This window comes from Schistocerca gregaria, chromosome 7 (genome assembly GCF_023897955.1).
Source record: "Schistocerca gregaria isolate iqSchGreg1 chromosome 7, iqSchGreg1.2, whole genome shotgun sequence".
Classification (NCBI taxonomy): Eukaryota; Metazoa; Arthropoda; class Insecta; order Orthoptera; family Acrididae; genus Schistocerca; species Schistocerca gregaria.
In genome coordinates this window covers 94404620-94548798 of record NC_064926.1, presented here as the reverse complement: position 1 = coordinate 94548798, position 144179 = coordinate 94404620, and the positions used below count along the sequence as shown (strand labels likewise).

General features: G+C 42.9%; 1 protein-coding gene across 1 annotated transcript; it reads right to left on the bottom strand.

The window, feature by feature from the left end:
• Positions 1–45135: 45135 nt before the first annotated feature.
• On the bottom strand, positions 45136–138600 carry LOC126282022 (UDP-glucosyltransferase 2-like). The gene is made up of 7 exons (XM_049981415.1): positions 138524–138600; positions 119152–119336; positions 103690–103871; positions 98278–98737; positions 94922–95144; positions 72129–72348; positions 45136–48291 (listed from the first exon to the last, which is right to left on the bottom strand). Exons 2-7 carry the CDS (start codon positions 119332–119334, stop codon positions 48012–48014), a joined length of 1548 nt encoding a protein of 515 aa, XP_049837372.1. The 5' UTR covers positions 119335–119336; positions 138524–138600; the 3' UTR covers positions 45136–48011.
• Positions 138601–144179: the final 5579 nt, after the last annotated feature.

Below are 144179 nucleotides of genomic sequence, written 5' to 3'. Positions count from 1 at the left end.
GATAATCCTGCTTTTGTTTCAGGCAGTGTCAAACAGCTCATGTGGTGGACATAGGAGGGGAAACAAATGCTACCATTGCACAACAAACTGAGCAGTTGCCAATGAAATTGATCCACAGTATCTCAGCTGAAACAGTACTGAGTCCAATAATTCAAGTGACATTAAATATTTGAAAACTAAGGACACTGAGATGTGTCTTAATTACCTGACAGCAGCAAGCTGCAGCCTGCAATGCTTTATGGCATAAATTCTGAATTCCATGCCTTGCTCAATAGTGTTATTTTCTGCAAAACATGTGACCTATTGCAGTTCACAGGGGAGGAATAATTTTTTCTGCCTGGAGGACAACCTTCATTATGTGCAGGAGTCAGAAAGTAATTCACCTGATATGATATGGACCACGATGTCACCATTCTTCTAATTTTGAAGTCTTCATTGATGGAAATTTTCATTCACATATGATGGAAACATTGTTGAGGCCTCAGGCCAATGACAAGGAAGCCATGGATGATGATTACAATAGCACACTTCGCTATTCAGGTATAAGAGTTTCTCCATGGAACAGTTTTTAGACCAACATATTGACTCTCCGACTCCATTAAAATGAGCACCATAAGCCTGGACCCTGCCACATCAAACACTTCATTATGGGAAACAATTAAGTTCCACCCAGCCCAAACATCAGTGCAAAATACTTAAGAATTGCATCAAATTGTACAACTTTCACATTATAAAGGATTTTCTCCAAACTTTCAAGAATGACAGGGAAATGCACAGGTATCTAAGGCACAATTGTGCCTACACAGATACACTGCATGTACAGCATTTTTATGTGAGCATTGCAGTACTGTCTACTGTCGACTAAGTGGTACATAGATTACTGACACCATATAAATATGCAGGGCTTGATTAGGCACCACCACAACTGCTACTGCCACCAAATTAACTTACAAAATGAAAATTAGAGCATTAGAGCAGCCATCTATTTTGGATGAAATTTATACAACCAGTTGTCATGTTCTATTACATGAACTTCAGGCCCCTTGACCAATGTAAATTGGGAGGAATCCAGTCTTGTGTGCAGTCATAACAGTAACCAATACTAAATAATCCATGTGTCTCTGGTTTACACAAAAACCCCTTCATTCATCAAGGGAAGGACAACATTCAAATCTGAATGTCAATTGTTGGTTGATGAATGAAGCACAGTGCTTGTAAACCAAAGATCTATGGATACCAGTTCTTTAGTTATGACTCGTGTCAGGACTGTACACAAGACTGCATTCCTCCCAATTTACATTGGTCAAGGGCTCCAAAGATGGTATTATGGAACACCAGAGCTGCTTGCGTAAATAATAACCTGCAGCTGTCTCTTGAATTTAATTTTCATTTCATATTGAACAGCTGAAGGTTTTTTAACCACCTGTCATGCATATGAGCATACAAAAGAATTACTTACATTGGGATGAAACTCCTTCAACTTTCAGATTATCAGCTTTGTGGCACTTAAGTAGTGAATCCCTTTATCACACATTTTTATAGTAACAGTGAATTGTTTATGTATTTTGGCAAACTGGGCACTTTGCGCGAAGTGCAAATGCAATCTCTCTCAATTGCAATGTCAGTGCAACAATTTTAACAAGCGCACTTTTTTTTTTTAAGCACAGAATGGTATTAACACACACTGCTTTCCCTGACCTTACAACTGAGCCTGTGTCCTAAGTGACTGCTTATGAATATGGGAAATATTCTACAATACTGCTCAAGAGTGTGGGGCCCATAGTAAACAGCGCTAGCAGCTTACTAACATCATACAAAGAAGGACAGCATGAACAGTTACATGTTTACTTTTATCACCCAACAGCATCCCAAAGATGATGGCAAACTGGCAGACCCTTGAGAAACCAACTACCCCACAAAACCTTGATACCAAAATTTCAAGATTAAGTGCTGACTAAATTAATAATTTATCACAGTCCTCTAAGTATTTCTCCAGAAGAAGTGAATTGGTTATTGAAAAATGTACAGAGGTGCTTAAGTAATCATCCATCCAAACACTGCATGAAAATGCTACGGGAAGAAGTTAAAGTTGTAGCCTCACTGCCCAATATTTACAGTGAAGATATACTCAGCTTTACACCTGAAGAATAAGGAGAAATAGCTGTCTTGATGGTATTGCTGAAATTTCTGTTTCTTTATTCATCAATGACACATGGCTTGCATAATTCAAGCATCCTTCATCAGGGAGGAGAGAGGGGAAAGAAAGGGAAGAAGGGAAAGTGGATTTAGTTACTCACAACCCAGGTTATGAAGCAACAGGGAAAGGAAAACAGGGAAGGTAGCAAGGATGGAGGCATGGTTGTCAGAGGGAAGCCAAAGATATTCTACTTCAGGTACTGTGCCAGCTTCAAACCAAAGAGGATGCATACAGAAGTAAAGAGGTGTATAGTATAAAGATGTAGGATGGAAAGATGCATGAATGGCTAAAGAGGAAAGGGAAAGAGGAGAAGACTGAAAAGTAAATGGGAGTGAGCTTGTTTAACGAAGGTTCAATCCAGGGGGATGGCGGGATGAAAGGATGTTATTCCGAAAGGATGTGTTATTCCGAAAGCTAGGAACTTAAATTTTCGGTTGTTTTTTGTGTTTCTATCGGCTGTACTGAGCTGAGGTAAGTACTGGCCAGCCCCTCTATCTCTTTGTTAGTAATTGTTTCACATCTTTATATGAGATTTTCCATTAAATAATTCAAGCATCTTCAGATGGGCTGATGGTGATAAGCATGTTATGGAGACCTTTGATAAAACATCAACAAAAAGTAAATTTCCTTTATGTGGATGTCTCATTGATACCCTTAACTTAACATTTACTGGCAAATCTGAAGATTCCTTGAATTAAGCAACATCACTGATGAATAAGTAACCAGTAATTTTAACATTGCAACCAAGACTCCTCTCCTTTTACATACTGGTTGCTGTATCTGAATGCCATAGAGGATCAAAAACATTTTACACCAGTAGAATAGTTTTGTCACTAATTTATGCAGCTAAATTAACAGTTCAACTATTATTACCATCAGAGTCAACACTTCCTATGGTGTTCATCTCTACCTCTGCCACAAAGGCACTGTCCAGGCTGCTGTTGTATCAGAGAGACACATAGGGCCCCCAACACTTCTTCAGCACATGGACATGCTGTCCAACTGTCCATCACGATCTTGTCCATGTGCACATGTGGAGATGACTTTAATGGCACAAACATGCACCTGCAGCAAAATGCCAGCCAGTTCATCTTATTCAAGTAAATTCCTTATATTTATAGTATGCACTGCATTCCCACAAAAGTTAGTGAGCTTTACAGCACATTTAAAACCTACAAATCTCTTAAGGCAGTCTGTTTCAAATTTTTGCAATCACTGCCTGCCAAATCATTTGGCTTCTACAGTATTTCAAAATACTTCAAAACAGACTGCTGGGTAACAACACAGTTAAGACCTGAAACACTGTGTAATGAAGTGTCATTCTTATTGGATGTGCTAACTTAGTACAAACCATAATGCTATAAGATTAAATGCTGCACCAACCAATACCCTGTTCTCTCTGAACCACTTCAAAATGGCAGACATTAACTTCATGGAATTCCAATTTTCATAAAAAGACACTATGAGAATTGTATTTAAGCTCTTAAACTAAGAATTTACTTCATGAAGTGCTAAACAAATTGTCATCTATTAATATGAAGCAGACATTGGCCCATGCCACAGATTTATCACCAGCACCTCCATTCCACAAAATACAGGAGGAACATTTACGGCAGGGATCTGTCCAATTTCTGTTTGGTTCGGCTGGAGTTTAGTATCATGTTCAATCTACACGAGAACAGTTGTGCAAGCTTCTGTTCACAAAATAGGATGTTCCTATCAACATTTACTGCCAAACCCAATGAAAGTACAAAATAGTTCCTGGTGCTACATGCTTTCAGACTTCAGCACTTCGTATTTTCCTTTTCCACATTTAACAGTGCTAGATTAGTTCTCCTACTTGGTGTATATCAGTTGTGAGTTTTCCACAAGGGTTGATCAACACACTCATTCATTCCTGTTGCTTCTCTGACAGTTTGCTATCAGTGCCATGAATTACAAAGAGTGGGTTTTTATGTATAATGCTCATAGGTGGCAGTAAATGCTTAACAGTAGGTTGGGAGTAATGTTCTATTTTGTAGACACTCTTTGCACTTCACACACACCGAATGATAGAGGTGATGATAGAGGAGCAGTATGGTGCAATAAAATGTTTGAGCCATACAGCCACCAAAACATACACAAAGCTGCAGCACCCTTACAGTGAAGATGCACTTCTTTGTACAACAATGTTTAAATAGTTCAAAGACTTAAAGAAGGTCAAATTGTCTGTGTAAAGCAAGTTGGTTTTTTTGCTTTGGCTTCAGCTGTGACTGAAATCAACATCATCAGAGTGCTGCGAATGTCCATAAGGATCAGCAGGTAACATTACGTATCCTCAATGCAGTGATAAAATTTCATATGGCAGTGTTTTTACAGTAATGCAGGATCATATCCCTATGACCCATGGTTGTACCTGTTGGGAGTCATGTATTCCAAACAAAACGCTGAACCATTTGAGACAAGCCATGAGGTGCTGCATCTCTTTGCTGATGGAGGGGCTGGGTCTCTGGAATCTAATATCATTAGTAATGAGTGATGGCTGGGCACATCTTTATGATGCTGAAGGGAAATGAGCCAGCACACTGTCAAGATTTCTGAGTTTCCAATACCAACAGAAATGTGGAAGTTGTTCCATCTGTAGGGAAAGTGATGGTGATAGCATTTTTTTACTGTCCAGGAGTGACTTACCAGCATGCAGGTACCTCACATTACTGTTACAACAGTACACTGCATATCAGTATTGGCCAAATTAATGAAGCACACAGCAAGGAAAGACCAGAAGTTTCTTGGACTGGATGACAACTTCATGATCATGCACAGCTGCACATCACAAATCAAGTCTTGCACTTTCTGGTTAAGTTTAACATTACCTGTGTTCTGCACCCACCTTATAGCCCCAATCTGGCACCCTGTTCCTATCACTAGAATCAAAACTTTGGGACATTTTATTTGAGAACTCAGAGCCGTGCTCCAGAACTGGAAAATGGCTTGCATTTTGTATTCAAGCACTGGCAGAGATACTATAAAAAGTGCATTTCAGTAGGAGGGGAGTACTTTGAAAAAGATGTTAACCCTGAAATTGAATAATAAACAACTGTGAACAAAATTAATCTCCATCTGTTAATCACCCTTCTTAATTCATGTGATGTCGAGTGATTCACTGGGCTAACCAATGTAGTAGATACCAGCTGAAATTCCACATGAACGCACAGATCTTTGTAGTAATGACATTTGTTAGTGAGCAGTACTAGTATGATGGACTCGAACCATATACTGTTAACCTCAGTAGCAAATTTTTAGTCAGATAAGGATAGTACATGGGATTTTACATATCTTATTTTAATTGAGCAAAAGTAGTCTTGTTATTTAAACATGAAATGAGGAATGAGAGTACAACATCTCTGCAGCTATAAAACTGTGTGTTAGCTTTCATTTTTATGTGCTGTATGCAAACAAACAACAGTTTGTTATTTTAGTGTGTTCTACACAGTAGGAGGCAAATTGGCATAGTAAAGCCACAATCGCCGTATTTAAAAGAACTGCACAAAACCCAGACCTAAGAATACATTCTACAAAAAACCCGTCACACATTCCTGTGGTAAGCTGCAGAACAAACACAAAGGTAGTGAGGCTTTAAGTTGCCTGTGCCATTGTCAAGCATATAAATTCAAATCTATAGCAGACTAGTATATTAGGCCATTGTAACACTTATGATTGATAGCACTGTAGTACATACGGCAAGTACATAAAATTCACTAACAACGTTAATGCTATGACTGTCCTTTCCCAAAGAGGAGTGTCCTGGAAGTACAGCAAGTCATGTTGATTCATATATCTGGAGTAACTAGTAATCAAAAGAATATAAATCATTAATAACGTAGCATTATTTAGAGGGGAACTTTATGATGGTGAGTGGGTAACATCTAAGATACAATTTACACACAGAAGATACTTCAAAAAGTACATAATGTAAACTGGAAAAATCAACACCAGGAGGAAGTTATGTCAGCTATGAAGAATACTTGGGAGGTCTGGATTAGGAGCTTTTATAGTACCATGGAGTAATAGACTGCTGTCCTTACAATGATTTCCTGGAATTAGTCTAAATTGATGAACTGTAAAACAACAAACTTAAAGAAATACCTCTGCAGCTCTGAGAATATGTACTTATGGGCTCTATAAACAGTAGTAAATCAAATTGTTGGTTTTATGATAGATCCTTGTTAAGTCAGAATTCAATGTGGTAAAGTAGTTTCCACAACCAGTCACAAGATATTGCTGTTAATAAATAAATAAATGAAAAATTCACTCAGGGTAAGAATAAAGTTATTACAAACTGCTGATCAGAAACTGGCTTCTGGGAGGCAATCAGAACTGCCCAAAGCCACATATATAAATGCACACTAAGTGCAGCTCCATACTGCCAACAATTCATGTTACTAGTCCCATTTACATTTACAAGCAGACAAAGTAAATTGCCTTGTTGAGAGCCCTTTATACTAAGACTGGTTATGCCTTACAGCCCCACAGCGGACACATACCCCTGATCTGGGACAACAGCTACAGTCATTGGTGGTTCGGCCCCCATGCTTCTCGACAACGCAGCCACTGTCTTCATGTTCAGGTACACCACCTTCACTGTTGCAGGCACAGTATCGCTCTAGTACACATTGTTACCAATTATTCTTCATTTATTACTTGTTGGTCAGAAGAAATTTCCATTTACTTATAATATCACAATGAAACAGTCCACCCTACTCACTATACGACAAGCTCATGATCTTCCCAATTCCTTTCTCGAGAAGTGGTCCAATTACATTAGTAGACATTGCCATCAAAAACAATTCTTCTCTTCACTCTCACTCATTATCAGCATGTCTGGATGCAGTAATGTTAAGGATAAATTTTGTGCATTCACTTTCTATATTTCTGTGCTAAGTTAACACGAAAAATTCAGATATTTCTTGCAACACAAGTTCAATAAGGAACCTATCCACTCAGTTTTGGCAACTGTATAATTACATTTAGGTAGGGTCCACACATTAGGTTAACAAAATAAGCTAAATATCAAAATATGGCCAACAACAATAGAGCTGCCAGGGCACACAAACAATGAGCATGTATACTTCATTTTCAAAACAACAAACTTTATCAAGCTGGGCATTCCTGGTCCATTATTTTAACTATCATAAAACCAAAGGAATAAAACAATGTCTGAATCTAAGGTCTAATCATTATCAACAACAACTACAAATTACATCTAAGGGTTGAAAAATAACAGTATGAATTTTGACCAACCATTCAAGATGCTAAGGCTATTTCCACACTGATTTGTGCAACAGTATAGTAAAACTTATTATCACATGACAAAATTTTAGTATGGAAGTGTTGCTCTTTCTGCATCTTTGATGTCTAAAGTCTTGCACTCATTCCATGTTAACATTTCATGAAAATGCTTACTTTTACAATTTATATTGAGTTAAGAGGAAACTTGGCCAAATATGTAAGCTGCTTCAGAATGCCAATCTTACATAGCATGGTTATTTTCACATAATTCCTCCTAATCATGTTTTTCAGTGTTATTGAATTAATTCTTATTTCTTGAAGGTTGATAACCAAACAGCTTGCAGTAGCCTCTTCAGGGATCTTTAGATTCTTACACTTTAATGCCAATACATACTTCTAACATTATGTGTTTAACAAGGGACTTAGGAGTGGACTGAGCAATTCACAACCATAGTATTGGAGTGTAAGGATAAGAACTAGATTTTTGGCATGAATAGGTAGAATGCTTGCATGACTGACATTTTAAATAACTGAGTAATCGTGCTTAGCAACACATAGGATTTGTTGACTGGTTTAGTTCTTTGCTTAATGCTATTCTGCATTTGGTTTTTGTTCTTTTTGGTCCAATGTGCTCCAGCAACATTATGTGGTACCACGAGACTACTACCTGATGTGCTTACACCACCACAAGTGTCTGAGTGTGTGCTGCCATGGAATACCTCCTGTGTAAAGCTCCATGTTACTGGGCTTTCCAAGAATGAAGAACTGAGATGCTGGACAGCAACGCAGCAAGATGTGTAAATCAGACCTTGTCCAATTACAAGTTTGCTATTCAATTTGGAACCCAAATAATAAATTACTACCCAAATTATGTATTGATTGCTTTTGAGAAATTTATTCCTTAATTAATTGATTAGTATGAGGGATAGTTAACTTCTGAGTGAGGGTTCAACTGTCAAGATTCAATCCATGGTCAAGGAAATTACTCGGAACCCTCTTACAAGGGAGAAGTAATTGTCATACATCTGCACTCCAAACCAGAATAGCCAGTGGAGTTTTCTATTGCAGCGCATAGGAGTAAAAGTTTCTCAGCAGATCAGACAAAAATCCCAGACATCCAGAAGAACTGGAAAGAATACTCTATTAGCTATTAGTCCTTAAAGTAATCAAAATTTGGACTACAGGACAGTGTTCTGTGCAAAGCTAATTTCCATTGATAAATACCACTTACACGAGGAAACTGCTGAGGTGACAAGCACACGGTATTCTGTTTCCAATGTAGCTGCTTTTCTTCTTATATGCACACAAATAGATAAAGTGATCTTTAAATAATTTTCATAATTACCACTGAAGATATGAATAACATGTCTAATTGGTGGTTCATATTTTTCATGGACAGCCTATAGTGCCCACTTCCAATTTAAAGTATGCAATTTGTTCTATAAATCCCACTATGAAGCAGCATCTATGAGGAGGTGGAATAATGTGAATAAATGAAACTTTTTTCATCCTGGATTTCCAACCAGGACGTCATGTGGGCCACAGAAAGTGGCTGTACCTGTCCTAACTAATTTGTCAACTGAAGTGGTAGTCTGTAAACACATAATCTGTAATCCTGGCATTAGGTCATTCAGCATTTATTCAAGTCTGAACTCGATTACAGTGCAGAAATGTTTGAGTCAGGAAATGTTTTAACTACATCTACATCTACATTTATACTCCACAAGCCACCCAACGGTGTGTGGCGGAGGGCACTTTACGTGCCACTATCATTACCTCCCTTTCCTGTTCCTGTCTGAAAGCCTCCGTGCGCACTCTAACCTCTCTAATTTTACAATCGTGATCTCCTCAGAAGGTATAAGTAGGGGGAAGTAATATATTCGATACCTCATTCAGAAACGCACCCTCTCGAAACCTGGCGAGCAAACTACACCGCGATGCAGAGCGCCTCTCTTGCAGAGTCTGCCACTTGAGTTTGCTAAACATCTCCCTAACACTATCACTCTTACCAAATAACCCTGTGACGAAACGCGCCGTTCTTCTTTGGATCTCCTCTATCTCCTCCGTCAACCCGATCTGGTACGGATCCCACACTGATGAGCAATACCCAAGTATAGGTCGAACGAGTGTATTGTAAGCCACCTCCATTGTTGGACTACATTTTCTAAGGACTCTCCCAATGAATCTCAACCTGGTACCCACTACCCGCCTTACCAACAATTAATTTTATATGATCATTACACTTCAAATCGTTCTGCACGCATACTCCCAGATATTTTACAGAAGTAACTGCTACCAGTGTTTGTTCCGGTATCATATAATCATACAATAAAGGATCCTTCTTTCTATGTATTTGCAATACATTACATTTGTCTATGTTAAGGGTCAGTTGCCACTCCCTGCACCAAGTGCATATCCGCTGCAGATCTTCCTGCATTTCGCTACAATTTTCTAATGCTGCAACTTCTCTGTATACTACAGCATCATTCGCGAAAAGCCGCATGGAACTTCCGACACTATCTACTAGGTCATTTATATATATTGTGAAAAGCAATGGTCCTGTAACACTCCCCTGTGGCACGCCAGACGTTACTTTAACATCTGTAGACGTCTCTCCACTGATAACAACATGCTGTGTTCTGTGTGCTAAAAACTTTTCAATCCAGCCACACAGTCTGATATTCTGTAGGCTCTTACTTTGTTTATCAGGTGGCAGTGCGGAACTGTATCGAACGCCTTCCGGAAGTCAAGGAAAATAGCATCTACCTGGGAGCCTGTATCTAAAATTTTCTGGGTCTCATGAACAAATAAAGAGAGTTGGGTCTCAAACGATCACTGTTTCCAGAATCCATTATGATTCCTACAGAGTAGATTCCGGGTTTCCAAAAACGACATGATACTATAGCAAAAAACATGTTCTAAAATTCTATAACAGATCAACGTCAGAGATATAGGTCTATAGTTTTGCACATCTGCTTGACGACCCTTCTGGAAGACTGGGACTACCTGTGCTCTTTTCCAATCATTTGGAACCTTCCGTTCCTCTAGAGACTTGCGGTACACAGCTGTTAGTAGGGGGGCAAATTCTTTCACGTATTCTGTGTAGAATCGAATTGGTATCCCGTAAGGTCCAGTGGACTTTCCTCTGTTGAGTGATTCCAGTTGCTTTTCATTCCTTTGACACTTATTTCGATGTCAGCCATTTTTTCGTTTGTGCGAGGATTTAGAGAAGGAACTATGTTATCACACTCTGCAATTCTGAAGTTTGAGTGGAACAGAATGGTTAGCCTCCTGGAAATAAGTTGTAAGATGGACATCAAACAAAGTTAAACTGGGATAATAGAGTGTAATTAAATTAGGTGATTCTGAAGGAATTTGTAAATGAGACATAGAAAATAGTGGATGAGCTTTTTCTATTTGGGGGCAAAATGACTGCCTGTAAAATATAATGGAGCCTCACAGTAACAGGATCTTAATTTCTGAAATGGTAATGCAAACAAATTTAAGTGTTGGGGAAGCTTTTCTGAAAGTATTTGCAGTGTAGCCCTCAGTACATAACCAAAAAATTACAGGAGGAGAATTGGAAGCTTTTGAAATGTGGCACTGTAGATGAATATCTACTAAGGGAAGGCCACAGTGTTCAGGTCACAAATTTGCTTCAAACAGTACAGATTTATTAGGACAACAAGGCATACTACTGAGGCAACTGCAGGAAAATTGAAAAAAGCTTTATGCATCAGTGATGCATTGGTGCACTGCCAGTAAGCATGGGCTCTAAAATCTGGATCACTAGATTGAAACCCACTCATTCCTTTTTTTTTTTTTAATGTTTCTTAAAAAGGTACTCATTTCGTATCTATTAAATTTGAAATGTAATATGATGAAGACATGAACTTGCATGAAATTTTATTGAATTTTCAGTGTTATTCAGCTGTTTACTAATTTTTATTATTGCAAGTAACAGTGACGTTTCTATAGGCAAGTTAAAAATTATCAGGTGCCTTCAAACTTCTTCATATTCAACTGACAAATGAGAAATTTTGTCTCATGAATATGCTATTAAAATATATTCAATTGTGCATCGCTAATTTTTGGTACTATATTTACAAAAATAGTGCATTATCATCATTTTTTTGGAGAGTAATTTTTCAAAATTTCAGCAAGCTTTGTTTTTCCTTGGAAAATTACATTTGTTTGATGTAGGAGCTGCTGTTTTCCATGCATGAAAACCATATCAAAAGCACATCTGATGATTAATCTTTCATTACTGTCATATTGTGGAATATTGTACCACTGTATTATCGAATAAAGTTATTTGTGCCTTTATTTATTAATCTTTAACTGGTTTTCCAGACTGGTCCACCCTTGAAACATTTTTGCAGCAGGGAACAGGTGCAAAGCAGTTCTTAGTACCTTACCCAGATTACAGGTGTAAGATTTCGTATATCACAACAGGCATACATTTTCAGAAATGCTATGACTGTTAACTTGTTGATAGTTAATATTTGCTGTGATAAAAATTAGCAAATGAGAAACGTCCTTGAAAATCAACTAATATGTTCATACAGATACTTATGTCATCATATTATCTTTCAAATGTCTTATTTACGGAATAGTATTACTAGTGTTGGGAAAAACACACACACACACACACACACACACACACACACACACACACACACAATTGCCAGTTCACTGACATGTTAATTTTCTCTTGCAATTTTCCTAACATGTACATAGTAAGCCTTACTACTTTCATATTATGTTTTCCTAATTGACTAATACAAGAGCACAAAATCTGAAGAAAATCTGTAATCTGAATGTCATGACCTCCCCTTGTAAGAAGGGAACTTTATGGATTTGCCCTCATATTCATAATTAAAGGATTTGATATTCAGTGCATGGGCACCAGTTTCCTAACCCAGTGTCACGCCAATCAGGTACTTTAAGTCTTTTCAGCAAATGTTAAGTATAAAAAATTTCATTTTAGTTAAATTTGTCAAGTATTTAATTCCATTGTACTGCTCTAGGATACTAGTATCGACACATTATCTTTTAAGACTTTCATTATGAAGCAAATCTAAAAACAGAACCCATAAGGTTCCCTCATAAGATTAGATAAGAAAATAGAGATTCACTGAATCAAAGTCATGGCTGAAGTGAGCTGGTCAGCACAGCTGTAACAGTTACCAGCTGTTGTAAGCACGGTGGCTTGATAATACTATAGCCATTATGTCTATATATGAAGGCAATGTTCCGACTGACTGCCCAACCCAAACCACATAAGACAAAATTTAAATTTGCAAAGAGTGTTTATCTTTCACTGTAAATCTCTAAGAAGGGAAGTTTTGACATTTCATCCTTAAAGAGGTGGAAAAGGAATGAAAGTGTTGGGTTGGAAGAAGAGCCAACACCGTGTTACTAGAAGACGCCGAAATGCACGTGTTTTAGCTCACGCCGGCTGGCGTGAGGAGGGAAGAACGATACTGACGTTAGGTCTGGAACATGAAAAGGAATTAGAATTCAGAAAGTGGACATAATTAGTTTGATACTTAACTAATGAGGAACGTCACTCTTGATGGTACATGAATCACAATGTTATCTGTTCAGAAGACATAGTAATTGAATATGGCACATTGCTAGGTCGTAGCAAATGCCATAGCTGAAGGCTATGCTAAACTGTCATCTCTGCAAATGCGAGCATATGTAGTCAGTGAACCATCGCTAGCAAAGTCGGCTGCACCACTGGGGCGAGTGCTAGGGAGTCTCTCTAGACGAGACCTGCCGTGTGGCGGCACTCGGTCCGCAATCACTGATAGTGGCGACACGTGGGTCCGACGTATACTAAGAGACTGCGGCTGATTTAAAGGCTATCACGTAGCAAGTGTGGTGTCTGGTGGTGACACCACAGAAAGATTATTGAAAATGTGACTATTGTGGAAGTTCTCAAGATGACCTACGAAAATTTGTATTTGGCTCATCAGTCAGAAATTAGGAAATGTTTTTTAAGCATTTTTCAAAATTTAACACATATGAGAGTGAAATAGTGGCTGAAAGTTTTTAAATAATTGAAAACTACAAAAGTATTTTTAAATCTACATCTATGAAAAGTGGTATTTGACTCCAATTACAAATACAAAATATGTGATACTGTTTTTGGAAATTCAGCCCCTAACAGAGTTAAATAGGGGATGAAAATCTATGAAAATATTTAACAATATTAAAGGGATAGTCGCTACTCACCATACAGCACAAAAGTTGAATCACAGATCGGATTTTCCATTTTAAGAAAATGGTTATATCGAACAATTTTGAAATTTAAATATATGAAAATTATTATTTAACTTTTCAGATATAAAGAAATTTGTGTTGGGGATTGAAGTTCCTATGGAAATATCTCTACAAGAGTGCAAAATGCATAATTAACAAGAACTTAAGACTCCAGCTACAGCAATCTTTAGGTCAGAAGTACAGTGAGAAAATACTATGCTTCTATAGCTTTTGTCAGTGTGAACAGCTTAGAAGGTGTTACAATTTATAACCAAAAATACAATTAAGAAAATACAAAGTCTGTGCAGGCCATTCAGTCTGCAGAAGCAAAGCAGCATACACTAAGTTAATTTAAATGCAAACTTAAATTTGTCAAGTGTTTCACTGTAATTTAAAATTGAAGATGTAACTACAGAACAAGTTGCCATTTAAAATTTTTATATCTGACCCCTGCACAAATGCTGATCACAACCAAGTTCCTTGTCCACAGGGCAGGCACATGTATAAGTGTTGTTCAGGGCCAGCATACAAAAATTACTGAAGCTGGCATCTCTGTTGGGGTTCTTCAGCTGGAAACAAATAAGTTCCCAAGTTATAGGTCAGGTTACACAAAATGTATGGCCAGCCCTCTGATTAGGTTACAATTGCTAAATGCAAGCAATCACCTAAGGTAATTAGGAAACATTTTCAGTAAGGTCAATGTTTCAGAAATATGTTCACACAATGAAAAGCATGCTAAATTTGCTTGTCAAAGAAGGAGACTATCTGTTTCTTCAAATTCCTTTTATGATTTTAACTTTTTGTTGCAATACCATTCAATTTTTTTACTTTGGAGATGCATTCCGCCTTTTGCATTAAAGCCACTGTCAATGAATTTTTTATTTTTTTAATTAAGGCCCACTTGTGAAAGTGAGAATGTCATGTAATCACAATAGTGAGAATGCTTGTCTACTCCCAGCATGTTATGAACACATTTAGACACAATTTGCAGCAGTATCATTCATGCACCAAGTATTCGAAGTTTATAGCATCTAAGATAATTGAGTCACTCATCAAGTGTCAGATATAATCTTTAATATAGTTGAGTGCTTGGCAGTGCTTGCATATTTGCGCTGGTGAACCACCTCTGATTTATCAAGATTTGGTCTGTGATGGGAACAATTCTGTACAACACTGTTTCAGAGGAAATGAATTTCAGAAAATTCAGTTCTTGGTGGGTTCTAACAGCAAACAGACTGGACTGCACTTTGTTGTTTTTAACTTTATATAAAATCAGGAATGAGATGAAATTCTTGGACCTTATAGTTATATGAGGTCAGTGTCACTACTCTTGTAAACAGGCAACAATGAATAAAATGGTGATGCACATTGTTGCCAACCAGAGAAAGCCATACAATTTCAGCAGAAAGAGCAAGGCAACTGTCTTGGGACAGGAAACAGTCACGGGATTTTGTGCCCAGACTAAAATTGTGATGCATATTTTGTGACATTGAGAAAACATTGTGTGTGTGTGTATGTGTGTGTACAGAAGGGGGGCGGGGGGAATTACTAAGAGAATAAATGAATCAGGTAAAAGATTTAAGTGGAAAAGCATTTTGAGTTCAATGGAAATAAAGTTTAGCCAGGTGAATAGTACCCAGAGCAATGTTATTTGCTTGATTTGCTCTGTAACGGTTGGGAAGGGTGATCTGATGGAATATATGTTGATCACAAGCCTAAGTTAACTCCAGGAGGGCCTTAATTCAGCAATATATGAAGTGCCCAACACGAGGTAAAGTTAATCCTGAACTCTTCAATCGGCGTTTATCAGTAAATTTGAGAAAAAAAAAAAAAAAAAAAAAAACATTTGATTTGGAGAAGTTGCGGTTACCTTATGTAAAATACAAGTAGTTGCAACCAAGATGTACATTGTAATGGTACAATAGGTTTAATTTCAATTATGGTCAGACTCTATAGACAATTGATGGAACAGTTTTGTTGTCATAGCTGATATTACCATTTGCTTTGTGTATTCACAAAGTCTATTTTTGGGTTTTCTTTTTTTTGTGTTCACTATCTGAAACACATAATCTGGTGTGAGCATAAAATATGGAAACTCCAAGCTTCTTCCTTGAAGTGTGGCATTCTGGAATCAGATGTCCCACTTCCCTGTTTTCCTTTGGCCGACTGAAGATGTTTGTGAGTTAAGATAGTTAGTAGGACTGGAATACATGCAGATGTAGCCTGTTATCTAGACTTGTATATTACAGGCAATTCATTGAGTTTGAACAATCTGCATGTTATTCCAGTAACTAAATATCTTTCACCACTTTTCAACACAAAAGGACAAGTCCACTGAGAAGAGAGAATCCATAGTTAAAAGTGCACTGATAAACAAGGTCCTTTCAGTGCAAGAAATATGGCCATTGATAAATATGTTTCATGTACTTTGAAATATTGCACTACAAAAATTCTGCAATTGACTAATGACTAATTTACCCATCAAAAAATATGATAAGTAGGAAGAAACAGCTTCTGCCAGTGACTTACCAAGGGATGGAGGGCAGGGTGGTAGGCCTTTATTCTGTAAATTTGGGTTTTGAGCGATGGCAAGGTGACTGTACTTCTTCCCTCTAAACCTGTGACATGAGGTGGTCTGCCATTGTTCTTGAATGAATTACCTGGAAGGCAAATCATCTCTTTTAAACCCAGCAGTAAGCAGTTCTCATAGACCTGTAGAATTTTGGTAGGTATTGAGTCCCATAAACCAACTTCTTACAGCACAATAACGATTTATTCGGATAACGTTCACAGGTTAACATCACAGTGCAAGAGTAAACACTCAACTACCTCCAACTCTCTAGGCGAAGCAGCTCCATAGATCGTAAGTATAGCAAAGACATATATGTAGGTATGCACGGAAGTACAGGTTATTACTGTACGATCGCTACAGAGGCCCCCCCCCCCCCCCCCCCCCCAAGCATGGAGTGATTGGAATTCAGGCGAGTGGCATACAGAACAAACAAGAGAAAAAAAATTACATGTACATTAAGAAAGCAAAAGGTACACTTCGGTACATTGTGAAAGATGTCAAAATTAGTGCTAATCAATGCACAGTCACTGAGTGTCTAGTAATGCTGAAAAGGAAAGTACAAGAAAACTGTCTAATTGAGGTCATAATCCTCTAGCTAGTGTGGGGGAACGAGGAGGAGGCCAGCCAGCGATCATTGTTCGGCATTGTGCACTAGGGAGGGGGGGAGGACATCGTCACATGCAGTATGGCCTCCCGAATAATCATCACACGCATCATCATTGTCACATGCAGCATCATCACCTGAATACTCATCACACACATCACTGTAGGTCATGTCAGTGTGAACAACTGGCGGAGTGGGCGGGGCAGCGGCTGGGACAGGTTCATCCGATTGTTCTGGGAGTGTCCAGGCTGGTTCACACGATGTGTCGAAACAGTAACTGTTTTTTGATTAATATCAATGACCCTGTCGAACCACCCGATGTGGGCCTGAATAAGGTGGTTGTAAAGCTCCGCGAATTGTGTCATCGCGTAACATGACATGTGTGCAGGTTGCCAACTGTCTGTGGACTAAAACTCGTGGCGCAGAGTGCGTCTTGGGAGCTGGCACGCGAAAATTCGAGATAACGGATCATACTCGCTCCAATAAAGGGGGCAAGTCAACAGTTGGCAATGGAGGTGAGTCGTCGATGTATTTGGCGGGGAGGACGAGGGGTTCCCCGTACAACATCTCTGCGAGTGAAGCGTTTAGATCCTCCTTGACTGCGGTTCACAAGCTCAGTAAAACCCACGGGAGGGCGTCTGTCCACTGGCCACCATTTGCCATGATAGCTGCTTTTAATGTGCATTGGAACATCTCCACCAGGCCATTGCTCTGAGGGTGGTAAGCTGGTCCGTTGTTATAGAGGAGGGACAGCCAAAATGTGAGATCCACGACTCGATAAGGGTGCGGACTATCTTTGTGGCGGAAGCGTCGGTGATGGGCGTGGCCTCAATCCAGCGGGTCGCTCTATCTATTATTGTGAATAAGTAGTTAAATGGGCCTGCAGGGGGTAGGGGTCCCACTACGTCAACATGGATGTGGTGAAAACATCCGGTACATACATCAAAGGGGGCGAGAGGAGGGTGAGTGTGATGGGGAACCTTGCTATGTTGGCACGCCACACACGCTTGTGCCCACCGTTTGCTGTCCTGACGTATGCCAGGCCACACAAAACATTCAGTCACAAGGCGGATTGTGGCCCAAGCGCCCGGGTGTGCTAAATCATGGAGTGCATGGAAAATGGGTTGTCGCTTGGACAGCGGGACCCATGGTCGAGGTCGTCCAGTTGAAAGTCACACCTTAGTGTAAGGCCTGCGTCCGGGTGCAGACGGTCTTCAAATCGAAGAGTTGAGGTTGAGCTATCAAACTCAGCATGAGTTTCATGTTCAGTCCGCTGGCGGCGTGCAAGTTCGGTGAGGGATATGTCAGCTGAGACCAATGCGATCCTCGACCAAAAATCAGTGACCACATTATCAGAACTGCGAACAAGTCGTGCATCGGTTGAAACCTCTGAAATGTATTCCAAATGGCGAAGTCTGCATTGGCGCTCGGATTACTGATCGCCTCCGGAAGGGGTTTGTGGCCAGTGTAAATGGCAAAGGCACGTCCCTCGAGGTCATCCCGAAAGTGGCGAATGGCGGTGTAAACCGCAAAAAGTTCTCAATCAAAAGCTGACCATTTAGTCTGAGCAGGTGACAGTTTTTGCGAAAAGAAGTGTAGTGGTTCGACAGAACTACCTAAATGTTGGTGGAGGACGACGCCGACTGCTGAGTCACTTGCATCTGTCGTAAACGAAAGCTGTGTGTCCAGCATAGTATGTGAAAGAGTCACTGCTGTCTGAACAGCCGTTTTGAGTTTGTCGAAAGCCTTCGTCATTTCATCTGTCCATTGAAATTTGCGCGTGCCTGAAGTATTCTTTCTGCGAAGCGCATCGGTAAGCGGAATTTGTAATGCCGCGACATGGGGAATGTGTCTTCTATAAAAATTAACCATGCTGAGGAACCATCGTAACCCTTGAAAGTCATTTGGTCGTGGGACGTTGGTAATTACCTGCATGCGAGGGGGTGGTGGAGCAATACTTGAGGCGGAAACCATATGTCCATGGAAAGTTACTTGTGAAAGCACAAGTTGCGATTTTTCTTGGTTGATTTGAACACCTGCACTTGACAAAGTGTATGTGACAGCACGTAGATGGGCATGATGATCCTCGCTAGAGGGTGAGAAGATTAAAATGTCATCTAAATATGCATACGCAATAGGGAAAGGTCGTAACACCTGCCAGGTTTGCACGCCGTTTTTTAACCTGAAAGGCATGTATAAGTATTCAAAGAGCCTGATGGGTCTGATAATTGCCATCTTTTCGATATCGTCTGGTGCCATCGATATCTGATGGTATACTTTTTTACAGTCTATCACTGAGAAAACCTGAGAGCCATCTAACCACTGTGTGAATTCCTGAATATATGGCACCGGATAGTTATCCATGATTGTTCTGGAATTCCAAGCGCGGTACTCGCCGCAAAGTCTGTACGTGCCATCGGGTTTATCTACTAAATGAATAGGAGACGGCCAACTGCTACTAGAGCATCTGGTGATGTTGGCATCTAAGAGTTCGAATATGATGGCACGTGCACTCAGGAGTTTTTCTGGATGAAGCCTGAGGGCTTTGTGTCTGATCAGCGGTCCCAGTGTCATGACAATATGATGTGCAGTACCCATTGTTACTGCGCTTACTGACGTGTGGAGTCGTCGTCCTGCCTGTCCTAGCGGGGCAATACAGGGAGATGCGGGACTGACCTGTATGTGGCGTTTCGAGGGCGTCGATGTGGATGTGGTGGCGGCAGAGCTCGGAACAGGCGTCATTACTGCAACCGGCGCTTCGTAGTTCAGTGGTGACAGCTGTAGGTGACGGTGGCACGTGTAAGGCATGCCCAGTGTTGTGGTGGGGTCTGGGTGGCAACCGGGCTCCTCTCGATAAGCCTTGGCACCGCGGCGTCATGCTGGGTCGGCGAGGTGTCAGCCACAGGCGCTGCGTCTGTGGTATCGGTAGTCCCGGCGTTGTGTTGAACATGGTGACCAGAGAAGGAGCGGTCCGGCGGCCAAACAACGTTGTGGGGCAGAGTAAGAGACGCAATTGTGTGGTCGCAGAAGTCGATTTCAGCCTGTAATTCACAAAGATGGCACCGAAGAGCGCTGTTGTCAACGATGAGGGCTGGAGGCAGATGAAAGAAGACGCGGTTGTAGCCAAATCGATGGAGAGTGCCGCACAACGGCGACATTCCTCGATGATAAAGGATGAGGTGTCGGTGGTGCGTGTCAAGAATGGAATGCGAATGCCTAATTTTGAGAGTAAAGAAGAATCGTCGACGTCCACTGATAGCTTGTAGTGATGGAGGAGGTCTATACCAATGACGGGTTCATAAACTGAAGCTACGCAGGACCATGGGAATGTAGTAGCAGTATTGAAATCGAGCTGGATGAGAGCTGTGCCAGTGACATGAATGCATGTGCGGTTAGCCGCAAAAAGCTTAACTGGTGGAGCAGAGTCAGTGGCAGCGGTCAAAAGGCAGGTAATATACTCATTTCTGCACCCGTATCGATTAAGAATGGAGAGTGTAATGTATAATCATATATGTATGGACGCGCAGATGGCGTCGGAAGGCTCGAAAAATTAGAGCATGATTGTAGACGCAGAGGTTCATTAGGACAGAGCGGCACACTTAAACCGCTCCACCTGTGGAGTTTAAAATGTTGCAGGGTGTGCGGCACTTCGCGGCTTTATCACCGAATGTTGCACGGTACCAGGAGATTGATGACAGAGCCCTGTTGCTGTTGGTAAATGCCGCGGAGTCATCTGTCCGCCGGGTGGATGACGCGGTAGGGCGCGGTCGGTTTGGTGTGTGGTTTAATGCTGGCGCGCGAAGCCGGTTGTGTGGCTGTGCATGCGGAGTTGCCCAACTTCAGTTGGCGAAGAGTGCGTCACGTCCTGCGTGGTCGCCGGGGCATGTAGGAAGGTGTAATGATTGTACGATGAAACTCTCTTAGAACCAGCAACTGGTTGATGTGGTTTGAATAGGGTATAAGCTTCGTCTGCTAGGCGCAGCTTAGCATCTAGAGGAGGCAAGAACGTTAACTGCAAGGTTAAAGGGAATTTATCCGACCAGATAGTCCAAAGGGATTCATATGGCAGCACTTCCTTAGGAACCATAGCTCATAAGTATCACCAGTACTGGGACGGAAACTGGTCTCCGGGTGGTTTGTGAAAAATTGCTTGACGTAACAATTCAGTTTCAGAGCGTAAAGCACACTCAATAATAGCTTGTTTAAGTGCAACATATTTGTCATGTGCAGGTGGGTCAAGTATATCAGAAAATCTCCGTGAAATTATAGAGGTGACCGACGAGAGCAAATTTTGTGTCATCCTCGTGATTTCGGAGAAAATGAAAAATACTGTCCCAGATGCATGGGTTAGCCTGATTAAATTGCGGTAAGTCAGGCTTGTGAGCTGGTGGATAGTGCAGTGCGGCAGCAGACGAGGGTGGGCTACAGGATGGGGGTAGCATAAACTGGGCCAAGGAAATGGGGGCAGAACCCGCGTTAGCGGTGGGCAATGACTAACCTGTACTCAACGGCATGGAGATGTACGACGCAGGTTGGTTGTAGAGAGACTTGAGACATTGCAGCAAGAACCATTGAGGCGATGTTGTCTCATGCAGCCTGGTTGGAGTCTGACAGGGCATCGGTGGCCGATTGCACCGGAATTGCGAGTGGCGGTGGGGATGCATGAAAAGCACCAGAGTCAGGCACAAAATACACTGAAACGTCAGTGTCGGAGTGCGGCGCGGTTGCAACCATCGCGGTTGTCATGTTAGCGGGCAGAGTCGTTCCCCGAACACGCGGCGCGGCAGGCACAGCAGAAACTGTGGTTGCCGGTTGTGGAGGGAAAGTTTGGTTTTGAATAGCCTTCTGAGCCATACAGAACTGGTTTGGCATTCAGTCCAGTGAAGGTACGATCGGCGGTACACACAAATTGGTCCAATGAGCACGTTGTGCAACATTTAGCGATATATCACAATTCGGTTCAAACAGCAAAAAATGTTGTGCCGTGGAGTCAGGAAAACCGCGGAACGGCAATTGTGACATGCCTGAGTCGAAAGCACTGTCTGTAGCACACTGTAACGGTTAACGGTCACACAAGGCGTCGAAGAATTCCGTGTGGGTAAACACACATTCGGAGCACTATTATGTGGAAGCACTGTGGAAAGAAAACCTGATTCTAAGTCAATTAAAGCTTCCGTAGAAGGCGGAACCGATAATCGGGTGGTTGGCACGGTATTGTTGTTCGGATGCGTTGTCAGTAACATAGTTTGTTCAAAAATTCCGTAAATGAGTGGCAATAACTTGCGTTACACAGAATTAACTTGTCTGGGGTCACCAATGTAGAATTTTGGTAGGTATTGAGTCCCATAAGCCAACTTCTTGCAGCACAATAATGATTTATTCAGATAACGTTCACAGGTTAACATCACAGTGCAAGAGTAAACACTCGACTACCTCCAACTCTCTAGGCGAAGCAGGTCCAAAGATCATAAATATAGCAAAGACATATACATAGGTATGCACAGAAGTACAGGTTATTACTGTACGATCACTACACAAGCAACTTTTAACAATATTCCTTCATGCTTTGTATCATGATGCAAACAGAGTTGTGAAAGAAGTATGTATTTTTAACTAACTTATGTCTTTACAGAAATTTCCCCCCATGTTGGTAATGTATGGTCCCCCAAGTAAGAGTGGTCACTCATTTCAGAGTCCTGCTTTGAAAAATGTATTTCTTTACATCAGAAAAACTTCACCAAATCAAATATCTATTTCAGTTTCACATTATTACTTCGTATCCTCAGCTATGATACCTTTGGGGGATATGTGCACAGAATGTAGCCAAATACACGAAAGGCCTACAAGAATCATCACCTCCACATTTTTACAACCAACTGCACCATCTGAACATACATACCAGTCAGTGCCAGCTGCAGCATAATGGGATCATAAGTTTGATTTTAAATATTTCATGCAATTATTGGCCGAACTGTAAAATTAAAATGGCATCATAATCTGCTTATTAAGAGGTACAATTTCGTGTTTAAGTAACAAAGATGTATTACAGTTAGAAATTGTCTTGAGGCCATTTAATTGCCAGTACACAAATATCTGGACTTCTTTCACCCAGAATTCGAGAAAAGTACATAATGGTTTCCAGTAAAGCTTATGCACAGTTTCAAAACTCCTCTCTGACACACCTATTTTGCAGTGTGGTAGAAGAATACAAGCTGTTGTTGTTGTTGTTGTTGTCTTCATTCCTGAGACTGTTTGATGCAGCTATCCATGCTACTCTCTCCTGTGCAAGCTTCTTCATCTATCAGTACTTACTGCAATCTACATTCTTCTGAATATGCTTAGTGTATTCATCTCTTGGTCTCCCTCTACGATTTTTACCCTCTACGCTGCCCTCCAATGCTAAATTTGTGATCCCTTGATTCCTCAGAACATGTCCTACCAACCGGTCCCTTCTTCTTGTCAAGTTGTGCCACAAACTTCCCTTCTCCCCTATTCAATACCTCCTCATTAGTTATGTGATCTACCCATCTAATCTTCAGCATTCTTCTGTAGCACCACATTTCAAAAGATTCTATTCTCTTCTTGTCTAAACTATTTATCGTCCATGTTTCACTTCCATACATGGCTACACTCCATACAAATACTTTCAGAAACAACTTCCTGACACTAAAATCTATACTCGAAGTTAACAAATTTCTATTCCTCAGAAACGCTTTCCTTGCCATTGCCAGTCTACATTTTATACCCTCTCCACTTCGACCATCTTCAGTTATTTTGCTCCCCAAATAGCAAAACTCTTTTACTACTATAAGTGTCTCATTTCCTAATATAATTCCCTCAGCATCACCCAGCTTAATTCGACTACATTCCATTATCCTCGTTTTGCTTTTGTTGATGTTCATCCTCTCAAGACACTGTCCATTTCATTCAACTGCTCTTCAAAGTCCCTTGCTGTCTCTGACAGAATTACAATGTCATCGGCAAACCTCAAAGTTTTTATTTCTTCTCCATGGATTTTAATACCTACTCTGAATTTTTATTTTGTTTCCTTTACTGCTTGCTCAATATACACATTGAATAACATCGGGGAGAGGCTACAACCCTGTCTCACTCCCTTCCAACCACTGCTTCCCTTTCATGTCCCTCGACTCTTATAACTGCCATCTGGTTTCTGTACAAATTGTAAATAGCCTTTCGCTCCCTGTATTTTAACCCTGCCACCTTTAGAATATGAAAGAGACTATTCCAGTCAACATTGTCAAAAGCTTTCTCTAAGTCTACAAATTCTAGAAACGTAGGTTTGCCTTTCCTTAATCTTTCTTCTAAGATGAATCGTAAGGTCAGTATTGCCTCACGTGTTCCAGTATTTCTACGGAATCCAAACTGATCTTCCCCGAGGTCGGCTTCTATTAGTTTTTCCATTCGTCTGTAAAGAATTCGTGTTAGTATTTTGCAGCTATGGCTTATTAAACTGATAGTTCGGTAATTTTCACATCTGTCAACACCTGCTTTCTTTGGGATTGGAAGTATTATATTCTTCTTGAAGTCTGAGGGTATTTCGCCAGTTTCATACATCTTGCTCACCAGATAGTAGAGTTTTGTTAGGACTGGCTCTTTGAAGGCCGTCAGTAGTTCCAATGGAATGTTGTCTACTCCGGGGGCCTTGTTTCGACTGAGGTCTTTCAGTTCTCTGTCAAACTCTTCACGCATTATCGTATCTCCCGCCTGGTTCTTTCAGTTTATCCAGGTCCCATCTTCTTAAATTCCCACCTTTTTGCAGTTTCTTCAGTTTTAATCTACAGGTCATAACCAATAGATTGTGGTCAGAGTCCACATCTGCTCCTGGAAATGTCTTACAATTTAAAACTTGGTTCCTAAATCTCTGTCTTACCATTATATAATCTATCTTATACCTTTTAGTATCTCCAGGGTTCTTCCATGTATCCAACCTTCTTTCATGATTCTTAAACCAAGTGTTAGCTATGACTAAGTTGTGCTCTGTGCAAAATTCTACCAGGCGGCTTCCTCTTACATTTCTTAGCCCCAATCCATACCACATTAATGCAACAAATACTCTAAATGATGTCCGTCAACCTCAATGCATTTCGCAATACGTGTAACGACATTCCTCTCAACAGCGAGTAGTTCGTCTTCCGTCATGTTCGCACATACATTGACAATGCGCTGACGCATGTTGTCAGGCGTTGTCGGGGGATCACGATTGCAGATACCCTTCAACTTTCCCCACAGAAAGAAATCTGGGGACGTCAGATCCGGTGAACGTGTCAATCCACCTGTCATGAAATATGCTATTCAGAACCGCTTCAACCGCACGCGAGCTATGTGCCGGACATCCATCATGTTGGAAGTACATCACCATTCTATCATGCACTGAAACATCTTGTAGTAACATCGGTAGAACATTACGCAGAAAATCAGCATACATTGCACCATTTAGAATGCTATCGATAAAATGGGCATCAATTATCCTTCCTCCCATAATGCCGCACCATACGTTAACCCGTCAAGGTTGCTGATGTTCCACTCGTCGCAGCCATCGTGGATTTTCCGTTGCCCAATAGTGCATATTATGCCGGTTTACGTTACCGCTGTTGGCGAATGACGCTTCGTCGGTAAATAGAACGCGTACAAAAAATCTGTCAATGTCCCGTAATGTCTCTTGTGCCCAGTGGCAGAACTGTACACGACGTTCAAAGTCGTCGTCATATAATTTCTGGTGCTTAGAAATATGGTAAGGGTGCAATCGATGTTGATGTAGCATTCTCAACACCGACGGTTTTTAGATTCCCGATTCTCGCGCAATTTGTCTGCTACTAATTTGCGGATTAGCCGCGACAGCAGCTAGAACACCTACTTGGGCATCATCATTCGTTGCAGGTCGCGGTTGACGTTTCACATGTGGCTGAACACTTCCTGTTTCCTTAAATAACGTACCCATCCGGTGAACGGTCCGAAAACTTGTATGATGTCGTCCAGGATACCGAGCAGCATACATAGCACACGGCCGTTGGGTTCAAATGGCTCTGAGCACTATGGGACTTAACTGATATGGTCATTTCCCCTAAAACTTAGAACTACATAAACCTAACTAACCTAAGGACATCACACACATCCATGCCCGTGGCAGGATTCGAACCTGCGACGGCAGCGATCGCGCGGTTCCAGACGGAAGCGCCTAGAACCGCTTGGCCACACCTGCAGTCGCCACCGCTTCTATTAGGCACCGCTGTCGAAACTGACACGTATTTCGCATTTGTCGGTGCTGTCGGGTTGTCGCGACAGCACGATGAACACGCAGTTCTCTCTCCCCAACACGCCGTAGCTGCTGTACTCGCGATTTGTTGGTGTAGTTTGACGCATGTCAGACTAACTAGCTGAAGTTGCAGGCTGACAGCAAAAGCTATTACCCGATTGACTAGGGCTGCCCGGACTATACTCGCGTTCGGACGTGCTGTAGATTTCCATGTACGCTACAGCATTCGATACAATATCGAACTCGTTCGAAGAATCACATGATATTTGACTCGCGAGTGCAAGGGATAAACAGGGAACTACTAACTAGACGTAAAAATAAGCTACAGCTTTGCTCAAGATCTAAAACTTGACAATTTCTTACACACTGGAGGAAATTACATTAATCCCTATCATCGCACAACCGCTATTGTGTTTCAACAAGTTTACTGTAAGACCACAAAGACGAAAGTGTGATCCAGAAAGTATTCCTCGTCTGAAACCAGTACAATACTGTCTTCGTTTTTGAGAGAATGTAATGTAGTAGATCGCAGATAAGCAGTGTAGTCCCTGTTCGTGTGTTATAATAAGCAAAACGTTACTCTGTTTTAATCAGTTTCAGAATAAGACAACATTCAGATGAATCAACTGTGTTCCGGGATGATTTGTTGCTGCACGCGCACCGCCCATTTCCGAACAGGTTCCTCCACCCCTCCCCCTCACCCTTCTCCACCGAACCCTCAGGAAATCTGCAACCCTCCAGTCCCCACCTCGCTGATACAGGTACACTTCCACATCTGAGTTATTCAAATAGCTCCTCACACTCTATCAGTTACATTGACTACTTAATTAAATTAATCAATTAATTAACCCCTCCCTCTCTGGTAAAATCCCCATCCTGCCACTTCCACCCTCACCCCCTACCTGGAAACTGGCGGCTCCAAGCTGGAGAAGGATCTCACGATAGGAAATTCAATTACATAGCAGAGGGTATATTGTTTATTTATAAAAAAATTCAGTTTGTGGGGTTGTATCTCTCTTCCTCACCATTCTTTGCTATTTTTGGAAGATGCAGTTCTTGTACAATACATCGAAACCAGAAATTAGGTCGATAGCTTTTAATTCCAGCTGCGCAAGGAATACCACTATGAAATACACATAACACGTAATCACACTGTTAAAAATCTTTCGATGGCGAGGCACATACCGTCCGCCATTCAGTCGTGCCAACTGCGCAGGCTGCCCGGAGTCCGGGTGGAATGGCAGCCCCGCGAAGCGACGTGTCTGTCAGCGGCCACACCACACGCCGGTGTCCAACAAATGTCCGCGTGGGCCCCGTGAGTGACGGACCAGGTGACATGCTCATCGCAGAACAAAAACACCCGAAAAGTTCCTGTAGAAACAGATGAACGATCTCTCTCCCTCCCTCTCTCTCTCTCTCTCTCTCTCTCTCTCTCTCTCTTTTTCTCCTCCTGTAATGAGCCACTGACGGGCCTGCATCCGCTGTCGGTCGCACTCGGACCGAACTGCAAACAAAGCAGTGTTTATCCAGGAAACCCCAGCGGAATACAGACACACACGACAGCTCCTCTCACGGCAAATTCCTGACAGAGAATGGATGCCACCATGGCCTGTAGGCTGCCATCTAAGCTGGAGATGAAGGATCTCACGACTAGAAATTCAATTATACAGCATAGGATATAATGTTTCATTACAAAATTCAGTTTGCAGAGGCTGGATCTCACTTTTTTGTGGTGGGGAAAGCTCACCTCCAGCAACTACATGTCCCAGTTAGATAATCACAGTGCTGCAGATTGGAGGTGTCTTACTGGAAAGTTTTCATATGTGTGCTCACCTTGACATGCAGGGGTCGACTGAGCTAGTGCACAGTGCCACCACCAGAGCTCACCACAACCCCCTACCCCTCGTCCCTCCCCCACACCCTTCCCAGAGAAAACTGGTAGGAAAAAGACTATGCTGTAGAGGAAGGATCTCAAGGGACAGAATTCAAATCAAAGGAAATCATTATTGACATATATTCTTTATTTCATCCGTTTGCAGGAGAGGGGGTTCTCCCAACTTTGGTACACATCATCACTGCACCCCCCGCCCTTGCTCCCTACGGCATAATAAGGAAATGGAACAAAGTGCTGTGTAGTAGCCACTGTTTGTGGGGTCTAGCGTGTGTGTCTATCTTGAGGGCGCTGCAATGAAGGTAAAACAGGCCAATGTTCTAATTACAGATTACATTACTAAATACTGGGTGATCAAAAAGTCAGTATAAATTTGAAAACTGAATAAATCACAGAATAATGTAGATAGAGAGGTACAAATTGACACACATGCTTGGTTTTACAAGTTCAAAAAATATCAGACGATGGCGCTTCATCTGATCAGAATTGCAAAAATTAGCATAACAAAGTAACACAAAGCAAAGATGATGTTCTTTACAGGAAATGCTCAATATGTCCACCATCATTCCTCAACAATAGCTGTAGTCGAGGAATAATGTTGTGAACAGCACTGTAAAGCATGTCCGGAGTTATGGTCAGGCATTGGCGTAGGATGTTGTCTTTCAGCATCCCTAGAGATGTCGTTGATCACGATACACTTGCGACTTCAGGTAACCCCAAAGTCAGGTCTGGGGACCTGGGAGGCCAAGCATGACGAAAGTGGCGGTTGAGCACACGATCATCACCAAACAACGCGCGCAAGAGATCTTTCACGCGTCTAGCAATATGGGGTGGAGCACCATCCTGCGAAACATCATACGCTCCAGCAGGTATTTATCAGCCAGTCTGGCAGTTACAAAAGGCCCGATAACGGTAGATGTGGTAAACCTAACCCATACCGTGACTTTCTCGTCGTGCAACGGAGTTTCCACTACAGTTGTAGGATTTGCGGTACCCCAGATTCTGCAGTTGTGGGCGGTGACAGACCCTCGGAGCGTGAAATGAGCTTCGTCGGTCCACAACACGTTAATCAATCAATCGTCATCTTCCACCATCTTTTGAAACGCCCACACCGCAAATGCCCTCCGCTTCACTAAATCGTCAGGCAACAGTTCATGATGCCGATGGAGTTTGTACGGATAGCATCGGAGGGAACGCCTCAGTGCCAGCCAAACAGTAGTGTATGGAATGCCGGTGCGACGTGCGACTGCACGAGCGCTGAATCCCCCGTGCGTAGACAAACCCGCTACAGTCTCCGTTTCTTCCTGACCCGTCTCAGCAGCATAACGCCTTGTGCTTGGTCGGCCACTACGTTGTCTATCGTCTAAACAACCCGTGGCTTCGAACTTCGAAATCATTCTCGCCACAGCTGCATTTGTCAACGGACCTTTACCCGTTCGAATCCCCTTCCTATGGCGATAGGACCGTGACACTGAACTAGCACATTCCCCATTCTGATAATACAGCTTCGCTAAAAGCGCATTTTCAGGTAACGTCAACATGCTGCGACTGCTGGTGCTTTTGATTCTGTCTCTCATGACAGCTCCTTTTATACACGATTGTCATGCGCAGTCACTGACGTTTTGCTGTCCAGCGCCATCTGACGGACATTTTGTGAACTATGTCATTTCAAGCATGTGTGTCAATTTTTACCTCCCTATCTACATTATTCCGTGGTTTATTACGTTTTCAAATTTATACTGACTTTTTGATCACCCGGTACCACCGACTACGGACCAGATATCGGCCTTCTTTGATGTCGCGCTCCCCAAAACAAAGCATCAAGTGAAACTTTCTCTTGATCGTCAAATTCCAGACTCGCTCCTTGCCTCTGCCGCTCTCAAGAGGCCACTCCCTGCTTGTCTGTGTGAACCAACATCTCCAAACACCAAGACAGAGCTCTCCAACTCTCCTCAGAATACTGTAATCCTATTGCCTAATGCTCGAAACAAAGGGAAAGCTAACACAATTTCGATATCAAACAAAGAGTGCCACAATCCGCTCGCACTACACTGTCAAATTAATTGTTTAACAATTTACAGGAGTCACATAGATCGCTTAAAACACTCACTTTCACATTACGTCGATCCTTCTTCATAATAATACATATCTTCAACGTTTGAATGTCACACGCAAACATTTGGAAGTCAAGTAATGAAATTTCCGTTACAAATAGACCGTAGAGCTAAATATATCAGAGGTCCTGTACGCGTCCTCCTCCACCACAGCATTTTGTCTAAACATATCTGGCGGGGGAAAAAAATCCTGACGATCTCACAAACTCGCGATCCTGAAGTGCGTCGTCTGCTGACTACAGGGTAGCCCCATCTGCGCCGGCTGGGAGAGGGAGTCCCACACTGTGCCAGTCATGCCCACCTGTACCAAATTCATACAAGCATGCAAAACAACTGTCGGAAACAACAAATTGATCCATCGAAAATTTGACATCGCGAATGGGTTTTTAAAAGTACTATAGACTTCCTAAATTGGTTCTCTCTGCTATATTCGGAAGGAGGGAGGAAGGTTCTACTGCTGATAGAATAGAGGCGACTATAGATACCACTGCAAGACAGAGTCCAATGCGATGTACTGAGAAGCACGAAACACGGCACACTTAAACCACGATTCAGTCTGTAGCAGTAAGCTGTAATGGCTTTTTCTTGGAGACAGCTGAAAACACTCGCACATCCCGCCAGCTCATGTCATGAGGTGCATACGCAGTTCACCCATACCCCTCATAAACCACCAGCGCCGACGTGAAGAGGTCAGTGAAAATCACTGCCGCAGCTGCAGCCGCAGTCGTTGACGCACGTGTGTGCCAGAGTGCACAACCCCTGACTGTGGAGGTCGTGGTAGGAATTCGGATGTTATTAATACGTCCAGCGCAAACGTCCATAATTTTGAATCTTCGCTCTTGCAACACACACACGTCCGCTTCTGTCGCACTCATTACTTCCGGTTGCCGACTCCTCGTGACCGTCCTTGCAGGCAGCTCCGGTGCACTGCGAAACAAGCAGCTGCAGAGTACACGTATACTGCAGTTCTAAACAATTTCATCTCGACACACAGCCACCAGTTTAAAAAATCTGCTTTACCTAATCCGAGGCAGACATCTTGTCGACCATAGACATCGAATTTCTCACAAAATGTACGTTCTTTCCATTTGTGTGGGTTATTTTCGATGACAGAAGAAATTGGAAAGAAATTGGACAATACACGTGTTTTCATGTTTTTCATCAAGTAGAAAAATATTTTTTTTAAATCTGTCACGTCATGCATCACAGGACTAGAATATTAAACTCATGTTTGGTTCACGACAGAGTGCTCACATTCACCACTGTCGCAGAACGCCCCGCACTTTCGAACTCGCTTTTAAGTTAACCAAATGTCTCGCCACATACGAAGTCTCCTAAGAAGGTAACAGCACACAGAAGTTGTAAATATAAGTTTTATACTACGTATCACTTTATAAACTCCGTAATACAGGATGGTTGTCGTTGCCTGTATAGAACGATTGAAATATTGTTAAAAGATAGCGCCGCAACGAAAAAACCTCAAGTAAAGAATTATATCTGTGGTGCTCTAGCCATCGCCTACAACCGCCAGGCAGCATGTTAATGATATCAATTTGCTGGGCTAATTAATTGAAATTATCATGAGAGTCGCTTTGCAAAGGGATAAATTTTTCAGTAGTGGGATTACACTTACCAGGGAGTTCAAATGGGAATACCTTGTGGGAAGACGAAGTCCGCTTCGAGGAATAGTATTGAGAGTCTACATTTGAAAGTAATCACAGGGCACCGGCACGATACATTACGCATAAGGACCGCGCAATTAAAAACATGATCTGAGCGACTGTGTTACCGTCACTCGTCATAAAAAGCGGTCTACATACTACAGGTACACACAAGAGTCGCTGATAGTGTGACGCTTTCTGGTAGAAATGATGTTTGCGATTTGGAATTAAGTCTCTCCATTCAACCACATACTTGTTTTGAATCCTATGGAGACGTCTTTTAATGATTCCAGTCACTGGTAAGTAATATTCGTGCCACTCTCATACCTCGAAACGCTTCACATTTTTCGAACCTATCTATTACAACAAAACTCCAACGTGGTTTTAGACAGTCCCTCTGCATCTTGTAACTGCTCCTCACTCTCTGCCACGACCTACCTACAGCTTCATCCATGTAATAGTCCCATTTAAGTGGGAAGTGAACGGAAGTTGGAGAGTGCTGTATCCACCATCTTCTGCAATCCGTGTAGAAACTGGCTGAGATGAGTTAACGGAATAGGAGTGTCATTTGACCAGTCGGTGGAAATAAGAACATGTTGTCGTACCTTCGCCGACGACTTACGATGTGTAAGGTCAGTGTTAAAACGAGGTTTTCTCCTGCAACATGAGGAAGTACAAAATACAGTACGAACTTTCGGTGATGCCTCTCAAAAAGAAAATTAGGAAGACCCCACATGATAGAGGAACTGGAAGAAATGTAATTTTGCCACTGCATTGCGTTGCATCTCCAAACTACATAAAAGTACTACATTCCTAAAGAGATCAGCGTCCCTCAAGGTGCATTCACATCTGTCATCCAAACACTCTATCATCATTACCTTTTACCATCCATCAGAGAAAAACTATGAACTATAAAAGCTCCGCTAACTTTATCCGACAGAGAACTCGATAAGATTTTTACCGCTAATCTCTCCTCCGATATATCGAAAACGAATACAGTCTGCATACAGGCATTCAGCATGTGCGGTAGTACTATCAAATATACAGGTAATGTTCCAGTGGTCGAAGTTTCTTGCAGAGACCAGTGGAAGTAAAAGATCAGGTTAGCCTGTGACGTGTACAAAGAATGTCTCATCTTCCCCACAGCAGCAGGGGCTGGTGAAGTGATCAGTGTTCTGTGTGAGTGCGACATATGCGGATGTGTGTGTGTCGCATGAGAGAAGGTTCAAAATGATGGACGTTTGAAGTGGACGTATTGATAACATCCGAATACTCACCACTCCAATCATCGCCACACGACCTCCACAGCCAGGGGTTGTGCACACTGACATATACGATTGTTTTCAGCTCTCTCCAAGAAATAGCCATGACAGCTTACTGCTACAGACGGTATCTTGGTTTACGTGTGCCGTGTTTCGTGCTTCTCAGTACATCGCAGTGGACTCTGTCTTGCACTGGTATTTACTGTCGTCTCTATTCTATCAGCGGTAGCACCTTCCTCCGTCCTTCCGAATTTAGCAAAGAGAAGCAATTTAGGAAGTTTGTAATATTTTTAAAAACCAATTCTCGATGTCAAATTTTCGATGGATCAATTTATTGTTTCTGACAGTTGTTTTGCATGCTAGCATGAATTTGGTACCGATGGGCATGATTGACACGGTGTGGGTCTCTCTCTCCCAGCCGGCCCAGATGGGGCTACCTTGTAGTCAGCAGATGGCGCACTTCAGGATCGCGAATTTGTGACATCGTCAGGATTTTTTTCCCCGCCAGATATGTTTAGACAAAACGTTGTGGTGGAGGAGGGCGCGTACCGGACCTCTGATTAGAGCTACGATCTATTTGCCACGGAAATTTCATTACTTGATTTGCATAATGATTGCGTGTGATGTTCAAATGCTGAAAATATGTTTTTTTTATGGCGAAGGATCATCGTAATGTGAAAATGAATATTTTCAGCTATCTGTTTGACTCCTGCAAATTTTTAACAAATAATTTGACAGGGTTGCGCGAGAGGCTTTTTTCACTCTTATGTTTGATATCTAATCTGCGTCATGCGTCACCTTTCCCTTTTTTTCTGCATTACACAATGGGAATACAGCAATACATTGGTTCATGCAGACCATCGGGGGCTGGCAGAAATTGGAAGCGACTCTCGAATTTCACGAGCAACGGAATGTTGCCAATTCGATACTTTATTTGGGGTGCGAGATCAAAGGAAGCTGTTACCTGGTTCATAGCCGTGGTATTTGGTAAAGTGATCTTTAATTAGGATATTGGGATGTTTTGTCCTTCATGGGTCGCCCTGATAATAGACACACACGCAGGAGGCCCCAAACAGTGGCTACTATACCGCACTTCATTCCACTCCCTTGGGATTAAAGTTATTATGTCATGGGGAGCAACAGAGGGGCTGCAGTGATGATGTCTGCCAAAGTGGGGTGCCCCATCTCCCGAAAACTGACTTAATATAGAATATGTATCAATATATTATTTCCGTGGATTTGAATTCCACGTCTTGAGATCCTTCCTATACAGCATAGAGTGAGTCTTTTTCCTACCAGTTTTCTCTGAGTGGGGTGTGGAGGGAGGGAGAGCGGTAGGGGGTTTTGGTGTGCTCTGGTGGTGGCACTGTGCACTAGCTCAGTCGACCCCTGCATGTCAAGGTGAGCACACATATGAAAACTTACCAGTAAGACACCTCCAATCTGCAGCACTGTGATTATATAACTGGGACATGTAGTTGCTGGAGGTGAGCTTTCCCCACCACATAAAAGTGAGATCCAGCCCCTGCAAATTGAATGTTGTAAGTAAACAGTGTATCCTATACTGTAAAATTGTATTTCTAGTCGTGAGATCCTTCCTCTCCAGCTTAGATCGTAGCCTACAGGCCATGGTGGAATCTATTCTCTATCAAGAATTTTCCGTGAGAGGAGCTGTCACGTGTGTGTCGGTATTCCGCAGGGGTTTACTGTGTAAACACTGCTTTGTTTGCAGTTCGGTCCGAGTGCGACAGACAGCGGATGCAGGCCCGTCAGTGGCACATTACAGGAGGAGAAAGGGAGAGAGAGGGAAAGAGCGCACCTGATGCGACAGGAACTTCTCGGGTGTTGAGCATGTCATCTGGACCGTCATTCGCGGGGCGCACCCCGGACACTTCCTGGACTTCGTGGCGCGGCCGCTGTCGGTGCTATGTATTTGAATTTCCTGTGGTGGAGATCCTTCCACTCCAGCATAGAGTCACCAATTTCTCGGTAGGGGGTGGGAGTGGGATGGGAGGGTTGACCAGAGAGGGAGGGGTTGATTAATTTATCAATTTAATTAAGTAGTCAATGAAAATGATAGAGTGTGAGAGACATGAAAGTGTACCTGTATTAGTGAGGGGGAGGTGGGAAGTTTCTTGAGGGTTGAGAGGAGGAGGGCGAGGGGGAGGGGTTGGGTAACAACAGGATTCGGACTTGTCAATCGAAAGGAAGGATTATCCCCAGGGAGTCATAATCCTCTTAGCAGAACAATAGGTTAAGGACCAATCAGTCAAAGGTTTCCCCTGAAGGCGCTTCAGTCCGAAACTGGGTGACTGCTATGATCGCAGGTTCGAATCCTGCCTCGGGCATGGATGTGAGTGATGTCCTTAGGTTAGTTAGGTTTAAGTAGGGGACTGATGACCTCAGATGTTAAGTCCGATAGTGCTCTAAGCCGGCATCGCACCTGCCGCCTCCGGTAACACTAAGCGATACCAGCACTCTCTCTGGTGCTGGCATAAGGGAAACCGACGACAGCGTTCAGGGCCCAGGTCGTCAGCGGAGGTTGCCTCCTCAGGCCGACAGTTCAGCTCTTCAGGAGAGCGGCTGCTGACGTCATAGTTAGGTGTGTGACACACAGTGCAGCTAGAGAGGCACTGTACTGTTGAGTCGAGGAAAGAGTTTATTCAGGTATTGGAAATGCTTGTTATGTCCGAAATGACTGCTTATCAAAAGATAAGTAAATGTGTTTGATTTGTAGCAGGGTCCATTGACATTCTGTAGTGTGCCTAGCTATCGTCGTCTGTCTCCTGCTTTACTGATGGACGAATTACTGTTGTGACCACCCGAGATACAAGACTCACTGCTGGCTCCAATATATCCACAATGAGGAGACCCTCCAGGATGTGTAACATGTCAGATAAGGAAGGGTACACAATAAATATTTACAACGAAAAGAAGATACTCTAATATGCGTTTCACAGATTCCAAATGAAATGGTCCTCACGGGTGTGAAATAAGTAAAAATGATATTAAACATATTTTTATTTAAAAGGTAATGAGTAAGTTGTCACAAAAGTATGTGGACGTCAGTCCACACTGCCTCGGCTCTGTGGACAGAGTTCTGGAACCGCACTGGCTGGTGGCGGTTGCGTGGCGGGCTCTCGGAAACCAATGAGCGTCTCTCTATGGCGCGCGCGTAGCTGTTCTGAATACGCCAGTATCCACATTTATACTCTGAAAACCCACTGTGAAGTGTATGGCAGAACGTTCTTCCCACTGTACCCCTTTATTAGGACTCCTTGCCAGTCCATTTGTGTACGGAGGACGGGGTGAGTAACTACTCAAATGCCTCTCATTTGCCTTCGCGATGCATATGGGATGGATGTGTAGGACGTTGCAACATATACGTAGAGTATTCTCTCGCGGGACTGATTGCACCTGTCTTGCGAGCCTCTACAAGTCTAGGTTTCTCAACACCTCCATGCTGACCTCCCATGGCCTCCTATGACCTCCCAAGCCTGTGACCGGTTGTGCTGGTCTTCTCTGTATACGGTCAGTGTCCACTGTTAGCCCTCTGCTAAGAGTCCCACACACTTGATTAATATTTAGCATGGGTCACACGAGAGTTCGGTAAGCCATCTCCTTCGTAGACTGCTTTTTTCTAGTATTCTAGTAATGAAATGTAGTTCACCACCAACTTTACCTACGACTAAGCTTACGTGATCGTTCTATTTCATACCCCTGCAGACTGCTACTCCCAAGTATTAGAATGATTTAGCTGCTTCCAGTTGAGGCTTATGTATGTCGCAGTCATGGAATACTACGTTTCTTAATTATATTAAGTGTAAAATTTTAAATTTATGAACATTTACAAGTTGCCAATTTTTGTACTATTCAAAAATCTTATGAAGATGTGGCTAAACATTTGTGCAGACTTTTCAGACAGTGCTTCGTTATACATAACTGCATAATCTGCAATAAATGCGATGTTACTATTTATATTATTCGCCAGGTCACTAATATACAACATGAACGAGCAAGGGTTGCAACACATGACGACACGATATGCCTGAAGCTACTTTTACCCCTGCAGATGATTCTGCATTCAGAATAACGCGTTGTGTCCTCCACACCAAGAAACGTCTCCAACGACATCGTTGTGGATTGGATGCTAAACCCTAACCTTCCTACTTGCATCCCTGCCAAAAAGAACTAAATCCAATCGCAAATTTCGCTTCGTATCCCATACGATGTTACTCTCGATTAAAAGCGTAGGTGTGCTTTCCGGCGCGGACTCATATGCGATTACTAAATGACAAACCCGCTACGTAATATTTCCTTATTCACAGGATGTATGCGTCGTTACCACAAACTACATTGTTCGGCTGCACTGAAATACCAAGCATGAAGTACAATTCATGCCAATATAAAGTTTGTTACGTCATCCTTTTTTTTGTGTTGCAATTTTAGATGCCAGTAGTATACAATTACGATATTTGTATGGCGCACAAGAATTAGCAGAGCTCTTGTTAATAAAATAGTAGTCCAATGCCATAAACTTACCTCGACGTGTGGACAGCTGTTCTAAAATACACACCTGGAAATTGAAATAAGAACACCGTGAATTCATTGTCCCAGGAAGGGGAAACTTTATTGACACATTCCTGGGGTCAGATACATCACATGATCACACTGACAGAACCACAGGCACATAGACACAGGCAACAGAGCATGCACAATGTCGGCACTAGTACAGTGTATATCCACCTTTCGCAGCAATGCAGGGTGCTATTCTCCCATGGAGACAATCGTAGAGACGCTGGATGTAGTCCTGTTGAACGGCTTGCCATGCCATTTCCACCTGGCGCCTCAGTTGGACCAGCGTTCGTGCTGGACGTGCAGACCGCGTGAGACGACGCTTCATCCAGTCCCAAACATGCTCAATGGGGGACAGATCCGGAGATCTTGCTGGCCAGGGTAGTTGACTTACACCTTCTAGAGCACGTTGGGTGGCACGGGATACATGCGGACGTGCATTGTCCTGTTGGAACAGCAAGTTCCCTTGCCTGTCTAGGAATGGTAGAACGATGGGTTCGATGACGGTTTGGATGTACCGTGCACTATTCAGTGTCCCCTCGACGATCACCAGAGGTGTACGGCCAGTGTAGGAGATCGCTCCCCACACCATGATGACGGGTGTTGGCCCTGTGTGCCTCGGTCGTATGCAGTCCTGATTGTGGCGCTCACCTGCACGGCGCCAAACACGCATACGACCATCATGGGCACCAAGGCAGAAGCGACTCTCATCGCTGAAGACGACACGTCACCATTCGTCCCTCCATTCACGCCTGTCGCGACACCACTGGAGGCGGGCTGCACGATATTGGGGCGTGAGCGGAAGACGGCCTAACGGTGTGCGGGACCGTAGCCCAGCTTCATGGAGACGGTTGCGAATGGTCCTCGCCGATACCCCAGGAGCAACAGTGTCCCTAATTTGCTGGGAAGTGGGGGTGCGGTCCCCTACGGCACTGCATAGGATCCTACGGTCTTGGCGTGCATCCGTGCGTCGCTGCGGTCCGGTCCCAGGTCGACGGGCACGTGCACCTTCCGTCGACCACTGGCGACAACATCGATGTACTGTGGAGACCTCACGCCCCACGTGTTGAGCAATTCGGCGGTACGTCCACCCGGCCTCCCGCATGCCCACTATACGCCCTCGCTCAAAGTCCGTCAACTGCACATACGGTTCACGTCCACGCTGTCGCGGCATGCTACCAGCGTTAAAGACTGCGATGGAGCTCCGTATGCCACGGCAAACTGGCTGAGACTGACGGCGGCGGTGCACAAATGTTGCGCGGTTCCTGGTGTGTCCGCTGTGCCGTGCGTGTGATCATTGCTTGTACAGCCCTCTCGCAGTGTCCGGAGCAAGTATGGTGGGTCTGACACACCGGTGTCAATGTGTTCTGTTTTCCATTTCCAGGAGTGTATAATGGGTGTTAGGGATATAAGTCCAGATGCTTTTGCTTTTGACTGAGTACTGTCCTGAACAACATGACATCAGTATTTCCTTCATTTGCACTAATAATTGTAGCTGTTAGGAGTAGTATGAGTTTAGGTTCATTTTCCATAACGCAACTGATTGCATGAGTCGTCGGGTTCTCCTGGCTCCTCCTCTGCTGACGGTACCGACCGGCCTGAATTCTCAGCAGAGTTTTCACTTGATATTTTGGACGGAATCGTCGCTGAACCGTCACGACTGACTCACATTTAGCGATTCAAGGACACAAAACGCACGCATCGCTCCATTATACACCATTTTCGGACTCCGCTGCCCTCTAGTGGCGCGTTCTGCAATCACGCTACGGCGTGTATTGCGAAGCTAAGCTTGGAGAGACGTTCCATCCACTGATATGTGTCTATTATCTGCATGTCTTGTAGTTTATAAGCAGCTGTCTCATGACATCCTGGTGGTACTTGCCAGTAACATCGCAGTGGCTGTTTTTAGTAGACTACACCGTCGTTTCAAAAAAGTTACAGTTTTCAAGACATAAATGTATTAAAATATAATGGGCTTTTCATGTAATTTTGCTCAATGTTTGTACTTACTATTTTGATGAAAGTATACCTTTCAGGAGTGGACCATGTATGTACAGTACTTTACATGTGGTGCAAAACACAACACTGTGCGATTTCCTACTGTATGTACAACGACTAAGGAATACTTCTTTATGATAAATTGTCCTTCACAACCAATGCCATAAATATTTATCACCTTGCATCTCCAGGCATGAGGGGATCACAAATATAGCATTGGAGGGCAGTGTGGAGGGTAAAAATCGGAGAGGGAGACCAAGAGATGAATACACTAAGCAGATTCAGAAGCATGTAGGTTGCAGTAGGTACTGGGAGATGAAGAAGCTTGCACAGGCTAGAGTAGCATGGAGAGCTGCATCAAACCAGTATCAGGACTGAAGACCACAACAACAACAACGCAACTGACATACGGCAGGGAGAGCAGTGTGCTGACCACATGCCCCTCCACATCCGCATCCAGTGACGCCTGTGGGCTGAGGATGGCACCGTGGCCGGTCGGTACCTGATGGCCTTCATGGCCTGTTAGGGAGGAGTTAGTTCCATAACGCGCATTACCAAGAGCGGGGAGAGGGGGGTTAGTTTACGTTCACCCTTAAAAAATTAAAGACAAACAAAATTTGCTAATTACTTTTGACTTATATGAACAACATCCTTTTTAAAGTGGTTCTGATATGTTAGTAAGATCCAGAACAGGAAACTGTCTTTTACTATACTCTTACCATCATCAACCCACTTTCAATAATGTATACTATCAAGCAGAGGGGTAACGTGTGTCCACCATAAATAATTAAAAACGCGAATTTCTTCGACTGATGTTGATTTTTACTCGCAACATATTTTAAAAGGGATATTGATGTGTTAAGTAAGGTCTTCGTCTGAAAGTATTGGATATGACATTCACTGGCAAAAGTGACATCAACTACTAACACTTAAATTTTTGGTCTAAGTTTAATTGAAAAATATAAATACTTGTGGAATCACAATAAATATTTTTTCAGAATTTTGAAATATTCTGACTACATTACAATATTTTCGCAAAACGGTTAGTCTAAAGTGGCAGGCGAGGTCAGTTACAGCCGGTCAGAAAATATCATGTAGTATATTATGTGAGTTGTTTGTGGGAAGACTGTTAGACGCAGAGAAAAACAACTTCCACATTGAAGTGCGTGAATATTAAGGTACCAATGATCAAAATATCAGACCCTGTATGTCAGTACCTGTGGCTATTACAAAAGCAGAGCGCCTGTTTACGAAGCGGAAATAAAAAAAAATTACTACTTACGTTTCACGTCGACGTCAGTAGGAAAGCGGAACGCGCTTATATGAAGGTCCACACTCGAACTCATCACGAATCAATCCAAATAATTCAAGACGATTAGAGCAACGAACGTCTGTAGCGACTTCTGCAGAAAGGCCATTGCCATGCGAGTGTCTATATGCGTTAGACGCTATTACGGCGGCCTCAGTCTTGCACCTTCCATTTAAGCGACATATCTGACAACCGCTAAGATTATTTGGAGCCCTAATTTCTTCAATGTGAGGTCTCTAATCTTACGAACTGAAGAGAAAACATTACACATGGGACGTCGTAGAACTCAAGGTATTGGTCTCCTTCCACATACTACACTGAAGAGCCAAAGAAACTGGTACACCTGGATAATATCGTGTAGGGTCCCCTCCAGGACGGAAGAGTGACGCAACACGAAGTGGCCTGGACTCTACTAAAGTCTGCCATAGTGCGAGAGGGAATTGACACTATGAGTTCTGCAGGGCTGTCCATAAACCCGTAATAGTACGAGGGAGGATGGAGCAAATTGCAAGACATCCCAGATATGCTCAATAATGTTCGTACCTGGCGAGTTTGGTGGCCAGCGGAAGTGTTTAAATTCAGAAGAGTGCTCTTGAGGCCCCTCTGTAGCAATTATGCGTGGGTGGGATGTCACATTGTCCTGCTGGAATTGCCCAAGTCCGTCGGAAGATACGATTTACACGAATGGGTGCAGGTGATCAGACAGGATGCTTACGTCCGTGTCATTCTGTCAGATTCGTGTCTAGACGTATCAGAGGTCCCACATCACTCCAACTACACACGCCACACACAATTACAGACCCTCCACCAGCTTGAACAGTCCGCTGCTGACATGCAGGTTCCTTGGATTCATTAGGTTGACCCCATACGCATACACGTCCATCCGCTCGATACAATTTATGTCGGATCAGGCAACGTGTTTCCAGTCATCAACAGTCCAACGTCGGTTTTGACGGGCCCAGGCGAGACATAAAGCTTTGTGTTGTGCAGTCATCAAGGGTACACGAATGGGCCTTCGGCTCCGAAAGCCCATATCGATGATGTTTCGTTTGAATGATTCGTACGCTGACACTTGTTGATGGTCTAGTATTGAAAGCCGGAGCAATTTGCGGGACGGTTGCACTTCTGTCAGGCAGAACGATTCTCTTCAGTCGTCGTTGGTCCCGTTCATGTAGGATCTTTTTCCGGCCGCAGCGATGTCGGAGATTTGATGGTTTACCTGATTCTTGGTATTCACAGTAGTGAAATGGTGATGCGGGAAAATCCCCACTTCATCGATAACTCGGAATTGCTGTGTTTGATAGCTCGTGCTCCGACCATAACACAACGTTCAAACTCACTTAAATCTTGATAACCTGCCGTTGTATCAGCAGTAAGCGTTCTATCAACGGCGCCAGAGACTTGTTTTATATAGGCGTTAGCAATCGCAGTGCCGTCTTCTGCCTGTTTACATACCTCTGTATTTGAATACGCATGCCTATACCAGTTTTTTGGGGCTTCAGTGTATATTTCAAAAAGAAAATGACCAGTTACATGATGAGAGGATTTGTAAGCTGTCTCTAAGAACAGTGGTTATCACTGCTTACCCCACTGGCCCTTCTGTGGACTCGTTTACAAACTGCTCGGATGTAGGTTCTTGAGAAAAATACCATTAGGGTGTGTTTCACAAAAGGTACTACACTCCTGGAAATTGAAATAAGAACACCGTGAATTCATTGTCCCAGGAAGGGGAAACTTTATTGACACATTTCTGGGGTCAGATACATCACATGATCACACTGACAGAACCACGGGCACATAGACACAGGCAACAGAGCATGCACAATGTCGGCACTAGTACAGTGTATATCCACCTTTCGCAGCAATGCAGGGTGCTATTCTCCCATGGAGACAATCGTAGAGATGCTGGATGTAGTCCTGTGGAACGGCTTGCCATGCCATTTCCACCTGGCGCCTCAGTTGGACCAGCATTCGTGCTGGACGTGCAGACCGCGTGAGACGACGCTTCATCCAGTCCCAAACATGCTCAATGGGGGACAGATCCGGAGATCTTGCTGGCCAGGGTAGTTGACTTACACCTTCTAGAGCACGTTGGATGGCGCGGGATACATGCGAACGTGCATTGTCCTGTTGGAACAGCAAGTTCCCTTGCCGGTCTAGGAATGGTAGAATGATGGGTTCGATGACGGTTTGGATGTACCGTGCACTATTCAGTGTCCCCTAGACGATCTCCAGAGGTGTACGGCCAGTGTAGGAGATCGCTCCCCACACCATGATGACGGGTGTTGGCCCTGTGTGCCTCGGTCGTATGCAGTCCTGATTGTGGCGCTCACCTGCACGGCGCCAAACACGCATACGACCACCATTGGCACCAAGGCAGAAGCGACTCTCATCGCTGAAGACGACACGTCTCCATCCGTCCCTCCATTCACGCCTGTCGCGACACCACTGGAGGCGGGCTGCACGATGTTGGGGCGTGAGCGGAAGACGGCCTAACGGTGTGCGGGACCGTAGCCCAGTTTTATGGAGACGGTTGCGAATGGTCCTCGCCGATACCCCAGGAGCAACACTGTCCCTAATTTGCTGGGAAGTGGCGGTGCGGTCCCCTACGGCACTGCGTAGGATCCTACGGTCTTGGCGTGCATCCGTGCGTCGCTGCGGTCCGGTCCCAGGTCGACGTGCACGTGCACCTTCCGCCGACCACTGGCGACAACATCGATGTACTGTGGAGACCTCACGCCCCACGTGTTGAGCAATTCGTCGGTACGTCCACCCGGCCTCCCGCATGCCCACTATACGCCCTCGCTCAAAGTCCGTCAACTGCACATACGGTTCACGACCACGCTGTCGCGGCATGCTACCAGTGTTAAAGACTGCGATGGAGCTCCATATGCCACGGCAAACTGGCTGACACTGACGGCGGCGGTGCACAAATACTGCGCAGCTAGCGCCATTCGACGGCCAACACCGCGGTTCCTGGTGTGTCCGCTGTACCGTGCGTGTGATCATTGCTTGTACAGCCCTCTCGCAGTGTCCGGAGCAAGTATGGTGGGTCTGACACACCGGTGTCAATGTGTTCTTTTTTCCATTTCCAGGAGTGTATATTGTGAAATAGAAAGTTGAGAAATGTTTTTCGGTAACACTATGCATGGATACTGAATCGCAACTGTGAACAAGCAATTCTCTCTCCGCTTGAAGGGAGAACGATGAGTAAATCTATGCTGCTGTCAGCAGCGTACAGTTCACAACTGCTGCATAAAGGTACTAATTTGTAATCATTGTCCGCTTTAATATGTATAAAACGCTATGAACTGAGGTGAATTACATAAATGCTGCGTTCCGAGATGAATACAACAGCTTTTTTTATTTGGATGGTCATCTTCTGTAGTAGTCATCTTCTGCAGTATCCGCTTTGATTTTGTCATCTTACACATATTGGAATTAGATAGTTATATGCAATGTGCGTTACAGAGCATGGTCAGTGGTGATTCTATAACTATAGAGTACATAATACGTTTAACATTTTGCTATTGATAGATTAAAACAATTTTATTGCGACAATTTAAGTAGAGCACCAATTTAATCTTTTTCAGTTTTTGCTGATGTGAGTGTTCAAACGGGTTTCTTTTAAATTCATATTTCAGCTGTCACATCATTTCCGAATGAAGACCTATACAGTTTTTAATTGGTAAAATCTTTTCATAAATTTCTTTCGACCTGAAACAGTTGTTACTGATTTTGTTCCTTGATTACTCTTTTGGTCTTTTAGTTTTGAAGTCTTGCTACAGGCACGAAAGTCGTCTGGCTTCGCCCTGGATATTTCTAACACACTCGCGCCTTCGATGTATTTACGAAGTAATCACCTTTAACAGTCATTTCTCAGAGAATTTTAGAATTGTGTTCCATTGTGACATGACCACTTACACTAGGTAGACTATTGCAATCTAATTTTCTTCACTGTAATAACAACCGACTATTGTTGCGGGTTTATTCTTTATGTTACCATATAACGCTGACGTTGTGCTCCATGAAGTGTGTGGTTTTTTTATTATCTCGATTTTATTACAATAAATAACAGCCGCTAGGAGCAAATAAACATTTTTTCACTGTGGAGATGCAAGGTGATAAATATTTATGGCATTGGTTATGAAAGATAATTTATTAAAAAATAAGTATTCTTCAGTCGTTCGTAAAACATACAGTAGCAAATAGCACAGTGTTGTGTTCTGCACCACATGTAAAGTACTGTACGTACATGGTCCACTCCTGAAAGGTATACTTTCATCAAAATAGTAAGTACAAACATTGAGCAAAATTACATGAAAAGCACATTATATTTTAATACATTTTTTCCTTGAAAACTGTAACTTTTTTGAAACGACGGTGTAGTCTACTAAAAACAGCCACTGCATGTTACTGGCAAGTACCACCAGGATGTCAGGAGACAGCTGCTTATAAACTACAAGACATACAGATAATATACACATATCAGTGGATGGAACGTCTCTCCAAGCTTAGCTTCGCAATACACGCCGTGGCGTGATTGCAGAACGCGCCACTAGAGGGCAGCGGAGTCCGAAAATGGTGTATAATGGAGCGACGCGTGCGTTTTGTGTCCTTGAATCGCTAAATGTGAGTCAGTTGTGACGGGTTCAGCGACGATTTCGTCCCAAATATCAGGTAAAAACTCAGCTGAGAATTCAGGCCGGTTGGTACCGCCAGCAAAGGAGGAGCCAGGAGAACGTGACGGCACGTTCGATCGGACAACTGCAGCTACAGCCGTTAGCTGTCGGTCGCGTTTTCCGCAAACTTTCACGTGTAAAACAGTACAGGTTGCAGTTGATACATGCGGTTCCCACTCGGAACAGAGAGCTCCGTTCTGACGCTTACAATGACTAGCAGCAGCTACTGCAGAAAGACTTCTCACAGAACCTGGTTGTAGTGATCAAGCCACGTTTCATGTATGTGGAAAGGTGAATTGTCACAACCCGCGTTTTTGAGGCAAAGAAGGTTTATGCGAGACTGTGGCAGACATTAGCGGTTTTCCTGAAGTAGGTGTCTTTTATCCCATATCTCTTGCAAAATTTATGAACATTTTTTTTTTCGGAGAAATCTGTGACTGGTTTCGTGCTTGTGGTCGTGCTTCAGAAATTGGTTACGCCACAATTACTGCAAGACAGCGCTGACTTGATTTTGCAATTTGATGGTGCTCCAATACACTTTATTCCCCACATTCGTGATCTCCTCGATGCCAAACTGCCTCAGCGTTGGACTTTAGAAGCAACGAATCATGACTCATCTCTTCTTTAGTTGTCCTCTTAGTCACCTAGCTTAACTCCATGTGATTTCTTCTTATGAGTTACGTCAAAGATCACGTGTTGCTGTCTCCACTGCCAGTTTGGAAGAGTTGTAAGGAATGTTGATACTGACCATGCCATGTTGGGACGCGTGTGGCAGGAATTTGATCTTCATACTGGCAAGTGTCGCACCACAGACGGTGACAATACCGATCATCTGTAATGTGAGCTACAAACCTGGAGAGAAGTTCCATCCACTGATTATGTGTGGCTGTTTACTATATGTCTTGTAGATTACGTGCATCGTCTTCTGAATCCCTGTTGGTATTTATGAATAAGAAAATGCTGGATTCGTCAAGATGCAGTTGATGAGAATGAAATACCATGAAAGGTTCAAAGTGCTACTGTAAAAGCGCCATATTCTGTTCCTGATTATGAAAAGTAAGAAAAATCAGTGCTTCAAATTGTGAGATACGTAGCCACCAACTTTTGTTCGAGTTCTAGCAAAGCAGATTTGTGCACGATGCAGCAAGAATGAGTGATTTTTCTTTACCTATATGTGCCGTATTTTAGATTAAAAGCCGGTCGGAGTGGCCTAGCGGCTCTAGGCGCTACAGTCTGGAACCGTGCGGCCGCTACGGTCGCAGGTTCGAATCTTGCGTCCGGCATGGATGTGTGTGATGTCCTTAGGTTAGTTGGGTTTAAGTAATTCTAAGTTCGAGGGGACTGATGACCTCAGAAGTTAAGTCCCATAGTGCTCAGAGCCATTTGAACCATTTTTTTTTAGATTGAAATAAATATACTTTTTTCTTTTGTGCAGTGCGTTTATTTCTTTTATTTTTGTGTAATAACGCATGACTGGAAGTAATACATATACAAATTCGAGAAATGTGTTTCTCATGCACTTCTTTTTGCCACTTTAGGCTGTATATAATTGGTAGCTGTGTAGTTTGACGTCGTTTCTTTTAACAGGTCGTGCCTGTCACCTATCGTAGGTATACACAGATTACGTGGTATTCCTTCCGATGGAAAGCAATCTGCTAGCGATGTTCAATTTGTTCAGTTACAGCTACTGGCTTCTTTCAGAATGTCTTCGACTAAACTATTGAAAGAATAGCAACTTTTCAGCTAAGTGAGCAAATATTTGTGTGTGTCTACGGGTGTACTTTGCAAAACAAGTATAGTAATTCTTGCGCCTTACTGTACTCGTCGGTCAGCTGGCAGAACAAAGTGGGGCAGTGATCGCTGACATGAAATGTTGCCAGCGTGACGCGTTGGTGCTGGGCGTGTAGTAGTCGACAGCCTGAATGTCTCAGATTACAAGTCGGCTCTGTCATCCTGCCCAGGGATACAGGCAGCGGTTGCATACGGCCGCCTTCGAGACCTGACACACTGATGCAGAATACAAATATGATCTACGAATGCAATTTGGGATTATCATTAGCAAAGTTTTGCATTAGAGTCAGCCACAGAGTGCAATGCTCTGTATGAGACTCACGCGACAGCACATAACTACTGGTAATTTAGTTGCAACACCACGTACTGAACGACGTCGATGTGCAGTATTTTTTTGGACTGGTGACGGTAAAGGAGCCCCATCAATGCTGAAAAGAATACACAAGGAGGCCCGTGGAGCAGACGCATTATCAGAAGGCTCCACTGTGACACCACTTTGCAGCTAGTACGAGGCAAATGACACAGTTCTGGAGACGCTGGCGTTCACGCGACTTTGGCTTTGACCCTCCAGGCGCTGAGCCGGCTGAAGAGGCGCCTCGCCAGCAGGTAGGCGGCGGCGGAGGCGCCGGCGGCGGCGGCCACCACGAAGGCGATGACGTCGAGCAGCAGGAGCTGCCACCAGCGGAGGTCCAGGGCGGCGCTGCGCAGGTGCGGTGCGCCGTTATGGCGCAGCACGTACTCCAGCCACCACACGGCGCGCTCCACCGAGTCCGCCTTGTGTTCCCTGAACACCGCAGACAGCCGCTTCATGTTCTCCTTGTACCTGCCGCACAGAGCGACCAGTATTAAAGGGAACCGACGACATTTCGCGGATCTACATGTACAGATTAAGGGGGGTAGGACGTCAAACGGGCCGACCTGGAGCAGAAGAGTCACCACAGGACATTTTAATTTGCACTGTCTGTACTCTTACAAGTAAAATCATAAAACTTTGTCAGCATGACCAGGAAGGATTCGGGATTCACACTCGTAGCAGCGGAAGTTCAAAAACATAGCAAAATAATTGTTTTTAGATGTGAAATTTCATCATTTTTTCACTTACTATTGGCTGCATTCGTTGCTCTAGGTACACTTTTCTTCATAAGTAAGAGAGACTGTTCGATCAATTTTGCACAGAATACAATACGTACTTACAGGCGTCTGAAACTCTAGAATCTATTTAATTTATGAAAAAAATGAATGAGCTGTTACGTTTTAAACTTTATGTTTAGAAAAACATCAAATTTTCTAGTTAGTTATCTCAATTTTTACCACAGTTTTTAATAGATTTGGAAAATTCTAGACTTTCATACACCTGTAAGTATGGTTTGTAAGCTGTGCAAAATTCGCCCGCATCTCGTGCTCCTGCGGTAGCGTTCTTGCTTCCCGCGCCCGGGTTCCCGGGTTCGATTCCCGGCGGGGTCAGGGATTTTCTCTGCCTCGTGATGGCTGGGTGTTGTGTGTTCTCCTTAGGTTAGTTAGGTTTAAGTAGTTCTAAGTTCTAGGGGACTGATGACCATAGATGTTAAGTCCCATAGTGCTCAGAGACATTTGAACAATTTTTTTGTGCAAAATTCATCAAAGAATATCTTTTACTTGTGAAGAAAAATGTACCTATAGCAACAAATGCAGCCAACAGTAAGTGAAAAAATGATGAAATTTCATATCTAAAAAAATTTATTTTGTTATGTTTTTGCACTTCCACTTCTATGAGTGTGAATCCTGAATCCTTCCTCGTCATGCTGACAAAATTTTATGACTTTATTTGTAAAAGTATGTCCACTGGTGCATCTCCTGTTCCACGTCGGCCCGTATGACGTCCTACGCCCCTTAGCAAATCACAAAATTTTCAGAAAAATTGGATTAGGTATCCAAGACAAATAGCTTTACAAACTGAGCAAGTCAATAGAGCGTTCATCCACTTATGGCCTTATGCAAGTAGTTACTCGGCTTGGAGATTGATACAGTTGTTGGATGTTCTCCTGAGGGATACCGTGCTAAATTCTGTCCAACTGGCGCTTTAGATCGTCAGACACGGTTGGGGAACCCTGCGCATAATGCTCCAAACGTTCTTAATCGAGGAGAGATCCGGCGATCTTGCCATCCAAGGTAGGTTCTGGCAAGCGGGACGACACGCAGTAGAAACCCCTGTCGTTTAAGGGCGAGCAATATCCTGCGGAAATGTAACTCCTAGATGATTTGCCTAGCAGGGTAGCAAAATGGGGCGTAGAGTAAGGCTGACATACCGCTGTGCTCTAAGGATGTAGCGAATGACAACCAAAGGGGTGCTGCTATGAAAAGAAATGTGACGCCAGACTGTCGCTCCTGGCTGTTGGCCAGTATAGCGGCTGACATTGGTTCCCCCACTGCTGGCCGGGGAATTCGAAGTGGTATTCATTGCTTCTACTCCAGTCAATGAGATTCCAGGCGGAAGACGTGCCCTGGAGATGCCCCAAACAGCGGTGGGATACAAACCTCACAATCGCCCGCCATACAGCTCGACATCCAGGAGTCATGATCTGGGGTGCATTTCTTCATTTCTTTTAGTGTCATTACGCTTTCGGTTGTAATCCGGAGCACCCTTACAGCACAGGAGTACGTCGACGATATCTACGTCTCATTTTGTTGCCCTCCATGGCATGCCTTCGTGGGCTTACATTGCAGCAAGACAGTGCCCGCCTACGGCGAAAATTTCTACTGCTTGTCTTCGCGCTTGCCAAACCCTACGTTCGCCAGACCTTTCCCCAGTAGAGAACGTTTGGAGCACTACTGGCAAAGCCCTCCAATCATCTCCGGATTGTGACGATCTAACACGCCAATTGCACAGAACATGACACAATATCCCTCACAGGGACATTGAAGAACTCTGCCAATCATCGCTAAGCCGCCTAACTGCTTGCATAAGGGCCTAGAAGGAGGCCAACGCTTTATTGACTTCCTCAATTTGTGAAGCTCCTTCTCTTGAATAATTATACAATTTTGTGAAATTGTAATCATTTGTTTATCGGTATCTTAACATTGCAGCTACCGATTTCCGTCCTATTCGGGTAATTCGTTCTAGGTGCGTCGGTTATTTTTTTTCTTAAATTGTGTAAAAGAGTACCACTTGACAAAAGCTGCACATATATTCAGTGAAATCTTGATGATTTTACCAACTGCGACTTAATCGCATATACAGACAGTGATCCAATACTGTAAAATGCTTTTTTATTCCAGTCTATGATCACAAATGAATTCTTTAAGAAATGACCGGTTTCAGTCTGTAATGACCATCCTCAGATATTTTTTACACCATGTCCTAAAGTGCGATTATGGCCGTATCACTTTACGACGTGGTGTAAAAAAGATCTGACGATTGTCATAACAGACTGAAACCGGCCATCGTCTAAAGAATTCATTTGTGTTCAGAGGCTGGAGTAAAAAAGCCTTTCAAATCTTGATGAGATTTCTAAGTGCTACAAAGACTGGCACTTGCTATAAGTTTACAGAAATGTCAGAATGTGCACATCACAAAATTAGAGAAAAGTAGTATCCTATTGAAATCCGTCCGTCAGGTTTCTAGATGACTCGTTTTTTCTACATTAATATATGCCACCTTTTAAGATTATTTCCGCCAGCTCACTGTATCCGAGAACAAGAATACATCAAATATAAGAGAAGTGTTGTTGTTGTTGCGGTCTTCAGTCCTGAGACTGGTTTGATGCAGCTCTCCATGCTACCCTATCCTGTGCAAGTTTCTTCACCTCCCAGTACCTACTGCAACCTACATCCTTCTGAACCTGCTTAGTGTATTCATCTCTTGGTCTACCTCCACTATTTCTACCCTCCACGATACCCTCCAATACTAAATTTGTGAGCGCTTGATGCCTCAGAACATGTCCTACCAACCGATCCCTTCTTCTAGTTAAGTTGTGCCACAAACTCCTCTTATCCCCAATTCTATTCAACACCTTTAGTTATGTGATCTACCCATCTAATCTTCAGCATTCTTCTTTAGCACCACATTTCGAAAGCTTCTATCCTCTTCTTGTCCAAACTATTTAACGTCCATGTTTCACTTCCATACATGGCTACACTCCATATAAATACTTTCAGAAATGACTTCCTGACACTTAAATCTATACTCGATGTTAACAAATTTCTCTTCTTCAGAAACGCTTTCCTTGCCATTGCCGGTCTACATTTCATATCCTCTCTACTTCGACCATCATCAGTTATTTTGCTCCCCAAATAGCAAAACTCCTTTACTACTTTAAGTGTCTCATTTCCTAGTCTAATTCCCCCAGCATCACCCGATTTAATACGACGACATTCCATTATCCTCGTTTTGCTTTTGTCGATGTTCATCTTATATCCTCCTTTCAAGACACTGTCCATTCCATTCAACTGCTCTTCCAAGTCCTTCGCTGTCTCTGACAGAATGACAAAGTCATCGAAGAATCTAAAAGTTTTTATTTCTTCTCCATGGATTTTAATACCTACTCCGAATTTTTCTTTTGTTTCCTTTACTCCTTGCTCGATATACAGATTGAATAACATCGGGGAGAGGCTACAACCCTGTCTCACTCCCTTCCCAACCACTGCTTCCCTTTCGTATCCCTCAACTCTTATAACTGCCATCTGGTTTCTGTACAAATTGTAAAAAGCCTTTCGCTCCCTGTATTTTACCCCTGACACCTTTAGAATTTGAAAGAGAGTATTCCAGTCAACATGTCAAAAGCTTTCTCTAAGTCTACAAATGCTAGAAACGTAGGTTTGCCTTTTCTTAATCTTTCTTCTAAGATAAGTCGTAAGGTCGCTATTGCCTCACGTGTTCCAGTGTTTCTATGGAATCCAAACTGATCTTCCCCGAGGTCAGCTTGTACTAGTTTTTCCATTCGTCTGTAAACAAGTCGTGTTAGTATTTTGGAGCTGTGGCTTATTAAACTGATTGTTCGGTAATTTTCACATTTGTCAACACCTGCTTTCTTTGGGATTGGAATTATTATATTCTTCTTGAAGTTTGAGGGTATTTCGCCAGTTTCATACATCTTGCTCACCAGATGGTAGAGTTTTGTCAGGACTGGCTCTCCCAAGGCCGTCAGTATTTCCAATGGAATGTTGTCTACTCGATGGGTCTTGTTCCGACCCAGGTCTTTCAGTGCTCTGTCAAACTCTTCACGCAATGTCATATCTCCCAGTTCATCTTCATCTACATCCTCTTCCATTTCCATAATATAGTCCTCAAGTACATCGCCCTTGTACAGACCCTCTATATACTCCTTCCACCCTTCTGCTTTACCTTCTTTGCTTATAACTGGGTTTCCATCTGAGCTGTTGATGTTCATACAAGTGGTTCTCTTATCTCCAAAGGTCTCTTTAATTTTCCTGTAGGCAGTATCTATCTTACACCTAGTGAGATAAGCCTCTACATCCTTACATTTGTCCTCTACCCATTCCTGCTTAGCCATTTTGCACTTCCTGTCGATCTCATTTTTGAGACGTTTGTATTCCTTTTTGCCTGCTTCATTTACTGCATTTTTATATTTTCTCCTTTCATCAATTAAATTCAATATTTATTCTGTTAACCAAGGATTTCTACTAGCCCTCGTCTTTTTACCTACTGGATCGTCTGCTGCCTTCACTACTTCATCCCTCAAAACTACCCATTCTTCTTGTTCTGTATTTCTTTCCCCCATTCCTGTCAATTGTTCCCTTATTCTCTCTCTGAAACTCTGTACAACCTCTGGTTCTTTCAGTTTATCCAGGTCCCATCTCCTTAATTTCCCACCTTTTTGCAGTTTCTTCAGTTTTAATCTACAGGTCATAACCAACAGATTGTGGCCAGAGTCCACATCTGCCCCTGGTTCCTATATCTCTGTCTTACCATTATATAATCTATTTGATACCTTTTTGTATCTCCAGAGTTCTTCCATGTATACAACCTTCTTTTATGATTCTTAAACCAAGTGTTAGCTATGATTAAGTTGTGCTCTGTGCAAAATTCTGCCAGGTGGCTTCCTCTTTCATTTCTTAGCCCCAATCCATATTCACCTACTATGTTCCCTTCTCTACCTTTTCCTACACTAGAATTCCAGCCACCCAAAACTATTAAATTTTCGTCTCCCTTCACTATCTGAACAATTTCTTTTATTTCATCATACATTTCTACAATTTCTTCGTTATCCGCAGAGCTAGTTGGCAAATAAACTTGTACTACTGTAGTAGGTGTGGGCTTCGTATCTATCTTGGCCACAATAATGTGTTCACTATGCTGTCTGTAGTAGCTTACCCGCATTACTATTTTCCTATTTATTATTAAACCTAATCCTGCATTACCCCTATTTGATTTTGTGTTTAAAACCCTGTAGTCACCTGACCAGAAGTCTTGTTCCTCCTGCCACCGAACTTCACTAATACCCACTATATCTAACTTTAACCAATCCATTTCCCTTTTTAATTTTTCTAACCTACCTGCCCAATGAAGAGATCTGACATTCCACGCTCCGATCCGTAGAACGCCAGTTTTCTTTCAACTGATAACAACATCCTCTTGATTAGTCCCCGCCCGGAGATCTGAATGGGGGTCTATTTTGCCTCTTGAATATTTTACCCAAGAGGACGCCATCATCATTTAATCATACAGTAAAGCTGCATGCCCTCGGGAAAAATTACGGCTGTAGTTTCCCCTTGCTACCAGCCGTTCGCAGTACCAGCACAGCAAGGCCGTTTTGGTTATTGTTACAAGGCCAGATCAGTCAATCATCCAGACTGTTGCCCCTGCAACTACTGAAAAGGGTGCTGCCCCTCTTCAGGAACCACACATTTGTCTGGCCTCTCAACAGATACCCCTCCGTTGTGGTTGTACCTACGGTACGGCTATCTCTATCGCTGAGGCACGCAAGCCTCCCCACCAACGGCAAGGTCCGTGGTTCATGGGGGAAGATAACAGAAGTAAGTAACTAGTACTCTAATCCCTTTTCTTTCTGTTCAGTTTTATGTACCTCTTACTATAGCGATGTACAAGCAATTTTAATATTATTCTAAGAGGTTTCGTGATTGCAGCCTGATATTGTCTTCTTGCGACAATATTTCCGCTGGGGATCGTCCAGCCATCTTCAGGCGCGTGTCCTCCAATGTCAGTGTCAGTGGCGGAGACTCAACTGAAGGTGGCTAGACGGTTGCCAGCCGAAATATTTTCGCAAGAAAATAGCATTATCCGGTTGCAATCCCGAAACCTGCTGTTATATTCGGTACGCTGGGAAAACTTCAAAAATCAGAATTTTAATATTAATAAAAATTTCCGCCGTTTAGCAGGGATAGGTATTCGTGTTTCATTTTGGTCTGTCATATCATGTTTTCTCTGGGTGATTCGTTAGGACGGCCTCCTCCGACCCTCAACCTTGCTCTCTACTAGAGCGATACAAGCGCGCGGATTCCGTGGAGTTGTCGGAGTTTGAGCGTTCGTCACAGAAATGGACAGGACATTGGTCATATCTTTCAGCTTGTACAAGAGGAGGGAACGTTGACTACGTCCTAAACTTTCTCTCCTCAGAAGAACCGACCAAGGACGCAGACGTCTGCTTTTAGTCACCTGCCAGAGTGTATGTGGTTAGTAAGATGTGAGACAGGATCGTTGTAGAAGGTAAATGCTTGGTAGTGTGCTTCCTGCAACCAGAGAAACGATCATGTTTCCCTTACTTTAAAGTAGACTTAAACTAATTAAGATTCGTTTACAATAGTGTGTGCCTTATGCTTGAGTGATGCAAGTCTAGTCATAACCCTGTGGAACACATGCACAGTAACCTGCTGTTATATTCGGTACGCTGGGAAAACTTCAAGAATCAGAATTTTAATATTAATAAAACCATAAATGTTCCGCCGTTTAGCAGGGATAGGTATTCGTGTTTCATTTTGGTCTGTCATATCATGTTTTCTCTGGGTGATTCGTTAGGACGGCCTCCTCCGACCCTCAACCTTGCTCTCTACTAGAGCGATACAAGCGCGCGGATTCCGTGGAGTTGTCGGAGTTTGAGCGTTCGTCACAGAAATGGACAGGACATTGGTCATATCTTTCAGCTTGTACAAGAGGAGGGAACGTTGACTACGTCCTAAACTTTCTCTCCTCAGAAGAACCGACCAAGGACGCAGACGTCTGCTTTTAGTCACCTGCCAGAGTGTATGTGGTTAGTAAGATGTGAGACAGGATCGTTGTAGAAGGTAAATGCTTGGTAGTGTGCTTCCTGCAACCAGAGAAACGATCATGTTTCCCTTACTTTAAAGTAGACTTAAACTAATTAAGATTCGTTTACAATAGTGTGTGCCTTATGCTTGAGTGATGCAAGTCTAGTCATAACCCTGTGGAACACATGCACAGTAACTACAATTCATTGGCCGTATATTTTATTGATCGGGCCTGTTGCCTCGCTGATATATGTCCCAGTCGACTAAGGAAAACTAGGGGAAAAAAAGATCATGTAGCCGCAAACTTTTGCACAGTGATAGGATAGACTACCGTGAACAACACACTACAAAACCCTACCGGAGGAGTGTTAGCATGGGGTGGGAGTGATGGTGGAGGGTGTTTAAAGGTTGTTTTTTTCCGTTTTTCTTCTAGGGAAAACGTTTCCCGGAACTAGAATAAACTACATTAAATTAGTTACAAAAAAGGTCTCATCAGTCTTCGTCTAAGACTAATAGTTACCGCGTTACAGGACGTGAAAAAAATGATATATTACTAAAACAGTTTTTTAGTGGTATACAGTTAATGTTTATTGTTAAATAAAGTGGGTTAAGAACAAATTTTAAATATCACTACCAAGTCTAAGTGCATTTGAGACATATTAAGGGATTTTTGTGTTGTGGAGGAATAACGGGGTGGAGGAGGCGGAGGTGGAGGTTAGAAAGGCGAGGGAATTTAGGTTATCCTTTAGTTGCTTCTCGTGTTGTCGTAGGGTACACAGAGTGAGGAATCGCCTTCTCGCTGTTTAGCTTGCAGACCTTTGAAGAAGGCGATGGCATGACCAAAATCAGGTGACCTACCTTCCCCCTCGCGCTTCCCTTACTGTGGTAGTAATGGACTTAGACGTGGTACACATATTTAATATCTGTTCTTGGGACACTTCATTTAGCAATAAACATTAATTTTATACCATTAAAATACTACTTTTAACGGTACGCTATTTTTCCATTCCGTACAATGCTGCACTATTACTTCTAGCTAAAAATGAATTGGGAATTCACTGTTTTCGCGTTATTCAAACCTTCAAAAGTCCCTCACCCCTACTCCACGATCACCATTTATTTTAGTTTGGTGTTCATTACACTTCTCCACTGTACAAAAATTTGCAGCTCACGATTTTTTTCCTCAATTCGATCGTTTTTGAACTTCGTTGAAGGGCTAATATTTCAGTATGTTGATGTTGTTGTTGTGGTCTTCAGTCCTGAGACTGATTTGGTGCAGCTCTCCATGCTACTCTATTCTGTGCAAGCTTCTTCATCTCCCAGTACTTGCTGCAACCTACAACCTTCTGAATCTGCTTAGTGTATTCATCATCTCTTGGTCTACCTCCACTACTTCTACCCTCCACGATATCCTCCAATACTAAATTTGTGATCCCTTGATGCCTCAGAACATGTCCTACCAACCGATCCCTTCTTCTAGTTAAGTTGTGCCACAAACTCCTCTTCTCCCCAATTCTATTCAATACCTTTAGTTATGTGATCTACCCATCTAAGATTCAGCATTCTTCTGTAGCACCACATTTCGAAAGCTTCTATTCTCTCGTTGTCCAAACTATTTATCGTCCATGTTTCACTTCCATACATGGCTACACTCCATATAAATACTTTCAGAAACGACTTCCTGACACTTAAATCTATTCTCCACGTTAAGAAATTTCTCTTCTTCAGAAGCGCTTACCTTGCCATTGCCAATCTACATTTTATATCCCCAAATAGCAAAACTCCTTTACTACTTTAAGTGTCTCAATTCCTAATCTAATTCCCTCAGCATCACCGGACTTAATTCGACTACATTCCATTATCCTCGTTTTGCTTTTGTTAATGCTCATCTTATATCCTCCTTTCAAGACACTGTCCATTCCGTTCAACTGCTCTTCCAAGTCCTTTGATGTCTCTGACAGAATTACAATGTCATAGGCGAACCTCAAAGTTTTTACTTCTTCTCCATGGATTTTAATTCCTACTTCGAATTTTTCTTTTGTTTCCTTTACTGCTTGCTCAGTATACAGATGGAATAACATCGGGGAGAGGCTACAACCCTGTCTCACTCCCTTCCCAACCACTGCTTCCCTTCCATGCTCCTTTACTGTTATAACTGCCAGTCAATATACTGTTTCAAAAAAAAAAAAAAAAATGTGAATCGCCCTGAAGGGGAGAAGAAAACGAAATGAAACTGCGCGGAATGTTTCAGTGATTACAAAATCGAGTCAAATTTACAAAGAACAAGGCTGTATGACGCCACTTATCAGTATGATGTAGCACCGCCTCAGTGCACGACCACGTGTTTCTGCACAAATACGTGCCTTCTTGTTGTCACAGGATGTCAGCCTTTTGCCCTGGCCAGCCATATCAGCAAGACTTGTGGCCAATCGAAAATGGTGTGGGATGAATGCACCATGGATGGCTATAATACAGGACGCCATTCGGGCCTTATACGCGTCGATGTCATCGCGCATGGAGCAAGTTACCAGGGGCCATGGCGGCCGCTGTGTCAAGTAGACAACAGGACACACGTTGAACCGAGGTGACTGAAGCGCTAATCATTTGAGCAGAACACATTAATGTACACATCCTGTAAATATGAACTCCCACATCTAGTCGCTCAAGGTGTTCTTTTTTTCTGAATATGAATTTATTGTAAGTTATGTTCTACGTATGATTCATCAGTGGCTACTGTATTCTATTATTTTTATGAAAGAAAACTGGTCACGTGCGAGTACGACTTCTTTACTACGTTTCGTACAGACTTAATAACTTATGCAGTCAGTTCATCCATTTCGGGAATCGAGGATCTCGATGATTTTGCCTGTTATCGACATTGATAGTGGCAAGATATCTGTCCCAAGGACTCCAAGACTTTCGAGAATGTTTTAATTTCAATAATTACCTGGTACTGTCAGAGGGAGAGCAATCTCTATATCAATGTAAGAAAGGTCCCAACATAGAAGTTTTATTACCCACACCGCAGGTGATGCAGATCCTGATTAATAGTTTCAGCAATGTTATATTGCCACCTTCAGATCATCGGATTCATGAATTATAAAGCCACTACATGTGGCACATTTTCATCTGGCCTTTGAGACATGGAGGTAAATTCACAGAAAAGACTTTTCCATGCAAATTAAAGTGCAGTAAAATATAAGCCATAAGTGTATCGGCCAGGCACAGAGGAGTCACATACGTCAGATACAATACATACACCTTGACAGCAGTCTAACTCCCTATTTGATGTACTTGACACCTCTATGGTTTTCTAATACGGTTATGGCTTTTATGTTAGTGTACGATTACTTAAGTGATGCATGGCAGTTTCTTTTCTGTGAGTTTACCTCAATGTTTTCAATAGCAAGATGACAATTTACCACATGTAGTGGTGTTATCATTCTCTTACCTGATGATCTGGAGATGATAATATAACTTGGCTGAAACTACACTCGTGTACATTAATTAAGGATAATTGATAACTGCCGGCCGCGGTGGTCTTGCGGTTCTAGGCGCGCAGTCCGGAACCGTGCAACTGCTACGGTCGCAGGTTCGAATCCTGCCTCGGGCATGGATGTGTGTGATGTCCTTAGGTTAGTTAGGTTTAAGTAGTTCTAAGTTCTAGAGGACTGATGACCACAGCAGTTGAGTACCATAGTGCTCAGAGCCATTTAAACCAATTGATAACTTGAGAAAACCGCCCCGAAACACATGTGCTACAAAACGCTACTGTTTCCTGCGCATGTTCCCCCGACATCAATATGGGATATGATCACCATGCACACGTACACAGGCCGCACAACGGGTTGGCATACGCTGGATCAGGTGGTCGAACAGCTGCTGGGGTATAGCCTTCCATTCTTGCACCAGTGCATGTCGGAGCTCCTGAAGTGTCCTAGGGGTTTGAAGACGTGCAGCGATACGTCGACCGGGAGCATCCCAGACATGCTCGATGGGTTTTAGGTCTGGAGAACAGGCAGGTCACTCCATTCGCCTGATATAGTTTCAAGGTACTCCTCCACGATGGCAGGAGGAAGGTGGGGCCCACTGTACCCCCGGAAAGGCGGACATACGGGTGCGAAATGACGTCGCGATAAACCTGACCTTTTACAGCTCCTCTGTCAAAGACATGCAGGGGTGTACGTGCACCAATCATAATCCCACCCCACACCATCAAACCACAACCTCCATACAGGTCCCTTTAAAGGACATTAAGGGGTTGGTATCTGGTTCTTGGTTCACGCCAGATGAAAACCCGGCGAGAATCACTGTTCAGAATATATCTGGACTCAAACGTGAACATAACCTGGGACCACTGTTCCAATGACCATGTACTGTGTTCTTGACACCAGGCTTTACGGGCTCTCCTGTGACCAGGAGTCAGTGGCATGCACCTTACAGGTCTCCGATCGAATAAACCATGTCTGTTCAGTCGTCTGTAGACTGTATGTCTCGAAGCAACTGTTCCAGTGGCTGCGGTGAGGTCCCGGGCAAGGCTACCTGCAGTACTCCGTAGCCGTCTGGTGGTGAGATATCGGTTTTCTGGTGGTGTTGTACACTGTGGACGTCCCGTACAGTAGCGCCTGGACACGTTTCCTGTGTGCTGGAATTGTTGCCATAATATTGAGATCACACTTTGTGGCACACGGAGGGCCCGTGCTACGACCTGTTGTGTTTGACCAGCCTCCAGTCGCCCTAGCATTATACCCTCATAACGTCATAAACATGTGTTCTTTGAGCCAGTTTCAACACACTATCACCATTAGCACGTACTCGCTGCACCGTACTCTGACATGCAGCAACACAGCTCTGCATACGTGGAGTGCTTCCAGCGCTACCATACGACGACGGCAGCTCAAATTAAACCCGCAAACCGCCCACCAGAGCGTTGTTTCACCATGTATCAGCATTATCCTTAATTTATGAGAATGAGTGTAGTAACCCTATACGTATCATGTACATCTACGTGATTACTGTGCAATTCAAAATAAAGTGCCTGGCAGATGGTTCACTTCTCTACCATTCCATTCTCGCACAGCGCGCAGGATTCTAACGCTTGATCTTTCTGTGCGTTGTCTAGTTTTTCTTATTTTATTATGATGATCATTTCTCCGTATGCAGTTGGGTGCCAACAAAATATTTTCACACTCAGAGGAGAAAGTTGGTGATTGAAATTTCATGACAAATTCCTGCCGCAGCGAGAAACGCCTTGATGTTAATGACTGCTACGGCAGTTCGTGTATTAGCTGTGATCTAGGCAACAATACTTTTATTTTGAAAACTTTTTCACATGTTAATTTTAAGTTTGAAGTTGGATAACAAATAACAATAGAAATATTCTTTTTGTGCGATGTATTACAGATTAATAACCTTCTAATTCTTGTCCTGCACTTGTACTGTGTAACCTTTCTTATTGCCAAATTTCATGACTCTAGTCCAGCGGGAAGTACTCTGTGGGTTTTGATGAGTGAATTCGCGAGTATCAAAACATATGACACAAGTGGCTTTGTCTCTTTTTACATCTCCAAGTGTCCATAGACCTAGACCTTAATATGCGACATAAATTTCAACTTGATACGTCCACATCTTTCCGAGAAAAATGATTTAAAACAGGCAGACAGATGGACAAGAAAGTGATCCTATAACGGTTCCGTTTTTACACATTGTGTTACGGAACCATAAGAAACATGATCCTATAAGTATCTGAATGTTTTAAAAATAGATATTTTAAAAATAGATACGAAACTTAAAAGTAAACTCCGTGACACATGCTTCATGTCTGCTTACCGATTGCTGCAGTTGTTCTAACTAAAGCATCATTGCACAGCACTGATGGAAGGATTCAAAGCCACCCTAGTTATTAACATCGACGTCAGAACCGCTACAGGAATGAACACTTTACTCTGCACCAGAGGGTACGGTGTTTCGAAACTTCCTGGCACATTAAGACTGCGTGCCGGATCGGGACTCGAAACCGTGTCTTTAGCAAGAGATTCCCTTACCAAGTAAGGTACTTAGGCATGACCCAAAAGCGGCCTCGCAGCTTCAGTTCCTCCAGTACTTTGTCTCCCTCCTTCTGGTGGACGACGGTTCAAACGCTGTCGGGATTGAGATTTTATGTGATTGGCCTTTTCTTCTTCATCCTTTGGCGAATTCCAGCCTGTCCTCCATCTATAGATACCTCTATTTCAACGAGATATTAAACTCTAATCTTACTTTTTTTTTGAGGATCTTGTTCTAGTTCTTCCATCAATGAAAAATCCTGTCGCACGTGGAGACTTTCATAACTAAGAATGATGCAGGTAATGTTATACGCGTTATAACGTTGCCTGTGGAAGACATTAACTGAAATACAATGGCTGACGAAAAAGCGAAGGTGCCACGAGAGGAGGAGCAAACGAACTGAGATGGTATGTGATGTCTTCTCAGTGTTGACACAATGGAGTCAAAGTTCGACACAACTTGGCAGTGTGACCCTACTCATCGCTGTCACCTTACACCTCCTTTGGACTGGATGCATGCAGTGATTCACTTTGGAAGACCGTCGTGAAGTCGTTGTATCCTCTCCTGAGGGAAACTGGCCCACATGTGTTGTAATTGGTCCTAAATATTTATTATTATTATTATTATTTTAATTTTTTTAGTCTTCTGACTGGTTTGATGAGGCACACTACAAATTCCTCTCCTGTGGCAGACTCTTCATCTCAGAACAGCTTTTGCAACCTACGTCCTCAGTTATTTGCTGGATGTTTTCCAGTCTCTGTATTCCTCTACAGCTCCCTCTAGTATCATGGAAGTCATTTCCTGATGCCTTGACAGATATCATATCATCCCGCCCTTCTTCTTGTCAGTGTTTTCCTTATATTCTTTTCCTCTCCCATTCTGCGCAGAATCTCCTCACTTCTTACCTCGTCCCTTACCTAATTTTCGACGTTCTTCTATAGCACGACATCTCAAATGCTTCGATTCTCTTCTTTTCCGGGTTTCTCAACTGCCATGTTTCACTACCATTCAACGCTGTGCTCCAAACGTACATTCTCAGAAATTTCTTCCACAAATTAAATCCTATTTTTGATACTAGCAGACTTCTCTTGGCCAGGAATGCCGTTTTTGCAAGTACTAGTCTGCTTTCGATGTCCTCCTTGCTCGGTCCGTCATTGGTTACTTCTGCTGCCTAGGCAGCAGAATTCCTTAAGTTGATCTATTTAGTTACCATCAATTCTGATGTTAAGTTTCTCGCTGACGTCCTACTTAGATTTACTCTCAATTCATATTCTGTATTCATCAGACTGCTCATTCCATTCAGCAGATCATATAATTCTTCTCTACTTTCACTCAGAATTGCAATGTCATCAGCGAATCGTATCATTGATATCCTTTCATCTTGAATTTTATTCCCACTCCTGAACCTTTCTGTCATTTGCATCACTGCTTCTTCGATGTACAGACTGAACAGTAGGGGCGAAAGACTACACACTTGAACGAAATTTTCACTCTGCAGCGGAGTGTGCGCTGATATGAAACTTCCTGGCAGATGAAAACTGTGTGCCGGACCGAGATTCGAACTCGGGACCTTTGCCTTTCTCGGGCAAGCGCTCTAATGAAAGAGAGCTCATGTGAAGTTTGGAAGGTAGGAAAGCTTGCCCGCGAAAGGTAAAGCTCCCGAGTTCGAGTATCGGTCCGGCACACAGTTCTAATCTGCCAGGAAGTTTCATATCAACTACATACTTGTGTCACACCCTGTTTAATCTGAGCAGTTCATTCTTAGTCCACTCTATTCCCTCTTGTCTCTTGTACATATTATCTATTACCCGTCTCTATAGCTTACCCCTATTTTTCGCAGAATTTCGAATTTCTTGGACCATTTGACATTTTCGGACGCTATTTCCAGGTCAAAAAATCCTACGAATTTGTCTCGATTTTTCTTTGTCGTGTGTCCATTATCAGCTGCAACGTCAGAATTGGCTCTCTGGCTGCTTTACCTTTCCTAAAGCCAAACTGTCGTCGTCCAACACATCGTCATTTTTCTTTCTATTAAGAACACATATCGGGATCGGCAGCAGCCTTTTCAGTAGTTGCGGGGGCAACAGTCTGGATGATTGACTGATCTGGCCTTGCAACATTAACCAAAACGGCGTTGCTGTGCTGGTACTGCGAACGGCTGAAAGCAAGGGGAAACTACAGCCGTAATTTTTCCCGAGGACATGCAGCTTTACTGTATGATTAAATGATGATGGCATCCTCTTGGGTAAAATATTCCGGAGGTAAAATAGTCCCCCATTCGGATCTCCGGGTGGGGACTACTCAGGAGGATGTCGTTATCAGGAGAAAGAAAACTGGCGTTCTACGCATCGGAGCGTGGAATGTCAGATCCCTTAATCGGGCAGGTAGGTTAGAAAATTTAAAAAGGGAAATGGATAGGTTAAAGTTAGATATAGTGGGAATTAGTGAAGTTCGGTGGCAGGAGGAACAAGACTTCTGGTCAGGTGATTACAGGGTTATAAACACAAAATCAAATAGGGGTAATGCAGGAGTAGGTTTAATAATGAATAGGAAAATAGGAATGCGGGTAAGCTACTACAAACAGCATAGTGAACGCATTATTGTGGCCAAGATAGATACGAAGCCCACACCTACTACAATAGTACAAGTTTATATGCCAACTAGCTCTGCAGATGACGAAGAAATTGAAGAAATGTACGATGAAATAAAAGAAATTATTCAGATAGTGAAGGGAGACGAAAATTTAATAGTAATGGGTGACTGGAATTCGAGTGTAGGAAAAGGGAGAGAAGGAAACATAGTAGGTGAATATGGATTGGGGCTAAGAAATGAAAGAGGAAGCCGCCTAGTAGAATTTTGTACAGAGCACAACTTAGTCATAGGTAACACTTGGTTTAAGAATCATGAAAGAAGGTTGTATACGTGGAAGAACCCTGGAGATACTAAAAGGTATCAGATAGATTATATAATGGTAAGACAGAGATTTAGGAACCATGTTTTAAGTTGTAAGGCATTTCCAGGGGCAGATGTGGACTCTGACCACAATCTATTGGTTATGACCTGTAGATTAAAACTGAAGAAACTGCAAAAATGTGGGAAATTAAGGAGATGGGACCTGGATAAACTGAAAGAACCAGAGGTTGTACAGAGTTTCAGGGAGAGCATTAGGGAACAATTGACAGGAATAGGGGAAAGAAATACAGTAGAAGAAGAATGGGTAGCCCTGAGGGATGAAGTAGTGAAGGCAGCAGAGGATAAAGTTGGTAGAAAGACGAGGGCTGCTAGATATCCGTGGGTAACAGAAGAAATATTGAATTTAATTGATGAAAGGAGAAAATATAAAAATGCAATAAATGAAGCAGGCAAAAAGGAATACAAACGTCTCAAAAATGAGATCGACAGGAAGTGCAAAATGGCTAAACAGGGATGGCTAGAGGACAAATGTAAGGATGTAGAAGCTTATCTCACTAGGGGTAAAATAGATACTGCCTACAGGAAAATTAAAGAGACCTTTGGAGAGAAGAGAACCACGTGTATGAATATCAAGAGCTCAGATGGCAACCCAGTTCTAAGCAAAGAAGGGAAGGCAGAAAGGTGGAAGGAGTATATAGAAGGTTTATACAAGGGTGATGTACTTGAGGACAATATTATGGAAATGGAAGAGGATGTAGATGAAGACGAAATGGGAGATACGATACTGCGTGAAGAGTTTGACAGAGCACTGAAAGACCTGAGACGAAACAAGGCCCCCGGAGTAGACAACATTCCATTAGAACTACTGACGGCTTTGGGAGAGCCAGTCATGACAAAACTCTACCAGCTGGTGAGCAAGATGTATGAGACAGGCGAAATACCCTCAGACTTCAAGAAGAATATAATAATTCCAATCCCAAAGAAAGCAGGTGCTGACAGATGTGAAAATTACCGAACTATTAGTTTAATAAGTCACAGCTGCAAAATACTAACGGGAATCTTTACAGACGAATGGAAAAACTGGTAGATGCGGACCTCGGGGAGGATCAGTTTGGATTCCGTCGAAATGTTGGAACACGTGAGGCAATACTGACCTTACGACTTATCTTAGAAGAAAGATTAAGAAGAGGCAAACCTACGTTTGTAGCATTTGTAGACTTAGAGAAAGCTTTTGACAATGTTGACTGGAATACTCTTTTTCAAATTCTAAAGGTGGCAGGTGTAAAATACAGGGAGCGAAAGGCTATTTACAATTTGTACAGAAACCAGATGGCAGTCATAAGAGTCGAGGGGCATGAAAGGGAAGCAGTGGTTGGGAAAGGAGTGAGACAGGGTTGTAGCCTCTCCCCGATGTTATTCAATCTGTATATTGAGCAAGCAGTAAAGGAAACAAAAGAAAAATTCGGAGTAGGTATTAAAATTCATGGAGACGAAGTAAAAACTTTGAGGTTCGCCGATGACATTGTAATTCTGTCAGAGACGGCAAAGGACTTGGAAGAGCAGTTGAACGGAATGGACAGTGTCTTGAAAGGAGGATATAAGATGAACATCAACAAAAGCAAAACTAGGATAATGGAATGTAGTCCAATTAAATCGGGTGATGCTGAGGGAATTAGATTAGGAAATGAGACACTTAAAGTAGTAAAGGAGTTTTGCTATTTAGGAAGTAAAATAACTGATGATGGTCGAAGTAGAGAGGATATAAAATGTAGACTGGCAATGGCAAGGAAAGCGTTTCTGAAGAAGAGAAATTTGTTAACATCGAATATAGATTTAAGTGTCAGGAAGTCATTTCTGAAAATATTTGTTTGGAGTGTAGCCATGTATGGAAGTGAAACATGGACGATAACTAGTTTGGACAAGAAGAGAATAGAAGCTTTCGAAATGTGGTGCTACAGAAGAATACTGAAGATAAGGTGGATAGATCACGTAACTAATGAGGAGGTATTGAATAGGATTGGGGAGAAGAGAAGTTTGTGGCACAACTTGACTAGAAGAAGGGATCGGTTGGTAGGACATGTTTTGAGGCATCAAGGGATCACAAATTTAGCATTGGAGGGCAGTGTGGAGGGTAAAAATCGTAGAGGGAGACCGAGAGATGAGTACACTAAGCAGATTCAGAAGGATGTAGGTTGCAGTAGGTACTGGGAGATGAAGAAGCTTGCACAGGATAGAGTAGCATGGAGATCTGCATCAAACCAGTCTCAGGACTGAAGACCACAACACAACAACATCGGGATCTTGCTTGCCACAGGACTACCTCATCATCGCGCAGACAGTCCATAGACACACATGCCTGGAGAAGTATTTTTTCTGCTGAAAAATGGCAGTACGATACTCTCGTATGAAAGGTAACACATGAGGACACTGGATGTCCGTGACGTGCCGTACTGCTGTCAGAGTTCTACACCTGCATCTACATCTACGTACTCCGCATGGGACCGTATGGTGCATCTCTGTCACAATAAGCCGTGACCTGAAATCATACCTGATGCTCCCTCCTCCTCCCCCTCCCCCCTACCGATACGCACACAGCTTGACGGTAGGCAGGGGTAACACTGCTATGCCGCTACCCAGGTTTCCGACACACACGCCGGCGGCTGTCACCCCGGCCAGTGCAGAAGCGCAACTCGTCGGTGAACACAGTGAGGCGCCATTCATCCGCAACCCACGACTCTCGGTTGGGGGACAACTCCAAACTCGGTCAACTCAGCTACTGAGATGTTGTATTTCCACACCGCCACATCTCGTCACATGTAATGAAGGAGGCCAAGAGCCATTTATTTGCCAATGTACAATATTTAACTACGCATTGTAATGATGTAGTTTGATGATTTACAAGGAGAAATAAATCCAGCGCTACTGACGCTCCAAAGAAACTATAGACTAATTCAGCCCGCATGTAGAAACGTCGATATTAAAGACGAACTCTTAAGACATTTGAATATTACAAAAAAGAAGGGCGCAACCTATCGTCCACTGCCGGACGATATTTCTCTTTTTATCTCCTGTATAATACGGGTGCACCTTTACATAGGCGTCATTATAAGATTTGTAATTTGTTTAAATCTACAGAGATATACTATTATTTTGTTGCATGTGAGACTAGTATGTGTGAAAAACGCACAGTGATTAATGAATGAACTTTTCTACGTTATTTCTAAACTTTCCATACCACTCAAGCTCTGTCATTGTTATTGACTTAAGTGTTAACATGTTATATGTGTTTTAAATCCAAGCTTTTAAATATAGTGTCAATTACTCTAAATTTGCGTTTGCTTTGGTAGTTGGACCACCTTAATCATTTACTTTCTATGTGCCAAGTTTTTTCCACAGAGCCAACCGTGTTCGAAGCGTCATTGTGAGGACAAATAAAAAAAAAAAAAAAAAGAAACAAGTTTCAAATGGCTCTGAGCACTATGGGAATTAACTTCTGAGGTCATCAGTCCCCTAGAACTTAGAACTACTTAAACCTAACTAAACTAAAGACATCACACACATCCGTGCCCGAGGCAGGATTCGAACCTGGGACCGTAGCGGTAGCGCGGTTCCAGACTGTAGCCCCTAGGACCACTCGGCCACCCCGGCCGGCGAGGACAAAACAGTCGAAGCCGACGTCAACATAAAACTTACATTCTCCGCTTGTAATATTTCTCAGTTTTAAAATGGCCCTTAGTTACATTTTAAGTACGAGTGACGTCCTGGAATACCTTAGCAAATTTTACTTCTCAAGCCGCACATCGCTCGCACAAAGCCTCGCTGTTCCACAATGGTACGCAGCACTTCCTAAACGGGAAAGGGAGCCACGCAAGTTATGTTGCTTCCCCTTCTCAGTCTGATGCTTAGTTGTAATAATAATATTTCCTTACATGAGACTACGCTGTTAACGGCAACGTACGTGTGGGGGGGGGGGGGGGCAGTTATTTACTCCGTTTTCTGCTAGTCTCCGGTCTCCGAGCATTGGCGTAGGACGATACAGAATGTTGCGTAGGGGAGGCGGGGGATGGGGGAAAGTACTTGTTCTTGGGCGCAGATGTGGAGGGCTTCCGTCGTGCTCGGTGAACAGCAGGACCATCCATCCTAGCGGTGATCAGAGGCGGTCAGCGGGAACGAGAACGCCTGCGCTCACGTGATCTCGTGCAGTGCAGCGTCGGGCCACAGTCACACGTTCTGGATCGTGCACAATTCCGCAATGACGCTGCATTCAGACTCTGCCAGGTGCTGGTACTAGTTAAAGTCCGTCTCGCCTGTGCGTGTCCTTCACACTCACTGACCGAGACCTGACGCTGTTCAGGAACCGTGCACACACTGCCACTGCTGGTAACAAAAATGCCAACAGTACCAACGCACTCTGCTGGCACAGAGAAAAGCAACTCTAATAATTTACATTCGAAATGTTCAAATGTGTGTGAAATCTTACGGGACTTAACTGCTAAGGTCATCAGTCCCTAAGCTTACGCACTGCTTAACCTAAATTATCCTAAGGACGAACACACACACCCATGCCCGAGGGAGGACACTAATCTCCGCCGGGACCAGCCGAGTTTACATTCGAGCCGATGGTGTGTATGTGTACGGAATTACACTGACATCGAACTCTGTCTTTTGGGTGCTTCACTATTTTTGCCAGACAGTTTCCGATCTTCTCGCAGTCACTGTTGTCTATTTTTATTAACGTGAGGAGTTTAGATATTTTAAATCTCACAGGTTAGTCTAATATCTTTCATATGTCATTAGGTTGTATGCCTTAAAGTCAGACATGAATGTGATACAGAGCAGAATCAGTAAAAGCATGAACGTGCTGTTTTACTGTGGGTTGGGTCCGGTAACCCAACTCCCTTTGTTGGAATCTCCATCCTCACACAAAGTATGTGGGTGACACAACCACACTCTCCAACTGAAGACTTCTTAAATGTAAGTGTGTCTCACCCTTATCGTTCCATTGCGTTTCTGCTTCTAGCAAAGGTTGTAAAGTAGGCTACATAATGTCACTTCCTTCCAGGAATTTTTAGAATATTTTATGTTTTCTGTAAAATCATAAATATGGATTGCTTTTGCCATAAACGTACGTCTTAAAAAATTTGGTTCTGAAATGTAGACAGTTGTTCGGAATGAGATGTCCTCGTCTGAATCCAAACGTCGTCTACCTTCTTCTATAAAATGGTGAGCTCTCATTAGGTCTAACTAAGATAATATTAGGTGGGCGAGTAAGTTCGTAGCGCCTTAGTTTTGCACTTCGGTGTTCGCGTTGCTGTGGGTATCGGCTGTCATTTCCTGTTTGTAGTTCATTGTTGCTATTTAGGTTTACATACTGTCATTTAGAGATAGTGAGTGGAGTCGTGGACGCTAGAAAATGTTGTACTATGTCGAGAAACCGGTACGTTTCCGCCATATTCTTCCCTACCAGTTCGGTAGACGGGTGCCAGCAGCGAAGGCAGCCAGAAACATATACGAGGTTTGTCCGGAAAATACGTACAAAAGTTGAATAATGTCTTTATGTTACAAGTTGCATTCATCGCCAGGTGGGACTACTGCTGTAATCAATCCCATCAACGCTCAGTTCGAGTCAGAGCACTCTGCGTGAAGGTGGGAGTGTGCGGCAGCTTGTTGACAGTTACCCTTTTTCACCTGCCGTCGGCATGGAGCTCTCTCTGATTGAGGAACAGCGCGTCAACATCAAGATTCTTCCAAGAAGAATGGCCGTGAGATTTTTGAGTGTATGAAGCAGGTTTACGGAGACAAATCTCTGAAGAAACCAACCGTGAACAAGCGGTAAAAAAGATTCCGGGATGGCCGAGAAGAAGTGAACGATGACCATCGCCCAGGATGCCCGTCGACATCGAGTTCTGATGCAAATGTTGAACGAATTCGGGCTTCTGTTGTTAAACACCGTACATTGTCAGTCAGAATGATTGCTGACGAGCTGTCAATCCCCAAAACAATCGTTCACGAAATCCTGACACATAAACTTGAAATGAAGAAACTGTGTGCGGAAATCGGACCGAAGGTCTTGACGCCAGAGCAGAAAGCAAAGAGGGTTGAGTGCTGTGAGGATTGGTTCGAAGCAGAGGAATGAGGAGACTTTCTCAACCGAGTCATCACTGGAGACGCATTCAGCGAGTGGCCATATATACATCTCTACTTGCTAGTCATCAGTTGGCTAGTGAACAACACTGACCTTTCCTGTCCTCTATCGTTAATGGTGACGGGAAACGGAGTCTTTATGTTAGCATAAGGAAAAGAATTGAATGGTTGAGATCATACAAAGCAGCAACTCCCCCAACAAAGGCCTGCGCACATCCACGAAAGTTAATGTAATGCATCTGGTGGAACAGCGGTCGTGTGGTGTACTAACAATTGCTTCCCCGAGGTGTAACCATCACTCCTGACATCTGTTGTCACTAAGTGAGGCGTCTTGCACCTGGAGTCAGTGAACAGCTACCAGGAAGACTGTGTGAAGTGATGTTACTACACGATAACGCCCGGCCGGATTCTGGTAGACTCACAAAACAACTCAAGGAGTTGTCATCTGACCATTGGGTGGGCTTGTTACTGGAAGTTACGGAATCCAGTTGATTATGATCCAGCTTCACTCGACTTTGTTGGTTGCACATGCTGGCGTAACATGCTTAATACACTATATTGTTTCCATTTGAAGAATTCGTTGGTTCGTACGTTGATGGCAGATAACGGTAGGGGCCTGAAGATGACGCTCTTTGGAGTAGAAACTGGTAACATGTTTTGAGTAAACGACGTCGGATTACAATAAAGCTGTTGGTTTCGATTGCCATTATTCAGTTTTTAACAGTTATAGTAAGGATTCTGAAGAGTTCCGAGCGCACATTATTTGGTAAGCAAGACCAATAAACACTATTCTTTTTCCATTGTAGCCTTCTTAAGTTGGCCTTGCCGATGTGGCTACACCGGTTCCCGCTGTCGGGCGTCGCCGGCACTTGGATGGGTGAGCATCCAGGCCGACATGCGCTGTTGCCATTTTTCGGGGTGCACTCAGCCTCGTGATGCCAATTGAGAAGCTACTCGACCGAATAGTAGCGGCTCCGGCCCAAAGAAAAGCATCATAACGACCGGGAGAGCGGTGTGCTGGCCACACGCCCCTCCTGTCCGCATCCTCCACTGAGGATGACACGGCGGTCGGATGGTCCTAGTAGACCACTCGTGGCGTGAAGACGGAGTGCTTTATAGTGCTTCTTAAGTTGCACATAGATATTACTGTGGAGTGGGGAACGCTATTAGAAACTTCATTTCTGTCGAATCGGGTAAGCGTTCGTTAACAGTGATTTAGAGAGGCACAACATAAATCAGGCTGGACAGCTGAATATTCGGTCAGACACTGCCGAGTATGAAGAGCATCAGATCTTTTTTGGCGATCCCAGAGCGGTTGGAACCGACTTTAGGAGCTGGCGCACGCCCGCTACTTACTTGCTGTCGTGCAGTATAGCCTTGAGGTCGCGCAGCAGAGCGTCCCTGGTGACGTCGGCGTACTCCAGCCAGAGCCCCACCTGTGCCTGCCGCACCTTGGCGGCGTTGTGGGCCTGGTCGGAGAAGAAGGGCACCACCAGCAGCGGCACGGCGTGGTACGCCGCCTCGTTGAGGCTCTGCAGCCCGCCCTGGCTGATGAACACCCGCACGTTAGGGTGGGCTGCGGAAACAACCACATCACCTCCAAGTCAGCAGTGGCCAGCGGCTGAAGATATGGCAGTCAGTAAGTAAAACCTAGTCAAGACGTGTATTGCTTTCGCTAAACACAGGCTACGTAACTCTAAGATTTTGCGTGTATATAGCTTGCGTCTTCTGTAACTGACAGCTAAGCAGCTTGGTAATTCCAAGGCTAAACGTACGAGGGTCATTCAATAAGTAAAGAGACAAATTGGTCTGGTAAAAAAACTGTTAGTAGGCAAGTTTCATACTTTTAAGGCATTAAGTTGGCATCACTGGGATGAGCCCTGATAAGCTGATGTATCAACATTGTTTTATTCATAACCTCAAAAATACATTTGAAGATGGTGAGTCCACTTCAAACGTCCACATTAGTTGAACACTGTTCTGTTATTGGCTTTTACTTGAAGGCGAGAAACCAGTGAATGTCTAAAGTTCATGGTGAAGGTTGTATGAATCGTACAAATTTTTACAAGTGAGTAGAGCCGTTCAAAAACAGTCGCGACTCAGTGACCGACGAACACCATTCTGGCCGACCAGTTGCAGTTTCAACTCCCTCACTTGCAAGTAGAATTGATGACGTTATTCGTGCCGACCGCCGTGTGACTGTGGAAATGATAGGTGATAAGGTTCAAGTTAAATTTAGCTACAATATAGCAGGTCAGCAGCTGGAAGCAGTTAATTCCATAAATTATCTAGGAGTAGGCATTGGGAGTGATTTAAAATGGAATGACCATATAAAATTTATCGTCGGTAAAGCAGATACGAGACTGAGATTCATTGGAAGAATCCTAAGGAAATGCAGTCCTAACACAAAGGAAGTGGGTTACAATACACTTGTTCGCCCACGGCTTGAATACTGCTCACCAGTGTGGTATCCGTACCAGATAGGGTTGATAGAAGAGATGGGAAAAGATCCAACGGAGAGCAGCGTGCTTCGTTACAGGATCATTTAGTAATCGCGAAAGTGTTACGGAGGTGATAGATAAATTCCAGTGGAAGACTCTGCAAGAGAGACGCTCAGTAGCTCGGTACGGCCTTTTCTTGAAGTTTCGACAACATACCTTCACTTAGAAATACGGACGGCCCTGGGAGAGCCAGCCCTGACAAAACTCTACCATCTAGTGAGCAAGATGTATGAGACAGGCGAAATTCCTTCAGACTTCAAGAAGAATATAATAATTCGAACCCCAAAGAAGGCAGGTGTTGACAAACGTGAAAATTACCGAACTATCATTTTAGTAAGTCACAGCTGCAAAATATTAACCCGAATTATTTACAGACGAATGGAAAAACTGGTAGAAGCCGACCTCGGGGAAGATCAGTTTGGATTCCGTTGAAATGTTAGAACACGTGAGGCAATACTGACCTTACGACTTATCTTAGAAGAAAGATTAAGGAAAGGCAAACTTATGTTTCTAGCATCTGTAGACTTAGAGAAAGCTTTTGACAATGTTGACAGGAATACTCTCTTTCAAATTCTAAAGGTGGAAGGGGTAAAATACAGGGAGTGCCCTATTTACAATTTGTACAGAAACCAGATGGCAGTTATAAAAGTCGAGGGGCATGAAAGGGAAGCATTGGTTGGGAAGGGAGTGAGACAGAGTTGTAGTCTCTCCCCGATGTTATTCAATCTGTATATTGAGCAAGCAGGAAAGGAAACAAAAGAAAAATTCGGAGTAGGTATTAAAATCCATGGAGAAGAAATAACAACTTTGAGGTTCACCGATGACACTGTAATTCTATCAGAGACAGCAAATGACTTGGAAGAGCAGTTGAACGGAATGGACAGTGTCTTGAAAGGAGGATATAATATGAACATCAACAAAAGCAAAGCGAGGATAGTGGAATGTGGTTTGAATTAAGTCGGGTGATGCTGAGGGGATTAGATTAGGAAATGAGACACTTAAAATAGTAAAGGAGTTGTACTATTTGGGGATCAAAATAACTGATGATGGTCGTAGTAGAGAAGATATAAAATGTAGACTGGCAATGGCAAGGAAAGCATTTCTGAAGAAGAGATTTAAGTGTCAGGAAGTCGTTTCTGAAAGTATTTGTATGGAGTGTAGCCATGTATGGGTGTGCAACATGGATGATAAATAGTTTGGACAAGAAGAGAATAGAAGCTTTTGAAATGTGGTGCTACAGAAGAATGCTGAAGATTAGATGGGTAGATCACATAACTAATGATGAAGTATTGAAAAGAATTGGGGAGAAGAAGAGTATGTGGCACAACTTGACAAAAAGAAGGGACCAGTTAGTAGGAAATGTTCTGAGGCATCAAGGGATCACAAATTTCTCATTGAAGGGCAGTGTGGAGGGTAACAATCGTAGAGGGAGACTGAGGGATGAATACACTAAGCCGATTCAGAAGGATGTAGGTTGCAGTAAGTACTGGGAGATGAAGAAGCTTGCACAAGATAGGGTAGCATGGAGAGCTGCATCAAACCAGTCTCATGGCTAAAGACCACAACAACAACAGCAACGTTCACGTGGAGTGAAGCAATATATTGCTCCCTCCTACGCATATCTCGCGAAGAGACCATGAGGAAAAAAATCAGGGAAATTAGAGCCCACACAGAGACCTACCGACAATATTTCTTTCAACGAACAATACGAGACTGGAATAGAAGGGAGAACCGATAGAGGTACTCAAGGTACCCTCCGTCACACACCGTCAGGTGGCTTGCGGAGTATGGATGTAGATGTATATGATCTGTAACAAGCTGAAGTACCGCAAAACATGTGCAAGATCGGTCTCAAAGGCTACACAAGGAAACATGGTTGAGAGTGTGCACAGAGCTACAGGAACATTATGAAAGAGAAGGTGAGCACTTACTCAACAAAGTTTCGTGATGAGACGTGGGTTCACTCTTATGCGCTAGAATCAAAAAGACAACGTATGGAGTGGAAGCACACCATCTCAACTATCAAGAAAAAATTCAAAAACGAAGCATCAGCAGGAAAAGTCATGTGTGGTTTGGGATGCTGAAGGTCCAGTTTTTTGTTATTATCTCGAAGAGCAGCGTACAATGAACAGCCGAAACTACTCGGATTCGCTTTTAAACAATCTGAAGCCAGCCATAAGAGAGAGACGTCGTGAATGTCAGAGGAGAGGTGTGATTCTCCAGCAATACAACGCACGTCCTCATATTTCCCAACTAACCCGTGAAACCATCGACAAAATGGGGTAGGAAGTACTGCCTCATCTCCCTTACAGTCCTGATTTGGCACCTAGTGGTTTCCATTTGTTTGGTGCACCGAAGGAGACATTACGGGGGAAGAGATTCCAGGACAACGAGGATGTGAAAAAGTTTGTGGGACATTGGTTTAAATACCAAGATAAAGAGTTCTTTGCAGTCGGAATAAAAAAATAAAAAAAACTTTGTAGCCCGTTGGAAGAGGTGCACATATGTTCAAGGGGATTATGCTGAAAAGTAGGAAAAGTATTGTTTGGTAAAAATAAAAGCTTTTTTTCTCCAGACCAATCTGTCTCTTTAATTATTTAACGACCGTCGTATATTACGTTGTAGATTTTCATAATACAGATACTAGCAACAGTGTGGAACGACCTACTATGTCCAAGAGATACAGCTTGAAGTCGTAAGGCATCTGTTGTAAATCACTCACCTATCCATCCATCTCTTGTCCTAATAACCGTGGATAGTATCACTGTTAGAAATAAATTCTGTGATCTATTCAACATGCATCTTGAAGATATGCGTAATGAATGCTAAAGCTCTCTATTTGAATGGCGAATACGAAACGTGAATAAAATCCCATTTGGCAAAAAAATCTAGGACACTGTTATCACTTCCTTTGCACGCTGTGTGGTTCTTCAGTGGATGCAGGAGCGAGGAACAGATGCTGTTCATGAACAGATTACTGAAATATTAATTTGTTCTGTATCTAATATCAAATAGTAAAAATAGTACATAACTTTGTTGCAGTTGCCGCAACGTCAGTTGCGAATAGTAGCTTTGAAGGTTGAAATATATACACACACAAGAGATTTACAAATCTGTCAGTCTTCAGTACACTGTCTATTCAGAAGACGTGGAGCCCTGGCCTCAATGAAAGTCTGTGTCATCGGCGTAATCGTTCGTGGCTACGTCGTAGTGCAGCGGTGGCAGCTGTACGAAATGCGTCGGCATAGCTACTGGCGCACTTATTGGAAAGTGGGGTCGACCGGATAGCGGCTGATACCGCAAGATCGCAACCCTCCGAAAGCTAGCCACCAAGAACTACTTGTTCCGTCTGTGCTGTTGCACACCCTAATTGGTTAGCGTTGTATTTCTAATAATCCAGCGGTTGCTAGATTGCTCGCATTGTTGACACCCCATGCCACAGCCATAGACCGATACAAAAGGGAAAAAAGGTTACTCTCCTAGAAATATGTATGTGAACAGTTCAGCAAGTTGTAGTATCTTCCGAGAGCTTCACATGATTTGTCTGGGTGCTTATAAGTCTAGGGCACAGCGAATGCATGACTCTACATTGCCTAGGGAACGGGACCTATGATGAATACGTGCTCTTGTGAGGGAACAAGAAAAGAGCGAAATTCACTTTCGATAATTGAACATATGGAACCACAATACCAGGACTATCTGGTGCCAGGACGGGGAAATGCCCATCCAGCCATCCAGTTTTAGCTTTCCGCTGGTTTCTCTGAATCGACTAAGGCAAATGTTGGGATGGTTCCTTTGAAGAGACCACGGTCATTTTGTCCCTCGTTCTTGACTTATTAGTGTTCAAGGTCCATCCTTTGAGACCTCGTTCGCCGATCCGCAGTTAACCCCACAGTCTTCTTTGTTCCATTGTACCAAAAACCTCTCGAAGAAATAAGACTGACATGAGGGGTCCTGAAGATTTAACAGAGATACAGTCTCAGTACAAATCTTCAGAGGCTGGATTTGAATCATGGACTGTGGGAAAAAAGGGAAAAGAAGGGAATCGGAGTGTTGGAGATGTGGTACTAGAGAAAGATGGTGAAAATTAGGTGGATGGAGGAGATACGAAATGAGCTTCTACTCAGAGCGAGGAGATGAACAGTTGTGAAAAACTGACAAGAAGAAGGGACGATAGAACACATGTTAATGCATCAAGGAATAACGTTTATGGTATTTGAGGGACTTGCAAAGGGTAAAAGCAGGAGGGGAAGAAAGACATTGAAATAACTAACAAATAATTGTGGGCATTAAGTGCAAGAGCTGCTCTGAAACGAAGGGACTGACACAGAGGACTTGGAAGAGGGCTGTATCTAACCGGGAGGAGGACTGATGATTCAAAAAGAAAAAAAAAGTTTTAAAGCTATCCCCAGTATTTTGAAATTTTTTTCTGACACAACGTTATTTCATATTTTCTTAATTTTGTGAATATGAAAAGCACCATGCTTCTATGTCTGGCTCCATGACTTACTTCTTGGGATGGAGGGAGGCAAGAACATATGACATCTTTCAAGGGACTAATAATGTGCTGATCCGAGCACCCTTTAGATTGATGATAGCTCTACTTTTTCTTTACTACTGTTTGTTAATGCGTGGGAGAAAGAGACCACAATTTAAGTGTGTGTGACGCTCACTTTCTTCTTGAGCACTTGGCTGATTTCAGCATGAAGAATGATCGGGTTAGTGTCCTACCTGAGAGTGTTGAGAAATATATTTCATTCTCCAAACGAATGATACCGAGAATTACGCTCCACTTCTTTAACTCGCTATGCTTTATGCAGTTACCACTCTAGAACCTCGCTGAAACTCTACCTAGGGAGGATATGCATATCATTTGAGCTGCATTTCCTGACGAGCAAAAGTTTCAGCTTGTGACTGGGAAGCGGGTTTTCCCACACGAGTATCTGGATAGTATGCAAAACTTAACGAAACAAGACTACCTGACATAACTGCATTCTCCAGCAAACTTAGAGGCGATGCCATAACGGATGCAGAATATTAGCATGCCATGAATGTGGCAATTCAACATTTCCGCTTTAGGATAGTACACACAGTGTAAGTAGGCTGTTTAGGTTTTTTTTATTGGTAACGCCGCCGCCACGTAGCGCTCTGTATGAAAATCACTGGCTGTGCCGTGTGCAGTCTGTGACTGGTTTGCATTGTTGTCTGCCATTGTAGTGTTGGGCAGCGGCAGCTGGATGCTAACAGCGGGTAGCGTTGCGCAGTTGGAGGTGAGCCGCCAGTAGTGGTGGATGTGGGGAGAGACATGGCGGAGTTTTGAAATTTGTAAGACTGGATGTCATGAACTGCTATCTATATTATAACTATTAAGGTAAATACACTGTTTGTTCTCTATTAAAATCTTTCATTTGCTAACTATACCTATTAGTAGTTAGTGCCTTCCGTAGTTTGAATCTTTTATTTAGCTGGCAGTAGTGGTGCTCGCTGTATTGCAGTAGTACGAGTAACCAAGATTTTTGTGAGGTGAGTGATATGTGAAACGTTTAGGTTAATGTTAGTCAGGGCCATTCTTTTGTAGGGATTTTTGAAAGTCAGATTGCGTTGCGCTAAAAATATTGTGTCTCAGTTTCAGCACAGTCGTGTATAATTTTCGTAAGGGGACGTTTCAACATGGACACAGACGTGGACGTTTTCGAGAAATTCCTGTGTCCATGCTCGACCACATATTCTCTTGATACCATCTTTTGTTACACAGCACATGGGTTGCCCTGGGACACTATACCCAAGAAAATGAAGCGCAGAATCGAATTATTGACCGATGCTGACATACTTCTTTGCTTTGAGCGAGGGATCCTTGGGGATTTGTCAATGTGTCCATAAACACGCCAAGGCAAATAACTAAGGTATGGCTGACAGGTTCAGCACATCCCTTGATTCGAGTTACATCGTGCACGTGGATGCCAATAACATACGGGCACACTATGCAATCACTACTGATATGGGAGTTTCGATTGGTGCCCGAAGATGAATGCAAGGTATTAGGCGGGAAAATCGTTGTGGTAATGGCAGCTGATTCTGATGAGCGGTTTGTGGTGGAGGCAGGACTCACATACCCTATTAGCTTGCAAGATGCGGACGCCGATCTGCTGCTGAGTCTGGAGCAAATAATTAAGCGAGTGGGCCCCACCCCAAAACTGATGACAGTGCTGGGGTATAAGAGGAGATGCATTATTCACTGTTGTAAACAGTGTCTCAGACTGGGGATGGAGTGGTTAGTCCTGGTGATTCTATCTCCTTCAAGCAATCCCCATAGTTGAAGGAATATATTGATTTGAATATGGCACTGACGACTTTCGTGATGTGTGACTTTCAGAAAGATTTTTTTTAGTTAATGAATCATTCAATTTTCGGTAAAACAATGAAGAATTAGAGGGAACATCGTGAAATTTTGATTAGAACATAATGGGGTGGGCGTTGGGGCATAAGAATATGCATCGCCGGACGAAATTTTAAACAGGTTACAATGTTCAATGAGAACATTGATGCTGTGGAGATGCCGAAAGTTGCAGTAACATATTAATGTGGGAATGTATATACTAGACTGCTCGAAACTCAACATGAACCGCTTTCGTTATGAGTTTGGTAAACTTCTTTACTGATCATAAATTAGTTTACACGAATACAGAAAGCTTCATCTATTGGCTAAAGAACTGCATTCGTCATTTCCTCGCACGCGGCTGATAATCCTTACGGTACTGTTCCACAGAACAAGGTTATCGGCCTTATGAAAGGCGAGACGAATGGATTTCCGATTTTGTAGTTTGTAGATCTGCGAGCAAAAATGTATGCGTATAGCACACTGCAAGGTGCCACTCAGAGGCGGGCTAAGCGTGTGCACCTTGTGGCATCGAGAGTCCTCTCTATCGAAGACTGTTTGCCAAGTGTTCTTGGTCCGCCAACGAAGCTGCAGCACATGATATGGCAAACTAGTATTCAATCGAGAGGACACGAGGTGTACACTGTGGTGCAGTCTAAAGTTAGCCTGTCGCCCCATGACGATAAAAGGTTCGTTTATGGTGATGGGATTGAAACTCTTGCATCCTCAAACTATTCACTTTTTGTGAGGGAAGTGGTTGGGGACTCTGATTGAATGAAAGTGAGAGAATGAGACAGGGTGAAAATGCTGCATAATAGTATGACTTTTATCACAGTGTGAGTAACCGTGTGTTTGTGTGTGTGTGTGTGTCACGTGAATATTTTTTATTTATGTACACTATGTGTGTACACCAATGTAAATAGATTTGCACACTGTGTAAGGTAACTAAGACTATGGACGTATGGATGCACACAATGTATTTGATGATCAATAAAAAACTGTATACAATTGTAAAACAAATATGTTTGAGAAACAACAAATGTAAATCTTGTACATTATGTGTGTGTGTGTGTGTGTGTGTGTGTTTGTGTGTGTGTGTGCATATTAGTTTTAGTTAGATTTGTATATATCTGAATATTATAAATATTTCAGCCAGTATAATTTTTGTTTGTTATTGTTAAAAAAATATTATGTGGAAAAGATTCAAATTATAATCTCAAGAACTGAACTATTTCTGTGAGAACTGAACAAATGAAAACCTTCGTTGCTATAAGTCTTTGCTGTTGTTTTTTACAAAAGACCTATACCAGTTTTATATATAAAGGATGTGCTGGACGGAAATGACATTAGTTCTAAACTTGAAGGTGAAATTTAACGTGTAGGTAACAAAATGTATAGAATGGTTGCATGGGAGCATGCCTCTCGTGCAGCATGAATTAGCTTATGGGAGAAGGATGTATGTTACTGTGTCTGCTTCCAAAGACATATAGCACAAGTACTTTATAAAACCATCGACATAGTAGCTGCGTAAAACTGTGCAGTACCAAAGTGGGAACAGTGTGAAGAGAAATCATACACAGGTTGTGAGGTAGAAAAAAATCATTTTTTCTCATGCAACTTAAAAGTAATTTTACATTTTCATAAGCAAATACAACAACACCATTTTCACACATCTTCCTGAGTCGATTGAGATCAGGGAACTCGCAGAATTCCTGGTCATGAATAGAAGAAAACTTGATAATTCGATGCTTCCATGTGATGTTCTCCTCGCCTCTGATGTAGATGACATCTGTGTGGTCGAATAACAAAGCGACTTTACTATGCCCTTATAGGGTATAACAGAATCATGACAGTGAAATTCATGGTAGAAGTATCTTAACCACGTCGCAATCCTCCGTGTTCTTGCACACTTCACATTCTTGAAAGTCGTCGGGTGTTTTCTGAGAATGTGTCTCTTACTCCGGCATCTTCTGTGTGTGCTATGAATACAACAACTTCAAATATGAACTGTCTATGCTCATCATCATAGAGAGCACGAGCATCTGCAATGATGCTCACACCTTCAGATATCATGGTGGAATGCTCTGGGTTTGTCCGCAGCCCTTGTTAACTTATACAGCTCATTGCACAAACCGATGAGCGCGCAGTAGTTAATCACACGGTCACGTAGAACTAGAGGATACACTCCAGTGAGATCTGGGAAATCTGACGGAGATTCAAATCAATTCGTACATCTGTAGGCCCAGATTTAATCGTCTCGTCCTGTTTAGAGCACTCTATTACGATGATTGGCGCCAGCTCCTTGAATTTCCGGGGACTGAGTAGACTCCCTCCTCCTCGTAGTACGAGTATACACGCACTAAATCTCTTGTACTCTTCCACTGTTCTATCCACTGCCTCGTCTACGAACCATCCATCATTTTCTGAACCGTTCAGATACGAGGGAGAAGCAGAGACATATGTTTTAAGAGTTGATGTTATGCCTGCGTTATATGCATGATCAGTCTCGACTCCGCTGAGTTCAGTTTGTACCTCATGAAACAGGAATGCTGAAGCATACATTTAAGGTTCGATGCCACTGCAGCAGTACCATCCCATTTCATAAATGATCCATTAAGGTACGAGTATGTGAATCTCTTGCACGTGGCGGTTAAACTGCCGTCATGTTGGGTGACAATCCTAAATTGCTCGTTCTTGCTAAATGTGATTAATGTATAAGATTTATGCGTATTCCTGGCTTATAGTAATTGGAAATTTGTGGTAAAGTCTTATGGGACCAAAGTGCTGAACTCATCGGTCTCTAAGCCTTCTCACTACTTAATTTAACTTAAACTAACTTATGCTAAGCACTACACATACACCGATGCCCGACGGAGGACTTGAACCTCTGACAGGGGGAGCCACACGGACCGTGACAAGGTGCCCATAGACCACGCGGCTACCCCACGCGGCCTGGCTTATAGTACAGTCGTGATATTCCATTGGCCTAGTTACATCGCCTCCTTCCATGAACCATGGACCTTGCCGTTGGTGGGGAGGCTTGCATGCCTCAACGATACAGATTGCCGTACCGTAGGTGCAATCACATCGGAGAGGTATCAGTTGAGACGCCAGACAAACGTGTGGTTCCTGAAGAGGGGCAGCAGGCTTTTCAGTAGTTGGAAGGGCAACAGTCTGGATGATTGACTGTTCTGGCCTTGTAACACTAACCAAAATGGTCTTGCTGTTGTGGTACTGCGAACGGCTGAAAGCAAGGGGAAACTACAGCCGTAATTTTTCCCGAGGGCATGCAGCTTTACTGTATGGTTAAATGATGATGGCGTCCTCTTCGGTAAAATATTCCGGGGGTAAAATAGACCCCCATTCGGATCTCCGGGCGGGGACTACTCAAGAGCATGTCATAATCAGGAGAAAGAAAACTGGCGTTCTACGGATCGGAGTGTGGAATGTCAGATCCCTTAATCGGGCAGGTAGGTTAGAAACTTTAAAAAGGGAAATGGATAGGTTAAAGTTATATATAGTGGGAATTAGTGAAGGTCGGTGGCAGGAGGAGCAAGACTAGCGGTCAGGTGAATTCAGGGTTATAAATACGGAATCAAATAGGGGTAATGCAGGAGTAGGTTTAATAATGAATAGGAAAATAGGAGTGCGGGTAAGCTACTACAAACAGCATAGTGAACGTATTACAGCGGCCAAGATATACAGGACGCCAATGCCTTCTGCAGTAGTACACGTTTATATGCCAACTAGGTCTGCAGATGACGAAGAAATTGATGAAATGTATGATGAGATAAAAGAATTTATTCAGGTAGTGAAGAGAGACGAAAATTTAATAGTCATGGGTGACTGGAATTCGACAGCAGGAAAAGGGAGAGAAGGAAACATAGTAGGTGAATATGGATTGGGGATAAGAAATGAAAGAGGAAGCTGTCTGTTAGAATTTTGCACAGAGCATAACTTAATCATAGCTAACACTTGGTTCAAGAATCATAAAAGAAGGTTGTATACATGGAAGAATCCTGGAGATACTAAAAGGTATCAGATAGATTATATAATGGTAAGACAGAGATTTAGGAACCAGGTTTTAAGTTGTAGGACATTTCCAGGAGCAGATGTGGACTCTGACCACAATCTATTGGTTATGAACTGTAGATTAAAACTGAAGAAACTGCAAAATGGTCGAAATTTAAGAAGATGGGACCTGGATAAATTGAAAGAACCAGAGGTTGTACAGAGTTTCAGGGAGAGCATAAGGGAACAATTGGCAGAAATGGGGGAAAGAAATACAGTAGAAGAAGAATGGGTAGCTCTGAGGGATGAAGTAGTGAAGGCAGCAGACGACCAAGTAGGTAAAAAGACGAGGGCTAGTAGAAATCCTTGGGTAACAGAAGAAATATTTAATTTAATTGATGAAAGGAGAAACTATAGAAATGCAGTGAATGAAGCAGGCAAAAAGGAATACAAACGTCTCAAAAATGAGATCGACAGGAAGGGCAAAATGGCTAAGCAGGCATTGGCTAGAGGACAAATGTAAGGATGTAGAGGCTTATCTCACTAGGGGTAAGAAAGATACTGCCTATAGGAAAACTAAAGAGACCTTTGGAGAAAAGAGAGCCACTTGTATGAATATCAAGAGCTCAGATGGAAACCCAGTTCTAAGCAAAGAAGGGGAAAGCAGAAAGGGCGAAGGAGTATATAGTTGGTCAATAAAATTGCGATGTACTTGAGGACAATATTATGGAAATGGAAGAGGATGTAGATGAAGATGAAATGGGAGATACGATACTGCGTGAAGAGTTTGATATAGCTCTGAAAGACCTGAGTCGAAACAAGGCCCCGAGAGTAGACAACATTCCATTAGAACTACTGATGGCCTTGGGAGAGCCAGTCCTGACAAAACTCTACCATCTGGTGAGCAAGATGTATGAGACAGGCGAAATTCCTTCAGACTTCAAGAAGAATATAATAATTCCAACCCCAAAGAAGGCAGGTGTTTACAAACGTGAAAATTACCGAACTATTATTTTAGTAAGTCACAGCTGCAAAATACTAACCCGAATTATGTACAGACGAATGGAAAAACTGGTAGAAGCCGACCTCGGGGAAGATCAGTTTGGATTCCGTAGAAATGTTGGAACACGTGAGGCAATCCTGACCTTACGACTTACCTTAGAAGAAAGAGTAAGGAAAGGCAAACCTACGTTTCAAGCATTAGTAGACTTAGAGATAGCTTTTGACAATGTTGGCTGGAATACTCTCTTTCAAATTCTAAAGGTGGCCGGGGTAAAATACAGGGAGCGAAAGGCTATTTACAATTTGTACAGAAACCAGATGGCAGTTATAAGAGTCGAGGGGTATGAAAAGGAAGCAGTGGTTGGGAAGGGAGTGAGACAGGGTTGTAGTCTCTCCCCGATGTTATTCAATCTATATATTGAGCAAGCAGTAAAGGAAACAAAAGAAAAATTCGGAGTAGGTATTAAAATCCAGGGAGAAGAAACAAAAACTTTGAGGTTCGCCGATGACATTGTCATTCTGTCAGAGACAGCAAATGACGTGGAAGAGCAGTTGAACGGAATGGACAGTGTCTTGAAAGGAGGGTATAAAATGAACATCAACAAAGGCAAAACGAGGATAATTGATGTAGTCGAATTAAGTCGGTTGATGCTGAGGGAATTAGATTAGGAAACGAGATACTTAAAGTAGTAAAGGAGTTTTGCTATTTGGGGAGCAAAATAACTGATGATGGTCGAAGCAGAGAGGATATAAAATGTAGACTGGCAATGGCAAGGAAAGCGTTTCTGAAGAAGAGAAGTTTGTTAACATCGAGTATAGATTTATATGTCAGGAAGTCGTTCCTGAAAGTATTTGTATGGAGTGTAGCCATGTATGGAAGTGAAACATGGACGATAAATTAGACAAGAAGAAAGAAGATAATAGAAGCTTTCGAAATGTGGTGCTACAGAAGAATGCTGAAGATTAGCTGGGTAGATCGCATGTCTAATGAGGAGGTATTGAATAGAATTGGGGAGAAGAGTTTGTAGCACAACTTGACTAGAAGAAGGGATCGGTTGGTAGGATATGTTCTGAGGCATAAAGGGATCACCAATTTAGTACTGGAGAGCAGCATGGAGGGTAAAAGTCATAGAGGGAGACCAAGAGGTGAATACACTAAGCAGATTCAGAAGGATGCAGGCTGCAACACTGGGACATGAAGAGGCTTGCACAGGATAGATTAGTATGGAGAGCTGCATCAAACCAGTCTCAATACTGAAGACCATAACAACAACAACAGATAAGGAACAATAAAGGGCCTATAACACTACCATGAGGAACGTCAGAAATCACTTGTGTTTTACTCGACTACTTTCTGTCAGTTACTACGAACTGTGACCTGTCTCACATGAAATCACAAAATGGCTCTGAGCACTATGGGACTTAACATCTGTGGTCATCAGTCCCATATAACTTAGAACTACTTAAACCTAACTAAACTAAGGACATCACACACATCCATGCTCGAGGCAGGATTCGAAACTGCGACCGTAGCGGTCACGCGGTTCCAGACTGAAGAGCCTAGAAGATCCGCACGGCGACACCGGCCGGCCATCAAATTACAAATCCAGTCACATAACTGAGACGCTTTTCCACAAACACGAAATTTCACTACAAGTCGCTTGTGTGGTACAGTGTCTAAACCGTTCCGTAAACCGAGAAATACGGAATCGATTTGAAATCCCTTGCCAATAGCACTCAACACTTCATGCGAATAAAGTGTTAGTTGTGTTTCACGAGAACGATGTTTTCTAAACCCATGTTGACTGTGTGTCAATAGGCCGTTTTCTTCGAGGTAATTCATAATGTTCGAAAACAATATATGTTCAAAAATCCTGCTGCATACCGACGTTAACGATGTGGGCCTGTAATTAAGTGGATTACTTCTGCTACCTTTCTTGGTGTGACATGTACAACTTTCCAGTCTTTGGGTACGGATCTTTCGCTGAGAGAACGGTTGTATATGACTGTTAAATATGGAACTAATGCATCAGCATACTCTGAAAGGAACGTAATTGGTATACAGTCTCGACTAGAAGACATGCTTTTATTAAGTGATTTAAGTTGTTTCACTACTCCGAGGATATTTACTTCTACGTTATGTTGGCAGCTATTCTTGATCGAAATTTGGAATATTTACTTTGTCTTTTGCAAAGGCATTTCGGAAAGCTGTGTTTAGTAACTCTGCTTTGGTAGCACTGTCTTCGACGGTATCTCCGCGCCGGCCGCTGTGGACGGGCGATTCTAGGTGCTTCAGTCCGGAATCGCGCTGCAGCTACGGTTGCAGGTTACAATCTTGTCTCGGGCATGGATATGTATGATGTCCTTAAGTTAGTTTAGGTTTAAGTAGTTCTAGTCTAGGGGACTGATGACCCCTAGTGCTTAGAGCCATTTGTACAATTTTTTATTTTCTCCGCTGCTATAGCAGAGAGAAGGCATTGATTGTTTCTTGTCGCTAACATACTCCACATACGACCAGAATCTCTGTGGATTTTCTGCCAGGTTTCGAGATAGGTTCGTTGTGGAAACTGTTACAAGCATCTGGCTTTGAAGTCCTCGCTAAATTTCGAGCTTCTGTAAGAGATCTCCTATCTTAGGGATTTTGCGTTTGTTTAAATTTGGAGTGTTTGTTTCGTTGTTTCTGCAACAGTGTTCTGACCCGTCGTTTGTTGGTTTATTTAGTATAAACGTCTCAATTGCTGCCGATACTATTTCTTTCAATTCAAGCCCCATCTGGTCTACACTTACATAATTAATTTGGAAGGAGTGGAGATCGTCTCTCAGGACGGAGTCAAGTGGATTTTTATCTGCTTTTTTGAATAGGTATATTTTTCATTTATTTTTGGAGAGTTTGTGGGTTACAATATCCATTCTCGCTACGACAACCCTGTGTTCAATAACCCATGTATCCGTTTTGATTCTCATTATTACCTCAGGATTATTTGTTGCTGAGAGGTCAAGTGTGTTTTCACAACCGTTTACTGTTCTCGTGGGCTCGTGAACTAACTGTTCGAGATAATTTTCAGAGAATGCGTTTAGCACAATTTCGGATGATATTTTATGCGCACCTCCGGAATTAAACTAGTATTTTAGCCAAAATATCGAGGGTAAATTAAAATAACCATCAACTATAATCGTATGAGTCGGGTACGTGTTTGAAATCAAACTCAAGTTTTCTTTGAACCTTTCAGTAATTGTACAATCTGAACTGGAAGGTCCGTAAAAGGATACAATTATTATTTTATTGCGGTTGACAACAGTGACATCTGCCCATACTAACTCACAGGAACTATCTATTTCAATTTCGCGACAAGATAAACTACTTCTAACAGCAGCGAACACGCCAGCGCCAATCGTATTTAGCCTATCTTCCCGGAACACCATTAGAGTCTTCTCAAAAATTTCGGCTGGTTTTATATCCGGCCTTAGCCAGCTTTCAGTACCTATAACGATTTGAGCATCAGTGCTGTTAGCTCTTCGCGCTCTGGTACTTTCCCAACACAGCTACGACAATTTATAACTGTTATATCAATGATTCTTGTATCTACGTTCTTCCTATGTTCGACCTGCACCCTTTGTGACTGAAGCCCTTCTTGTGTTTTCCCGAGACCCTGTAACCTAAACAACTGCCCAGTCCACGCCACATAGCCCCTGCTACCCGTGTGACCGCCTCCTGCGTATAGTGGACACCTGACCTATTCAGCGGAACCGAAACCCAACCATCCTTTGGCCCAAGTCGAGTAATCTGCAGCCTGTTCGCAGAACCGTCTCAGCCTCTGATTCTGACCCTCCACTGGGCTTTGTATCAAGGGTCGGCAATCGGTCTTGTCGACTATGTTGCAAAATGGTCAGCTCTGCTTTCATCTTGAAAGCAAGCCTGTCGGCCTTCACAGCTATGTGCTTTCTTTTCAATTCCATCAATCTTTAGAACTAAGCCATCTACTTTCTTTCTCAGAATGATGCAAGTGTAATCTAGTTCCTTAACCCTAGCATCTATTTCGTTGATCAGCCTGAGAGGGGTCTGTTCAGACATCTTTAGCTCCTAAAAACTTACACCCAAGAGACTGAAATTTTCCCTCTATGTACGGACGCACTCTCTGCCTATGTACACCTATTACCTCGGGCTGAGTGCCTGACATATGTGCGAACCTGCCCATGATGAAGCATATAATAACACATCACACACACACACACACACACACATATATATATATATATATATATATATATATATATATATATATATATATATATATTTTCTGTGTACATCTTTACAATCTTTACAAAATCATTGACTCACATGTCGGTACCTACATGTGCCTGGTAAATGTGTTTTGAATTCAAACTGGCTCGTTTAAAAGCTATAGTGAAATTTGCATTATACTCAAATAAATACGTCAACACCCATATGATGACCAAAACAGAAATATTGTAGAATTTGATCCTGGTTTTCCACAGCAACATCGTCAAATACGACCACTGTGTTTCGCTTTACCTTTTTTTTTGGGGATTGGAGGGGGGGGGGGATTTGTCTGCTTCGACTGAATGTCGTGTATTTTTCACCATCCACACCATGCAATATCTTTTGCAGTGGCTGGTATTTGTGTTGAAACAGCGTTTTTGAAAATACACACACATTCTCAAAGCGGTCTCCATCCGGTTGTGTTAGTAGTGACATGAGAACATTTGTCCTGCCGTTGGATGGACCTACAATCATTGCTCGTATATTATTTGGTAGGCGTATCCCATTCTTCATCTTATTCTGGTCTTCTTCCGCAACACCACAGGACTAGTTGCTTACAACAAAGTCCTGATTCTTCATCCACCTTGCCGTGATCCATGATACTGACTAAATCAGGTTTTAGTGTGCAATGGGCTTTTATAAAAAATGAACGCTTTTGATAACAATAATTGTAGCCACTACAGCGCAATCACCTTACCAACTGATCTATCGTTACTACATTACATAACGAGGGGCTTCTAAATTAAGAAATAATACACAGGGTTTGCTTTAATACATATGTACACAGCGTGTTTCAGAAGTGATGGTCAATAATTTACACATGGAAAGTACGGACCAGAAGTAGCTAAGAAGCTCCAATGAAGATGGATTCACAAATCATCTGTTGCCAAGGTATAACATTAATTTGCGTTGGGAACCAACTATAAATGACCTTGGATACTGCAGTATTTACTTTGGTATCTCAAGGTTGGGATTGACTATCTCTTCGTTGCACACACAGCTACTTCCCTTCCCCTTCCATGCACGTGAAGGTACCGTGGACAGAGGGGTCACCAATGAAGAGGATGCTGATGTGCACTTCATTTATAGCAGAGCGAATGGCAGTGCCCTTGAGGCTGCATGATTATATGAAAAAGCTTTTCCTCTTCACAGGTAGCCTGGCAGATATACATTTAGCTGGTTACATCAGCGCCTTAAAGGAACTGGGAATTCTGCACCCCATATACAGGGTGTTACAAAAAGGTACGGCCAAACTTTCAGGAAACATTCCTCACACAAAAATAAAGAAAAGATGTTATATGGACATGTGTCCGGAAACGCTTAATTTCCATGTTAGAGCTCATTTTAGTTTCGTCCACCTTCGCTCAATGGAGTACGTTATGATTATTTCATACGGGATATTCTACCTGTGCTGCTAGAACATGTGCCTTTACAAGTACGACACAACATGTGGTTCATGCACATTTCAGTCAAAGTGTTCGTACGCTTCTCAACAACAGATTCGATGACCGATTGATTGGTAGAGGCGGACCAATCCAATGGCCTCCTCGCTCTCCTGACCTCAACCCTCTAGACTTTCATTTATGGGGGCATTTGAAAGCTCTTGTCTACGCAACTCCGGTACCAAATGTAAAGACTCTTCGTGCTCGTATTGTGGACGGATGTGATACAATACGCCATTCTCCAGAGCTGCATCAGCGCATCAGGGATTCCATGCGACGGAGGGTGGATGCATGTATCCTCGCTAACGGAGGACATTTTGAACATATCCTGTAACGAAGTGTTTGAAGTCACACTGGTACGTTCTGTTGCTGTGTGTTTCCATTCCATGATTAATGTGATTTGAAAAGAAGTAATAAAATGAGTTCTAACATGGAAAGTAAGCGTTTCCGGACACATGTTCACATAACATATTTTCTTTCTTTGTATGTGAGGAATGTTTCCTGGAAGTTTGACCGTACCTTTTTGTGACACCCTGTAAATGAAAAGGTCAACTCAGATCCATAACACCTGATGTTGAGGAAAAGGTTACACGCTTTGTACACGAACGCATGAGTACATCAACAAGGAGGATTGCTACCCATGAGCGTGTCCTGAGTCATTGCAGTGTGTGGCAGATTTTACAACGGCGAGTACTCTATCTATATTATCTCCAGCCAGTGTATGCCCTCAATAATGTCGACTTCCTTCTCGAGAGAAATTCTCTCAATGGGTGCAACAACAGTGTACCCTAAATCTCCTGTTTCTAAGCAGTAATCTGTTCACAAATGAGGCTGGATTTAACTGTGACAGTATTTTTAGCTACCATTACTGTAACATTTGGGCCAATGTCAATCCTAGTGCAACACATGTATCACGTCATCAGCAGCATTATTCATTGAATGTCTGGGCAGGACTGCTTGGAGACCACATAACTGTGCCATGCCTCAAACTGCTGAGACTAACCAGACAGCAATACAAGCGGTTTCTACGGACTGTACTTCCAGATGTACATGTATATGTTCGACTGACCCACTCCTGAGCATGTAGTTCATCCATGAAGGAGCTCCAACACATTTTCATTTACAAGTGTGACAGCTTCTAAGTCGGACATGTGGTTGTGCTGCTGTAAGCTGTTTCCAGCACACAATCGCCAAAGAAGGAATGCGAAGATCGGTATTAGGCACTGGATCAAGCGCGCCTATCACGAGAGAGGCCAGAGACACACCGAGAAGCAAAGCGCCACCAACGCTTTCTCGACAGCATATACTAAGGCCGTCGCCACTGATCAGAGGGCCTTACTGACTCAACCATCCAGCTGGCGTCTGTCAGTATACTCACGGAGTGGGTATAGTTCATCACGACAGTACATAGAGATCAGATTAGTGATTGTAGCAGGACTTCTACTTACTAGCAGTGAGACTCAAGTTGGAAATAGCAAGATTACCGATATTGTTTGCAAGAGCTTGTACCGCAACACATGGACTCTATTCAAGTTTCATGTTCATGTAAATAAAGACTTGTAGTAATCCACGTGTGCACTTGTGTTGCAGAAAGAGGATAGCAGCCACTCATAACAACATGCTCTGCCATGCTTCCTTGGGGTACAAGACTCTACAATAGTCAACATCGGATAGGTAGAGGAGGGCATCTGCTATGGCCTCCAAGGTCTCTGGATTGAAATCCAATGGATTTCTGTTTGTGGGGCCAGTTCAAAAGCCTGGTCTATGGCATCGAGGTCAACTCGCTTGAGGAATTATGCTTGTGGACTGAAGCAGCCTTTGAGCATTTACAGAATTCCCCAGCATTGTGTCAGAGGTTTCGTAACATATTTCAGAGACGAGTTCAATCTTGCGTTCAGATGCACAAACAACGTATCATACATCTACTTTAACGTTTAGAGATGCCATGTGTTTCCAGACACTGATGAACTGCAACAGGAAATGTGTTATATCTCGACAACAGTTGAATTGTGCAGCCATGTTTATTGGAGATTTTTAGCAGTTTTTGGCCTGTGCTTTCCATGTGTGAATTATTAACCATGACTTCTGAATATATAATTTACATTTATATATAATTTACATTTAAGCATTGATACATAGGGTATATTACATCAACAACAAAAAACACATGTCCGTAACTAGTGGTTTCGCAGTCGGGTTCTCGCTTCCCGAGCACGGGGTCCCAGGTTCGATTCCTGGCGGGGTCAGGGATTTTCACCTGCCTCAAGATGACTGAGTGTTTGTGTTGTCCTCATCATTTCATCACCATTGATGAAAGTGGTGAGACTGGACTGAGCAAAGGTTGGGAATTTGTTCTGGCGCAGATAACCGCGCAGTTGAGCACCCCACGAGCCAAACCTCAGCAACAAAAACCACTAATTCATTTTTTACAGTATTTCTGGTATGCTCTAAGTTCCCTGTGTATTTCTTTCAAACTAATGGGTGTTCCTTTAGTTTCTTCTTTCGGCACCGTATTGATACACAGTTCTAAATTGTCTGAATGCACACTATATTTGCGGAGATAGTTCATGATGTCTTTAAACACAGTTTGAACATACAGCAGCCCACAGTTCAGTCTTTCCAGGACGAGGGATAGCACCATCTGTAGGCTGAACACGTTTGTAATGGTGGAGTGTTGCAGATAAATGGATCAACCTACAGGTTTCTCCATGAGTGTCAAGCCATCGTACAATGATGTTATAGATAGGGTCAGGCCATCAAAGTAAATGTTCAGAGACAGAGAACACTCGGAAGGCATCTGTTGCTTGATGCAGTATTGTGCATGACACAGTTCATCCATTTACAACTCTGTAAACCAGACTCTGACACTTCTCGATTAATTTTCAGTCTCTAACACAACACGCCAGTCACTGCCTACTGATGCTTCTATGTGAATATCTAAGCGCTTCGAACCGTTAGCTATTAAAAAAGTTGAAGTGAAAAGCAGTAGAGCATTGGGGGAATTGGCAGCTTCTCATCCACCACATCAACACTTTGTCATAGCAGTAACACTGGAATGTTCTGGGATGATGCGTATGTTGGAGTCCAGTGTAGTCCTCCAGAGGCCACATTTATTGGTTCCAACATGATGACAAGTTCTGCTAGAGGATCACACATCACTACAAGTTCCGGCGAGCTGGATGTCGTCTCAGCTGAAGCTAAAGTCGAAAAGATGAAGAACCATTATGTACAATAATAGCACCTACAGACAGAGAGACCAAGATGTATTATTAAGTAAGCAGTAGTTACTCTACTGGTTCATCCTATTCTGCTAGGGGTAGCTGCACTATCTCCGCTGTTGACACTTCATGGTTCTTCTTCTTCCAGAGACTGACTATGATTGAGACCATATACTTATACCTTATATATATATATATATACCTTATATATATATATATATATATATATATATATATATATATATATATATATATATATATACTCTACATCATGATCACATGACTGGAAATTAGTCAACATATTTATTGACTTTGGAAACGATTCCTAGTCAGTCATTTGTCTTTGAAGAAGTTCTCGCCTGCGCCAGTACCCAACAAGGGAAGGCTTGGGTGTTTCCCAGGTGAACGCTACTTTTTTCGTGGTCTGGTCTGGCCATGACTGACGGCACATGAGGCACCAGCAGTGGCACATGACGGGAAGTAATCACTTGAAGCACGCTAATATCACGAGACATCGGCGGTCCTTCACAGGGTGGTGCGGGATCTGACAGCTGCGCGTTGTGCAGCCCGGCGATCGTCAGATACTTTTAGCATGATCTGTGACTGTGAAATTACGTGTGGTGAGTGTTTCACGAAGGTACTCCTTACGATGTCAGAATAAAAAAGATTTGCAATTGTTTAATATTCCACAAATTGTATCCCATAAAATCTTTAAGTAAACAGTATTCCACACACTGCAATCGATTTCCCACCAATCAATCAATATTTTCAGAAGGCAGTATCCACCAAAGAAAACTGTTCCACACAAAAGGAGATCGATTTAATTAATTAATCAATTTGAGTGGTGAAAAGGGAGCTACTGAAATAGATCAAGCCTCAGCTGTAGCAGCTCATGTTCAGTAACAGAGTATTGGAAATGGCACAATAGGTCAAGGGTAATTCCAACAAAAATATTTATATAAACTCAATTAATTCCTCGATTAATTTTATATCAAAAGTATGCTTTTATTGGCGAGGGCGAGGGCGAGGGCGAGGGGGAGGGGTTGGGCACATCCCAGATGAGTGGGGAAGATGGAGGAGTAGGGGTGGGGCTTTCTCTGAAGGATAGATTATATGTAGAGGGTCGTAAATCAATTAGCATAACAATAGGTGAAGGCCATAAGTCAATCAAGTTTGCTCTGAATATATGCTTGGCCCTTAATGTACGCAATACGCTCATACCACCATTATGCCACATCTCATGAGGTTGTCTGGGTGGTCAGGCACTGTGTCGCTCTCTCACTTCCAGACCACACAGTGTGGTGTTTGGGTACTCACCCAGTATGTCCTGCTGGGGCAGCCACTTGCTGACCATGAGGTTGGCTGGCTGGTCGGGCAGGGTGTCACTCTCCCACTTCCAGAGAACGCGCTGTGGCAACTCGCGGAATGCCTCCACAAATGCCTGTCGCTTCCAGTCTGGCAGTGAGTTGCTGCGGACATTAGAGCCCAGGCTGAAGTAGATCACTCCATGCTCAGCTTCGTCCAGGAATTTCTTCACGTCCTGTGGGTACAAATATGTCTCCTTCAATCACACTGTCTGTACATATATTTTGGACTGACGTGAACATGACTTGGGGTGTTGTGCGGATGGAGTTTTGTGGTCCTCTGCAGAGGAACAAATCCAGATTACTTATGTGCAAAGAGAATAAGGTAAAATGTTTGGAGGTTGCAGAAAACTCAGTCATCTTGCCCACATTGAGGTGGCCATAAAATCTAGATGTAGTAAAATATGCATGCTGTATCATGCTTGCTGAGTGCGTCTCATGCATTTACTAGAAAAACAGAAGTCAATGTTCCAGAAAAAAAACTTTTATTATAGAAATAGGGTACTGTAAAAATACAGATAATCCTCTACGTGCTAGATTACAAAGCAGGTCAAATAGACTAATGTAAACAAAAGACTGTAGCTTTACAATAAAATAACATATTAATATATTAGTACCAAATAATTAGATATAGTATACTACTTCACTGACAAAGTACATGCGGGAATGTTTCAAAATGGAATTAAATCATTAAACAATGGTTTTTTATAGCCCCTTTCTCGTTTTATCGTTTTGATTTCTTTGTTGCGTAGGACTCAGATTTAACGGGTGTATTATAAAATAAAAAAAATACATATATCCAACGAGACCTGATTGCTATGAAAAATAGTCGTTACGTGCTATCTGACATGACTGAACGTGCACACATGAGAAAGGAACACGCTATTAACAAGGAACCAAACTCATGAAGAAACTCATGAAGAACGAAAGCCATCTCCACAACTGGCATGCATTCGCCCTTCTTATATTGCGTTTGTCATGTGTAATATTCGGTTTAGATCTAATGTAAAACTATTGTATGTATTCTTCACAGCTTGGAGCTCTAGGCATTAGTTTCTGATCTGTCTCTTACCTCATTTATTGCGACTTCGGGAAAATTGGAAAATTTTATCTTTGCCGAAATTTACAGCCTCGTATCATTCCTAGTTTTTAGTGTAGCCATGTGGCATCTTGAAAGAGATAATCATATATAATTCTCTTCAAGAGAACCCTTAGTTGTCTTTTATGAGTTAATTAATCTGTAATATATCATCCCTTTATTTAAAAAAAAGAAAAATATGTGGAATCCGTAAACTCGAAAACTGATGTATCAGTTTCCGCGAACCCTACCGATTGCCCCGAATACTGGAGTGATTTTAATACAAATTTTCATCTTTCATCTTTCAAATATATTTAATTTGGCAGAGTTTACCCATTTTTATCCATATTCTCAAAGTGTGGAATTGTTTCTACTGAAACTGGAGAGAAATCGATTCTGCCTTTTCGAATCAATGTTAAAGACTTTTTCACCAGAAGGAAGCAAACACTCCAGAGACATGAGTAACTCTGAAGATGGAGCACTGTGAATTACTCATTTAAGGTTAATTAAAAACAGAGGACCAGTCTTGACTGAGACACTTTATTTAGCATCCCAATATAAATGTTGTACAAAAATAATGTAAATTGAGTCACTGAAGTAGGTCGCTTCAATTAATTAAAGTCCGAAGGTGGCAAAAATAGGAAGACACATCGGTTATTTACATTTTACATCAAGTAAGAACAGAGTCAGTCTCTGTGAAGGAGTGAAACGTGATGTGTATACATAACGATGAACTTGTATTTTCTGTAATTACTGTACCGCAAATAAACACGAAAGGATGGCATGCATCTTAAATAGAAGGGCGAGTGACCTCTTCGAACCATTCACTATCTCATGTACTCTGTGATGTAAATTTCAGTGAAAACTAAGCTTAGTAAAGGATCGGGAACCAGGAACAAAATACACTACGTGATCAAAAGTATCCGGATACCCACAAAAACATACGTTTTTCATATTAGATATTTTGTGCTGCCACCTACTGCCAGGTACCCCATATCAGCGACCTCAGTAGTCATTAGACATGGTGAGAGAGCAGATGGGGCGCTCCGTGGAACTCGCGCACGTCGAACGTAATCAGGTGATTCGGTGTCACTTGTGGCATACGTCTGTACGTGAGATTTCCACACTCCTAAACATCCCTACGTCCACTGTTTCCGATGTGGTAGCGAAGTGGAAACGTGAAGGGACACGTCCAGCACAAAAGCGTACAGGCCGACCTCGTCTGGTGACTGACAGCGACCGCCGACAGTTGAAAAGAGTCATAATGTGTAATTGGCAGACATCTATCCATATCATGACACAGGAATTCCAAACATCAGGATTCACTGCAAGTACTGTGAAAGTTTGGTGAGAGGTGAGAAAACTTGGATTTCATGGTCGAGCGGCTGCTCATAAGCCACACATCACGTCGGCAAATGCCATACGACGTCTCGCTTGGTGTAAGGAGCGTAATCATTGAACGATTGGAAAAACGTTATGTGGAATGACGAATCACGTTACACAATGTGGCTATCCGATTGCTGGGTGTGGGTATGGCGAATTCCCGGTGAATGTCATCTGCCAGCGTGTGTTGTGCCAGAGGCGGTGGTGTTATGGTGTGTTCGTGTTTTTCAACGAGGGGTCTTGCACCCCTTGTTGTTTTTCGTGGCACTATCACAACACAGGCCTACACTGTTGTTTTAAGCACCTTATTTATTCACACTGTTGAAGAGCAATTCGGGGATGGCGATTGCATTTTTCAACACGATCGAGCACCTGTTCATAATGCACGGCCTGTGGCGGAGTGGTTACACGACAGAACATACCTGTAATCAACTGGCCTGCACAGAGTCGTGACCTAAATCCTATAGAACACCTTTGGGATATTTTGGAACGTCGACTTTTTGCCAGGCTTCACTGACCGACATCGATAGCTCTCCTCAGTACAGCACTCTGTGAAGAATAGGCTGCTATTCCCCAAGAAACATTCCAACTCCTGTCTGAACATATGCCTGCGAGAGTGGGAGCTATCATCAAGGCTAAGGGTGTGCCAACATGTACTGAATTCTAGCATTACCGTTGGAGGGTGCTAGGAACTTGTAAGTATTTTCAGCCATCTCTCCATTTACTTTTGATAACATAGCGTAACTACTCTGCAATACATACTCGTACTGTGTGGTACTGCAACGGCTGTAGACACTCCTACTTAATTACGTTAAGCAAAGATCGTAGAGAATTATCGAGAGCCGTACCTTTGGCAGTGGCTTCTGCTCAGTCGCGACGTGTATGCCGGTCAGCTCGATGATATTTGGAAGATGTGGCCGGGGATACTCCATGCAGAAGTGGTTGTTAATGATTAAGAGGCTGAAGTTTCTTTCCATCTCGTAGATAGGTGGAAGATCGGACCCAAAGTACTTGTGCATCAGCTGCTCTTGAGCGGGCATCAGGTCGTAGAACCACATGTACATCAGCCTCAGGTAGAAGTAGGTGTTGTAGAGGCGCTGCCAGAAGTTCATGTGGTCCGAGTAGCCGAGCCACATGTCGGGCATGTAGGCGGGGTTCATCGGGTTGCCGAAGCCGTGGTAGACGGACGACGGCGGCGACAGCGTGATGAAGGCCACCGCGGGCGGCGCGCCCACCCTCTGGATCAGCCCGTAGTACGCCAGGTAGCCGAGGCGCTCGAAAATCACCAGGTCGAACTTCTCACCGGAACTGCCAAAGCAAACTGGACTGTAAGCTTTTCCAATAAAATAGTTGTGAGGTGCGGTTTTCTTTAACCTTAAACCATTGCGTGGTTGATGAGATGCATATGTTCCACTAAAGTCTCTCACGGTCCGTTCTTGTAATTTTTTCGTTTATTTTAGTCCCATTTCATCCCGAAATGAAGAGAGGGTGCTTGTAGAACTTGGTTCTTTTGAGATCAGTCTGTTAGCATTTGGGCAGAAGGATTAAAATTCGGAATAATAACCTGAGTCTCGGCACGATATTTTTGAACTTGCGGCCTTTACGTAGCCGTAGTAAGGGGTTTGCGACCCGCTGTAATGGCAAGTTTGTATATCCAGACACTAAAGTAATAAACAGTTTTGACTTCTGAGGGTTTGCCGTATGTGCCTCATAAGTGTCTGGTGCTGCCATTTAGTGAGAAGCTTTCGCAACTTGGTAAAAAATTACTGAAATCGCCGGTTAAGTTGCCCCGAGACTATTCTTCGGTTAGGTTTTAATCCGTGCTGGCGCAGCGATAGTGCGTAACTGGCTGTTAGCCGTAGTTTGTACAACCGGCCTGTACACAGCAGACTGTGATCTATCGAGTGACGGAATGTGTGTGTATGGCTGATCTGTTTTACGAAAATCAGATCAATGTCAGTATCTTCTTTGTTCCAAGAATGTGTGGAGTGAGTAATTGTGTTTAACAATTATAAACAATGTTTCGAGAGACTAATACACTCTTCTGTAAATCTGCTGGTGTGTACATAATGATAATGGACTGCATATGTCGCAACAAACTTGGTATAATGTAAACAAAATTGGTGTGATACGTCAAAACCATCTTCAAATTTTGTGTTGCAAGTTTGTAAGCTATATTCAAAGTGAAACTTCCTGGCAGATTAAAACTATGTGCCCGACCGAGACTCGAACTCGCGACCTTTACCTTTCGTGGGCAAGCGCTCTACCATCTGAGCTACCGAAGCACGACTCACGCCCGCTCCTCACAGCTTTACTTCTGATAGTACCTCGTCTCCTACCTTCCGAACTGTACAGAAGCTCTCCTGCGAACCTTGCAGAACTAGCACTCCTGAAAGAAAGGATACTGCGGACACATGGCTTAGCCACAGCCTGGGGGATGTTTCCAGAATGAGATTTGCACTCTGCAGCGGAGTGTGCGCTGATGTGAAACTTCCTGGCAGATTAAAACTGTGCGCCAGTTTCGCAGGAGAGCTTCTGTAAAGTCTGGAAGGTAGGAGACGAGATACTGGCAGAAGTAAAACTGTGAGGACCGTGCGCGAGTCGTGCTTCTGTAGCTTGCTTTTGGCCACCAAACGTTGACTCTACCGTCTGGGAACGGTGGATTGAATCTCACAGACGTGTACAATAAAGCACAAGCACTGTACGCCTGTAAAACATACAAACTGTGGAAGCGGTCAGTCAACAGTGTGGCCCCATTCTTGTTAAATGAAATAGTGCCGGCCAGCCAGGACGCTCCAATAGACGTTCACCACATCACAAATGAACTTGCTTCGTAGAATATAGCTACATTAGACTGAACTTTCAGACCAAGAACATCATAGAACAAAAATACGTCGGTCACTCTTGGCATGATATCTGGAGGAACATACACCACCCGTATTTACCAACAAAAGTGCGGTCATTGTGGTACTATTTTATAAATAGGAAATTTCCAACGAACTCCAGACTACATTCTATTCACCTGGCTGATTCCCCTTTGTGTACCACTTGCAACCTGATTGATACAGATGAACATCAATTTGTCTGTGTAAATGCGAATAATATTTGGTTGTCAATCAGAAAAAGTTAGCAACTATGCAGAGAAAGCCGCCGTATTTGATAACGCCAGCGTGCTTTTTATACCCGGAAGAAGAGCTATATCCCACCTGGAAGAAAAGTGCCGTCAACTGGTTGAAGGGACACGTGATATTTTACCTGATGTCCAGTAAAGAAAGGAGCGAAGGAGATTTTTGGACGTACATTTCCGACCAGCATCACAAGCTACTACGCATGAATAATTATTATGATACATACGCCAACTTCCTCAGAACAGTCATGTGAACTCCATTTTCGGTGATGCGATTCAGAACATGAAGAAACGAGAGACAATTTGATCTTTGAAAAACAAATACGATCAAGTAACGAATATCACTGTCTGGTTTAGACTTGGATTTTTTCTAAAATGACAAGGAACCTGTAATTAATTTTAGTTTGTTTTATTGCTTTTAAATGTCAGTTGAAAATTATGTACTACTGTGGAATGTTATGACAAAAAAAACCAGATGGTAGAGCACTTGCCCGCTAATGGCAAAGCTCCCCTAGTTCGAGTCTCGGTCGGGCAAACAGTTTTAATCTGCCAGGAAGTTTCATATCAGCGCACACTCCGCTGCGGAGTGCAAATCTCATTCTATATTCAAAGTTTTTAATTCTCATGAGACTAAACATATTCTGGTACTGAATCACACTTTTTCCATATTTACCATTCTGATAAGCCTATCTACAAACAAAAATTTAACTTAAAGGTCCTAGGTCTCAATGAAGATATGTACCTACTCTGGTTCATACCACATATGTGACACACCGTTTTGATTTTCAGAATCGATCAGTACAATATGGTTTTTTTGGCAGTAAAAGAGTAAGTTTGTTTATTCATGAAGTAGGTTTTTGACCATTTACTTTTTGAAACATTGGTCAATGGTTTTATAATGAGGAGGGAAGAAATACATAAGTTACATTCAAACAGAAGGTACGACAGTGCAGCAGATGTAATTCTTTTGTCCCAGAATATGGGGTAACAGATGTTCTGTTAAATTTAACCGGCAATAACTGTACCTCTACGTTTTGACTACGGAACTCACTGAACAGTTCACCCCTCATCCACCGTTCTCTCACCCAACTTCCCTTCAGTATTAGCGGCTGGTGTTGGAACGGAAGAAAGATTATAGGTGCCTCTTTTTACTCGTACGATTACACTGAGTATGATACAGGCTGAAGGAAATTTCTTGATTCGCATTCAAACGTGAGCTTTCTGAATGTTTTAAGATACATCTCTTCGCAATGTATAGTGCCCTTCTCGTACCTAGTATCTTCCCAAGGACTTTGTTGCGTTTCTTGCTCTCACACCGGTTAAGTAAACGCGTGACGAAACCCGCACTTCATCTCTGAATTTTGTCTCTTTCATTAATCCAAATTGGTACAGGTCTCAACTTGGAAACATCTCAAAATTGGTCGAACTTTTTTTTTTAAAAGAGGTGCAGTTTCCCACTGTACAATTACTGTGTATACATAGATCAGTAAAACAATGAATTTTCTTTACAAAACAATGAACATGAATACGCTTGTGATTTGCTGAGTTACTGTAATCCTGGTGAGATACCGATAACAGTGAAGAACACTGGAACTTCTTATCAGATATTCACAATTAAATGAGTCTCACCCAAGCGAATACTCCTCGCGTTAACTCCATTAATGATGTGTCCAACGGCTATGAGGTTCGTTGAAGTCAGATTTCAGGTAAACACTCTGCGTCTATTGTATGATACAGCTTGGGAAAAATGGTGCGGTCCGATGAGGCATAGAGCCAATGCTATCTAGTGAGGCAGTTGATACGTTGGTACTCACCGAATGCCACTGTCATTCAGTCTGTGAGAAGGTTGCCGCGACACAGTTCAACTGGTGCCAAGCAGGCTCAGTCTGATTTATGCCAGCAGATGCCTCAGACTATTCCGTCCACTTGATTCCTGACTCAGGACGGAAGGTTTCCCCAGGGTGGTGCAGTGAACTCGTGCGGTGTCGTAAGACGAAACATAACTGAAGTGTTGAACGTAAGTTTGTGCAATGGCCTTTTAGGATCCCGTTCCAATGCTGTAGGGCTTGAAATTACCCCAGATATCGATGAGAGACGAGCGAAATCCGTACGTGATTCCGAAACAAACCTTGAATGACCCACCTTCATGGTGAACAAGTGGCAGTCCATGTGCTGGATGCGCATTGGCAGCTGGCTGCACCCACACTCTTCTTCGAAAACCATAAAGAACACTAGACGTTCTGCAGCCGTCGGTTACCATTCTAGATCCCACACCCACCTTCTTCGCACACAAAGATCGGGGAGTTTGTATCCGTGTTCGCCATGGCCACCTAGAGCCCAAAGTGATCGTATAGAGACCAATAGGTATCGTCCAGCCCTCTCAGTAGCCTCCAAAATTCCAGCGCGCAATGACGATGCGTCCTCCTCGCGGTATCAATCAACTTATTTTATGGTTTTCTGTCGACAGCTGGTGGTATTAACCGCTGGTCACCACTAAGACATAGTTATTCAGTGTCTGTTGTTCCACGGCTATAACTTGAATCTAGTTAAAGCAGTAGTTGTGACACTATAATCGTTTACCGAAGGAGTAGAACCTTTCCGAGTTTGTGCTTGTATTGAGTGACTACATGAATCGTGATATATTCCTGTAAAATCCCTGTTAATGCTCCGTCTCTAAGAATTTCGTTGTCTATGCGATGTTAAACACAAAACCATTGTTCCTTGTGAGTCTTATTCTGGAGAAGAATACTGGTACCTACTTATTATAATCAGTTCTTAACAACGTGTAAGCGACTGGAGAGGTGCCAAGTGGCTATATCCGCCAATTTCAATCTGTTATTTGTCAGTTCATTCTGCTAATGCATTCTATTTTATACTGAAATGGTTCAAATGGCTCTGAGCACTATGGGACTCAACTGCTGTGGTCATTAGTCCCCTAGAACCTAGAACTACTTAAACCTAACTAACCTAAGGACGTCATACACATCCATGCCCGAGGCAGGATTCGAACCTGCGACCGTAGCAGTCGCACGGTTCCGGACTGCGCGCCTAGAACCGTGAGACCACCGCGGCCGGCTTTTATACTGAATGTTACCTGTAAATATCTGATAGCTCCTTACTGAAGAGTACTTACTTTACGAATTTTTGAACTTGTGGATCACTCATCTGCAGCTCTATTGAAGCTCTTGGAAAGTCACGCAACATTTTGACCGTCTCCGTTGGTGGTTCTTGGGACATCTTCACAAAATCATAGTCACCGCGCATATGCTTGTAAGAGATTGACAGGTCCACTTCTGTGTAGTTTTCATTATTTATCTGCAAAGAAATAAATTTACTCTGCAGATCCTGTAAAACTTAGAAACAGCAGGATAGGATCTACGGAAACAGCGACGATTCTTCTCGGTTATAAACACACATCAGACAAATATACGAGTCCAAAGAATGTGAAAGTACCTTTTACTTCTAAATATAATCTATTTTACCTAGGCGTATTGATCGTAGCACCAGACAAGGTACATATAAAATACACTGAGATGAAAAAGTCATGGGACAGCAATATGCAACTATACTGATCTCGGTGGTATCCCGTACCCAAGGTATAAAAGGGCAGCGCAATGGCGAAGATGTTATCTGTACTCAAATGTTTCATGTTGAAAGATTTTCGATGTTATCGTGACTGTACGACGGGAATTAACAGGCTGTGAACACGGAATGTTAGTTGTAGCCAGGGACATTCCATTTCTGAAATCGTTACGGAATTCAATATTCCGAGATCTACAGTGTCAAGAGTGTGCCGAGAACACCAAATTTCAGGCAATGGCCGATGGCCTTCATTTAACGACCGAGAGCAGCGGTGTTTGCGTTGAGTTGTCAAAGCTAATAGACAAGCGACACTGCGTGAAATAACCACAGAAATCAATGTAGGACCCACGACGAACGGATCCGTTTCGACAATGCGGCAAAATCTGGTGTTAACGGCCTATGGCAGCAGATTACCGATGAGAGAGTGCCTTTGCTAACAGCCCGACATCGACTGCAGCGCCTCTCCTGGGTTCGTGCCCATATCGGTTGGACCCTAGGCGACTGGAAAACCGTGGCCTCGTCACGTGAGTCCCAAGCTGTAAGGAGCTGGTAGTAGGGTTCGAGTGCGGCGCAGACACCACCAGCTCATGGACCCAAGTTGTCAACAAGGCACTGTGTACGCTGGTGGTGGCTCTGTAATGGTGTGGGCTAAGTTTACACGGAATAGACTGAGTCCTCTGGTCCAACTGAACTCATCATTGACAGGTAATGGTGATGTTCGTCTACTTGAAGACCATCTGCACTCATTCATGGCCTTCGTGTTCCCAAACAACGACGGAATGTTTATGGATGACAGTGCGCCATGTAACCAGGCCACAATTGTTCGCGAATGGTTAGAAGAACATTCTGGCCCACTCTAGCGAATGATTTGAGCACCCAGATTGCCTGACATGAATCCCATAGAACCTTTATTGGACGTAATCAAGACACCGCTTCGTGCATAAAATCCCGCATCGGCAACACTTTGGAAATTGTTGACGGCTGTAGAGGCAGCATGGCTCAAGATTTCTGCCGGGGACTTCCAGCAACTTGTTGAGTCCAAGCCAAGCCCAGTTGCTGCAATACGTGGGGCAAAAGGAGGTCCGACACGATCTTAGGGCGTATCCCACAACTGCTGTCACCTAAGTCAGAAGTTGGGCTCTTACAGCTGGTGACAGACGTTCGCTAGTGTCGCTGGGCTACCTGCTAACAACTTACGGCGTAGGTCTAGATGTGTCACTACCGTACAGGCCTGATATTGTAAAATTGAAACCAACATTTACCATATAACAAATGAAATCACACTTTATACCATGTATTCAATAGCATATTTGTTGCAGTTTCAGAGACATGATAAAACGGCTGAAAACGTAGAATGTAAAGCTTACATGAATTACTAACTTCTTGTCAGGACCATGCATGTTAGCTAACAAACTATTTTTATTCTACGTAAGAATGCTTATTTGTCGTCTTACTAATCGGGATGTGCCAGTATGTGTTTTGTGAATGTTTGTAAGTGTCCTTAACCGACTGCTTGATGTTTACTGTGAGACTGTGTATCTGGACTGAGTGAGTGACCCATATGAGAAGCGAAATTTGTGATCTGTAATACGCCAGTTTATGGTACTGGGGAGATAAAAACGTACTCCAGTGGTTCAGATATGTAAAGCAGGTATTAATTTGTTATTTTTGGGTTTTCAGAAACTAATTATCTAGTAACCAAATTTTAAGATATCTGATTACGTGATCAGTGAAAGGGCGAAGATGGAGTCACTGAGAAACACAGTAAATTCAGTATGATTTGCTATGACGGTTCCTAGCCGAGCATAAGAGATTAACTTCACTCCCGTTTTGTACGGCGAGGCGACTGCATTCTTGAGGCCGGCCCGTGTGGCCGAGCGGTTCTAGGCGCTTCAGTCTGGAACCACGCGACCACTACAGTCGCAGGTTCGAATTCTGCCTCGGGCATGGATGTGTGTGATGTCCTTAGGTTAGTTAGGTTTAAGCAGTTCTTAGTTCTAGGGGACTGATGACATCATATATTAAGTCCCATAGTGCTAAGAGCCATTTGAACCATTTTTTTAGTCTAACGATATTCGGGATCGGCCATTATTATAGTCGGACGTGTTAGTACTTAGCTGTGAAAAGATGTTATAATTTTGACCGTTCGTGGCATTAAAAAGATCGTAGAGTGTCGGAAAATATTAATGGACGAACTGTAAAGTCGTATGTGAAGATTTCAGATTTTTTTGTACGAACTATGACCTTAGTGAGTAACTTAGATCCGTGTGGCGTACTGTATAAGTTGTAACCTTAACCTAGTACTTCAAAGACATAATGTTTACGCCAGTGACTGTTAAAGTTTTTATTTCCACTCTTGCAATTTCGGCCTTAGGCCATTATCAGGCGCAGATGTTTCGGCTTTAATCCATGTCAACTTTGTACACGCTGACACATTTATATGTCGTGGTCATTTGCTGCTATATACATTCGTAACACTGCTAAGTAGCGTCAGCGTGTATAAAGCTGACATGGATTAAGGCCAACACATCTGCGGCTGGTAATGGCCTAAGGCCGAAATTGCAGTAGTGGAAATAAAAAGTCTAACAGCCACTCGCGTAAACATGATGTCTTTCAAAAAATTTTACATGTCCCTGAATCCCAGATATGAAAAGTGAATTTAGTACTTCAAAGTTAACATTCTGTAGAGTACAGAGCGAGCAATCAATCCACAGACAACCTGTGTGTATCTTTCCGATAGCATGTTACGGTGTATACCGTAAGATGACTGGTGCGAATGGTTGTACCTACATGTTTTTAACGTTCTGTTCAAAAGTACAAACTAATGTGGACTTGGTAGCGGAAAGTGTATTCAGTGAATGCCGATAATCGGAATTTTCGTTCAAAACCTTTACCTCACTTAGTAGCTAAGAAAATATATTGTGCACCCTGCAGATCCGTTCAGTACAACTAGCTTTTTGGTACAAATTCACTAGTCGATATACCCTACTCGCTGCTTCACGAAAGGCGTGTTCCGCTGTGGGAGAAACCAACGAAATGAGGGTGACTTTCTGTATGCAGCGACAATTCAAACCGTGCCTCTATGCAGAAGGAGAAGAAAGAAACGACAGAAGTCACCAAAAAGTGTTTCAGATGTCTCCTAATTGCTAGCTGCAAGAGGAGGTACTGGTATAGACTTTTAACAGAATCACCGACTAGGGCTGGAACCCCACTCGGATTTTGTACATTGAGCCATTTTCGTCCAAATACAATTCTTTTTCAAATCGCGAACAGTCTTCTTCTACACAAGTAAAGCTCATATCACGTTTCTCATTTCTTTACCAGTGCTTCATGGCTTTAAAAACGATGAGATTCGTTCAGTATTTGAAATTACAGTGACTAGCACTCGCTTAAAGGTATCATCTTCATCTGCATTGATGCCGCTGTGGCCGAGCGGTTCTAGTCGCTTCAGTCCGGAACAGCGCTGCTGCTACGGTCGCACGTTCGAATCCTGCCTCGGACATGGATGTGTATGATGTCCTTCGGTTAGTTAGGTTTAAGTACTTCTAATGTCTAGGGGACTGATGACTCCCGATGTTAAGTCCCATAGTGCTCAGAGTCATTTGAACCATACACCGACGGGAAAAAAGTCGTAACACCAAGAGGAAGTTGTGCGACATTTGAAACGTGATATTTATTCGAGTCGAAACAAGGCCCCGGGAGTAGACAACATTCCATTAGAACTTCTGACGGCCTTGGGAGAGCCAGTCCAGACGAAACTCTACCATCTGGTGAGCAAGATGTATGAGACAGGCGAAATACCCTCACAATTCAAGAAAAATATAATGATTTCAATCCCAAACACAGCAGGTGTTGACAGATGTGAAAATTACCGGTCAATCAGTTTAATAAGCCACAGCTGCAAAATACTAACGCGAATTCTTTACAGACGAATGGAAAAACTAGTAGAAGCCGACCTCTGGGAAGATCAGTTTAATTCCGTAAAAATATTGGAGGATGTGAGGCAATTCTGACCCTACGACTTATCTTAAGAGCTAGATTAAGGAGAGCCAAACCCACGTTTCTAGCATTTGTAGACTGAGAGGAAGCGTTTGACAATGTTGACTGGAATACTCTCTTTCAAATTCTGAAGATGGCAGGGGTGAAATACAGGGAGTGAAATGCTATTTACAATTTGTACAGAAACCAGATGGCATTTATAAGAGTCGAATGACATGAAAGGAAAGCAGTGATTAGGAAGAGTGAGACAGGGTTGTAGCCTATCCCCAAGGTTATTCAATCATTATATTGAGCAAGCAGTTAAGGAAGCAAAATAAAAATTCGGAGTAGGTGTTAAAATCCATGGAGAAGAAATAAAAACTTCGAGGTTCGCCGATGACATTGTAATTCTGTCGGAGACAGCAAAGGTCTTGGAAGAGCAGTTGAACGAAATGGATAGTGTCTTGAAAGAAGGATATAAGATGAACATTAACAGAAGCAAAACGAGGATAATGGAACGTAGTCGAATTAAGTCGGTTGATGCTGAGGGAATTAGATTAGAAAATGAGACACTTAAAGTAGTAAAGAAGTTTTGATATTTGGGTGCAAAATAACTGATGATGGACGAAGTAGAGAAGATATAACATGTAGACTGGCAATGGCAAGGAAAGCGTTTCTGAAGAAGAAGTCATTTCTGAAAATATATGTATGGAGTGTGGCCATGTAAGGAAGTGAAACATGGGCGATAAATAGTTTGGACAAGAAGAGAATAGAAGCTTTCGAAATATGGTACTATAGAAGAATGCTGAAGATTAGATGGGTAGATCACATAACTAATGACGAGGTATTGAATAGGATTGGGGAGAAGAGAAGTTTGTGGCACAACTTGACAAGAAGAAGGGATCGGTTCGTGGGACATGTTCAGAGGCATCAAGGGATCACCAATTTAGTATTGGAGGGCAGCGTGGAGGGTAAAAATCGTAGAGAACGAGAGATGAATACACTAAGCAGATCAAAAGGATGTAGGTTGCACTAGGTAATGGGAGATGAAGAAGCTTGCACAGGATAGGGCAGCATGGAGAGCTGCATCAAACCAGTCTCTGGACCACAACATCAAGAACATTTATTCAGATTTCGTCCCATTCGCATAAGTGCGGGCCTAGTAGTGCCACAACGAGTATGCAAATCAGATTTGCTTTAAATAACCGCTGTAACGGTCGTGAGCGTTGGTTACCTTTGAGACTGGACGTGGTGGGTTGACGTTAGTCAAGAATGCCTTTAAGGCGACAACCCGCCATTATCAACATCTCACTGAGTTTGGTCGAGGTCGTGTAGCAGGACTACTAGAAGTTAGATTTTCCTTCTATGTTGTTGCGGAAAGATTTGGCAGGAATGTACATGACTGCTGGCAGCGATGGTCACCAGAACGTACAGTCGCAAGGAGACCGCGCTCCAGACAGCCACGTGGCCCTACCGGTGTGTGACTCTGGCGCATCGTACTGCTTCTGCATCAGCAGTCTGAGCACCAGTTGACACCACTGTGACACAAGGAACTGCTACAGATCTGTCACTTCAAGGACAGCTCCGAACAGACGCCATGTACCGAGCATTCCACTGATCCCATTTGCGACTTCAGTGACGTCGAGCGAGAGCTCACTGGAGGGTAGAGGAGAGGTCTGTTATGTCTTCTGATGAAAGCTGCTTCTGTCTCGGTGCCGGTGATGGCCGTGTGTCGGTTAGGAGGAGGCCAGTTCAGGGCTTCCAACCACCCTGTCTGCGCGCTAGACACACTGGACCTAAACTTGGAGTTATGGTCTGATACACGATATTGTGTGATCACAGAAGCGCTCTGCTCGTTATCACACGCACCATGACTGCAAATTTGTACATCAGTGTGGTGATCTGACCTGTTGTGCAGCCATTCATGAACAGCAGTGCAAGGGAGTGATTTCCAACAGGACAACGCTCGCCCACATACCACTGTTGTAATCGAATATGCTCTACACAGTGTCGACATGTTGTCTTGGCCTGCCCCATCGCCAGATCTGTCTCCAATCGAGCACATATGGGACATTGTCGGACGAAAACTCCAACGTCATCCCTAAACACCATTAAACTTCCCCGTTTTGACTGGCCAACCAAGTGCAATAGGCATGGATCATGTAAAGCCATTATATAAATTCTTTTATGAATATATAGACACTAGTTCAACTACCGGAGATTAATGCGTAAAGCATTTGCTGAACAAATGAAGCTTTACGCTTTTCGTTTATTGCTTTTAGAATAAGTTACCTTTAGCTGTTCTCCTGTTCTAGTCTTAAGACGTATTGAGCCAATTTTTACTGACAAAATTGGGTTAAATAATGAAAGTGATTTTGAAGCAGAGCGATTTCGTCTTTTGTGATACCATGGGTCCCAGCTCCTGAAATTCTGGAAAATTATTACTATTATTTTAATTTTATGCAGAGAATTTAGATGGAGGCGACGATCTTCACGGCGACGCTGCTCAACAATAGAGGTATGTGAATGTGTTCATTTTTTTCCTTTCGTGGCTGCTACCGTCAATTTAAATATATTTGCCGCGACATTCAGGATCTGCAGTCTTTCTTTTCATTTAATTTCGAAGTCCACGCATTTACGTTCTAAGACGAATAAATGAGTTTAACTGTAATTTTTTTCATCCAGGCCAGGGGGCTGACTGCATTCAAAATTTATGTGCCTCTGTCCCGTTCGTATGTTCTCATACATTTGAGTGTGTACAAGAGTAACTACACTCCTGGAAATGGAAAAAAGAACACATTGACACCGGTGTGTCAGACCCACCATACTTGCTCCGGACACTGCGAGAGGGCTGTACAAGCAATGATCACACGCACGGCACAGCGGACACACCAGGAACCGCGGTGTTGGCCGTCGAATGGCGCTAGCTGCGCAGCATTTGTCCACCGCCGCCGTCAGTGTCAGCCAGTTTGCCGTGGCATACGGAGCTCCATCGCAGTCTTTAACACTGGTAGCATGCCGCGACAGCGTGGACGTGAACCGTATGTGCAGTTGACGGACTTTGAGCGAGGGCGTATAGTGGGCATGCGGGAGGCCGGGTGGACGTACCGCCGAATTGCTCAACACGTGGGGCGTGAGGTCTCCACAGTATATCGCTGTTGTCGCCAGTGGTCGGCGGAAGATGCACGTGCCCGTCGACCTGGGACCGGACCGCAGCGACGCACGGATGCACGCCAAGACCGTAGGATCCTACGCAGTGCCGTAGGGGACCGCACCGCCACTTCCCAGCAAATGAGGGACACTGTTGCTCCTGGGGTATCGGCGAGGACCATTCGCAACCGTCTCCATGAAGCTGGGCTACGGTCCCGCACACCGTTAGGCCGTCTTCCGCTCACGCCCCAACATCGTGCAGCCCGCCTCCAGTTGTGTCGCGACAGGCGTGTATGGAGGGACGAATGGAGACGTGTCGCCTTCAGCGATGAGAGTCGCTTCTGCCTTGGTGCCAATGATGGTCGTATGCGTGTTTGGCGCCGTGCAGGTGAGCGCCACAATCAGGACTGCATACGACCGAGGCACACAGGGCCAACACCCGGCATCATGGTGTGGGGAGCGATCTCCTACACTGGCCGTACACCTCTGGTGATCGTCGAGGGGACACTGAATAGTGCACGGTACATCCAAACCGTCATCGAACCCATCGTTCTACCATTCCTAGACCGGCAAGGGAACTTGCTGTACCAACAGGACAATGTACGTCCGCATGTATCCCGTGCCACCCAACGTGCTCTAGAAGGTGTAAGTCAACTACCCTAGCCAGCAAGATCTCTGGATCTGTCCCCCATTGAGCATGTTTGGGACTGGATGAAGCGTTGTCTCACGCGGTCTGCACGTCCAGCACGAACGCTGGTACAACTGATGTGCCAGGTGGAAATGGCATGGCAAACCGTTCCACAGGACTACATCCAGCATCTCTACGATCGTCTCCATGGGAGAATAGCAGCCTGCATTGCTGCGAAAGGTGGATATACACTATACTAGTGCCGACATTGTGCATGTTGCCTGTGTCTATGTGCCTGTGGTTCTGTCAGTGTGATCATGTGATGTATCTGACCCCAGGAATGTGTCACTAATGTTTCCCCTTCCTGGGACAATGAATTCACGGTGTTCTTATTTCAATTTCCAGGAGTGTATATTTAAGACTCATTTATTAGACAGTATTAACGCTTTTTTTGACCACTCATTCGCGCAATGTACATGTCAGTCGGTCGTATTCTTTAATAACATTATTTGTAATATTCATTGGCTTAGTTTCCACAATTGATCCTTGCCTGTGTCGCAACAGCGCTTCACACTAAATATTTATTACTCGACATCCACAATAACCTTTATTTCAAAATTTCAAGGACCGACTGAATAAAAAATTTTCTAACTATAACAACAGCAAAACAGAATAATATAAGAGGACACGTTACAATTTCTATGCCACAAGCTGACATCAAGCACCTGCACAACACGATGCAAGCACGTTTACATGTTTGCATTCAACGTTCTTTCGTTTACACCGATTATTAATGTATCAACATGTTACATCTGCAATGAATTATCTCGCGTTTACATTAAGCTGTGCTATTACAACGTTAATCACTTAAATATGTTACCTAGACAAACGTTTTCCCGAAATTTCATTGCTCTACATTAATCAGTTTTTGATGCTGCGATTTTTTCCGGCAGTGCATTATATACTTTATGTTATTACTAGACTATAGTAAGTCACATTGAAAAATGTTTTTCATTTGGTAAAAGTTCACATGTATTTTTTGAAATTCACATCAGTAAATGAAGCAGCAAAAAGGAATACAAACGTCTCAAAGATGAGCTCGACAGGAAGTGCAAAATAGCTAAGCAGGGATAGCTAGAAGACAAATGTAAGGATGTAGATGCGTATATCACTATGGGGAAGATAGATACTGCCTAAAGCAAAATTAAAGAGACCTTTGGAGATAAGAGAACCACTTGTATGAATATCAAGAGCTCAGATGGAAACCCAGTTGTAACAAAGAAGGGAAAGCAGATAGGTGGAAGAAGTAAAATGGCTCTGAGTACTATGCGACTTAACTGCTGAGGTCACCAGTCGCCTAGAACTTAGAACTAATTAAACCTAACTACATCACACACATCAATGCCCGAGGCAGGATTCGAACCTGCGACCGTAGAGGTCGCTCGGCCCCACACTGCAGCGCCCAGAATCGCACGGCCACTCCGGCCGGGGGTGGAAGGAGTATGTAGAGGCTGTATACAAGGGTGATGTTCTTGAGGACAATATTATGGAAATGGAAGAGGATGTTGTAGATGAAGATGAAATGGGAGATACGATACTGCGTGAAGAGTTTGACAGATTACTGAAAGACCTAAGTCGAAACAAGGCCCCGGGAGTAGACAGCATTCCATTAGAACTACTGATAGCCTTGGGAGAGCAAGCCGTGACAAAACTCTACCATCTGGTGAGTAAGACAGGCGAAATACCCTCAGACTTCAAAAAGAATGTAATAATTCCAATCACGAAGAAAGCAGGGGTTGACAGATGTGAAAATTACCGAACTATCAGTTTAATAAGCCACGTCTGCAAAATACTAACACGAATTCTTTACAGACAAATGGAAAAAAACTGATAGAAGCCGACCTCGGCGAAGATCAGTTTGGATTCTGTAGAAATGTTGGAACACGGGAGGCAATACTGACCCTACGACATATCTTAGAAAATAGATTAAGGAATGGGAAACCTACGTTGTAGCATTTGTAGACTTAGAGAAAGCTTTTGACAATGTTGACTCGAATGCTCTGTTTCAAATTCTGAAGGTGGCAGGGATAAAATACAGGGAGCGAAAGGCTATTTGCAATTTGTAAAGAAAGCAGATGGCAGTTATAAGAGTTGAGGGATACGAAAGGGAAGCAGTGGTTGGGAAGGGAGTGAGACAGGGTTGTATTCAATCTATATATTGAGCAAGCAGTAAAGGAAACAAAAGAAAAATTTGGAGTAGGAGTTAAATACATGGAGAAGAAAAAAAACTTGGAGGTTCGCCGATGATCTTGTAATTCTGTCAGAGACAGCAAAGGACCTGGAAGAGCAGCTGAACGGAATGGACAGTATCTTTAAAGAAGGATATAAGATGAACATCAACAAAAGCAAAAGGAGAATAATGGAATGTAGTCGAATTAAGTCGGGTGATGCTCAAGGGATTAGTTTAGGAAATGAGACACATAAAGTAGTAAAGGAGTTTTGCTATTTGGGGAGCAAAATAACTGATGATGGTGGAAGTAGAGAGGATATAAAATGTAGACCGTCAATGGCAAGGAAAGCGTTTCCGAAGAAGAGAAATTTGTTAACATAGAGTATAGATTTAAGTGTCAGGAAGCCGTTTCTGAAAGTATTTGTATGGAGTGTAGCCATGTATGGAAGTGAAACATGGACGATAAATAGTTTAGGCAAAAAGAGGATAGAAGCTTTCGAAATGTGGTGCTACAAAAGAATGCTGAAGATTAGATGGGTAGATCACATAACTAATGAGAAGGTATTGAATAGAATTGGAGAGAAATTTGTGGCACAACTTGACTAGGAGAAGGGATCGGTTGGTAGGGCATATTGTGAGGCATCAAGGAATGAGCAATTTAGTATTGGAGGGCAGCGAGGAGGGTAAAAATCGTAGAGGGAGACTAAGAGATGAATACACTAAACAGATTCAGAAGGATGTAGATTGCAGTAGGTACTGGGAGATGAAGAAGCTTGCACAGGATAGAGTAGCATGGAGAGTTGGATCAAACCAATCTCTGCACTGAAGACCACAACAACAACGTTATTTTATAAATAAATAACTTTAGAATTACGATTACGTTGAATGAAGGTTTGGTTTGTGGATTGGGTATTGAACTCGAATTATCGCGTAGCGTGTTGCAACTGCAAGTACTGTGCTTACTCTGTGTTGTCGTTAGCAAAACTTTCACACGAAATGATTGGGCAATGCAACTCCCAGTACCAATAAAGAAATAAAGTCACTGCAAAATACTTTCAGCCCCTTAGGCACTGAATTATCTGGCCCTGTTCAAAACTGATAACTTTGGTCCCTGTCCACATAACAAATAAATTAAATTGTCTTACCTCTAAAGCGGCAATGGAGTAACGGGATATGTTCTGGTCTCTCATCAAAAATATGAATATGCTAGCTACAGGTTCAGCAGTGTGCAATGCTGGCCATAATACTTAGAAATGGAAATTGTTTTGGCTGATAACTGAAAACATTAATGAAAAAACCCAACTTCTTTGGAAAACATGACCTGGACTGCGGGGCGGTGCTTATTGTGGTGAATTACTAACAATGAGTTTCTTTTTTAGCAAAATTATATATCAAGTTAAGTTTGTCTTTTCATAAACGTTCTGACAATTGAAGTTACATTACTCACAACTGATTCACAAACAATGACGTTTAAACAGCTCACCTCACAATTTCAACATAATTGCAAATAATCAATATACATATAGCTCTGTTAACAAATCTTGGAAACATTACATGTGAAATATCTATCTAGCCTTTTTATCAAATCAGTTTACGTACATTCTGGGGTTACTCAACTATTAAAAATTATCAGCCAATTCGTCTGTACTAACGCGCTGACAAAAACAGAAATCTTAATTATTTAACGTCGTTACCTTGCTTGTATGAGGACTTCTGTTCCGTATTCAATAATATTGACATACCTTCATTAGTCCAACACTTGGTGGCTTTATACAGCAACTGCCTAATCCATCATCTTTCCGTCACAGACAGCCAGACCGAGTGAAGTGGCGCATTGGTTAGCACTTTGGACTCGCATTCGGGAGGACGACGGTTCAATCCCGCGTTCGGCCATGCTGATTGAGATTTCCCGTGATTTCCCTAAATCGCTTCAGGCAAATGCCGGGATGGTTCCTTTCATAGGGCAGGACCGACTTCCTTCCCCAACCTTCCCTTATCCCATGAGACCTATGACCTTGCTGTTTGGTCTCTTCCCCCCCCCCCCCCCCAAATCGTCTCTTCCCCCCAAATCAACCCCCCCTCCCCGTCCCCAGAAGACAGCGCGTCAAGCGCTGTCTTACTCCAACACTATAATAATCTCAAACCAGAAGCAGTAACTCTGGGTCTGCGGTATTACACAGTCAGCGATATAAAGCCTATCAAAGATAAATCGTTTATAAAATCATATTCGAGTGCCACATACAAATGTGCCCCAGTAGACTCCTTTCAATCTGCTGAAGACTTTTCGTTGGTGCTGCGACCACAACCACAACAGAATACCAGAATGATGATATTTAACCAGGAAAAGTGTAATGAGTCAGGTAATGACGAATATTTGAATGCTTCTCGCCATGATTTCGATAGTTCCTACCACATTCAAGTGTGGAAATCATTGATGACTTAGGCCTTAGTAGCCCTTGCAGTAACTGTAACTTACACATATGAAAGATACCTTGAATCTTTTTTCTCTGCATTACTATTGACTGTACTTTTCCTGAGTTGTTTCCTCTATAATCAGTGCGTCGTATGATATTCCGAAATCCTTTCTCAAGTTATTTCTTCCAAACATTTTGTGGAAGGTAACCTCAGAGTTACACGCGTGCAATGTCAGTGACACCGCGAAACCTTTACTTTGGACAAGCCTTCAGTTATATAGAAATACTCTTTCATTAGTACGGTGCTCAACAGTTTTGAAGGCCAAACAGTCAGTACTGGTTTTTATGTCTGCTGCATTACTGCCATTATAAAGCAAGAAAAGGAACTCGTCTCTGGAAATTTGGTCGTTGGTTCCAAACAGCCTGCTATTTGATGGTGGTATTGCTACTGGTAGCATCTCCCATTCACTTCTTTTGCGATTAGAGCACCAGTCTTCTCAGCCTTATGGTAAGAGAGGAAAAAAAGGAGATCAGTATTTACGTTCGGTGCACGACGAAATAATTAGAGAAGAAACGTCTGCTCGGATTGGAGATGAAAATCGGAAGTGTCCTTTTCAAAGGAACCGCTCCAGTATTTGCCGAGAAACACCCAAATCTGTATTGGTGGACAGCGGTTTGATTCGTTGTCCTTCCGTAAGCAAGCGATTTGTGGAAAGTAAAAATGGGCCAATTTATTATTGATGACAGATCCAATTTTGGAATATCGCAGTAATACAAACCAGAATTTTTCGCTTCTTACGACTTTATTCTTACAACGAAATGTACCTCTTACAACATTTTCTAGCGTTTGCTTGCAACACGATATGTGCCGTTGTATTTGGACCACTGTTTGAGTGAGAGATACTTACAGAGACGAAGCTTTTTCACTTCAACACAGGTGCGCGGAATAGCATAAACTAGTGGTGGGACACACTGCTCAGTGATTTCTTTGTCCAGTTTTATTACACACATTGGTCTTCTCCTTCAACGGCCTGTACTGCAACAGAGACCGATGAAGGAAGCCGGTAAACGAGCGTAGCATCAACTCTGTCAAACTCTATGAGGTATCTAAGGACTGTTAAGCGATGTTAACAGTTTCCTAGTGACAGTGGGAGCCGTACATAGAAGCACTGACAAGGCACGTAGGCATCAAAAATCTAGTGATGTGACTAAAGGATGTTGTCCGTTCACTCAGCTTTACTTTTCGCTACAGTCACGTAATCTCTCAGCGCATAGCTTTATTTCATTTCTTTGCAACTATTGTATATTGAGTGCAGTCAGTTCCACAAGAAAGTTTACGTCGCTATCCGTATGAGATAAAAGACACTAATATGAATACATGTTTACATGAAAAGACGTGTTATTACTAATCGTACGATTACCTAATACTTAATTCAGTCGCCACCATTATCGATTACAGCTTGGCACCTCTTTGGCGTGCTTTTCACCAGATTTTCTGCATATTCTTTCTCTTGGTAACGCTCTCCATATCGCCCTGATTTTATATGACAGCTGCTTCAAAGTACATATTGGCTTTCCTTTAAGCTCAATCTTAATAAACGACCAAACATTTCGATCGGATTTGCATCCGGAAACATTGCAGGCCAGTCCATCGTGGACACTCCATTGCCTTGTTTCCACGCTGTACAGAGACGGCTGCGATGTTTCGGATCGCGTCGCATCGTATCCTCCGCAGTTTTATTTGAGCCTCACTCAAAGTAAGGTCTGGTTTCTGCTTCAAAAGACGCATGCTCTCATTGTCCTGAGTTTTTGTTGTCGCTCACGTTAGCCCTGTCTCCGGTAAATCATCCACGTTTCCAATCTGTAAATATCGTTGGACCCATTTCGCAAACGAATGTCTTTAACTTTCTAAGAATTTTAGCAGCAACTCCATATGAAGGCTTTGGTCCCTCTGGGTGATTTACAAGTACCACTGCCTTGTGAAGCTTCAGATATTTTGCACTCATTCTAAATTGAAACCAACAAAACAAAACATTCAAATCTCGCACTGTTTATCTAAACACTGTGCAAAGGCACATTGAATACAGATCCGACGCAACTACCAGAGATGTCGCTGCGGACGTTATATTTAAAATTACGGAGTACACTTTCTTGTGGAACTGACTACATACAAAATTAGCATGCCTGAATGCACCACAAAAGATCGTCTACTTCGTTCTTATGAAGCAATGTGCCACATATTGCTCAAGAGCCGTATCATTTAGACCAAACTGTATGTTTTTTGTGTCGAGGAAGTGAAGTCTGGTCCGTTAAGAAGTTACCTGACTATGAGGAACACTAGGGAAATTGCAGAAGAACAGTGTGAAACAATTTATACTCAGTTCAATACGTGGCTCTCACTGTAAAGACTAACAAAATAGGTCCGCTGTATTTTTAGAATACACTCCATAGGATGTAAGCGCATTAACTACCTCTAGTATTAGCTAAACCTACCATTACTTGTTGATCACTCGCAGTAACTTCTTCTGTACATAAGAAACAAATTTTACACTGTTACACAGCCATTGTGAAGAACGTAGACTATATGCCCACCAGTCTCGTTTTTTCCCTTACCTTTGGGGAGTCTGTTGTCATCAAAGTGACGCGGTGTCCTCTTTCGAGGAGTGCTTTGGTCACGATGTGAAACGGCAACTGGTGGCTGAACGAAGCGGTCGGCGAAATAACCAAAATCTTCGCGGCAGACGAACCACCAGCGAATGCCAGGATTGCGAGAAGGACAGCTCCGAACGTTTCCATTGCTGAAACAATTATTTGTGGCTGTACAAGGAATACCAACGTAAAAATACCGGATTTTAACAATACTCAAAAGTATAATCTAGATATTCTCTAGACAATGATCTCTTTTTCCAGCTTGCAGCGATCACTGCAGTTGTCTGTGATCTTAAAGGACGGAAATCCTTGATAATTGAATACACGCTAAGGAGCCATAGGAACTGGTACACTGCCTAATATCGTGTAGAGCCCTCACAGGCACGCAGAAGTTCCGCAACGTGACGTGGCATGGACTCGACTAATGTCTGAATTGGGGCTGGAGGAATTTGACACCAGGAATCCTCCATCTTCTACACAGCACGTTGCAAGGCATCCCAGATATTCTGAGTAATGTTCATGTCTGGGGAGTTTGGCAGCCAGCGAAAGTGTTTAAACTCGGAAGAATGCTCCTGGAGCCCCTCTCTAGCAATTTTGGACGTTTGGGGTGTCACATTGTCCTGCTGAAATTTACCAAGTCCGCCGGAATGCAGAATGGACATGAATGGATGCAGGTAATCAGAGAGGATGCTTACATACGTGTCAGCTGTCAGAGTCGTAACTAGACGTAGCACGAGTTCCATATCACTCAAACTGCACACGACCCACATCATTACAGAGCCTCCACCAGCTTGAACAGTCCCTGCTGACATGCAGGGTCCACGTATTCATGAGGTTGTCTCCACGGCCGTGCACGTCCATCCGCTCGATGTAATTTGAAACGAGACTCATCTGACCAGACAACATTTTCCAGTTATCAATAATCCAACGTCGGTGTTGACAACCCCAGGCGAGGCGTAAAGCTTTGTGTCGCGCAGTCATCAAGGGTACACGAGTGGCCCTTTGGCTAAGAAAGGCCATATACATGATGTTTCGTTGAATGGTTCGCACGCTGACACTTGATGATGGCCCAGCGTTGAAATCTGCAGCAATTTGCGGAAGGGTTGCAATTCTGTTGAACGGTTCTCTTCAATCGTCGTTGGTCCTGTTCTTAACTTTTTCCGGTCGCAGCGAAGTCGGAGATTTGATGATTTACCGGATTTCTGACATTCACGGTACACTCGTGTAATGGTCGTACGGGAAAATCACCATTTCATCGCTACCTCGGAATTCTGTGTCCTATCTTTCGTGCGCCGTCTATAACACCACGTTCAAACTCTTGATAACTTGCCATTGTAGCAGCTGTAACCGACCTAACAACTGCCCCACACATTGGGCTTGTACAGGGTGATTCACGAAGATATGCAGATATTTTGGTATGTTATTCTACAAGTAAAGCTAAAGTAAAGAAAACATAGGTCCGCAAATGATTAGATACCGAATTAAGATTTTTGCCCGAAATTTAGCAAAGCTGTACGAGGTCAAAATAAAGCAACATTTCCTTTAATTTTGTTATCGTTCTGGTGAATCTAATAAAACACATCCCAGACTTGTATCTGCAGTAGTTTTCCAGAACACCCAGAGAAGCAACGAAGTAATTTCGTAATTTTTTAAATTTTCTACCTACTTGGCCCAATTTGTTGTTTTAAATTCCAGAAAGTTGCGCAAAGTTTTCAACAGAAGTTGTAGAGAATTTGATTTTGGAAAAGTGATGGTAATAAAGTTAACTGAAACTGTATGGATGTGTCAGATAATCTGCGTGTATTAATACCAAAGCACACGTGAATTCATGTTAAACCGGAAAAAACAAAGGTCAGTGTTAGGGAAGCTGTCCAGCGTACACACAATTTCACAATACACTTTCTAAAACGTCCTCACCGAGCTCAATGCATTTAGCTGAACGTGTATGAACAGATTTTGTTGCTAGTTTCGTTTATTGCAAATATAATGCGAGCAAGTAATGCATCACGGGTATTGATTTTCTCCTCAAAACTATGTCTTTCAATCATCCCCACACACAAAAATTCATTAGTGTTAAATCGGGCTATCTGGGTGGTCACAGGCGTGTAGCACCACGACCAATCCATTCCTGGGGAAAAATGTTCATTTAAGTGTGTAGTAATGGTGTTGGGGAAGTATGGAGGAGCGCCGTCATGTTGAAAATACGTTTGCAATCGCGGAGCAAGGGGGACATCTTCGAGCAAGAGAGACTTTTGTTCTTAAAGGAATTTAAGTACGTCTCGCCCGTTAGACATCTTGCGAAAATGAGTGGTCAAATATATTGAAATATACGCCTCAGTTACGAAAATTTTCTGGTCTTAAATGAATGGTCCAATGAAGTGTGTGTTGATTATACCACACCACACGTTTATGCTAAATCGCTGTTAGAAATAGCATTGCACTGGTGCATGTTGGTTTGCTTCATAGCATACACACTCGTTATGTAAATTATTTATACCAACTTCAGTAAAAAAAGGTAGTAATCGAGTCTTATTTCAGTTGACGTTTTTGATCTCTTCACTCAGTTTTTTTACAGAGACCAACCAGCTCTCTGACCGAACACGCTGAGCTACTGTGCTGGCATCCACTCAGCTAAGTAGGAGTACGTTTAATAATGAATAAAAAAAAAGGAGCACGGATAAGGTACTACGAACAGCATGGTGAACGCATTATTGTAGCCAAGATAGACACGAAGCGCACGCCTACCGCAGTATTACGAGCTTATATGCCAACTAGCTCCGCAGATGATGAAGAGATCGAAGAAACATATGATGCGATAAAAGAAATTATTCAGATAGCTAAGGGAGAGCCGGCCGCGGCGGCCAAGCGGCTCTAGGCGCTTCATTCCAGAACCGTGCGGTTTCTACGGTCGCAGGTTCGAATCCTGCCTCGGGCATGGATGTGTGCGATGTCCTTAGGTTAGTTAGGTTTAACTAGTTCTAAGTTCTAGGGGACTGATGACTACAGATGTTAAGTCCCATAGTGCTCAGAGCCATAGTTAAGGGAGATGAAAATTTAATAGTCTTGGGGGACTGGAATTCGATAGTAGGGGAAGAAAGAGAAGGGTAAGTAGTAGGTGAATATGGACTGGGGGCAAGGAATGAAAGAGGAAGCCGCCTGGTAGAATTTTGCGCAGAGCATAACTTGCAATACTTGGTATAAGAATCAGGTTAGGAAGGTTGTGTACGTGGAAGAGGCCTGGAAAGACTGGAAAATTTCAGATAGATTATATAATGGTAAGACAGAGGTTTAGGAACTAGTTTTTAAATTCTAAGACATTTCGAAGGGCAGAAGTGGACTCTGACCACAATTTATTGGTTATAAATTGTAGAGTAAAACTGAAGAAACTGCAAAAAGGTACGAATTTAGAGAGATGGAACCTGGATAAACCGATAGAACCAGAGGTTGTAGACAGTTTCAGAGAGAGCATTAAGCAACGATTGACAAGTATAGGGGAAGGAAATACAGTAGAAGAAGAATGGGTAGCTTTGAGAGATGAAATAGTGAAGGCCGCGGACGATCAAGTACGTAAAAAAACGAGGGCTAATAGAAATCCTTGGGTAACAGAACAAATTCTGAATTTAATAGATCAAAGCAGAAAATATAAAAATGCAGTAAATGAAGCAGGCGAAAGGAATACAAATGTCTTAAAAATAAAATCGACAGGAAGTGCAAAATGGCAAAGCAAGGACGGATAGAGGACAAATGTAAGGATGTAGAGGCATATATCACTAAGGGTAAGATAGATACGGTCTTTGGAGAAAAGAGAACCACTTGCATGAATATCAAGAGCTCAGATGGAAATCCAGCTCTAAGCAAAGAAGGGAAAGAAGAAAGGTGGAAAGAGTATATAGAGGGCTACACAAGGGCAATATTATGGAAATGGAAGAGGACGTAGGTGAGGATGAGATGGGAGAGATGATACTGCGTGAAGAATATGACAGGGCACTGAAAGACAAAGTAAAAAAAAAAAAGGCCCCAGGAGTAGACGACATTCCATTAGAGCTACTGATAGCCTTGAGAGAGCCAGCCATGACAGAACTCTACCATCTGGTGAGCAAGATGTATGAGACAGGCGAAATACCCTCAGACTTCAAGAAGAATATAATAATTCCAATCCCAAAGAAAGCAGGTGCCGACAGTTGTGAAAATTACCGAACTATCAGTTTAATAAGTCATGACTGCAAAATACTAACACGAATTCTTTACAGACGAATGGAAAAACTGGTAGATACCAAACACGGGAAAGATGTGTTTGGATTCCGTAGAAATGTTGGAACACGCGAGGCAATACTGACCCTACGAGTTATCTTAGAAGATAGGTTAAGGAAAGGCAAACCTAGCTTTCCAGCATTTGTAGACTTGGAGAACGCTTTCGACAATGTTGACAGGAATACTCTCTTCAAAATTCTGAAGGTAGCAGGGGTAAAATACAAGGAGCAAAAGGCTATTTACAATTTATACCGAAACCAGATGCCAGTTATAAGAGTTGAGGGGCATGAAAGGGAAGCAGTGGTTGAGAAGGGAGTGAGACAGAGTTTAGCCTATCCCCGATGTTATTCAATCTGTATATTGAGCAAGCAGTAAAGGAAACAAAAGAAAAATTTGGAACAGTAATTAAAAGCCATGGATATGAAATGAAAACTTTGATGTTCGCAGATGTCATTGTAATTCTGTCAGAGACAGCAAAGGTCCTGGAAGAGCAGTTGAACGGAACGGGCAGTGGCTTGAAAGGAGGACTAAAGTTGAGCATTAACAAAAGCAAAAGGAGGATAATTGTATGTAGTCGAATGAAGTCAGTTGATGCTGACGGGATTAGATTAGGAAATGAAAGAAAGTAGTAAATGAGTTTTGCTATTTGGGGAGCAAAAAACTGATGATGGTGGAAGCAGAGAGGACATAAAATGTGGAATGAATACGGCAAGGCAAGCATTTCTGAAGAAGAGAAATTTGTTATAATCGAGTATAGATTTAAGTGTCAGGAAGTCTTTTCTGAAAGTATTTCTATGGAGTGTTACCATGTGTGGAAGTGAGACATGGACGATAAATAGTTTAGACAAGAATAGAATATCAGCTTTTGAAACGTGGTGCCACAGAAAAATGCTGAAGATTAGATTGGTAGATCACGTAAGTAATGAGGAGGTAGTGAATAGAATTGGAGAGAAGAGGAAATTGTGGCATAACCTCACTAACAGAAGAAACAGGTTAGTAGGATACGTTCTGAGGCATCAAGGGATCACCAGTTTAGGATTGGAGGGTATCGTGGAGGGTAAATACAGTAGAGGTAGACCAAGAGATGAATACACTAAGCAGATCCAGAAGGTTGTAGGTTGCAGTAGGTACTCAGGGATGAAAAAGCTTGCACAAGATAGAGTAGCATGAAGAGCTGCATCAAATCAGTCTCTGGACTGAAGATCAAAACAAGAAGGCAGATTATTGTACTCGAGTGTACGCCATACCTTAGATCGTGAAACGCATAATCATTGAGAGGTACGTCGTGTACTGGTGCCCGGGCTACGTCGAACATCGTCCATAATATCCGCAACATAGTCTTCACGTATCGAGCGCTCGTACTGATTATGAACGCTAGGTAGAGAACATGTCTGCCGTAACATTCGAAATACTCCACTAATGGTTCGTTCACTCGGAATCCTCCGACTTCGATAACGTACGTGATATTCGTTAACTACAGCCGTAGCCTTACCATCACATTTGCCATAAATAAACAGCATATCGGTGTATTCCTCCGCCGTAAATTTGAAAGGCATCTCTATTTCATAAATAATCTACAAAGTGGTTTCACTTAAATACACTGTTGTTATTGCGTTCTTTCACTCAACGATACAGAAAACTAACTCGTTTCAAGGTTAGGAAACGACTGAAACTATTTACTAACGGTTGATAGCAATGACATAAACGTTTCTAGCTTCCTAATGGAAAGTAAACAAATTTACTTGTACAATAATCTTTGCTTCTCGGGATGTTCTGGAAAACTACTGCAGATACACGCCTGGGACATGTTTTCTTGTGTGCAGCAGACCGATAACAACAAAATAAATGGAAATAGTAATTCACTTTGACATCGTACAGTTTTGCAATGGCTTCATATTAGCGAAGTTGCTAAATTTCAGGCAAAATCTTTTATTAGTCGTAACTCCGTAACTGAACCTATAGTTGTATGACATTTTTTCTTTAGTTTTGCTTGTAGAATAACATATTTGCATATTTTCGTGAATCACACTGTATGGGAGTTGCCTACCGCAGCGTCGTACTCTGCGTTTACATACCTCTGTATTTGAATACGCATACCTATACCATTTTTTTCGGCTCTTCAGGGTACTTACGTTTCTACACCTGAACTCCGGCAGCCACCTTATGCCGTGTGCCGAAGGGTCCTCTGTGCACGCACGACTGTCACGCTCTGCTGCTGTCGTGAATGACATTCTCCGTTCATAAACTTGATGTAAGCGAACACAAACACGATGACTGATCGGAAGCCGTAGCGCATGCACACCAGTGTTGTTACGCTCTCGGAAGTACGTCCTACTTATGTGTTAGATAGATTACGTTAAATGAAACTTTAACATATTCTAATGCATTAACAGCCATCACCGTTTTTCTTAATCATGCTTTAGCTATGCAGTTTTTACTTCAAAAATGGTGTACAGTTACAGCCACTGCACTGTTGCACTCCGATTGTCGCGCTGTTAATACGCAGGTTCAAAATGACAGACTACTTCTTCTTCCATAGTGAAACATGCCTGTGGAACACTGTTCCAAAAGTGCCGAGAAATAGGTTGTTCTTAATGTTTTTCTTAAGTCTACAGAAAAAAATCAGCTTTGAAGTTTTCCGAGAGAATGTATTCGATACAGTTGAGGAGAAACATGCACTGGCTGTATAGCGGAATTCGTAGAGTAGTAACTGTTAAGCTGTGTGTAGTTCATGTATCGCTGGTTCAGATCTCGCCTTATCCATTTTGTTCGTTCAATTTGAAATATCTACATCACGTAATAGTAAAATTCTTTGTCATTTTTTATGAATAACGCACATCTTCTTGTTTCTAAATGCATATTGCACGCGATATTCCTGCTTCCATTTCAAATATAAAGCATTAATTACACATAGTTAATGAAAGACTGTTAAAAAAGCTACCCCCCCCCCCACCCCATGAACCATGGACCTTGCCGTTGGTGGGGAGGCTTTCGTGCCTCAACCATACAGGTAGCCGTACCGTAGGTGCAACCACAACGGAGGGGTATCTGTTGAGAGGCCAGACAAACGTGTGGTTCCTGAAAGGGGCAGCAGCCTTTTCAGTAGTTGCAGGGGCAATAGTCTCGATGGTTGACTGATCTGTCCTTGTAACATTAACCAAAATGGCCTTACTGTTCTGGTACTGCGAACGGCTGAAAGGGAAACTACAGCCGTAATTTTTCCCGAGGGCATACAGCTTTACTGTATGATTAAATGATGATGGCGTCCTCTTGGGTAAAATATTCCGGAGGTAAAATAGTCCCCCATTTGGATCTCCGGGCGGGAACTACTCAAGAAGACGTTGTTATCAGGAGAAAGAAAACTGGCGTTCTACGGATCGGAGCGTGGAATGTCCGATCCCGTAATCGGGCAGGTAGGTTAGAAAATGTAAAAAGGGAATTGGATAGGTTAAAATTAGATATAGTGGGAATTAGTGAAATTCGGTGGCAGGAGGAACAAGACTACTGGTCAGGGTAATGCAGGAGTCTGTTTAATAATAAATTAAAAAATAGGTGTACGAGTAAGCTACAACAAACAGCATAGTGAACGCATTATTGTGGCCAAGATAGACACGAAGCCCACGCCTACTACACTAGTACAAGTTTATATGCCAACTAGCTCTGCAGATGACGAAGAAATTGATGAAATGTATGATGAGATAAAAGAAATTATTCAGAAAGTGAAGGGAGACGATAATTTAATAGTCATGGGTGACTGGAATTCATCAGTAGGAAAAGGGAGAGAAGGAAACATAGTAGGTGAATATGGATTGGGGCTAAGAAATGAAAGAGGAAGCCGCCTGGTAGAATTTTGAGCAGAGCATAACTTAATCATAGCTAATACTTGGTTCTAGAATCATATAAAAGGTTGTATACATGGAAGAACCCTGGAGATACTAAAAGGTATCAGATAGATGATATAATGGTAAGACAGAGATTTAGGAACCAGGTTTTAAATTGTAAGACATTTCCAGGGGCAGATGTGGACTCTGACCACAATCTATTGGTTATGAACTATAGATTAAAACTGAAGAAACTGCAAAAAGGTGGAAATTTAAGGAGATGGGACCTGGATAAACTAAAAGAACCAGAGGTTGTACGGAGTTTCAAGGAGAGCATAAGGGAGCAATTGACAGGAATGGGGGAAAGAAATACAATAGAAGAAGAGTGGGTAGCTTTGAGGGATGAAGCAGTGAAGGCAGCAGAGGATCAAGTAGGTAAAAAGACGAGGGCTAGTAGAAATCCTTGGGTAACAGAAGAAATACTGAATTTAATTGATGAAAGGAGAAAATACAAAAATGCAGTAAATGAAGCAGGCAAAAAGGAATACAAACGTCTCAAAAATGATATAGACATGAAGTGCAAAATGGCTAAGCAGGGATGGCTAGAGGACAAATGTAAGGATGTAGAGGTTTATCTCACTAGGGGTAAGATAGATACTGCCTACAGGAACATTAAAGAGACCTTTGGAGAAAAGAGAACCACTTGTATGAGTATCAAGAGCTCAGATGGAAACCCAGTTCTAAGCAAAGAAGGGAAAGCAGAAAGGTGGACGGAGTATATAGAGGGCCTATACAAGGGCATTGTACTTGAGGACAATATTATGGAAATGGAAGAGGATGTAGATGAAGATGAAATGGGAGATATGATATTGCGTGAAGAGTTTGACAGAGCACTTAAAGACCCTGAGTCGAAACAAGGCCCCCGGAGTAGACAACATTCCATTAGACCTACTGACAACCTTGGGAGAGCCAGTCTTGACAAAACTCTACCATCTGCTAAGCAAGATGTATGAGACAGTCGAAATACCCTCAGACTTCAAGAAGAAGTTGACAGATATGAAAATTACCGAACTATTAGTTTAATAAGTCACAGCTGCAAAATAATAACCCGAATTCTTTACAGACGAATGGAAAAGCTGATAGAAGCCGACCTCGGGGAATTTCAGTTTGGATTCCGTAGGAATACTGGAACACGTGAGGCAATACTGACCTTACGACTTATCTAAGAAGAAAGATTAAGGAAAGGCAAATCTACGTTTCTAGCATTTGTAGACTTAGAGAAAGCTTTTGACAATGTTGATTGGAATACTCTCTTTGAAATTCTGAAGGTGGCAGGGGTAAAATGCAGAGAGCGAAAGGCTATTTACAATTTTTTCAGAAACAAGATGGCAGTTCTAAGAGTGGATGGGTATGAAAGGGAAACAGTGGTTGGGAAAGGAGTGAGACAGGATTGTAGCCTATCCCCCATGTTATTCAATCTGTATTTTGAGCAAGCAGTAAAGGAAACAAAAGAAAAATTTGGAGTAGGTATTAAAATCCAGGGAGAAGAAGTAAAAACTTGAAGGTTAACCGAAAACATTGTAATTCTGTCATAGACAGCAAAGGAGTTGGAAGAGCAGTTGAACGGAATGGACAGCATCTTGAAAGGAGGGTATAAGATGAACATTAACAAAAGCAAAACGACGATAATGGAATGGACTCGAATTTAGTCGGATGATGCTGAGGGAATTAGACACTTAAAGCAGTAAAGGAGTTTTGCTATTTGGGGAGCAAAATAACTGATGACGGTCGAAGTAGAACGGATATAAAATCTAGACTGGCAATGGCAAGGAAAGTGTTTCTTAAGAAGAGAAATTTGTTAACATCGACTATTGATTTAAGTGTAAGGAAGTCGTTTTTGGAAGTATTTGTATGGAGTGTCGCCATGTATGGAAGTGAAACGTGGACGGTAAATAGCTTAGACAAGAAGAGAATAGAAGCTTTCGAAATGTTGTGCTACAGAAGAATGCTGGAGATTAGATGTGTTGATCACATAACTAATGAGGTGTTATTGAGTAGAATTGGGGAGAACAGGAACTTGTGGCACAACTTGACTAAAAGAAGGGATCGGTTGGTAGGACATGTTCTGAGACATCGAGGGAGAGGGAGACCAAGAGATGAATACACTAAACAGATTCAGAAGGATGTAGGTTGCAGTAGGTACTGGGAGATGGAGCAGCTACCACAGGATAGAGTAGCATGGAGAGCTGCATCAAACCAGTCTCAGGACTGAAGACCACAACCACAACAACAACAACAACAACAACAACAACAATGTAATTTTAGGGCAATAAGAAAAAAATCAAATACTCTTTAATTGGGACTATGTCCATTGGTTTATACCACAGATGTCTCAACGAACCACAATTATTTTCATAGCATCGAGTACACTGTGCAAATGCTGTAGTTTGACCCAACAGCGTATCATTACATTAAAAACCCAACAGAATTGATGTGGAGCCACGTTAATGGATCTGGCCCGAGAAATAACATGACTGTTAATCTGCCTGACGTAGTGGAACTAACGTACGGTGATTTTTCACGTCACTGCCGAACGCTGGCGGGATATAAAACGGCACCGCCATAAAAGGAGAAAATGCGGTGCCTGGGTTGTTTCGTGGATTTTGTTGATGATCGACTCGTTATCAACGTAGCAGATGTCACTTCCACAACTGAAATGTGTTTTTAGATCTTGGATAAGGAAAGAGCCAAGAATTTACCAGACGACTGACTGTGATTAATACCTTCAGTGGTTCAGTATTCTAACAGTACGGTGAAATCCCTGCAGCATGCTTTTGCATCAGACATAGCTCGCTAAGAAAAATTACCCTGTGAGTAAGTTAGGAATTTTCATCTCTCTTGTTTGTAAGTATAATACTGTGTTAGGTGAGAACGTGAGCATTTTATGCTTTCCGTCTGGTCACCTGAAAAGCGTGCGGCAGTGCTGGAGTTTTGCCGAATATTATTTAATTCTGTTAAAAAATTTAATGACATTCGAAGCTATACTGTTCCTTCGCTCGTCTCTTTATACGTCTAAACTGCAACTGCTCACATCATTGCAGTTTAGTTTGACCAGATGGCTGGCCGGTGTTGCCGAAGTTTAATGCTCTGGTAAAGCTGTTACCGCGTATTATTGTTCAGCCTACATGCGTGTAACACACTATAAAACGTGTCTTTATGATCGTACGTGACTGTACTGGACACAGCTTGGCTTCCGCTCCACTTGAAACTAAATCCAATGTGATTTAACCAAACGCGGAAGAATGCATGGCGTAATTTCACAAGCTGCGACATCGTCGCGAAGAAAACACAGTGACCCGTATACGTAACAAGTTTCCTTTAATTTACGTCTATGGTCACAATCTTTTTTGTTTAACAGATTACCGGTTTCGGTCTTTAATGATCATCATCAGATCTGTTTCATAAATCAAAGTCCTTATATGGCAGCATTATATTAGGACTTTGTTTTTATGGAACAGATCTGATGATGGTCATTGAAGACTGAAACCGGTAATCTGTTAAACAAAATAGATTGTGACCATAGGCGTAAATTAAAGGAAACTTATTACATGGCGTAATGTTTACATCAGATTTATCCTTATGATGTACACAGTATAGCGGTTGTAGGTAAACCACTGTGTGCGCTCCAATCTCTCTAATTTTACCACCGCGGTCTCGTTGCGAGATACACGTAGGAGGAGAAAGCAATGTATTGCTTGACTCTCCTAGGAACGTACATTACCTGAATTTTAACAGGTAACCACACCGCAGTGTGGTGGCAGCCTTCTAGCAGCTGTCATTGGAGTTGGATGAGGTTTAGCGCTTACTAAACGAACTGTGACGAAACGCACTATTCTTCTTTGAATCTTGGTGTTTCCTCTATAAATCCCGTCGCGTGCGGAACCCAGATTGACAAACAGTATTCAAGTATTGGTCGAACGAAGGTCTGGCAAGTGCTGGTGTACAGTTCCTGAGAATTCTTCCAGTGAACCTGTCTAGCGTTGACAGATTTGCGATTAGTTTTTTACGGTCTTCCCACTTTAAGTAGCTCCGTACGCTCACTCACAGATATTTAGTGAACGTGGCTACTTCCAGTGATTGTTCTGGAATTGTGTAATCGTACAGTAATGCGTCTTTCCGTCTCTTCATGCGCAATACAATGCATTTGTTCATAAAGACGTCGCAGCAAGCACTGACACTCATCCGCCGAAGCTCTATAAAGGCCGGCGCTCGGCCGCACATCGGCAGTTCATCGGCCTCCAGCAGACGTGAGTAGCTGCCGCCCCGGCAGCCCGGCTTGGATCTTCTCGCTGATCTTTGGATTAGGCTTGGTATATCGGAGAAGTCTCTGGCGGAGACTAGTAGGAAATTATTTCAGTTGTTTTCTATCTTATTCTTGTACGTAGTTGTGATTCGAAGACCGATCACTGTTATTGTGTTGGTGTTATACTTGGAGAATTTGTTTTGGTTAATTGAACAGTCCTACAAATTGTTTTCGGACTTTGATCGTTAGTTTCTTCTGCTGACGCAGACGTATCAGACTAAAATATGGAAACACCACAAACACAACCACGCCTGGTAGGTTGTAGGAACAGAGTTGGCATTCAAAACATCTTCCAAACGTGTCGGTTGACGCCAAAGACTCCAGAGTTGAGATCTGGTGACTGTGATGGCCAGAGGACATGCGACAATTCATCCTCGGGCTGAAGAAACCATTTCTAGACGATGCGAGCTGAGAGAACAGGCACTCTGGCATCTCGGAACGCAGAATCACCATTGGGGTACAAATATTGTACCACGGATTGGATCTGATGAGCGGGATTAAAATTTTGCGATCGTGTAGAATAGCTGTGGGGCCAATGGAACACCACAGTATGGATGTCCAAATCATTACCCAACCCCCTCCATGTTTTACTCTCGGGACGTGAACTCGACCAGAAATTGGATACCGTTTACAACAAGACTCATACGATAAAGTGACTGTTGCGCTGCTCCACAGCCCAATTTTTATGGTTTCGGCACTGCGTTCTCGTGTTACAAGCATTTGCATCACTGATGAGTTGTTTAGGATTACCATATCGCTCTGCAGTTTCCTGCTTACGGAGCTCCCTTCATGCTTACAGGGTTCGCGAGTGCGACATTAAGTACTGCAGTGAGTTTTGCAGCTGTTGCCCTCTTACGTTTGGCCACAATACTCTTCAGTGAGAGTCCGTCACGATCTCACAGCACACACTTTCCAGTGCTCTGGGACTTGGCGGAAGATGTTTTTGCACTTTCCCCCTATGCGGTATCAGCTGTTGTGCTTCTTGAAAGGGTAAAACTTCAGCTCCCTTACGGTAACACCCACCACACGAGCATCAACAATTTGTCAACGTTCGAGTTCACTTAGTCAGTCTCTACGACGGTTGACTAAAATGTAATGCCTGCACTTTCGTAACTCTTCAACAGTTGGGAGCATTGATATGCGGCAGGTACTAGCTTGTTCCGTAGGCTCTTCTCTATAGTTCCAGTTGGTGGGAAGCCTTATCATTGAACGGTTGTATTGTTACAGTGTAAAGTATGGAACTCTGCGCAGACGGTTGATCAATGCGATTTCAGCAATGTGCTCTCACTGAATCCCTTACAGCAGAAGGTATCACCCCAAAGGAGATTCATCAGAGAATGAAAACAGTTTATGGTGATTCTTTTGATGTGAGTACGGTGCGTCGTTGTGCGAGTAGGTTTAAAGATTTTGAGTCGGGAATATCTAAGCGGCGTGACAACAAAGAGTTGGACGTCCTGTGACAGCAACCACCGAGTTTCACAAGCAAAATGTTGACAGATTGATCGTCGTATCTCTCAGAGAGAAACTGCAAGCACAATCCGCATTTCACAGTAATGTGTGAGTCCATTATTGCTTTTCTTGGCTATCGGAAGATCTGTGCACGATGGCTACCCCGGATGCTGACTCCTGAAATGAAGGTGCACAGACCTGAAATTTTCCAGGAACTCCTCTCACGTTACGAGAATGAAGGTGATGTCTTTCTCCATTCAATTGTGACAGGAGACGAAACGTGGGTAAACCACTGCTACCCGAAGATGAAACTTCCGTCTATGGAAAATCGAAACAAAGACTCGTCCCAGGAAAAGAAATTCAAGACGCAGCCCTCAGCTGGGAAAATCATGGCCGCAGTGTTCTGGGACGCACGTGGTGTTATCCATGTTGATTTTCTTGATCGTGGAACAACAATAAATTCAGAGCCTTACATCACAACGCTGCCAACTCTGAAACGACGGCTAACAAGGGTCCGAAAGGAAAAGGGAAACGTTTTCCTGCAGCATGACAATGCCAAACCACACAATTCACGTGCCACCACAGCAGAACTTCAGAGACTGAATCTCACCAAGGTACGGCATCCTCCATACAGTCCAGATTTTCGTCCATACAGTCCATATTTAGCACCGTCTGACTTCCAACTGTTCCCGATGGTGAAAGACGACCTACGGGGTACATCTTTATGCTTCTGATGAACACGTTGAGAGAACTGTGAGAGTGTGGTTGCAGAAACAGACTGTCGACTTCTTCCGTGACGGCTTCAGAAAACTTGTTCGTCGTTGACAGAAATGTATTCAATTAGCTGATGATTATGTGGAAAAATTAACATTGGTAATTAAAGATCACATTCTATGGATTATTTCTGCTTTTTATTTATAAAAATATTCCCATCCACACCCAATTAACGAAGGTGGAGGCATTACTTTTCATTCATCCTTCGTAGCAACGCGCCTCTGAATTTCTTCAATGTCTTCCTTCAATACGACCTAATACGGATCCCAAGTACTCGAGCAGTAGTCAAGAATAGGTCGCACCGTTCTCCTTTACATCTGAACCAATCTTTCCTAAAACACTTCCAATAAACTGAAGTCGACCATGCGCCATTCCCACCACAGTTCTCACATGCTAATTCCACGTTATACCACTTTTCAACGTTACGCCCAGATATTTAAATGACTTGACTGTGTCAAGCAGGGCACTAGTAATATTGTAACCTATCGTTACGAGTTCGTTCTTCCTACTCATCCGCATTAAGTTACATTTTTCCATATTTATAACTAGCACCCACTCATCACACCAACTAGAAACTTTGTCTGTATCGTCTTGTATCTAACTACTGTCACTCAACTTCGACACCTTACCGTTTACCTCAGCATAATCAGCAAACCACCAAACAGCTGCAGATTCCTGCCCACCCTGGCCACCAAATCATATATATATATTCTCTTGGACACTCCTGCCGATACCCTTGTTTCTGATGAACACTCGCCTCGAGCAAAACATACTGGATTCTATTACTTAAGAAGTCTTCTAACCATTCACATATCTGTGAACTTATCCATATGATCGTACTTCGTTAACAGCCCTCAGCGGAGCACCGTGTCAAACGCCTTCCGGAAATAGAAAGATGGCATCTGCCTATTGCCGTTCATCCATAGGTCGCAGTGTATCTTGTGACGAAAGGACAAGTTGAGTTCCGCACGAGCGATGCTTTCTAAAACCATGCTGATTCGTGGACAAAAACGTCTCAGTCCCAAGAAAGTTTATTGTATTTGAACTGCGTATATTTTCTAGGACTCTGGAGCCAGATGAAGTCAGGGGGATTGGTCTGTTATTCTGTGGGTACCTTCTTTTACCTTTCATATACAGTGGAGTCACTTGCGCTTTTTTCTAGTCGCTTGAGACTTCGTACTACGCGCGAGATTCACAATAGGGAATGGGCCAATGCCGAAGAGTTCTCTTTGTAAGACCGATTTGGGATTCCATCCGGACAGGGTGATTTATTTTCTTTCAAATATTTCAATTGCTTCTCTACGCCAGGTATGCTTATTACTATGTCGTCCACACGGGAGTCTGACCGGTGGTCAAATGACGGTAGGTTAGTACGATTCTAACTTTGGTTTTCGCTTTGCTACCTTCAGCTGCCAGACCAGCTGGTCAACAAGAGACTGACAGGAATCCTCAGACCCGCTTACCGATCTTAACACAGGACTAGAATTTTGTCGGGTTCTCTGCCACATCTTTTGCTAAGGTGTGACGGTGGCAGTTGCTGTATGCTTCGCTCATTGATCTTTTGACAGACGCATCAATCGCTGTTAACCTTTGCTTTTCGTCATTTGTGGGTTCTCTTTTGAAACCATGGTGGGTCCTTTCTATTATTTATCTACTTACTAGGCACATAACTCTCCAGGTTATGACATATAATCTGCTTAATCTTCCCCTCATTCCTATATCCATCTTACTGGAATTAGGTGATGTCAATTTACTGTCTAAGTGAGATGCTAACAGACGGCCTTGGTGGCCGAGCGGTTCTAGGCGCTTCAGTCCGGAACCGCGAGACTGCTACGGTCGCAGGTTCGAATCCTGCCTTGGGCATGGATGTGTGTGCGATGTTCTTAGGTTAGTTAGGTTTAAGTAGTTCTAAGTTCTAGGGGACTGACGACCTCAGATGTTAAGTCACATAGTGCTCAGAGCCTTTTGCACCATTTTTTGAGATGCTAACAACTGCTTATCTGGTCTGTCTAACAGAAACACTCTCCTAGCCTTCTTGACTGATTTATTAACTTTCGTGACCATAGCTGCTATACTGACTATAATCGCTATTCCCCGTTCCCTTACTGACATTGTAGATAAGATCCCCTCTATTTGTAGCTATAAGATCCGAGGTATTTCCATTGCGTGTGGATTGCCGAGCTAGCTGCTCAAGACAGTTTTCATAAAACGTGTTTTAAAGCATTTCATATCACTGTCTTTCTGTACCATAGACATCCCAGTCTAAACGAGGCAGGTTAAAATCGCCTCCAACTAGTTTGCATTGTCTGGGTATTTACGCACTACTCACCGTAGACTTTCTTTGAATGAATCTAGAACTACCACCGCGGAGTCGGGTGGCCGGTAAAAACATCCAACAATTATTGTTTCTCTTACACCTGGTATACGCGACCACACAACTTCAATGTTTCACTGAACTTCGACCTCAATAGGAACAATACCTTTTGTCAGCTACAACGAACACTCACTCTCCTATGATCTCTAATCTGTCTTTGCGACACACGTTCCACGACTCGCCAAATATCTCAGAGCTTTCCACTTCGGGTTTTATCGGGCTCTCGCTCCCAAGAATAATTTGAGTACGAGAACATTCCTGCAGGGCAGTAAATTCGGAGACTTTATTACGAATACTTCGACAGCTTCCTGATAAAATCTTGACAGTCGAACTGTCTTGACTCGGAACGCCGTCCGACTTCCCTTGCTGCGTATCAATTGGCCAGTGTTCATCAGTGGACATCAAACAACTATGAAGCCTAAAAAAAATCCTCATGTGCACTCGGCGAATACTCTGCAGCTCGAGGAGTAGCTGCTTCCTTTGTGTAGCGCACACCTGACCTGTCAAACCGAGTCCTACAATGACCTTCGATAACGCAGATCTAGAAATCTGCAGCCAAGATCGTCACGAAGCCTTTGGCTGAGACCCTTGACGCACACGCTAGTAATTTTGTACCAACTTTCATTTTTCTTAACCATGACAGTTTATGTCTCACATGAAAAACCGTGAAAACAGATGCTCGACTTTAATCGCGGTCATCACCATCAGTCTGCTCTGGGGAACTATTAACAGTGTATTGTTTATTGTCGGATAAACGACACGGGGAACTTGACAGGATGAATATTTCTACGCGTCGAAAGCTCCCTAGTGTCACGTGACTTTAAGAGGGTACAAATGAATATGCCATGATAAACGGTGCGTTTATGTAACCCAGATATGTTAGGGCCTTCCTCTTTGGTTGAGGATGATGTAGCACGCTTGTGGATTGGTGCCTGAAGCCGATGTTTCGTAAAACTATTCTGGTGGCGATAAATTTAGATTACGACTGTCGACAGGGCAATGTGAGAGAAGATTGTTACATATAGTCTCCGACCAACAAACTTTGCCTCAGTGTCTGATGTTAAAAGACATGATTCTCCTCATTGTCTCACAGAGTGAGAGTACGGGGAAGTAGCGTCCATGAAGCTTATCGTAGACCTTGGTGCTAGCTGAATGAGCGCCAAGGCTGCCGTCTTCATTTCATTTTCACCATCATCTTGCAGCATACAAATACAGCACTCCATTACACAAACACTCACCAGGAACACCCACAAATCTTTAACATACGTGTGACACACTTCAGTGACGGAAGACAGGCAGTATACCATTGTAATTCAGTCCACCCTTCCAACAGCGATTTAAATAGATCACAACTAATGTTGTGTGTGAACTGCAAGAAAATTAGTTGTACAAAAAATCTAATGAAATGTACTTCGGCAGATGAAAAGTCATACCACCAGAAGACGTGACAAAGTTCATCATCATTTATGTCATTTATGACAGCACACAGACAGTGATATTAATAAGCAACAACAACAGCTTTCTTGATACAGATTTATTATGTCACCACTGGTTCCGTTAGCAAGTACATCAAGTTACAATGCCCAGAGTCCTTGTAAGAAATCCCCACATGGTTGTACCATTGTAATGACCTGAGAAATCTTGTTATCTTACGTGGGGTCAAAGGCAAGTTCTGCAACACGACGATGACGATCGTGTTATAAACATTCCGCCGACCACCTGGCAAGGACACGGCGAGCAACTTCACATGCAGCCTACACTACTAGATTAGACTCTAGTGTAAACTACTAAACTGGAGGCTAGTGTTCACTACTCGATTAGAGTCTAGCACACAGAAGTACGCCAACTTGCCTGCACTCACTGCTCTCCATGCTTCAGTCATGTGGTCGACTTTGTGTTTAAAATAATTATGATCATCATGTTGTACGATTTGCCTTTAACCTTACGTAAGAGAACTAGAGTTCTTAGGTCAATAGGCACAGCCTAGTGGGGATTTCTGACTAGAACTCTTGGTAGTGTAACCTGATGATGTTCTTACAAACGAAATTGGTAGTTAGACAATAAATGTGAACCACTACATCTGTAGTGGTATCTTATTAACATTAATATGAATCAGCTGTGGAGCCCAAGGCGATCAGTACTACGCAGCCGTGTTTGAACTAACTAGTCAATTAAATACAACAGAAATATTATCACATAATGTGGCACAAAGAAACCTCAGATTGGCTCCTTCGCGTGCGAACTTGCCAGTCAACAAATAATAGTACTCCTACAAGAAACACAGCAAAGATACGTGTCTCTCACTTTGCGCTTTGCGATGACGTCTGTGGAACAGCAGAAGTGACGACTTTCGCCGTACCCCTCGCGGTCGCAGTGACTGCTGCGTGGAGGAACGACACAGCTTAATATATGACGCAACGGTCGCGCCGACCTCGAATCGCGAGGCAGTCACTGATAAGGCGTCTCTCGGCAGCTGCCTACCACTTAACGTTACGCAATATGTCGTCCCAGTCGACGCGTGAACTCTGTGTATCATGTAGCACCCAGCTATTCGACCGTTTGAGTGGTTATACTACTAATCTTCCAGTGTATTTGCTGTTACGATCAGGGAGGATCACAAAACTTACAATTCGTAATATTTTGTTCGGGGCGGCGAACTGGTCATTTTTAAAGAGGGAATATTCGGAATGCACAATTTCGGCGTTGTGGAGCTTAGTTCGAGAACGATGGACTGTGTTTGGTACGTCAGTTAGTTATGCAAACCATTCGCTATCATTGCAAAATAGCAGCACGGCCTTACGCCTTCGAAGCGCTTAGACTGTTGAGCAGTAAGGTGAACTGAACATTTTCCAAGAAATAAACCATGTCTGGAAATACACAGCACTGTTTTTACCAGGAGCAGTTTGCCCGTCCTCTTTAAGCTCGTGTATGCTACATGTCTCCTCATCCCTGTAAAACAGCTGCAAACTTCTTTGCGTCCATTTGAAGTTGTTTGCTGCGTTCTAAGCCTGGTCTTTGTCTATAATTTTTATTCCCCCCACCCACACACTCCTCCCTCCTTTAGCAAACTAGCTATTCCCTGATGTCTCTCCGAGTTACTCATCTTAGCCATGGTTTGCCACAGAGATCTCTTCTCTCTCTCTGATTTGATTTACAACTTCTTCATTGGTTCCTGATCTATCCATCACAAATGACAGATTAAGTCCATTTGACAGTCGTTCGACGAAAGTAAATGAGGTCCCCTGTCTACTTAGAAAGAAATGTATTTGTAATGTACATTTTCTAAAAATTGAGTAATATAGATGTAATGGCCGACAAAAAGATCAAGTAATTATAATGCATGTACCCTCTACTATATAATAATTGATTCACATACTTGAAGATATAAAAAAACTCAGAAAACGAACAAACATTTATCACAGTAACTATCAGGTAAGTTAAAAAAAAAAAAAAAAAGAAAAGAAAAAATGAATAGAATAAGAAAATTAACCTTTCATTTTATACGTCTGGAAACAAAGCTTGTACAATTATAATATCAGTAAAAGAGGTCCCCTGTCTACTTAGAAAGAAATGTATTTGTAATGTACATTTGTTAAAAATTGAGTAATATAGATGTAATGGCTGACAAAAAGATCAAGTAATTATAATGCATGTACCCCCTACTATATAACAATTGCGATTCACATAATTGAAGATATAACTAAAATTCAGAAAACGAACAAACATTTATCACAGTAACTATCAGGTAAGTGCAAAAAATAATAAAGAATAGAATAAGAAAATTAACCTTTCATTTTGTACATCTGGAAACAAAGCTTGTACAATTATAACATCAGTTAGTTGCGTAACCTTTGTGTGATATAGTAGTTATTATTGCTATTATTATACTGCATGTTTTTGTGTCTTTATTTTACTGAAAATGTTGTATATATTTGAAACTCCTCTTTCAGCTGAAGTGCACCGACTGGCTAGTCGGTCGTGATTCATCGTAGGGAGAAGATAATCTTTTATTAGTCTCAGTTGAGAGAAATTTCTCTCGCGTGGTGCGACTGAAACAAAAATGGTCAAGAGGTATTGGATTATAAATAATGTACAGTGTAATCAATTACTTGTCATTTGTAATTATAAAGTAAAGGATTTTTTGAGCTGTCCATTTACCAGCAACGACCACAGTCTTATCTGTTGCACGCAAATCCCTGCGATATCTTTTTATTTCTTGCAGCACCTGCTCCTTAGCAAACTCATCAAAATTTCTACTAGGTCTCTAGAGCTACAGCCAGAGCGTCATTAGAAGCTTCAAGCATAAATTGTATTTGAACAATTTGGAAAATTTGGGTCGTTTTCTTCAGGGACGTGTATTGTTGTGACAATTCTTCCATATATCGTTTTGTGCATTCAAACATTGACCATGAAACTTCTTCTCGAATCGATGAGCCAGCGATTCCTGGTTGCTGGCCAAAGATGTTGTAGAGGTTGGCTCGGCGTGCTGGTGCTTTAGTCTCGAGAGGCGAACCCACCGCCGAAATGTCGACCATCGGGCTGGACAGCAGATTAGAAGTCCAGCCTCGACACTAGACGGGCCCGTAATTGCCCTCGTTAGTGCTGGAGTCAGCTCGTGATAACGACATTGCCTTCCTGCCCAGTCCTCGGGACTGCACTCCTAACATCCACCCAGGTTCAGGGTTGTGGATGGTTCAAATGGTTCAAATGGTTCTAACCACTGTTGGACTTACCATCTGAGTTCATCAGTCCCCTACACTTAGAACTGGTTAAAACTAAGTAACCTAAGGACACCACACACATCCATGCCCGAGGCAGGATTCGAACCTGCGACGGTAGCAGCAGAGCGGTTCCGGACTAACGAACGTTTCCGTGGTGTGCAGTGTTTCCAGCGTCGACACTGCTCCACATCGCCGCCGGCTCCCACCACGAAGCTCGCAAGTTAAGTTGCAGTGGATAACTGGATCGCGGAGCGTTCTGTGTTTGCCCTGGAGGAATTTTGTCGAAATGGCGAGGCTGTCATTTGGCGTGCCTTTCGCCGTCACTGTAACTGTGTGCGAGACGTGCTTATGTCTCGTAGCGGGGATTTGAATTGTGTGAACGTGTTTCGCACTTGCTTACGGTAATATGAAAAAAAAGATAAACTGGCCCGTGTCGAACAGTAGTCGTGCGAGAAAATTTTGTTATTAAAAGTCTCATGCTGGTCAACCAGACTCCTCTATCTCACATTCGGAAGTTCTCGTCCAAGTCCAGTCACAGTCTTCAACGAACATCTGAATTTTCACCCTCACACAATGATGTTTAGTTACTTCCGACAGACTACCGTGAACGCGTTCAGTGGGAGCATGTTGGAACTTTTAGAGGATGGACAGCAGTTATAATACCGGGTGATCAAAAAGTCAGTATAAATTTGAAAACTGAATAAATCACGGAATAATGTAGATAGAGAGGTAAAAATTGACAAACATGCTTGGAATGACATGGGGTTTTATTAGAACAAAAAAAAAAAAAAATACTGAAGTTCAAAAAACGTCCGACAGATGGCGCTTCATTTGATCAGAATAGCAATAATTAGCATAACAAAGTAAGACAAAGCAAAGATGATGTTCTTTCCAGGAAATGCTCAATATGTCCACCATCATTCCTCAACAGTAGCTGTAGTCGAGGAATAATGTTGTGAACAGCACTGTAAAGCATGTACAGAGTTATGGTGAGGCATTGGCGTCGGATGTTGTCTTTCAGCGTCCCTAGGGATGTCGGTCGATCACGATACACTTGCGATTTCAGGTAACACCAAAGGAAATAATCGCACGGACTGAGGTCTGGGGACCTGGAAGACCAAGAATGACGAAAGTGGCGGCTGAGCACACGATCATCACCAAACAACGGACGCAAGAGATCTTTCACGCGTCTAGGAATATGGGATGGAGCGCCATCCTGTATAAACATCGTACGTTCCAGCAGATATTTAACAGCCAGGCTGGGGACGTTGCGATTCTGTAACATATCGTATTACCTCTCACCCGTCACTTTAGCAATTTTGCTGTCCAGCACCACCTGTCAGACATTTTTGGTTCCAATAAAACCCCATGCCGTTCCAAGCATGTGTGTCAATTTTTACCTCTCTATCTACATTATTCCGTGGTTTATTAAGTTTTCAAATTTATACTGACTTTTTGATCACCCGGTATTTAACGATGAGCGTCACTTCCCATTTCACGGCTACGACACCAAAAAACTGTCCGTAATTGTGCGCCTAGCAACCAGCGAGAATTACACCGGCGGGCTCTACAAGGTGGAAAGGTGACGGTGCAGCGTTGAATCTCCAGAATCGGAATAACTAGCCGCTAATTCTTTTCATGATGAAGGGAACGTGGCAGTGATGGTGAATTACAAGCACTACCTCGCTATGCTTCAAGAGTTTTGTATCTGCCTTGTGGAGACTCAAATTGACACTGAGAATATCTGGTGCCGCTGGTCAAGGATTACAGTGGACTCGGTGTGATGGAGTCTCCCCGGACGTGTGAGTTGTCGGCAGTGTGATGTCGGCCTCAAAAAATGGTTCAAATGGCTCTGAGCACTATGAGACTTAACTTCTGAGGTCATCAGTCGCCTAGAACTTAGAACTAATTAAACCTAACTAACCTAAGGACATCACACAGATCCATGCCGGAAGCAGGATTCGAACCTGCGACCGTAGCAGTCGCTCGGCTCCAGACTGTATCGCCTAGAACGGCACAGCCACTCCGGCCGGCGACGCCAGCCTCCACGCTCCTCATATGTCACCTCTGGCAACATTTTCCTTCGGGCTATTTCAAGTGTATGTCGATAAACCACGAAACCTTGCAGATCTGAAGAATGGCGTCAGAAATGAAACTGCGACACCACCAGGCGATACGGTGTGGTACGGTGTACGCCGAGAGGCGAAAACGATCTTGTGAGGACGACTGCACACTGCCTGGGGCTGGCACAGCCCGCCCAGTACCCTCCAAGCAGGCAGTTCACTGTTGTGTTCTCCTCACTGTACGGTCGAAACCGTAGTTTGTAGCAGCGCACACCAGATGGCGTCGACAATTGCGGCTGACCACGGCGACACACGGCTGTACTGAGAAGGCAGCTCTACTTTCAACTCCACCTCCCTGTCTGCTGACTGTATTTGCCACTTTCCTGTTGTCAGCGGAGTAGGGACGAGTAGGCTTAAACCTTTTTGAGCACTTTATTGCATTGTAAAGCATAGTTTCTGTTGTGTTGGCAGAAGATCCAACACCGTGTTACGAGAGAAGGCCGAAATGCACCCGTTTTAGCTCACGCAGGCTGGCGTGAGGAGGGGAGGACTATACTGACGTGAGGTCTGGAACATGAAAGGAATTAGAATTGAGAAAGCGGACGGAATAAGTCTGATACTTAACTTTAATCCATTAATGATGAACGTCGCTCTTGACGGCACATGATTCACAATATTATCTGTTCAGAATACATTCATAGTAACTGAATATGGCGCCTTGCTAGGTCGTAGCAAATGACGTAGCTGAAGGCTATGCTAAACTGTGGTCTCTGCAAATGAGACCGTATGTAGACAGTGAACCATCGCTAGCAAAGTCGGCTGTACCACTGGGGCGAGTGCTAGGGTGTCTCTCTAGACCTGCCGTGTGGTGGCGCTCGGTCTGCAATCACTGATAGTGGCGACACGCGGGTCCGACGTATACTACCGGACCGCGGCCGATTTAAAGGCTACCACCTAGCAAATTTGGTGTCTGGCGGTGACACCACAGTTTCTACTACTTACAGTACGGTGCTGGTGGGCGTCAGTGAACCGTGATTTATCTTCAAGGAATATTCTTAAAAATTTATTTTATTTACTAGCGATTCATCAAGAACATTAACACATTTAATCACACTGTGTGAACGTGGAAGTAGTTGCCAGGGAGTAACTGATGAAATCATAATCAAATTGCTTTTA

What these genes read in the sequence shown, in the direction of transcription:
- LOC126282022 (XM_049981415.1), bottom strand. Translation starts at nt 119,334, where the DNA reads ATGGAAACGTTCGGAGCTGTCCTTCTCGCAATCCTGGCATTCGCTGGT. An exon ending in CAAGTTCAAAAATTCGTAAA is followed by an intron (nt 98,738 to 103,689) that starts GTAAGTACTCTT and finishes TTGCTTTGGCAG; the next exon opens with TTCCGGTGAGAAGTTCGACC. An exon ending in GCCCCAGCAGGACATACTGG is followed by an intron (nt 72,349 to 94,921) that starts GTGAGTACCCAA and finishes TTGTTTCCGCAG; the next exon opens with CCCACCCTAACGTGCGGGTG.